Raw genomic sequence first — 141,356 nt, 5'->3', positions numbered from 1 at the left:
TCACACAAGTGGAAATGCCACGCAGCCTTGGCGCGTTTAGCAACTTTATGTATCATGAAGTCTCGATGATAACGAAAAATATTGCTACTATTTTTAGTAAAGTAGATAGCGTTGGATGCGATGCATTTTTTATTGGAACCATTAGGGTAGTGTCCCCTGGCACTGATATGCAATCCGTACTACGTTAGGTATTCTTCTTAGAAAGTTATAGTTATTATGCGAATATTTCATCTATTTCAAAGACTTGGTGTTCTAATTATAGAGTAATATGTTTACCGTACTTGCATTGTGCCGGTTTTTCATAAGTACGGAATATTAAGTTATAAATCCCGTCCTGGGAAAAAAAAAAAAATAATAATCCCTAAAAACATCATCCCTAAAATTATAGTGGTAATTAATATACACTGGCCTTCAAAAGTAAAATAAAAAGGACTCCAAAGAGAATTTAATTTTGTACATAAAAACTTTATAGTCGGTAACCTTCCGTTAAGAATTGGCTGAAAAAAAACTGCAAAAACAAAACCATTCCTTTTTCAAAGTGGACGTTTCCGAATTACAATTTTACCATTCACATTTTTCTTTCTGTTTTAAATTTTTTTCAAGATCGATGTCTTGTTTTAAAAATTTATGCTAAAAAGCACATAACATTTATTTATCATGCCTCTTTCAGTTGAAGAATGTGCTAGGATCATGGCTTTTCTGGAACTAGGCATCAGTATGCGTCGCACTGCAAGAATGGTGGGTGTGACGGTACGAACGGTCCAGAAGGTAAAGCGAAGGTACGAAGAGACTGGACACCATCTGAGGAGACCTTGTAATGGCAGACCCAGGTGTACCAGTGCCCGAGAAGATCGTTATATTATTTCCACTGTGTTCACCACAGAAATCGCCACCAAAATGCAGTTGAAGTCCAGCAACAGCTACTTCAGACCCGGAGGGACTACCTTAGTGACAGTACAGTGAGAAGAAGACTTGCTGAAGCATATTTGAAACCCTGAAGACCAGCGAGTGGCCCAAAACTCGAGAGACAGCATCGAGTAGCGAGACTGCGATACGCCCGTGAACACATGCAGTGGGATGAAGAAGAATGGTCAAGAATTTTGTTTACAGATGAGTCTCGATTCTCCCTTTACACTTCGGATGGAAGGCGAAGTGTTTACAGGCGACCTGGTGAGCGATACCTTCAAGCCTGCATCTCAGAAAGAGTCCAATACGGTGGAGGCAGTGTACATGTATGGGCTGGCATATCTTCAGAAGGTCGCACAGAGCTAGTAGCCATAGAAAATGGCACCCTCACTGGGCAAAGATATGCTCAAGAGATTCTCAATGAGTATGCAGGGCCGTACTTAGCAAATATGGGTGATGGATCGATGCTGATGCATGATAATGCCCGGCCACACACGGCTCATATCGTACAAGAGTATATTCAGGAGGTTGGTATCAGCGTGATGGCTTGACAATCAAGAAGTCCTGATCTCAGCCCGATTGAACACGACTGGGATGAGCTTGGGAGGCTAGTCAGAAATCACAGACCACCACCTACTACCCTCAGGGCACTAAAGCAGGCCCTGGTAGAAGAATGGGAGAATATTCCCCAACATCGGCTCCGAAACCTAGTGTTCAGTATGCCAAACCGGCTCGAAGCTGTAATCAGAGCTCGAGGAGGCAATACCAGTTATTAAAAATTAAATAACATGTAATACATTTTAGTTGAATTTTTTTACACTAAACTAAAAATGTCTATTTTCATTGTTTTATCTTTTTTAAGTTAAAAATGTTACTAATGTATAATTTTAGTTTCTAAGAATTAAAAGCCTATAAAATTTGCAACAAAACGTTTTTAATCTTAAATCTCTACCTTCTATAGTTAAGAAAAAAAAATTAATTTGAAAAGTGTGATACTTACTTTTGCAGGCAGGTATTTATTCGAAAAATCTGATAAAAAATAAAAGGTTTAGCATGTGTCAATTTGACATTTCTTTATTATACATTCCAGGTGATTATGTATCTGAACATGAAAATATATTTTTAACAAACTGTTTAGCCATATTGTCATTATTGAAATTTATTGATTGATTCCTTAGATTAATGATTGGTCTCCGCTGCGCTACACCTAGATACCGCACTACCTAAGAACAATAGCTTTTTATTGCTAGACTACTATTAGATGCTTGTGTGCGTGCATCTTGACACTCAATTGCATCTTCCGAATTTTGTAACATACGCTTCGTGTTATTTTACATTGAAATTAATTTAAAGTTTGACAGAACATGACATTGTGACCCGTCAAGGTCACACATTGTTCGCCCCGAGACCACACGAGACTGGCTCGAATACGCCTACGGGCGTAGTATTAGTTGCCACACTTTACGACTGCCTGCGCTCTCTAGTTGGAGCACAGCGGAGAACAATCATTAATCTAAGCTTCATTCGTTACATAATATTTCAATAATCTGTATATAAACTAGTCGCCAAAGTTTTCCCTCGACGAGATAGTGATGAATAATTATTTGTTAGAGACATTGACAACGAAAACGTAATAGTTATACATCAATGAACATTAGATATCATTGGAAGAAAATAAGATTATGTCAATTGTGACTAGCGACTTAAAGTAACCCATTAAATGCTAATAATATAAGAGATTTCACTAGAAGATAAACTTACGCTAAACTGAAATCTTACAAAATCTATGCATCGCAACTAAAGCTGACATGCCTATTTCCTATATATAATAAATACTTAACTATGTTTAAGGGATAATGTAAGTTTACATACCTAAAAACTTATATCATTTATACGTCTAGATAGACTGTGACAGCTGTTAAAACGTCAAAAAAAAAATTGAGGTTGACTTTTAACCTCTTATTTTGAGCAATGCAAGCACAATACAAAGTGACATACAAGTTGCGAGTGTAGGACGTAGCTTGTCACGCACACTAAGAGTAATAAATCTGGCTTGTTTCCATCGGGTGTCTAGCAGCAAGAGGTTTATCAAGACGTATAAATTATCTAAGCCTAAAACACCTAATATTTTACTGCAAAAGTTTTCTTTTATGTTTCAATAAGTTGGGCCACAGCTGTCAAATACTCAACACATTTTTTCTTTTTTTTTGTTATCTGGTCATAATAAATGTATTATTATCTTAAATTATCGCGATAATTGGAGTTAAGCAGGAGAGGCCAGATTTAGCAGTAAAAAATACACATAATTCTTACAGATAAATGGATTATAATATATTGCGATCGGAAACGTACATGCTCACTGAACCTACGAATATAATTTATATTTGCGATCTGCGCGGCAACCGCCGCTGCACGCTATTATGACTATGAGTTCTGAAAAACTCATAGCCAATAAATTGCTGGCATTCCTTCAGCACGCAATTAATAGTAGGGACGAGATCAGTATCATCCAGATCTGTGCATAAATTTCAAGAGTGAGGAGATCATCAACGCCAAGACGCTCCTGTACGAGGTTTTGATGAAAACCAACCAGATGCCGTCCTGCAGGATGGATGAAAGGGGAGAGAGAAGTCTTCAGGACATGATAAATTTCCTGAAGGTGACTGATCCTGACGACGTACCGTCTTTCGTGGCATGGAACTTGAACAAGTTACCGCCCGTCACCTTCGTCCATGTCGACGTCACCAGGTTGCTGAAGGACATCACAAACCTCAAGGCAGGCCTGGCAGAAGTAGTGTTGAAATTAGAGGCATCTCAGAACACCATCAGGGACCTGCAAGCTGAAGTTGCGATTTTGCGCAACAATACTGTTGTAAGTAGGTCAATAGAGGCCAATAACATCAACACACGACGTGGGGCTTGCATTGCTTCGCCAGCGAGTTTTGAATCAGCGAAATTCGACTCGACACCGGCCGCTGTGCCCGCACGTGTAAGCGGTAATGTACTTGCTGCCCGTCCCTCACCTCCTCCCCTCTCGGAGGTGTCGCCTGCTGTCGTTACGTCAACACCTTAACGTGACGATGCTGCTGCCATCCGCCAGCGACCCAGAAAGCGGACAGTGCAGAAGACAGAAATTGGAAGCGGGCACACCCGCAACGAACCCGCTTGTAGAACTGTGTCGAAGGGTCTGACCGACAAGGATGCCTTCATTAAGGTGGAGCGGAAGAAGAGAAGACCTCCTAGTCATCACCAATGTGGCACAGCACCGATAGGACAGAACCAGCTCCTGCGTCCCGTAATCCCAGCGACGTATATGTACGTCTCTCGCTTTCAACACACCACCAAGGCCTCCGACATTGTTCAGTACTTGGTGGAGAAGTCAAGGTTCCGGTTGGGGGTCGAAAAGTTGGTGACGGGTCACGCAGTAGACTTCAACTCTTTTGTTGTTCGTGTCCCGACAGATCATATATCGACCTTCCTGGACGTGCTGCAGTGGCCGAAGGTGGTCGTGTTCCGCAAGTATCGCGGACGTCGCCGACCGCCGGAAACTACCGAACCCGCGCCTCACATCGCCGCGAAAATGTGACGTAGATTTAAGTTATATATCATATGTTAGACTATAAGGTATTTATTTTATGGGCCTTGTAGCCTGAAATCAAGGAATTATTATAATACACCTAGGTAGGTACGGAACCGTCAAAGTCCATAAACCCTCATTGAATAAAAAACAGCTGATAGCGCGATCTGCTCACTGTGAGAGCGAAACTCACATTTCAGATGGGTGTGTAAATCCACAGTTTTTGACAGCTTTCATCACGACAGCACTTTACGCCATGGTTCCAAAGAATGCAAATGCTTGTAAATAGTGAAGGATTATACTTTAAAAACAATTTATACATCATGAACATTATATGTGACATTATTAATGAGAATCAAGAAAATTATAGCATGAATCACTAAGATCACATAGCGAGTTTCGGGTCGTGGTCTGCCATTGCTATTTATTTGCGCTACAATTAACTACAGTTTCTCACGTTTTCTGTTTCGAATTCGTGTTTACTTTAGATCATTGATATTTAAATCCATATTTTAAGGCATATTTTACTTCATTTGATTGGCGTGACTCGAAATTTGAGTTGTGGGTGTTTCACAGTGAGTTATTTTTCCAATCAATGAGCTTAGGTAATATAACATTAAATATGGGCCCCTAATGCAGAAAATCGTGGTTTATCCAATTTAGTATGCGTATTTATAAATTTTCACTTATATTCTAACAGCTAGTTAAATAATTGTCTACAAGTTCCACGTGGATCTTCTAAACGTCTGCTAACAGTGGAACACCCGCGGGGTCATGAAGGCCGTTCACAACGAGGCGGATGTCGCATGGCTCACTCTCCACTTGCTCTATGATGGGACACGACACGCTCGTGTACTCTTGGCGAAGGCTAGGAGCTTCCAGCAGGTCTACCCTAGGAGTTGGTGTCACCCGGTTTTCGCCTATTACCTAGATAGAAAATAGATATATATAGTCACAGCCGACTACACTTTTTTTAATGATAATAAGGTATGAGAGAGGCAGGACGTTCAGCTGATGGTTATTGATACGCCTTGCCCATTACAATGCAGTGCTGCTCAGGATTCTTATAAAGGAACAAAAATTCTTAGCGGCACTACCATTGCGCTCGTCACCTTGAGACATACGATGTCTTATTTGCCCAGTGATTTCACTAGCTACGGCGCCCTTCAGATCGAAACACAATAATGCTTACACATTACTGCTTCGCGGCAGAAATAGGCGCCGTTGTGGTACCCATAATCTAGCCGGCATCCTTTGCAAAGGAGCCTCCCACTAGTAAAACTAACTTCTGCTGTTGATGGCAGAATGAAGAGATGACAAAAAGGAAGCAAAAAAACATTGGCCATATCATGCGTCCTGATAAGTTCTAACTGTTGTACAGGGAAAGATCTAAGAAAAACTAAGACGGTAGACATCATAGCTAAAAGCCTAAGAGGGTTGGGCTTGGTCTCTAGATCTCACTTACACCCGTAAGTACCCTGTTACGTCCAGGATGATAAAAGCCATGCCGCCAACCGAGCAGACTGCACATGAAGTAGATGAAGAATCATGGCGTATATAACTTTAAGACTCCTGGCTTGCTTTTTTCGCAGCCACCTTTTCATGCAAGCTATCTTATTTCGGGTATGCTTGCCCTGGCTGCCTGTTGATCGTCTAGGTCGACCTTTCCTAATTTTTATTCTGAACATACGCAATGGATCTATCTTTCATACGTTTTCTCTAAACAAAACTAATTTATAAAATATGTTGGAAAAAATGAGAAGAAAGAGATGAAATGAGAGGGTAAATTAAGAAAATTTAAATTCTAAATAAAATTTTCTATAGCAGATTCCTCGAGAGATATCGATTAAAAGGTACTTATTACCAACAAGGAAAAGTCATACATGTAGTTAAAGAGATTTACACCTTTTTGGTTGTAAATAACATCCAAATGGTCGTAATAGAGATCAGTAAATAATAATTGTAAATGTACCAGCAAGAAATATTTTTTTTTTATCGTCGCTCTAATATAACGGGCTCTCAGTCTCACTATAAATAGATACTTGTAGTTGACACTTCAATCCAGTTGCATGGACAATAGTTACGGAAGCATGTCAGTACCAGCTGTTACTTTAACACATTCACCATTCCTTTGCACAGGATGCCGGCTAGATTATGGGTACCACAACGGCGCCTATTTCTGCCATAAGCATTACCGTGTTTCGGTCTGAAGGGCGCCTTAGCTAGTGAAATTACTGGGCAAATGAGACTTAACATCTTATGTCTCAAGGTGACGAGCGCAATTGCAGTGCCGCACAGAATTTATGGGTTTTTCAAAAATCCTGAACGGCACTAAATTGTAATGACATATCATCAGCTGAGCGTCCTGCTCGTCCCTTATTTTCATAAAAAAAAAATTATGCATTTGAGATTTTTGTATATTTATTTATAAACTTGCCAATGTTTAAAAACCCACAGCAACAAGATATGTTGAAATGATTAATATGTTACCTCCATCAGATATTCATCGCTGCGGTGATGTAAGACGCTGTCGGTGTGGGACTCCAGGTGGTTGCCGGATGCGAACCGAAGTTTCTTCGGAGATTCTAAACTGCAACATCTACAGAATAATATGCACTGGTTAATAAATACTGATATACTTTAACGGCCGTTTTCAATAACCTATCTACCCTTAGTTTAACTTACGGATTCATTGCTATCACCGTTTAATGACAAGATCTTATGTATCCATAGTTAAGTCCAATATAGTTATAGTCCAATGCTATCGGTCGATAGGTTATTGAAATGTAAGTAAGCGTTAAAGGATAGAGTTGTCTACGTCTAGTATTTTAAACTAAGGATAGATAGGTTATTGAAAACGGCCGTAAATGTATTTACGTCTCAAATACTTACGCGAGTATCGTACTTATAATTAAATTCTGTAAAATTGTATTTTACAGTAGTTTTTTTCTCAGTAAAAAATGATCAATGTAGGCCATATTAATGAAATCTGTGCGGGCGAAGTAATATATAGAGATTAGGATTACGTCGTATTTCAGATTTATTTTTATTCACCATTACTTTTTAATTATCAAAGAAAAGGTCGAGCAATGTAAAAAGGCAGTAAATTATTTGTAAAATATTGAATTATTATGTTATTTGTAATTTAAATGTTTTATTAAAAATGGCTCTGTCGTAAATCCTATTACTGCACAGCTGAATATCTAAGTGATCGGATAGCCTGGGACTAGATTATGATTATTTTATAAGAATAGAAATGTAGACTATACAATATTGTATATTTTTATTGAAAAGAGCGCAAAAAAAGAATGCTGGGAGAGTTTCTTGCGCCGCTTCTTCTCTCTCAGAGCGCCATTTGTTTCCGAAGCGGTAGTAGTATCTAGTATATTAGAAATGACATCAAAAAGAATTCTAAACGAATCAATTTTCAGGACATAAATGCCTTTTATGCCTTTTTATGTATCTACTGCAAAATTTCGTGGTTTCATTTAGTAAGTAAACTGATTTTTTCTCCTAATTGTGTTCGTGAAAGAGGTCACTCGTCGAATCTAACTCGGATGGGCAGCTTTAGGGAAGCGCAGTAAAATCTTCTCGTCCCAAATACCACTGTGTCTGAAGACGAAGGTTTTCAACCAGTATGTGTTGCCAGTGATGACTTACGGTAAATATGGGCCTTATGAAAAAGCTCACGGTCGCTCAGAGGGCAATGCTCGGAGTTTCCCTGCGAGATCGAATCAGAAATGAGGAAATCTGTAGGAAAACCAAAGTTACCGACATAGTTCAAACGATTGCAAAACTGAAGTGGCAGTGGGCAGGGCACATAGGACGGACAGATGGCCGTTGGGGCAGTAAAGCCCTCGAATGGCGACCACGTACCGGAAGACGCAGTGTTGTTAGGCCCCCCACAAAATAGACTGAAATTCTGGTCAAGGTCGCCGAAATACGTTGGATGAGGGAAACGCAGGACCGATTATCGTGGAAATCTTTGGGGGAGTTTTTTGTCCAGCAGTGGACGTCTTCCGGCTGATGATGATGATGTGTTCAGTAATAGGAACTGATAAACCAGTATTTTTTTCTGGTAATTGTACCTGTGCAAACTGCCAACTTGGTTCTTCCAATTGCGGCTTTTTAGTGAACTTCTTTGTTTTTTCTCAGTAGACAAGGGTGTCACCTCCTTGTGGATCGCCCTCCGCCGCGTCCGGGCCGCTGCTGCCGCCGGCTCTTCACCCTTCAGCCAGTACGTCACCTGGTCCCTTTTACCTTTCATTGAAACAATACCACGCTCCTCCATAATATAGCCTCCTAGTTGATCCAAGAACGCCTTGCAAGTGGAACTGCAGTGAATCTTGAGAGCTAAAATTATTTATTTATTTACTATAAACAGGCGAGTTCATTTTACATAATTACAAGAATGAAAGGACTACAATATTGTATTAACTAACTAATAACTAATAATATCTTTTATTTAACTAACTGATCAACACATTTTAATTTCTAATTATAAACAATCATGGTTTAGTGTGGCCACAGTTAGCTTGTTATTATCTTCTATATATATATAATTCTTCTCCTAAGTTCACTGTCAACACACAGAAGTACAGTTTAGTAGGCTAAACGGCTGGACCGATTTGAATGAAATTTTCTTTGTGTCTTCAGGTGGATTCGATGATGTCTTAGATTCACAATTGAACTACAGACTGCATTATGCGTGCAATACAACGATATATTTAATGCAATATACAAACTTAAACACATATAAACATCCATGCTTTGCTCCTGTGACTTCTATTGGTCTTTCACCATAAAATTAAATACTTAGGTACACATGAGATAACAGAAAATACATAATATTTTAATAGCGAACTTAAGAGCGAGACTGTTTCATTACTTTTAGTTTACATAATTTGTAGGTGTGCGTTAAACTTACGTATACCGGTAGATTCAAAACGACTAGCTGTGTTGACCGTGTCACCGAACAGGCAATATCTCGGCATTTTTAATCCTACTACGCCAGCACAAACTGGACCTGAAATTAATATAAGTAAATGTATTTCATCTATACATATATATAAAATTGGAGTGTCTGTTTGTAATATTGAAATAACCGTTGATTAATACATGTATATGAAAATATATACACCAAAATAACATTAAAAAAAAATTCTCTGACTGTTTGTTGCGGCTAATCTCTGAAATGGCTGGACCGATTTTGACGGGACTTTTATTGGAAGGTAGCTGATGTAATAAGGAGTAACTTAAGCTTACGTTTATTTTAGAAAAAATATTTTATTTTAGAAAAATAAAGTAATGTTGCAATGTCTAAGAAACGGTCTAACTCTAAAAATAATTTATATGACAAAACAACGTTTGCCGGGTCAGCTAGTTTATAATATAATCTGATGCATAAAACTATGGACATTTTTTTACGATAATCTATATAAAAAGTTTAAGCACCTGATTAACTTTAGACCACAGGAGTTTTACTATGACATATAAACTCGTAGTTTCAATGACAAGTCTTTTCATGAAGGTCTATTTTTAACATAGATTAATGAAAAGACGGTTAAAATATAGAATTATGAACGCTACCTTGACTGAAAGAAAGATATAAAATTGTAAGAAAGCAACAAGCAGTTTACAAATTAACGTAAAGTACGAATATTTACTGACAAGACACGTGTCTGCTTCATCGTTTGCCTAGTTGGGTTGGGTTATCCATAGATTTTGAGACGATGATCCTCCTATATTCACCGTATTAAATACATATAAACAGAGATTTTTTTGAAAAAATTTTTAATCCGGGTCGGGCAATTTTTGGTAAAATCTTATGAATTCGCATCACCGACATGCTGACGATTGGCGCACGCGATTAGTAAATAAAAAAAAATATAAATATAATATATAGTTAGACACTTTTTTCATGGGTGCAATCTCGTGAGTTCGCGTCACCGAAATGCTTATATCTGTAGCTATGCAGCTGACGTATTGTGCTGTGTATATCATACAAGTGAAATTAAATGGATTTTGTGAAAAGTTCAATGTGTATATATATACTTTCTGTGCATTTTTGAAATAGTGCATTTTTTCATTAATATTATACAATTGAAAATAATAATAAATTGAAATTATTAATTCAATTGTTTTTAAACATTATGAAATTTCTATGAAATACTAAAGTTCTGAGTCGTCAATTCTATCGGCAGTCTACGACTATCAAAATGTTTTGAGTTTTCTTGAGTGTTAATTCCGCCAATATTCGTCTTCAAACAATTCGAGACGTGATTCGCGAGGCATCTTCTCTCGGCAAATTCTGGCACGAGACTCATTGGCGGAATTAACACTCAAGAAAGCTCAAAACATTTGGATAGTTATGGATTTCCGCAAAATAAGGCCTACTTCAATTAATTATCTGAATAAATAAAGCATAATCATCTAAATAAGCATTTTGAAGATCAATTACCGGAATGTATTCCAACTCGCAGCAGCAGTCTCTGGTCCGGCCGGTGTCGAACTCTGAACGACCTGGTGGCGCCCAGCAGCGCCAGAGCCATCGAGGCTATCTCACCCGCGTGTAAAATTCCATTACGTATTGGTAGCCCTGACACCTGGAAAAATTAATTTATACAAATAAAATTTTTGTAACGAAATTTATGAACGATGCGGGTCTCGAAAACGTGCCTCTCGGGTTCCGTCCGAGCGTTCTTACCAACTGAGCAAACAATTCGAGTGTCGTATGTATCGTAAATTTTCGTGTGTCTTGTTCAACTCTCAGATTGTGGCTTCATCTACAGGATCTACTTTACAGTTGATAACCTGCTCAACCTCAATAATTGCATATTAGGAAATTGACTTGAGATGTCGCTCTTTCAAATCAAAACAATTTGTTATTTTTTTAAATAATATCACTCACTTCTTTCACTTCACACAATTAATAATACAAATTAAATTTGTAACCAAGATTTATAAACGACGCGGCACTCGAATTTATTATTTGGTAGGGAATATTATCATATTTCATTTATCTCGACGTTTGGCTGGCTTTATAAGCATAAGCTTGAAAAGTAAAATAATGGGCGGGTTGGTCACACCACTAAGAGGGACATTTGTCTCTACTCAATATAATTTGGAAATTCGTTCTACAATACTGCGGCTTAAATGAAATAATTTTAGATCTGTGAAAAAAACGACGAAAAAAATTGAGCTTGATTGATTTATTTATTATAAAAAATAGAATTACAATTTATTTATATATAACAGGCCAAAACCACACAGGTTTGTTTGATAACCTCTATTTTGAGCAATGCACGCACACTAACACAAAGTATCATACAAATCGCGAGTGTAAGACGTAGCTTGTCACACACACTTTACTAATATTCGTGGCCTGTTTTCATCGGTTGTCTAACAGCAAGAGGCTATGCCATAGATTAACAATATTTGCTTGCAAGAGTAAAAACATCTCTGTGACAGAAAAGGGAAACGAATCTATTGTTACTGTAACCGATTTAGAATGACAAGTCGTAAGCAGTCAGCCACGCATTAGCTTCTTAGTATTTTGAATAAAAAAGTAATACGACACTTTCAGTGTTGGAAACTTCACTGGTGCAAGTGCCAGTGTTATGTTGTGTTACTTTTTATTATTGCAATACTGTTTGCTTTCTTTACATAAATAAATAAACATCTAACTCACGCACGCAATTTCAAATCAAAAATTGGTTTTACATTATTGGGCTGTTAGGTCGTCTGTACAATAGTTTTTTTTTATAAAATTAAGGGACGAGACGAGCAGGACGTTCATCTGATGGTTATTGATATGCCCTACCCATTACAATGCAGTGCCGCTCAGAATTCTTGAAAACCCAAAAATTTTGAGCGGCACTACAATAGTTACTAGTATATTGTAAGTTTTGTTTTACATGTGATTAAGAAATACTTACAACCATATATGCATCGCCTATTGTTTCAACTTTGTACACGTCGAAGTTTTCTAATATAGAGTCAAAGCAAGTGTAGAGATCGTTTAGAAAATCGACCACCTGCAATGAAATAAATAATTAAATAATATTAATTGTTAATATAAAATAAATTGTATCTTTCTACTATGGAGGAAGATGAAGAGAAAAGAAAAAATTATATAAACTATTATATTTCTTCACAAACTTTAGATATATTCTTGGTTTGCCTGGGCCTGTTGCCCCATTAAGAAAATCCTAGGATTTACTTGATTTGATTTCCATTTTCCCATTCTCTCTTGTAATAACAGAGAAGTCATTAGAGCGTTTAACGTCGGATAAACGTAAATATTCATTGGAAAACACAATGGTAAGTGGCGGGTGTCGATCGAACTGTGGCGGCTCCGTGGTGAGAATCAACGATTCTCCTATTGCGTCACCGACGCTCGTATAAACATAAACTTATTTGTCACTATAAGTTAGCTTACAAGATATATAATAACAATAGAAAATACAATTATTATCAAACTGTCATCCAATCAAAACCCAAAAATCATTCAGTTCCATGTGGAAATTCTAACATCTGAACTCTCGACGATTTTCTATAACAAGCAATTATAAGTTTTATTGGTTGTTGGTATTTAAGAGTTTAGGTACACAAAAAGCGTCTAAAATGCAAACAGTGAAAAGTCTTAAAATAATTAATTAGATGGCAATACTAAATACCTGTAGCGGTGTACTTTCAGCAGACATGGCAGTAAACCCCACGATGTCGCTAAAGTATATAGTGACGGAGTCATAGCTCTCTGGCAACACTTTCCTTCCCCGTTTAAGTTGTTCAGCAACTGGCGCTGGCAACATCTCTTCTAGTAATGCCTCTAAAATAATAAGTAGTCGATATCTTAGATAATTTATAAGTCTAGATAGAGCCTCTGGCTACTAGGTAGAGAACTGATGTAAAAAGGCCAGGTTTATTACTTTAGTATGCGTGATAAGCTACGTCTTTCGCGATTTGTATGTCACTTTCTGTTAATTTTGCGTGCATTGCCACGCATTGCTCAATCTTTTTCGACACAGCTGTCACAGTCCATCTAATCGTATAAATGATATGAGGTCGATATTATACAACAAAATTCTACATAATTGATTAAATTTATTTAAATAATTGTAATCACAAAACTCATCTCTTCCTTCGTGATATTTTTGATTTAGGCCCACCGCAGCGTAGAGGAGAGGAGATGTATTTTGGTAACCAATCAGATCTCGTTATTTCCAGATCTCCTCTCCGCTTAGCTTCGGTGGAAATGGACCAAGCGGAGAGGAGAGGAGATGTCTCATTTGTTTATAGAATTTTGTGCCGCGTCGAGCGAGCAAGCGGCGCGGCGGAGCGGAGATGCGTTCCCCGCTGCCTTCTCCCCGCGCCTTGCACATCCGAAAGCGTTGCTATATAGCACAGCTCACACCTCCTTTTCCGTTTCGCGGCTTATCTCCTCTCGTCCCCTCTCCTCTCCACTTTGGTGGATACCGGGCCTCACTCTATGTTTTAATGAATGATTGTAATTACGTATCTACATATTTTACATAGGTACCTACGTTTTTTAAACTACAAAATCTGAGAGAGTTGGTTGCATGTCCTATTTCTTCTCTCGAATAACTTTTAAAATGAAACCTTTAATAAAGAAGTGTTTCATGTTGTATATTAAGATTGTAATTTTGTAGTTTATTTTATAAAATAGTATTTAAGGGTAGGCTCCCATAATTATATTAGATTTTCACGAGATTTTACAACTAAACTATATCCTATCACAGAGAAATTTTAATGTATGTATTTTCAAACCTTTTTCTTTCCGATGCCTTAACTGAAAACCCAATTGGAAGATATTTGTTCTATACTTTTTTAAACAAACAGACATATCAGACCATATCTTATACTAAATATGGTACTCGGGTAAATCAAATCAAATCAAAATCACTTTATTCATGTACGAGTAGGTCACGGAAATGACACTTGTGAATGTCAAAAAAATATTTTTCTTATTGAACCTACCGCTACTTCGTAAAGGGTTAAGCTAATGAGAAGATGTAGCAAGAAACTCATTACCACTCTTTTATATCAAGATTTACATTTTCATCAACTTACAAATCATTTTAATTACAATATAATATGTAAAGTGATAAAACAAACATACTCAAACGTCAACTAGTCAATGCCTTACACAAGTAGGTAAAAAAAGAGTCGTGATCATAAGTGAAGTCTTGTAAGTTTGAACTGTACAGCCGTTATTCTTCTTCTCTTCAATTAGGTTTTGGCAGATCTTTGTGATTTTTTGTACCATCATATCATATCATCCATGATAGCTATGTAATCAGATAATTTTTCATTTTAATATTTGAGTCTTAACGCGTAGCGGAACGAACGGAGAGTTTTCTATACAGTAAGCCTAGCCAAGTGACAAACGGTTTGTATCGATTGACTTTCTACAAACGTCAACGATTCGGCATAAGCGATTGTAGAAAACGCTAACTTGGTAGCAAAGTTGACACGACTGCGTCAATCGCTCATTCTCCAATATCTTTAGAAAACATCTATATTTTAGTCTATGGTGAGCGTTCTTTCAAACATCAAACCTAAAGTCATGCATGTGTTACTGGCAATCTGTATAATTCAGCCATTGTATACAATACCTAGGTAATGTATATCCAGATCTACAGTTCAAGTGTCGCAAATTGTCAAAAATGCACGTTACATGAGTTGTGACGTCACATGACCTACCTGTTTTTTTCTTCTCTTCTTGTAACTGATCAGTTCGCTCATCGACTAGAGCTTCCAAATTATTTGCGTATTTCTCCATCATTGCTATCATATTATCAAATATATTTGGTTTCCTGAAATATAAAGTACCTACAGGTTAAAAAAATTAAACTAAAAATATTTATGATAGATTATTTAGCGCCTATTTCTGCCGTGAAGCAGTAATGTGTAAGCATTATTGTGTTTCGGTCTGAAGGGTGAGGGTGAGGTGAGGAGGTGAATAATCCTGAGTGGCACTACATTTTAATAGGCAGGGCGTATCAATTACCATCTGATGTACGTCCGGGTCGTCTCGTCCCTTATTGTCATAAAAAAAGACAAATACTAAAATCGGCCAATAACAATAAATACAAGTTAGTAAAGTTAAATGTTGTTACAATTACACTTAAAATTATAATAATTGCAGTTAAAATTACAGTAATTACACTTAAAATTATGGCAATTACACTTAAAATTATACTTAGTAATTATTACAGTTAAAATTCAGCTGTCGGTATATTCACGACTCCAGGACGGGGGTATGTTAAAAAGGGACTATGTCAAGAGAGATGTGAGCATGAAGACAAACGTGATATGATTTAGTTATAATAATAGAGTTTTAATACTTTATTAACTACTAGCGATTTACACACGACTTCGTCCGCATTTACCAGTGTAAAGATATAAGTCGGTGTTTGCAATGCTGCCTGCATGCATATAATACAAGAATTCATATCAGTAGGCACTTTTTTTTATGAAAATAAGGGACGAGACGAGCAGGACGTTCATTTGATGGTAACTGATACGCCTTGCCCATTACAAAGCAGTGCGACTCAGGATTCTTGAAAAACCCAAATATTCTGAGCGGCACTAAAAATGCACTCCTCACCTTACGACAAGATGTTAAGTCTCATATTTTGCCCAGTAATTTCATTAGCTACGGCGCCCTTCAGACCGAAACACAATAATGTTTACACATTACTGCTTCATGGCAGAAATAGGCGCCGTTGTGGCACCCATAATCTAGCCGGCATCCTGTGCAAAGGAGCCTCCCTTTATGTCGTTCTTTATATTTGAGCAAAGCTTCATTCAATTTGTCTAACGGTTCACAAGTTTTATTTTACACATACATTCTCTTTACGTACAACTTTATGTAATGTAATTTTTTATTATTAATTTTAGTTCAGGTATTCATAAGGATCTTACATTCCTTTCCTAAGTGGTCGCAAGCGGGCCCTTATAGCCTTGAAGTCGGGACGCGAGCTCGGGTCTTCCACCCAACACTCGGCACAGCACTCCCGCACGCAGTCGAAGCTGTCCGCTAGCGCCTCCAGCGGCGGTCTAGTGTAAACGTTGGACAAAAATATATAGTGTTGTTAATTTACTATGTATGTATAGACACTGAGTAGGGATGGATACTTACGTAGGTCATTCAGAGGTATATAATTTATTTAGGAAAGGCTAATATGTTACCAAATTTAAATGAATAGTAATTGAAAATAATAAGTAAAATTTGTTTGTAAATAATAATTATAATTTAATCTCAAATATTTCTTCTGCTTTTTTTCACCGCACATGTTTAAAATATTTTTTTTACATTTCTCGTGCTTGGCTATGAATAAAAATCCTTTTCTTCTTGGAAAGTAACCTGATGGATTAGGATCAGTCATTAAAAAAAACGTTTGGAAAACCGACTTCAAAAATTCAAAAGTAAAAAAAACTGAATAGAGATTTAATTTAATACACCTGTTATGCAAATATTATACCTTTAATATTAATAAAATACTATTATTTGTATGTGCTAACCTATTGATAGGGTTTATGTCAACCAAATGGCAAATATTTTGCAACAAACTAAAGGAAAATCACGAAAATCGGATCATAAATCTCAGCGTATTCGGTGTTCATACGTAAAAAAATACCAAACGAATTAAGAACTCCTTTTCGAAGTCGCTTAAAAATCCAAACATAACACGGAATCGCAACTTAAGGCGCGGTCATAAAATATCCATAAATATTGGTTTCTTAGAGAGTCGATTACAACGTAACGCAATGTAAAGCAACGCATTTTTTTAAAGAATTTAATAGAATCAGTATTTTTCTAAAACTTAAACCGAACAATTATCCAATTTAACATGTATATTTTGGATCCACAAAAGAAAACCAGTAAAATAAATGCCCGTTTGCAGCTTAGCATTTACAATCCTAGTCAGTCCGCGCCTTAAGTATTAACGCGATAACACGCTAAGCGACTACTACGACACAACACTACACTGCAGACGTGCGGACAGCGGGGGGAGATTCTCTCGCTCTTTAACCCCGGCCCCCACTGCATTCAACTCGCGCGCATAACTGACACTCGACACTCAAAATTTTTTTTTAATATAAGAGGGAGCAAACGAGCAAGGGGCTCACGGGATGGGGAGAGGTGAGGCAACCGCCCATCCGCAACAACATGTGTCAAGAAATGCGTTGCCAGCCTTTTTATTTTTGTATGCTTTTTTGCTTGAAGGTTCCTAAGTCGTATCTGTTCGGGAAAACTGCAGCCGGTATAATTACCGTGGAATCAATATTCCCCAAAGTGGCTGTGCGAGGGAAGAAATTTCTTGCAAAACGCGCGGTTGTGGTTTGCCAGACGTCAACGTGATGCGGGTGGAATTGTTGAGAAAAAACTTAATCCGATCCGTGTCTCTACAGACATTCTAAGCTATTCTTTAGTATATATAAGCCCATAGGTTCGCACGGCCTCTAATTTCAATCGGAGAAAAATTATGATTATAAATTTATAAGTGCTGATTGATTTTAAATTCAATCTACCCTACATAAATTCTGCCTTTCTTCATAATGAAAAAATCCACATAAAACATTTTACACAATAGTCTATTATATTCGACTGTTAAACATTTACCCCCATATTCATAATAGTCTGCTTAACTTAAAGCATTGCTAATTCTCACTCTGTCTTCTTCAATTGACCTAAATCAGAATGAGAAAAAACACTCCTAAGCGGCTGTTTAAAGTAAGCGGACCATTATGAATAAGGGGGTTAATATTTTCTGCGTTATTTAGCTTAACATAACCAGTGCCGGATTAACCACGTAACAAAAGTAGTAAATACAACAGGCCCCGCGCGAAATGGGACTCGCAAATTTAAACCCACTCATCTCTTCCTGAGCGAATTTTTTGAGTGAAACTTATCAAGATGTGGTTATTATATTGAAATTACTTGATATAAGAAAACGTTATAACTTTTCCTATTAAACCAATCTACGTTAGACATTCAGAAACTGACTATTTCCAATATAGATTAGTGGATCTTTGTAAGCATTAGTCACGGGCCCCGCGCTTGCTTAATCCGGCACTAAGCATAACTGATTCATCATCATCATCATAATCAGCCGGAAGATGTCCACTGCTGGACAAAAGCCTCCCCCAAAGTATTCCGGGCTCCGGCGATCTTGACCAGATCGTCGGTCCATCTTGAGGGGACATCTTACCAAAACTGCTCTTCTCTGCCTTTTTTTAGGACTTTTCTGCCTCACCAGCCAACTGACCGTCGAACTATGTGCCCTGCCCACTGCCACTTCAGCTTCGCAATCATTTGGGCTATGACGGTGACTTTTGTTCTCCTGCGGATCTCCTCATTTCTGATTCGATCTCGCAGAGAAACTCTGAACATAGCTCTCTCCATTGCCCTCTAAGCGACATTGAGCTTCCTCATAAGGCCCATAGTTAGCGACTACTTCTGCGTACCGTAAGTGATTTACGACTTACATAACTGACTAACGGATCACAATTCGATACACATACCTACCTATATGGCGCAGGATGGGGGTGTGCTAGCCTCCTCAACAAAGCTGGAGGGGAGGGCCCACCAGCTCCGAAAGGTCCTCTTCTCGTGTGCAACTCATATAACAGTAATGCGAAGGAATACACGTCAGATGGCGCTGAGCCCGAACGGACTTCCAGCGAGGTGGGGAATGAGTCCTTACCCCAGCCGGACGCTCTGAGCAGTTCAGGTGATAAGTACACTAAACCTGTAAAGAAATTATTTGGCACACATATAAACACAAACATGAACGGTGTTTTTACAAAAAAAAACATTTAAACATGGCTTGGTAAACTAAGTATAAAAATGTCAGTGATCTAACAATAACGGCATCTAAAACGGAGTTTTTTTTTTCTATTACGAAACAGTGTTTAGCTTGTGTTTAAAACGAAGTATTACGTTAAGCAGAACATAAACTGAAGTATACAGGAACAAATTAAGGAACGGAACGCAATTATTGACCGCTATCATCTGTCTGTCATCATATTATAATCTAACGGCCGTTTTCAATAACCCATCTATCCTTAGTTTAATTTACTAGAGGTAGACAAATCTATCCTTTTACGCTTACATACATTTCAATAATCTATCGACACAAAGCATTGGACTATAACTATATTGGACATACTATGGATAGATAAGATCGTGTCATTAAACGGTGACAGCAATATCCGTAACTAAAGATAGGTTATTGAAAACAGCCGTAAATCTTCCAAATATGATCTATCCGTTAGGCATATTTTAAACAAGCTTCGACACGTGTTTAAATATAAGGGACGATACAGATTTATAATAGAACTTTTTTAAAACAAGTGTTCAAAACATGCTTTACTGTTTTTGTAATGACACAGCAAGAATCTGGGCAACTGAACTCCACTCAGTAAATGTTTGCAACGGATTAATTAATTAGATTGTATAAAAATACGCAATTATTTTTATACATTTTAGTGCATATATATATCTATTGTTTTGGAATAGTGTTTTTGAAGTCGGTTGTTTTTTGTAAAAAAAATTATAGTCATCAATTACTATTGCCCACTACCGCTTCAACCGTTGACGAGTTAGGCTCTGTCCAATTACTGTTAGAATATTGGTCATTGTGATATTATTTGTAATTTATAGCTAGATGGTTAGAAAGTTTTTTAAAGTTTTTCTACTTAAGTTTACAGCAACTTATTTAGTAAATTAGATGTAAGCTTGTTTGTGATATTTTTGATCTTATTTCGTAGAATATATAACAGAAGCTCCAAAACAACTAGATACTCTAGCCGAGACTAACCGTATCGAAAGAAGATTTCTAATACATAAATTCCGATCGCATGTCTTGTAAAACCGAGTATCCAACTTTGGAAGTTTCGAGAATGTTGCTGAAGCAATTTTCTCTCTTTTATAAAAGCAATTTTCAACGGTAGTCGTGCAAACGAAACTCGGCTTCATGCAAATTGAGAGCGGGCTTGTAAATAGACTACGGAAGGAATAAATAACCGACGGAATTGATAGGATTTTCAAGAATAGCTGCGTGCTTTTGTTTCTACTACTATATTAATAAATTTAAACCAGCCAAGTGTAAGTTGATTCTTTTTCCATACCAATTTTTCTTAGTTTTTTATGAAAATTTTGTATGTAAAGAAACGGCCCCATAATTGATTCGTCTTAAGTAATATATTATTTTTCTGAAATAGTTTTAGTTGACTTTATAATTATAAATCAAAAACATACCTTTAGACATTTTTTTTTAACGAGTAAGGATTTAATTCCTTTTAGAACACTACAAACACTTACAGATATATCTAACATCTTCTTAAAATACTCACTACTCATTCTGACAAACAGAAAAAATCGTAAAAAATTCGCGGGTAGCCGTTTCTCATTTTATATTTCTTCTTCTGTGTTTACAGAAGTGATAGTGAATTGAAAATGGAGGATATTTTTCTTGGGAATCGATAAATAGGTTGGTTTACTTTTTACACAAATTACCCCAAACTACGCATAGCCTGAACTATGCGTGCAAGACTATATATATGTCATAAGATATACATGCTTAAACATACATTAATAAATATTACCTTCCATTACTTGCAAACGAACGTTCATATTCATCATATAAATGTTTGCACATACCGGGATTCGAACTTGGGACTTCTAGCTTATTAGGCATGGTTACTAACCACAGCTACATGTGTCTTCGTAGTATAAGGTACTATTACTGTTATTCATATTTGAAGGTGTATTTCAGTTTGATAATAATGTCTAAACCATACCCAGAAAGTATAATGTGAGAGTAAAAAAAATTTAAAACACTGACCATTCAAAAGCCTATAAAATCTAAACAAATTGCGGCATTTATCAGATATCTTCGTAAGGAAATAAGGTTGAAATATTTTATAGCGGATTTTATATCTTCGTACCAGAATCCATATTGATATGAACATAAAAGTTGGTTCGTAAAATGTTATATCGAGATTTGTTGTAATTGATTTTTATCGCAGTCGGTGAAGGATGAGGTGAGCCTCAACATAAACCAAAGTAATCTTACAAAAGTGGGACAAGTCAATCACGAAATGTGGGACGTTAGGGATAAATATTTACATGATACTAAGCACTCTCATTCCCGTTTTCTATGATCACGAGCACTTTAAATATCAGTAAATTTATTTGATTATAATAATAAATCTAATAAAAATGAGCACATACAAGAATATGGATTGATTATTTTTATTTCACTTTTGTACATTCTGCACAGACAGAATTTATTGAATACAAGAAGTACGTAGTTGGTACTTAGAAATATTAACTTTTCATCCCGGATTGCGAAATGCTGTAATTCAAACAGGCTTTACTTTAATTTTGAATCGTCGTTGATTTTTTTATTTATTTTACTAAACAGGAAAAGTAAAGCTTGTCGGAAGAACACAGGCCATTGACTCTTTCATTGTGAAGTATTTTGAAATTTACACAATAGTTCGTAAGGAATTTTAAATCATCGTTATTTCTTTATTTTATTTACTGAACTGAAAAAGTAAAACTCGTGGGAAGAACATAGGCACACTGACTTTTTTTATCGTGAAGTGTTGACCTGATATTTTTATTTTTTATTTATATCACCCACGAGACAGGCAACACCTAGAGAGGAGGTCAGCATCAAATGTTACAGTGTGTATTTAAGTGCTAAATAAATCATTTTATATTTTTTGTATATGTATTTGCATAATTATTATGGAATTTTATACAATCGTTTATAAGGTTTGTATCTACTATTCGAGATACTCCTCAAAGGTTAAAAAAATAATAGTCATTGTAGGTACTTAAAGAATAGAATTAACTTAATATAATCAATTAAAATATGAAAAAGAATTTTATATTTATAAAATTACTTTATTACATTTGATGTGTTTATAGGAAAACACATCGTACCTAACATAAAAGATTGGGTGAGATCAAATACGGCTCAAGGAAATGAATTCACGTAAAGTGTTCATCGAGGATCCGAAAATAGAATACTGCCATGACAACTTTCAATCTTTTTTGTTGGTTTCAAGATTCTCAATTTGTTAAATCGGCGTGCTCTATTACTGATTACAGGACTTTGGTCACTTTCATTGGTCACTTAGTACATGTTTGACCTGAAATATATTTTATAATGATGTTAAGTGATCACCGCTGCCAACATTCACTAGAGGAATCACAGGATTGGTGCCTGCTTATTAGAAAATTGTACGCGATAGAAGCTTTTTGAATATACCGATGTCGTAACCAGAAGTCAGTCTGCTCAGTGGGTAGGTGTGGGAAAAAGATGGTAGCCTCGTTCTTCGGTAGGACAGGTCATTTGACAAGACAATTGTTTTCGAGGATTGAAAATAGTTACTGCAGAGTGGTACACTGATCTCGCACCTTGCAGTTTTAATTTATTCCCGACAATAAAAGAAAAACTTCGAAGAAATCGTGAAATAGAGGCAGCTGTAGCTTCGTTTCAGAAGGCTGTGGAAGAGACTCCTAAGGAGGATTGGGCAAAGTGCTTTTCTCAGTAGATCCATCGCATGCAGCGATGTTTTGACGAAAATAGACACCAATTTGAAAAGATATAATAAAAGTAATAACTTGCTAGTTTAGTAATTTTTTGATTTTCTATGAACTTGCAGTTTGAACCCTGTAGCTGGAGGCGTTGGATGTTGGAGTCGTCTAGCTGGCATTGCATATTTTATGATTCGAGCCCTTGGGTTTTCATAGAACATCGTAATCCTGTTTTTTTGCGATGATAACGTCTCTTTCCTGGCAAAACATGCGTTCCCTCCGATCCGAATTTTTCATAACCATAATGTTAACACCAGGAACAGACATAAACTGACGATGCCTACTACTCGGCTAAGTCGAGTTAGTAAGTCTTTTGTGGGGCGATGTATATGCTTTTACAATAAAATCCCAGAAAATGTTCAAAACAAAAGTATTACGTTATTCAAAAGAATTGTTAAAAAACGTTTGTGTGGTAAAGGTTACTATAACATAAATGACTTTCTTAATGATACCACAGATTGGGAATGGAGTGACCGCGCTCAGGCTATTAAATAATAAGTTTAATTGTACAATATTACTTTGTTAACATATTTATTCGATGAAAAAAAAAGCCCGCTGAGTTTGTTGCGCCCATTCTTCTCAGGTCTGAGGCATTCATTTTGGAATGGGTGGTAGTTTTTTTTTGACTTTCAATAAGTGATGTCACATCCTATTTTGAATAAAAATATTTGAATTTGAATTTCTTGTATTCATTTTAATCATCATCATTACCATTTCAGCCGGAAGACGTGGACAAAGGCCTCCCCCAAAGATCGCCACGACGATCGGTCCTGCGCTGCCCTCATCCAACTTATTCCGGCGATCTTGTCCAGATCGTCGGTCCATCTTGTGAGGGGCCTAACAACTCTACGTCTTCGGTACGTGATCGCCATTCGCCGAGGACCTTACTGCTTACTAATTACCTTATTATTTTGAATATATACATATATTTTTTATTTTTTGGGAAAAGCCTGACCTTGTGTTAGTTGGTTGTTTTGTTGCCATTTGGTTAAATCTGATTACGCCCGAATAAACGTCATATTATGTATCTACCAGTGGGAGGCTCCTTTGCACAGGATGCCGGCTAGATTATGGATACCACAATGGCGCCTATTTCTGCTGTGAAGCAGTAATGTGTAAGCGTTACGGTGTTTCGGTCTGAAGGGCACCGTAGCTAGTGACATTACTGGGCAAATGAGACTTAACATCTTATGTCTCAAAGTGACGAGCATAGTTGTTGTGCCTCTCAGAATTTTTTGGGGTTTTTCAATAATCTTGAGCGTCACTGCATTGTAATGGGCAGGGCGTATCAATTACAATCTGAACGTCCTGCTCGTCTCCTCCCATATTTTCATAAAAAAAATATTATAAATATAACCTTAGGTTAGATGAGCGATTATTAAGTTAGTTATATACTTACATTCAATATGTGATCGCAATGCGTTAGGGTCGGACGGAGGCAGCTCTCCTCTTCTGAACTCCCGGAGTCCGAAGTCCGCTAACTTCACCACCCAGCGCGCGTCGACCAAACAGTTGGAGGGCCTCAACGCACCGTGGTATTGAAGAGGTGATTCGTGTATGAATATCATGCCCTACAATATTACCATATTAAAATATTTTAAGAAATTCGAGTCGAGTCAAATCAAAGTGAAACTACCTTTTTAAAAGATTAAAATTCGTGTAATTGTAACTATGTTGTTACATTGAAAACTCTGAAAAATTACACGCGTTTTAATCCATTATAAAGTGTTTATTTAAATGTGTAATTCTCGCGTTATTCAAAAAAGAACACTACTTGTCAACTATGACTTGGGATTGATAACCCATTGCTTGTCTTTCGCAAGTTCAAAGAATGAAGTGAGAAAAAATTATATGTACACATTTAAATGTAGTATTAAAATATGTATAACATTATTATCTTCTCATTTATAAGTCTAGTTACATAATATTTTCACCGTAACATAACATCATAACAATTTTTAAAAGCGAAATATAAAATCACCATACCCTGATAATATCTCCCACAAGTGAAGCGATAAACATGTTATCTAACTTTATATCTTCGTTTTCCAGAATATCCTGCAATTTTAATAAGAGTTTGGTTAAATGAAGGTTTTAATCTGATGAAAGAAAGCTTACATTTATGATATAAAAGTATCTCAGTCATTATTATGGTTTCTTTTTTGAAGTAAAATCTTCTTTAGCTGCGTTGATAAATATACACTTTTTGGATGGGTCTAATCTCGTGAGTTCGCGTCACCAAAATGTTTATAGCAGTATATCTGTAGCTATACAGCTGACTGTGTGTGCAACATTAGGCCTGTGTATATATTACAAGTGAAATTGAATGGATTTAACGAAAAGTTAAATGTGTATATAGTGTGCATTGTTGAAATAGTAATTTTGTTTGATTATTATATTATTGAAAATAAGTTTTAAAAATAAATAGAAATAAATAATTTAAACATTAAGATATTTCAAATTTTAATACAAAACGTTCTATGTTTTCACTTCAATCTGGAGTCTCTTCAGCTTTTGTTATATTTTCTTGTAGTTTTTCATTTCAAAAGAGATGCAATAATATTAAAACATAAGAGCTATGAATAGAGTCTTATGCTATTAGACTTACTTTGAGACTGCCTCTTGTACAGTATTCGGAGAGAGCGCATACATTGGGCGGTTCAATACAAGCACCAACAAACCCATTTACATTATCGTGTTGCAAGTCTCGCATCTGCAACAATGATATTAATTCAATATTATAATATCCACACCTACACATCATGTTAGACTATTAAGTAGGTACAATAACACCGGGCCTGTCAATCAAATTGCGCCACAAAAAATGAACTAACATATTGTGAAATTTCGTCCGAAATGCTTCGCGGAAGCCATTTTGTATTCGTACATTAATGATATCAAGTATTTTGTGTAGTTATTATAATGACGGGACGGTAATCAGATGTAATTTTCTTTTTGTCCCTCGGACTTTCTCAATAACGACGAATTCCATATTCATTTTGAAGTACCGTATTCTGTTTCAATTAATGGGATGAAGTGCTTTCTTCGGTTCTCATAAATGCGAAATATGCTCTCGCGTTATGCACGAAAGTCTAAATAAATGATGCACAGGTTAATTCAATTACTTTACTTTACAAAAAAATCATATTTGCTCAGAAGTATTGCGAGGTAAAAAGTTTATATCGTGATTTTAGCTAATAAGATCTTTATTTACGATCGTTAAAGAGAGTTGAGACGAAACAATTCAAATTCATTTTAATATTTAGGTATCCCGCGTTTCAAATCCGAGGAACCCATGATGTAGGTAGTACTACTTTGAAACTTCACACTTCTAACACTTTTCCCGCTAAATAGTTTTTTTTTTGTGCACAGATATAGAGCAGTTTTAATATTTTTGTGAAAAAAAATTAAGCGTAGTCATTTTTAATCTAATGTGTTACTTCTTCGTTCCTGAAGTCGTCAGGTTACAAGAAACTGTCAGAAGTTTATCAATAGACTTTCTTAGATCGTGTTATGAAATCTCTCAGCAAGACGCTTTTTCAAACTAAGACTTTCACGCAGGCAAAACCTACCCAAGCTTGGCTGGAAGTCAAGTGGACAACAAATACAGGGTCAGTTTTACAAGACATTGCCAATTTTAAACAACTCGCCGACATACGGCTCGCTTAAGAAATCTCTTCAACAAGCAGTGACAACATTTCCTATGGAAATTATGCGTAAGATTATAGTAGTTGATATAAGTTTTATCATTATATAATAATAATAATATAAACACACTTTTACACAAATTATCTTGCCCCAAACTAGACATAGCCTGTACTATGGGAACAAGACAACGATATATTTCATACAATATATTTACTTAAACATACATAAATACATATAAACATCCATAACTCGGAAACAAACATCCATATTCATCATATAAATGATTGCACCTACCGCGATTCAAACCCGGGCCCTTTAGCTTAGTAGTCAGGGTCACTAACCATTGGGCTATATGGGTCGGCTATATATAGAATTAAATGCAATTTTAATTAGTTACAGAACTTATTCTCAGATTAGCTATAACGAAGTTAAGAGTATTTTTTGTCTTTTATAAAAGTAGGTATTTGTAGTAATTTTTTGTTATGGCAGTTTGCCATACAGACAAATATTGGCGGAACTAACACTCAAGACAACTCTCAACATTTGGATAACTCAATAGGGTTCACAGAAATCTATTCAAAATTAATTTTATTTATTCATGAAAAAAAAATTGAATATTGTAAATGTTAAAAGAAACTCTGAGGTCATGATTTACGTAAACAGTTTGATGCAAAGAACGATACTATAAGTTTTCTTTCGGTTCGAATGAGTTTTTAGTAAATACCGACGAAGTTTGCAAGGCACTTAACAACACCTGGGCAGCTAGAAATAAAGCCCAGGTATTTTATGAACTTATAAATTTCTCTGAGCATCGTAATGAAGTCTACTTCACAGTTCTCGATCTCAATTTATCCGATAGATTCGTTCAACATTACTTTAAGCACCATTTAGATTGTTACTGAGTATGAAAAGAGGTGAATACACCTTTACTTACGGTCAAATGATAATTTATTATTATTTAGCTTTATTTTAAATTATAATTGAAGAAGAGAGTATGTGAATTGAAACTTCTATTTTCACAACAATATCTGATGCTGGAAATGTTATATTTAACATATTATTATTAACTCCCTATAACACGGAAGAATGGTTTCGCATTGTTGCAAAACGCTTTATAGGAAGATTTCTTTATAACAAGTGTTTTTTAACTCTTAATTTTTAATAATAATAATTATTATTATTAAGAATTATTATAACTAATCTTAATTCGTAACAAGTATTTCCAATTATTTGCCTAGTTTTACTATTTTATTATGGTTATTAAAATACAAATTTAATAAAATAGTTTAATTTTGTAATAACACAATTGACGCACGTGCAACGATACGCGAAGCTAATTATGAACTATACAAATCATTATAAATTTCACAGTACAGAAATATGTATGTGGGATATCCGCGCGTTATATGGACAACGGCCAGTATTATACGGGGGTCTCAAATCGCGTAATATGAAAACGCGTTATAAGGGTATAAGGTGGCATTACTGTATATACATCAAATATTCACATTAGAAATAAAATAAATAGGAAATAATTGGATAATAAATGCCCCCTACTTTTATAAAGGCGCTGCGGAGTGAGGTCTTTAATCGCTGTGACGTCGGTACACCACACTGACGCACGCGATGTTATAACGCCAGGCATTTTATAACAATACGGATATGCAAATAGTTGTAACTGCAAAACTACTCGCTTGGTTTTATTGAAAGAAAAGCTAGTGTATTTGTGGGCAATTATAATGACAGTTTATTCACCGTTCACTATTACAAGTTATAAGATATTCCATATATATTCTCAGGGAAACAGGCGCAGACCGATATGAACAGGGCCCTATTTTGATACGCTAACCCTCTAATGTAATTTTGTGATGTGTCACTACACATTTTACCGTCACTATTAGATATGTACAGATAACGCCGTTACACTTCTATTATTTCGTCACCTTTACCTACAGAAAACCCTGCATATTATCTAGTCAAAGTCCCTCGACCTCGAATTAGGATCACAGATAATGTGACCACTTATATAAAGCTAATGTAAACATTTTTTATCTCTCAATAAAAGGAGAGCTCGTAATATGAAGCATAAAATCACGGGATTGTTTTATCTATTTCAAAAGGATTATATAGTTCACCAGTGGGGAGGCTTTGCACAGGTTGTCGGCTAGATTAAGGGCACATATACCACAACGGCGCCTTTCTGCCGTGAAGCATTAAATTTAATCTTTAAGCATTACTGTGTTTCGGTCTGAAGGGCGCCGTAGCTAGTGAAATTACTGGGCAAATGAGACTGAACATATTATGTCTCAAGGTGACGAGCGCAATTGTATTGCCGCTCAAAATTTTTAGGTTTTTCAAGAATCCTGAGCGGCATATCAATTAGCATAAACTGAACGTACTGCTAGTCTCGACCCTTATTGTCATAAAAAATATAGTTTGAATACGAAAAGACAATCTCTTTGTACCAATAACTGTTTTGAGACTTGAGCTCTTAAAGACATAAAAATGAGAACAATAAATAAGAGTAATAAATCAAATTGTTAAAACGTAAAGTTGTTTAGTGTTTGTTATGTTGTACCTGGGGCGTAAGTGAAAGTTTAACATATTGCCATAATTTATCTCCCTTTATTATACTGTCGCGACGCCGGAGGAAACTATTGCCTTCATTCCGCGAGGAATTTCTTTTTGGACTAGTTGAGTCGGTTTGATTATATTGGTGTGACGATTTAACAAGTACTATCCTGATTGTAGTTTCGTGCTGATGACAAGAAAAAATATATTGAATTCATTTTAGAAAAAGAAGTTAAAAAAATACAGTGAGATGTGAGGCAGGGGTGCCTATTTTTAAGGAACATTCTTAACAGATGACTAAATCAATGGTACAGAGGAAAAGGTCTGGTTTCCATTGATGAATCTTGAGATCTATTTCTGCCAAACATACTTTTAATTCAATATAATATGCACAGTTTGATATATTTTTGGCATTTAATAAAACAATAGTTAAAGAAAAACCTTAGTTAAAAAGGTATCAAGCGCAGATAATTAAGTATGATAAAACTGATTAGGTGAGTATTGATTAAATATTTCCATTATTACCATAGCAAGATTATTTTTAGTTTGTTTAATTTTCAACAAGCGAGATCTTTAAAATGTAAGCTTTATTTTATTGAAAATTCTAAAAATCCTGACATTTGCAATATCATGCCGCGTATGAGAAGACTCAAAAAATCCTGAGATCTTAGGACAATCACCCTATCAGTGGAAAGAATATTTTTGCGGATATTCTTACACAAAGAAATTCCGTACCTACACCCGCCGTAAAAAGTAGTAATGTGCCTGTGATTCCTCTGGTGCGGCGGTGATCACTTCGCCTTCAGAATAAGTATCAAAATTCCCATAAAAGACATTTTTATCGTCAATATTTTGTTGGCACTAAAATTAGGTTTCGCACTGTAGCAAAGAGATCGCTACTGTACATACTTAAATAACTTTTTTGCTGCGCTTGTATAGGCAAAATACCAAAAAGGAATTATTGTAACCCGGTCAAACTAACTCGGGCCCTGGCTCGAATGACAGTTCTAGGAAGTACAGTCAGCAAGAAAAACTCAACAAAAGCGGTTTAAATCAAGTGGACCTGTAAAAATCGAATTTAACCTCACTAAATATTCGATCTATTTTTTTTGTAAGACTTAGGGTCACTTTCTGAGCATAAAATCACAAAATGCTGTCAGATCCGTGTTTGGCGCGTGATAAAAGTGTTTGGCTGATATTTCGGAAACTATGCACGTTTGGGCAAAAATTATAGAAACCATTATTGTAGAAAAAAAAAATTGCATCTTTTATTATCTGTAAACTTTTTTGTTAAACTAACAGTTTACGATTTATGGCTTATTTAATGAAACAGTTTTTCTATAGGTTTCTGAGAAAAAGAATACTAAAATGCTGTATTGATTTTAATGAAAACTCTATAATATTTGCTTGGATTTCTTACCAACTTTTTTCTTCACTTCCTATTCATCCTAAGTATGTTTAAATATCCCGTTTGAAATTAAATATGATATATATTAGAAGTTAGATATATGTCAGCTACAAAAATAATAAATAATCAAGCCATTCTTACAATTTTGAGTTCTTTCTTTATTTCCCGGGTTATGTCAATATGATGCCGCCGCACTCGTTTCACGGCAAGGAGACGACCTCTGTAGAACGCAACTTCAGTGAAGATAGCTGAGTATCGGAAGTCCAGGTCCGGGTTTGAGCTGAGAGACACCTGGCTGGACCTCGCACCTCCGATGCTGCCTTTTTCAGCGCAGGCCACGTTAGTAGAGGTCGTGTTCACGCCCGTACTATCTTGCTGGAAAAAATCTGATCTGAACATTGGAGATATTCTCTGATTACAATAATGTTAATGTTTATCGATAAACGTAAACTACTCATCAATCCTTCTAGCAATTTATAAGTGGTTGCCAGCAATGGAACGAAATAGGCGTCTTATCCTGGCCAACCGATTATTTATGTTACCGCGGGTAGCGAGTTTATAGTAGTTTAAGTACTTAATTTTATATAAAGCGTTATTAATGGATAAGTCATGGCAACTATGTGTTTAGGATATACATATATATATAAAGTAGATTCTGTAGATGAAGCCACAACCTGAGAGTTGAACAAAGCACACAAGATTTTATAACGATACGTCACTCGAACGGTTTGCTCAGTTGGTTAGAGCACTGGCACGGAACGCCATAGGTCGTGGGTTCGAGTCCCGCATAGTACATAAAATTTTGTTTTTAAAATTTTATTTGTGTATTAATCCTAGAAGTGAGGAGTATCACTTTAAAAAAACATAACAAATTGTTAAGATGTACAAGAGCTATGTCTCAAGTCAATTTCCTAATATGCAAATATTGGGGTTGAGCAGGTTATCAACTGTACAGTAAATCCTGTAGATGAAGCCACACCCTGAGAGTTAAACAAAGCATACAAGATTTTATAACGATACGTCACTCGAACGGCTAGCTCAGTTGGTTAGAGCACTGGCACGGAACGCCAGAGGTCGTGGGTTCGAGTCCCGCATCGTACATAAAATTTTGTTTTTCAAATTTTATTTCTGTATACGTATATAGGTTGTATATAGAGTGTTCAATGATTGGGATAAGTGTATCATGCGTGTTTAAATATAACTTCTTCATGATTAAACTGATACTTGGTCAAACTTTGCACAGATGGAGTGTGTAAAAGCATGCAATTTGACGCAAAAATTTCAACACATGAAATGCGACTAATCACACCATTCATGTAAAATAATAGTGTACTAAGTTATGAATGAAATATATATAAATATAAACTTACAAGCACATGCCACAAACATGCAGACAACATTTACAAATTCTGTTTACCTACTCATTTTGTTGGCGCGATGTTCTTCATCAGGGAGGTGAAGATCCCTGAAGTCTATCTTCCACAGCAAAGAGTCCAGCTCTTGTTCATAGCGCCAACCTCGGTACAGGGCTAATGCGGCCAGGGCTAGCAGTGCAAGAGTGCCACCGGAGGCTCCCAAAGCCCAAGCTCCAATGTGACCTGATCACAAATTATTAATACCAAATTATTAATATTATTATAAACCTTAGGGTGAAGGAAGGATTTAGGTCCTGGTAACGGTTTTTTTATGACAATAAGAGACGAAACGAGCAGGATGTAAGGCTGATGGTAATTTATACGCCCTGCCCATTACAATGCAGTGCCTCAGGATTCTTGGAAAACCCAAAGATTCTGAGTGGCACTGCGATTGCCCTCGTCACCTTGAGACATAAGTTGTTAAGTTTCATTTGCCCAGTAATTTCACTAACTACGACGCCCTTCAGACCGAATGCTTACACATTACTGCTTCACGGCAAAAATGGGCGCCGTTTTGGTACCCATAATCTAGCTGGCATCCTGTGCAAAGGAGCCTCCCACTGGCGAAATACATCCCTTTTCTCGAAACCCTAAAACCATACAGACTTCTGGCTTCTCAGTATATTTGTGTGCTGTTCACTAAAATTCTTGGCATAACCAGGTCGTTTTATAATGTGTAAGAACTCAGATAACATCGTCACTTTAATGGGCAGATGAATCCGCGAAGATTCAGACCATTTATATCATAATAATATGTTTTTTTATGGAATACGAAAGAATCAATCTTATGTTTTTTTTAGTTCAAGCTTCCTCGCAACATTCAAAGAGTAAACTCAAAGTTAGGTGGAATAAAACTACATATTCTGTTGAAACTAGGAATGCATGTAGATATCTTCACATCGCAGACGTAACCTCCATCGTATACACTTTCACAGATACATCAACTGGATTCTGCCTATCTATTTTTTTATGTCCTTTTCTTATTCTAAAAACACTTTTAATTATCTTGAAATTTTTGCTTCTCGTGTTGGATCATTTAAGAATATGTTAGTATCTGTCTTGAAGACACTATCAATCTTATCATTAAACTATTCAATAATTGTATCTTCAAATTTGAACTTTTTGAAATTTTTATCGTTGAACTATATAGTCACCAATCTCTCTCCCCAAGAGAAGGTCGTCTTCGATGAAGGCTTAAGGGCATTTACTTGCCCAAAGCCAACCTCAGTTAGTGTTTAGTTGGTAGGCACTTATATTTTACGTGAGTCCCACATAACCAACGCAGACTTGGCCTACGTTGGTATGCATGAGCATTCACCACCGGAGAGTAGCCCTTTACCTTTGTCTGGGTGCAAAAAAGAAAAATATCTTCAACATCACAATGTATGTAACCATATCTTCTATCTACACAATAGTATGTGTCTATTGTGATCACTGTAACCTAATAATAAACCTAAATTTTAATTTAAAATTACTGTGCAAATGAGACTTAACATCTTATGTCTCAAGGTGACGAGCGTAGTTGGCGGCAGGGCGTATCAATTACTTACAGCGGAACGTCCTGCCCGTCTCGTCACTTTATTTTCATAAAAAATAACTTGGAAAATATAATATGTAAAAGGACCACAGGAGTGGCATGTTCAGTATTAAAAGGTAATAAAAGACTCATATATATTAATTTTACGAGCAACTTGACAAAATAAATATTATTGCGAAAACGGCTCCCTTGATATTGTGTTTAATTGATTTCATTTAGGTTTATTGCGGTTCGACATTGTGCAAAAAAGTTGTATACGATACAGTATTAATCTGAGGACGAAGAAAGTCACGTAAGGAATAAAAACGAAACATTACACGGTATGATAAAAAACACAGCTTATCCGACCGAGCGAGTTTCCCTTAATCAACGCGAGCCGACATTACGCGTGACGGCTCAGCTTCATTCAATAGCAACAAATAAGTTTCAACACGCCTAAAAAGATTTAACTTCTAAAACCTAATGTATTATATTATAGCCATTTTAAGGTCCTTATATAATATGTATAACTTAACCTGATAGACAATTTATACATCTAGATAGAGCCTTTTGCTGTTAGGCAAATCATGACAACGGGCTAGGTTTAGTGTGTGTGACAAGCTACATCTAACACTCACGATAAATATGTCGTTTTTTTTATTATGCCAGTGTTGCTAATAATAACGGTTAACAGTTCGTCGCTATTTATTTCGCCGTTTTCACACCTATATCGTTGTAACGGAAACGTTACGTTTTCACACCCACTTTCAAGGCGTATGATTAACTTGATTTGATTTGATTTATTATACGTACGTATACTCTCAAAATTTTATCTTTGTCGAAGAGGAATACAACCAAGCGTACGGGTTATCTGATATTAAGTGATCTCCTCCTCCCACTTTCTTCTGCAAATTCAGAGGAATCACTGGATGCTGACTTTTTAGAAATGTGTTCGCGTTTGTTTTGAAGGTCGTATAGTATGCACGTGGAGAGGAAAATGAAGTTCCTGGACAATTGTCTGTATAGGAACGCCAGATATCCAGATGGTGGGAATGATATCATAATATGGTAGGAATCGGGTCAAACAACTCCTCGGAACTCTCACCGCGATAAAAGCGGTAGAAAACACAGAACGAAGCGACGTTTTTATGCCAAGAGATCTAGCCTTTCACAGACCCCTGGGGACCCAGACAGTTCTAGCAGCTCTGTGTTGTAGGCGGTCAAATGGTTCAAGCTGATACTGGGGTGCGCCAGACTAGAGATGAGAGAAATACTCCATGTGTGGCCGGCTTGAAGTATTGCCGTGTTCTTATTTCATAAAAGGTTCAGATCATGTATCACTGTTGAATCTGGATAAGCGAGCAGTTAGGAGACCCGAATCTTATGCTCTTTATCGGAGCTTTCACTAAAAGTTTTTCTAAATTCGAAGGTTTGGAACTTTCTAAATTAGAGATTGACTGGCCACATGTTGAGAGACAGCCAGGAGATATGGAGCAAAATTTTCACTAATTGGTATCCCAGTGGTTTCACACGGAGCCAGAGGAGACCTCGAACAAGATTGCACGATGAACTCAAACTCATACCGGGCCCGAAGTGGAGAAGAGTGACCCAGGACAGACTCTAACGGAAAGAGCTAGAGGTGGCCTTTGCCAAGCGGCACACTGAGTTAAGAGACGTACTCTAACTCAAAAAAAGGGCTTAAGAGAAGAGAATAGAAATAAGAGATTCAAATAAAAGTAGTGTAATAAAATTCGTTCCTAAGTATTTTATTTCTTTTATGAAATCAGTATTTTTTGGGTCCTTTTTACGGCCGTTCTCAATATTCAGTCTATCTCTTACTTGAGATAAAATCATTACTATCGTTGACTTTTCGGACGGTAACTCACCTTATCCGTACACGCTGTCATATAGCTTACCAGCGATAGAAGTTTGTATGGAAATTGCAGTTCACGCGTCTCAATATAAGGCGATTAGAATGACTTATCGGGTACATTGGGACAGCTTCAGATTATTGACAGCTACTTACTGACAGTAGAAGAAGGTAGTAATTTATCTCTATTTGTAGATAGTATATTGAGAACGGCCGTAGTTTCTGAGCTACGAATTTTATACATTTATTTTATTTTTCGGCTTATTATTTTCGTTTATAGAGTTTTCTCACTTATCGAGTTTCGTCTTATCCAGGTTTGACTGTATATTTTTTAAAATTTATCACAATATGTTGTAGCACCCTCAGTCTGATTCTAAGATCTATACAGCGAACTTAGACTTTGCTCAGACTTTACTTACGTAAAACTTTACTAGATGTGGTAAAACGCGAACTGGACGTATTCGGCAGTCTTAACTTAGGCTCAGTTAAATTTTACCAGTGAGAGACTCCTTTGCATAGGATGCCGGCTAGATTATGGGTACCACAACGGCCCCAATTTCTGGCGTGAAGCAGTAATGTGTAAACATTAATGTGTTTCGGTCTGAAGGGTGCCGCAGCTAGTGAAATTACTGGGCAAATGAGACTTAACATCTATGTCTCAAGGTGACGAGGGCAATTGTGGTGCCGCTCAGAATTTTTGGGCTTTTCAAGAATCCTGAGCGGCACTGCATTGTAATGGGCAGGGCGAATTAACTACCTTCAGCTGAACGTTCTGCTCGTCTCGTCTTTTCAAAAAAAAAACTATCAAATGACCATAAAAACGAAATAAAAGATTATACTGTGATGTACACTTAGCTATGTTTGAGCAATGTCTGAGACCGCTATAATAGATCTCAGCCTGAGTGCGGCCAAATCCAGACTAAAGTAGAAAAGGATAATACTGGATAATACTATTCAATGACGGCACGCCTCATTTCTCAAACTTTCTTCAACTTCATCGTTCGGCATGATTGCTGAGATTTAGACGCAAAATCCTTTTATCCGACAAAGATGATTCAGTTTCGTTTTCAAGCAGATTACTATATATGTGTTTATACGATATACTAGCTAAGCATTATGGATTCACAGCAACTCTACGTATGCATTTGTTCATATGATATAAATATATAAACTTTTGATTGTTTTACGGCCGTTTTCAATAACATATTTCTAGTTACGGATACATTGCTATCAGCGTTTAATGACAAGATCTTATCTATCCATACTTATGTCCAATATAGTTATAGTCCAATACTTTATGTCGATAGATTATTGAAATGTAAGTAAGCGTAAAAGGATAGATTTGTGTTAGCTCGAGTAAGTTAAACTAAGGATAGATAGGTTATTGTAAACGGCCGTAACAAAACAATTTCTTACTAGACTCTACAAAGCGACCCTCCTGATTTAAAAACTTTTAAACAATTTACAAAGAATGATTGTTTCTTTTTAGCGGTCTCGAAAATGTTGGATATCATAAAACCAGTAACTTTGTCACTTTTTGAGGAGGGTTCAGCCATTCCTATATAGCTCAAAACCTCAGGCGTTCTATGATGATGCGATGAAAGTGTGACCAATGCAGCAGCACAGATTAAATTTTTGGATTAATTGTTGAGTACAATTAAGTATGTAACACGTTCACACATCTTTCACAGTTTATCAGAAAGCTGCTAAGTAATGTGATGACTGGGAACGTATTTCGCTCGAAACATGCCCCGAAGATTGCAAGCATAGAGTTTTAGAGATTCGTTTTGTGATCATTCACAGAAAGAATCTCTAAAACTCTATGCTTGCAATCTATATAATAAACTACACGCCATCAGCTACGATATAATCCCCACCATCTAGATATGTGGCGTTTCTCCACACTGCGGTTTTCAAGGAACCTTCTTTCACGTACAACCAAGCTGTGGAATAAGCTTCCTTCAACAACGCTATTGTGACTCCTGTGGTGTTGCAAGATAATGTGGGCAGCGGTGATCACTTAACATCAGGTGACACGTCCACTCGCAAGTTCTTCTTTTTCAAAAAAAAAATTAAGTTCAATAAAACTGCACAAGATGGGGGCGATTGAGTCAAAAATTGACTGGACGAGACCAGCAAAAAGATAAAATAACACGAGATCGGAGGATACGATCTTGAACGGATAGGATTGTTATTGGGGGAGCTTAGAATTATTGGGCAACTCTTCAGAAATGATTCCGTTTTGTTGTGAACAACTCATTGTTAAGTTTGAAAATCTATTAATAGTAATAATGATGGTAACTCGAGCTGGTGCTTATATCGTATCAACAGTTGTTATTAGTATACTTACAGTACTTTTCATCTTTCTAGGGACTTTCAAACTTAGAATATACTCCCATCTTAAAGACCGCAACAGATCACTTGACTTCTGTCATTGAAGTGTTTTGCCAGTTTGCCCCTTCCTCTATTGAAAAAATTGGGACTGCTGCTGGATGAAACAGCGGCGGAAAACATATATACTTATCATTAAATATTTATATTACGGCTTAAAATGTTTTTACACATTTTTACTACAGATTTGAAAACGCAAAAATTTTCAAAATTTGATACTAATTGTTAGAGCAATTTCTTAATAACTCGGAAATAAAATATTCAAGATTGCTCGATTAATAGTATACGATATTAAGTAAAGTAGATTGTAATGTTGTGTGGTAAAGTATACAAAACGCATAAGTATTTGCGAGGGCTCTTGGTGAAGGCAAAACTCAGCGTGAGCTGTGTGACTAAGGGCTAACTGCTCGCCTTTGTTTATTATTTTCACTTGTTTATAGTATGAGAGGCAACTTCATTATAATTAATATACATTAATACATTCGCATATGCAAATGACAGACAATAAATATCTCCAGCACCATACTAATAATATCAAAATTTTAGTTATGTCATTTTATTATCATGGAGAGGTAAATTTCCTACTATTTATTAATAATAGTGAAGAAAATCACGATTCGAGAAATTATTTCAAATACCTGGTAGTGTTCTGTTGAAATAATTTATTTGTACCTACCTTCTGATATATTTTATACCAAGAAGAAAAATTGCGTTTACATGCTTTAGTGCTAATGGTAATATTGGGAGAAAATCTGATGTTTTAATATTCATTGCGATTGATGATTGTTTCATATTCATTTTTTCTTTGGCACTGCGCGGTCATTAATTTAAATATGCCATGGATTACCACAATATTCTTATAGTCTGTCTACAATGAATTTAAATTCATCTTCAAATATTTTTTATCAAAATAGGATTATCACTTATTGAAAGTCAAAAACTACCACCCATTCGAAAAAAGTAAAAAGGTGGTTAAATGTAGGTGCAGCATATAAAAAATATTAAGAAAAACTTAATGTTTAGCAAGGACACCGTGTTGTTTTCTCTTACTAACTCATTCTCTTAAAACTTTTTGCTTTTTTATATCACTTATCAATGGACGAACATGAGTCCAATGCCCCGAAATTCTATCATAAATGATGCTAAAACGAGCAACACAACTTACGTATTTTATATATTATCTAAAAGAAACTATTTTTTTATGAAATATTCCTATCACGAGGAGTAATACTTGGCTAGCCACACTCATCCATGGAACCAGTGGGAGACTCTTTTGCACAGGATGCCGGCTAAATTATGGGTACCACAATGGTGCCTACTTCTGCCGTGAAGCAGTAATGTGTAAGGATTATTGTGTTTCGGTCTGAAGGGCGCCGTAGCTTGTGAAATGACTGGGCAAATGAGACTTAACATCTTATGTTTCAAGGTGACGACCGCAATTGTAGTGCCACTCAGAATTGTTGGGTTTTTCAATAATCCTGAGCGGTAGTGCATTGTAGTGGGCAGGGCGTTTCAATTACTATCAACTCAACGTCCTAATAGTCTCGTCCCTTATTTTCATAAAAAAAACTGCAGTGTCTCAATCAGGTAGGCCAGCTTACTTTGTCACTCATAAAAGAGCTAAAAGAACTTTGCTTCGCCGGCTCTTAAACTATTTGCTACACTTTCAACGAGCAATCCCATTTCATCTTAGTTACAAGCTTTGCGTTTAATGCCAGCCGACCTCCAGCTACGAATTAGTTTTTTAGACCCAACAAAACGACCGCCCTAATGGTGAATTCTGGTGCTGTGGATTCCATTAGCTGCTTACACAATCCATTTAGCAAAGTGCTAAAGTCAGGGTCACTCGTAATGTGGGTATAAATCCCTAGTTATTTACGATGATTACGTCGTAAAATTATTTATTACATCTTTTTTTATAGTGTGAGTCGGTCTGATTTTAGTCGAGTTGACTTGGAAAGATAAGAATGATTCCTCTTTAGGTTGGTACTTCAGGAAGAAAACGGATTTTATATATTTGGTTCCCTAGCATTTTTTATATTATTATAAAGGATTTATCAAACAAGAATAAGTCATAGGTACAGGTAATATAAAATCATTCTAAAGCAAACACTGAATGCAATAAATAGTGAACTAATTCAGCTGAGGCTAACTTTATAAGCTATGTTGATTAGATACAGAAATATGGCTTATCACCAATCCTTATTTATATCTATGGGAAAATCAAATACTAACTTTTTCTATCTTCTAATAGAATTTTAGAAGGCAGAAAATATTTTAGCAGCATTCAGAAATATATTTTTTTTATATAAGAGAGGGCAAACGGGCAAGAGGCTCACGGTGAGGCCACCGTACATGGACATCCGCAACACCAGGTGTCAAGAGATGCGTTGCCGGCCTTGAAGGTATTATCTTTTCTTGAAGGTCCCTAAGTCGTATCTGTTCGGGAAAACAGTAGCCGGTAATTGATTCCACAAAGTGGCATGTAGTTGACGTAATGTCCGGTAGTCCGTTTGCTGGAATCAGCCCAACAACTCCTCTAAGTACTCCCTGTGATAAATGCGGTACAAGATGCAGATATAACCCACATCTCTTCTTAATGCCAAAGAATAAAGCCGACCGGAGATAACTGGATCGTCAATTCGATTCGATCTTCGTATAATGCGGTCAAATGGAAGAAGATGGTAGAGAGGAGCGTCCGGCCAGAGGTGAGTATTATTTCCATGGAACGACGTTCAAGAGGTTATGTCATTACCAACGCCTTTTTCTAAGTATATAGATCAATTACAACTGCCACAAGCTTAGTCTTGTCTATCATCTTTTACAGTGCTGTTTTTAAAACTCTTCTCGTACATCGAATCAGTGGAAATAACTACAATTTTTAAGGCGATACTAAATGCCAGCGACCTTGAGCGATATGAGTTCACGGCTGCCGGCCCACCATCTATGTAACAAAGCCAATATTTTCAAAATTCTTGGATGGATAACAGTTTATATGCTTACAATTCTCGTTATTCACTACTAATCTGAATAAATGAATCTACACAAAAAAGTACAAGCTATAAGAATAACTTTTCTGAGAGAAGTACCAAAAAAATTCGTCACGCCATGCCAAAAAACTTGTTTAACTTCAAAGAAAAGTGTTAGTTCAAAAAGGCTCGGCAGTGTTAACTATAACCAACAGCAAGCATTAGCAACCTACAAATAAGACTTAAGGATATGTGTAACAGGATTAAGTAGTTTTCATAGCTCGAAATGCTATACTTTCACCACAAAACTGTTCTAAAAACACCATGTTTGCGTGTTTTCAGGTCGATGCGACTGGCGTAACTTTCAACAAGCCTTTTAATCTGACAACGCTCTTGTGATGTTTTTTTTTCTTGCATTGGAGTATATGGTGGTGATCGTTTTCCATCAGGTGACCCGAAACTTCATTCTTCTTTCTATCCAAAAAAAAAAAAATCACGACTTGTGTAAGTTTTTTTGATAAAGTATCAGTTCCTTAGAATGCAACAATTATAGTCATGCCGACTTAACAAACAATAATGTCTGTTTCAAATATTGGTAGTCGAAAGAAAGTTCTTTGAAAACGGAACTCTGAATAAATGCCACATATTCAGATAGTGTTTTTGGCATAAGAAATGAAGAGTGGGTTATTTGTTTATGTGTTGATATGTACTTACTGACGCATTTTTCTCCGCGAAAACCGCATGGTGGTTCCGATAGTGGTACACGACCACCCGGCCATTTTACCTCTCGGAGAAGTCTTAGCTCCTGCATAGATAATAAACAAAATTTATTTTTTAATTTATTTTTTAAACTTTTATCATCGCGGAACTTTCACATTGTAATTATTATGACGGGTACTTACGACATATATGTTATTTATTTGATGCCGATATTTCGATCCAATTGCATGAATCGTGGTCACGGCGGGCCAAATCGATAAAATATATATCGTGAGTACCCGTCATAATAATTACAAAATATTTATTGATAAAAACGAAAACGCAACAGTTAATATTATACAAATTAATTTTGTTGCCAAAATTTATGAACGATGCGGAACTCGAACCCGCGATCTCTCGGGTTCCGTCCGAGCGCTCTTACGAACGAATGAGCCAAGCGTTCGAGTGACGCATGATCGTAAATTTGGTATGTCTTGTTCAACTCTCAGTTGAACAGCAACCCGAGAGGTCGCGGGTTCGAGTCCCGCATGGTTCATAAATTTTGGTTACAATTTTTTTTTAATTAATCCCAGAAGCGAGGGATATCACTTTAAATATAACAAATTACAACAGTTATTATAAATAAAAAAAATCAAATTCTTGAAATTCGTGAAAAGTACCACCCATTCCAAATAGAATACCTCAGACCTGAGAAGAGCGGGTGTAAGAAAATTTATTTATTTATTTATGCAAGGTCTACCAAGACAGAATACACAATATGATAATTCATAAAATTGTAATTCAAAGTCCAAAAATCGTGTTCCTGCAATTACAGGTGAACACATCATGCAAATAAACATACAACCAATTTAGGTTCTTAATTATATAAAAGCAAAATGAAGTCCTATAACGTTAACATGTCAAAACAATATAAAAAGATAAATTAATTCCACAAATCATTACAAGCTACAATACAGTCACTTCAATATAATCACTAAAATACAATATATTTTGTCAATGCGTTTTTTATTATAAACAAGCTGACCCAGCACACGATATATTGCCAATTAAAGTGAAAAAAAAAAAAATAGTTAAAATGTTTGGGATCTAAAAAATAGATGACCGATTCTCAGACTTACCAAATAGATCGTACATAAAATTATTTAGTACTCAGGAACAAAATAATATAAAAATCGTGATTAAACAGGGGTTGATCGTATTCTATGTACTTTTCAATGCTGAATCATAATAAAAAAAAAAAAAAAAAAAAAAATAGCTAAAATTAAGTTTTATTACCTCCTGAGAAAGATATAAAAATTTAAATTAAATTTCCTTTCTAAATTAAATTGCCTCATTTGAAACTACTCTTTCAATTTGATTACTGAACGATCGCGACGGGGGACACAAAGGAAAATTTAATTTTATTCCGAGTATTTTCATATTTATTCGACTTTTAAACCTTCTCTGGACTTCCACGAATAATTCAAGACCAAAATTAGCCAAATCCAGCCGTTCTCGAATTTTAGCGAGACTAACGAACAGCAATTCATTTTTATATATAAAGATTAGGTCATTATATTTTAAAATCAATAAATTAACGTAAATGAACTTTTGCAGGTAATATTTTTCAAAAAAGTATTCCCATCCTCCTTAGATATTCCTCTCAGGATTCGTTTTATATTGATGAAAGAATAAAAACTATGTAATTATTTTCCAAATAAATTCCGTACAATATCTTACTTCATACTAATTGCGGAACTTTCTTGTCATAAAACGAATGAGATAAAATTGAAAAAATAATTAAAATTCTTGGTGTAATCAAGTGACGTTAATGTTAAATGCGGTAAAGTTTTATTCTGGTATGTTCAAAGTTCATCACATAAAATTATAGCACCTCATTATTTCTTGAAGTTTTAATTAAACATTTCTCAATTATTGAAAGTTTGCCGATAAGTTCAGAAATACTGTGGACAGAATAAAAGCTTAATAATTTAATTCTTAGTTTATTATATCTATGCATATTTAAAAAATATATTTTCATAGGTAAATAATAATAGTTGTGTGTATGAAATTAATTTTAGTCTGTGCTGGAACTGATATTTGATTTATTAAAAGGTACCTACCGTCTAAGAGGCAGATGATACATCCAATTTAGACTTATTTTCAAAGACCAGAGTGATAATACAATACTGTTTAAGAAAATTTTGCGAAAATAAAAAATTAATTCATTACATTTAAAATAATAATATTTATCTTAAGTGCATCTTCAAACACTTAGCATTTGATGTTTTATTTTACGAGTTAATAGATTATTTAGTTTGTTGTAAGCCCCGCAAATTAAGATGGGGACCGGCCACCATATTAGTGACATCAACATAACGTTATGTTCAGACAAACGAAATTGCAAAGAGACACAGTACAAGTAATAGAAAAGTGGCGTAACTCAGCGGTCAACTTGAGATTTATACCTACGTCAGGGCGCAGTGCTAGGGTTGGTAGGTACATACAAAAAGGTTGAACACGGACGGCGCGGCGCAGCTAATTTGACTCTGACAGTGACCAGTCTCTGCGTCGTAACGCGTACGGCGTGGCACTCAATAGTTTTGTCTCCCCAAGATTGCTTAGCGGCCGTGTATATCGTGTGTATGTGTGTGTGCGTCGAAGTACTATTAATGTATTGTGAAAGGGTTGACCAGAGAATATAATTATTTACTCTAACCGAGACAACCGCGCACTGCCGCCACGAAGACATCAATGTGGCAAGTTTAGCCATACGAGGGTCAAACTGAAAGTTCTTAGAAAAAACTGATTAAACTATTGTATATTTTTATTAAAAAGAGCGCAAAAAAAGAATGCTGGGTTTCTTGCATCGCCTCTTCTCTCTCAGAGCGCCATTTGTTTCCGGAGCGGTAGTAGTATCTATTATATTAGAAATGGCATCAAAAAGAATTCTAAAGGAATCAATTTTGAGAAAATTAATGCCTTTTATGCCTTTTAAACTAACAAGATAGTTTTATTGTATCTTTTCAAAATAGTGTCCATAATCGTCAATACTTCGCTGTATCCGATGGAACTACTGAGAAAAGCATTTTGCTCACTCGTTCTTAGGGATCTGTACAATGGCCTATTGAAACACGATAGCTGCCTTGGTATTCATAAAACGTTCTCCACGTTTACTTACACATTTTAAATTATAGTAGGACAAAGTCAGGTTTAACAGTTAGTATGTATGTTATATTAAACTTACGGGAGCGGTCTTATGTAAGACTCCGAGTGGGTAGAGTCCTGGGGGACGCGTTGCATCCACCGACAGCAGAGTGTAGTTTCCTTCAGCATCGCCATTCTCGTCCATGTGGACTACATACCTAAGTACATTAAATATCATATTTTAATATACTGTTTAGAACTCTAATAATAATATAGACACACTTTTATACAAATTATCAAGCCCCAAACTAGGTATAGCCTGTACTATAGGTGCAAGACAATGATATATTTAATATAATATACAAAAGTACTTATAAACATCGATGACTCGGAAACAAACATTCATATATATTCAACATATAAATATTGGCAGGGATTCGAAACCGGGACTTCTGGCTAAGTGGGTTGGCTTACTAGATACTGGCCTCTATGGTCATCAAACTATACTTAAATAGTTATAGGGGTGTAAGGGGTAATAGACCCCGCGCGTTGTAATAGGGAAGGAACCTTGTCCTCTTAACATCTACGTGACATCAGCTAGATGTTCGTTTCGAAACGGTAATTTTGATGTCTGAGTTTTGAAGGAGCTGTACTGGACGTCACTCTGACATTACTAATATGGCGGCCTGTCCCCATCTCATCGCGCGGGGCTTATACTAGATATTCATTGTGATATGGGTTTTCAATGAGGTTTCGATATGTTGGCACTCTTGCAATGCCATGAACAAGATCAATAAATAAAGGGTACACAACATATAAATAATAAACACATATTTTCGTTACATTAATATTAGTTGCTACTCAACCATTGACATAAACAAATAGGCTCCCAACCGCCTAAAAAGTCATCAAAAAATATCTAAGTGGCATCGTAATACATATACCCGCTTATTCATAATGGTCCGCTAACTTTAAACAGCCGCTTAGGAGTATTTTTTCTCATTCTGACTTAGGTCAATAGAAGAAGACAGAGTGAGAATTAGCAATGCTCTAAGTTAGCAGACTATTATGAATAAGGGGGTAACACATTAACATATACAAATAACATTAAAACATTCATTCAAATTCACACCTTAATACTTGGCAGCAATGTTCAAAGTCTATTGTGTAAAACTCAGCTTACGCGTCGAGTAGTAGGCAAAGTTTTGCATCAGAAACTTTTTGAGCGTGTTTGTGAGTCTAGTAGTCTCTTGTACGTCATTAGATTGTTGTATAGAGTATATATAAATTTGGATAGTTTGAATATTGAATCGAAACAATCGTCAATTTATTTATTTTATAAAAAGAAAAGAGTGGCCGTTGAGTTTCGTGTATGTTCTTCTCACGAGCTTCTTACGAACATATGGAAGATTCAGTTATTTAAAAGAAATATTTATAGTGACGTTTCAAAAACGCTTAGCTTAAGCCAAATTGAATAAAGTTTATTTGACTTTGAAATATCGATGAATTTACGACGACTTACGGCCGTTCCCAATATTCAGTCTATCTCTTACTTGAGATAAAAATCGTAACTATCGTTGACTTTTATGTCCCGATAAACTTATCGACGGTAACTCACCTGTCTGTCAATGGGACAACGTATAGCTTACCAGCGATAGAAGTTTGTATGGAAATTTCAATTCACGCGTCCCAATATAAGGCGATAAGAATGACTTATCGGGTATATTGGGACAGCTTCAGATTATTGACTGCTAATTACTGACAGTAGAAGGTAGTAGTCTCTATCTGTAGATAGTATATTGAGAACAGCCGTAAGTAAGCTAAGAATATTTATATGTGAAATAGTCTCAAGTCCCTTGCCAACAGTAGTGACAGATATCTGTGATTATACAACACATTCTTAGACAATAATTGGTATTCCAATGGCGTCCATGTGCTGTTAAACTGTTCTCGTATCATTCAGCCACTCGTAAATTTCGTTCTTTGAAACGATACTTACGTAATTTGAATGCATATCGCGTAAAACGATGTCTTCCGTTCCAAATACGAATCGCTTTGAGTACATAAAAGCTTTTAATTAAGCGACAATTGGTTTGTTTCTGTCTCGAATAGGTATCACTAATTTCATTTTACGACCCATACTTATACAAGAAAGCCCTTTTGAGCCTTACGTGATATTAAGGTCACATGGTGATTGCAACACGAAAACAATATTATGACTTATTTAGTAAAAACTTAAAACAATCTCTTTTTTATCTCAATATCTCACATGCCTTGTGTGTCAGTAAGTTTTGAAACGAAATTTCTATTATATTTATACAAGTGCTGACCGGCAAACGTTGTTTTACCATAGAAATTAAGTAAGTACTCCGTGCCCGCTCATTGTATGAAATGTAATATGTAATGAATGTCATTGAGTGATTTACTTATATTGCGAATATATTGGAATTGCTAAGTAAAAAAATAAAGATTTCGGATAAGTAATCACCAACATAATATAATAAACTAATTAATCCTTATACACGCTCCATCTTATGGTATTCAAATATTATTCCGATCGGTTCAGTAGTTTTCGCAGTATAACCGAAGTAATAAAACGGTACCCGAAGTATTTAATAATATATTTCGAATTTTACGAAGCAGCATAATTGATTTCTTTAATCATTGTAAAAATGGCGGCAACTGCAAAAACATTACCCTCGCTCGGATTGCCCGACAATGGAAGCTAAATATTAATGAACACAATATTAAATATGATCCCAAACTGAAGGCCCCAGAAACAACCAAATCAGTTACAACTTTTTCATGGAATCACTGTGTTTGACGCGTCCCATGAAAACACAAGAGGAATCACAGGAGTGTTACCGGTCTTTTAGATAGGTGTAGATTGCAGTTTTTTTTTCAGAAGCATCCATGTCCTATTGTCCTGGAAACAGCGTGGAAGGAAGCTCCATCCACAGTTTTGTTGTATGTGGCAGAAAAGCCCTTGTAACCCCATAGCATTTGTAATTTTGGAGACTTCCCCAAGGTCTCGAAAAGTTTTACCCGTGAATGACTCCTTTGCTCAGGATGCCGGCTAGATTATGGATACCACAACAGCGCCTTTTTCTACCGTGAAACAGAAATGTGTAAACATTATTGTGTTTCCGTCTGAAGGGCGCCGTAGCTAGACTTGACATGACATGAGACATAATCTCAAGGTGACGAGCGCAATTGTAGTGCCGCTCAGAATTCCTGGGTTTTTCAAGAATTCTGAGCGACACGGCATTGTAATGGGCAGGGCATATCAATTACCATCAGCTGAACGTCCTGCTCGTCTCGTACCTTATTGTCATAAAAAAGAGATTTCATAGATATCATAGATATCATAGATAACGCGACGAAAGGAACTAGTTCGTTCGATAATTATAACGCGTTTAGCCTCTTCCCCTTAGATAACCAGAGAATACGATTTACGATATTAATCGTGGTACCGCTTCTACCTCAGTGTGGACGTAAATCTTTCTCTGTTATAATAAGATAAACGGCAACATATAACGGCAACATAACGGCCCTGTACTTTCCCCGGGGCATAAAAAGAATAGGGGAGTCCCAGGCCCATGGGTGTCGTAAGAGGCGACTAAGGGCTTTTTAGAAGTGGGAGAGTCACGCTGCCGTCTTATGACGTCAGCACAATCGGGCCAGACTCGTCCGGGTTACTTGACTTGCACAGAATACCGGCGTGAAGTAGCGGCCTAGTGCCGCTATGTTTCGCATAGGTTAGTGTCGAGGACCGGAGGCCATCCCTTCCCATAGTGGTAACGCAGAAACCGATCATCTCATGGGCTGCGTTCAAGCGGCAATTGACGACGTGCTTGCACAGATCCCCTCCGCTGAAATTGTAGTCTTGGGTGATATCAACGGGCACAATGCCGAATGGCTTGGATCACGTACCACAGACTACGCATGGCGATCTGTGCATAATTTTGCATTGGCGTACGGTCTGTCCCAATTGGTTGCGTCGCCAACGCGGCTCCCGGATGTGGATAGCCACATGCCGTCCTTATTAGATCTTCTGCTGACTACACATCCCGATGGTTACCAGGTCATTGTCGACGCCCCTCTCGGAACGTCCGACCATTGCCTGGTCAGGAGTGTAGTGCCTATCCGACGCCCACGTCGCAGACCACTAGCGACCCGCCGCGTTTGGCACTACAAGTCAGCATTGGGATAGGATGCGTTCCTTTTTTGCATCCTACCCTTGGAGCAGGGTTTGTTTCCCTTCGGATGATCCTAGTGCCTGCGCCGTTGCAGTAGCCGATGTGATACTACAGGGCATGGATATTTTTATAGCAAGCTCTGTAATACCGATCGGTGGCAGATCACAGCCCTGGTTCGATGCGTCAGTTAAAGCAGCATCTGACTGAAAAAAACAGGCGTATCGAACTTGGGTTGCGGCGCTGGGCACAAACGATCCGAACTGCATAGTTCTTAAGAGGAAGTACAACCGTGCTTCCAGATTTTTTAAGCGGCAAATCGCCCGTGCAAAGTCAAAACACGTCGTCAAAATTGGCGAGCAGCTTTCCAGTTACCCGACTGGAACACGCAAGTTCTGGTCGTTGTCGAAAGCTGCTCTTGGTAACTTCAGCCAGCCGTCCATGCCGCCATTGCACATGAGGAATGACACCCTGGCCCATACGGCAAAAGAGAAAGCCGATCTTCTGTGCGCTCTTTTCGCCTCCAACTCGACTCTTGACGACAACGGAAAAACACCGCCGAACATCCCGCGGTGTCAGAGCTCTATGCCTGAAGTACAGTTCAGACAGAAAACTGTTAGGCGAGCTCTGTTTTCGTTGGACGTCAGGAAGTCGAGCGGGCCGGATGGCATTTCTCCAATCGTGCTAAGAACGTGTGCCCCTGAGTTGACGCCGGTGCTAACGGGTTTATTCCGGCACTCTTATTCCAAAGGCGTAGTCCCTGACTCATGGAAGTCAGCCCTTGTCCATCCGATCCAAAAAAAAGGAGACAGTTCGGATCCGGCAAACTACAGGCCTATTGCTATTACCTCCCTGCTCTCCAAAATCATGGAGAACATAATTAGCCGTCAGCTCTTGGTATACCTAGAGGGTCACCAGTTGATCAACGACCGACAATACGGCTTTCGCCATGGTCGGTCGGCAGGTGATCTTCTGGTATTCCTAACACATAGATGGGCTGCGGCTATTGAAAGTAAGGGGGAAGGCCTGGCAGTTAGCCTGGATATAGCGAAGGCCTTTGATCGTGTATGGCAGAAGGCGCTCCTCTCTAAACTTCCATCATTTGGGCTTCCCGAGAGCTTGTGCAAGTGGACCTCCAGCTTCCTCACTGGGCGCACCATACAGGTCGTTGTCGATGGACATTGCTCGAACCCGAAGCCCGTGAATGCTGGAGTGCCCCAAGGCTATGTGCTATCTCCTACGCTGTTTCTTCTGCATATCAATGATATGTTGGACACCTCTAACATTCATTGCTATGCAGATGACAGCACTGGTGATGCCGTATACACGGGCCATGCACGTCTCTCTCGGGAAATCGTCGACCAGTGCCGGGAGAAACTTGTGTCTTCTATCGAGTCCTCTCTTGAGACGGTCGCGGAATGGGGTAAATTGAACCTTGTCCAATTTAACACCCAGAAGACTCAAGTTTGCGCGTTTACCACTAAAAAAACCCCATTTGTCGCATCACCGCTCTTCGACAACACTTCCCTAAAAGCCTCGCCTAGTATCGGAATACTGGGTCTTGAAATCTCGAGCGATTGCCAATTCCGTGGCCATCTGGAGGGCAAAGCCAAATTGGCTTCAAAGAAACTGAGCGTCATTAATAGAGCACGGCAATACTTCAAGCCGGCCCACATTCTAGCGCTGTACAAAGCGCAGGTCCGGCCACACATGGAGTATTGCTGTCATCTCTGGTCTGGTCACCCCAGTATCAGCTCGATCCATTTGACCGCGTGCAACGCAGAGCAGCTCGAATTTTCGGGGACCCAGTACTCTGTGAACGGCTGGATCACTTGGCGTTGCGTAGAGACGTCGCTTCATTGTGTGTCTTCTACCGCATTTATCACGGGGAGTGTTCCGAAGAGCTGTTTTACCTAATTCCTGCCGCCGAATTCCACCTTCGCACGACACGCCACAAGTTAGGATATCATCCTCACCATCTGGATGTGTAGCGGTCCTCCACAGTGCGGTTTATAAGGAGCTTTCTTCCACGTACTACAAAGCTGTGGAATGAACTTCCTTGTGCGGTGTTTCCGGGACGATACGACATGGGTACCTTCAAAAAAAGCGCGTACACCTTCCTTAAAGGCCGGCAACGCTCCTGTGATTCCTCTGGTGTTGCAAGAGAGTGTGGGCGGCGGTGATCACTTAACAACAGGTGACCCGTACGCTCGTTTGTCCTCCTTTTCCATAAAAAAAAAACATATCTCTGTTTATTGGTTCGTATGAAAACGTTGGCCATTTATGTAGTTGTAGTGCTTTTGGCGGGTTAGGGTAAAATTACCTAGGCAACACCGAAAATGTTTAGAAAATGAAAAACGGTTTAATGTAGAAAGTTGTCAATACTTTTAATGTTTTTCGAAGTAATCTCCGTTTCTCTCTACATATCGTCGCATTCGTTGGAACCACTGAGACAAGCAGTGGGCCCATTCTTCCTTAGGGGTCCTCTTCTATGACATTTTCGTACGCTTTCACCGCATCTTCAGGGCTCGTAAAGCGAATACCTTGAATTTTATCTTTAGTTCTTGGGAATAAATAAAATCGCAGGTCGCCAGGTCAGGACTATAATGGACAAATGAATGCAATATACTACACTAGGCTACCAAAGAGTTTTAAAATTGAAATTCAAAAAAAGTTTCATTAGCAATGTTTCTAACTGGCCAGTTCTAAACATTTTCAGTGTTACCCACGTATAAGCGTGAATTTTAACGATACGCGCGCACATGTCACCCAAATTCGACACCGTGACGGTAGCTGGTAAACTAGACCAATAAATTTTAAGTTGTATCATACTTGAGCTATCATAAGACTCTTGTAACACATACGTCTACTGAACGACAACCAACGGTGGGAATTAAATTAATAAAATAAAAAATTTCGGATTTCTTTCAAATTAACTAAATTATGCGGTATAAAATAATCTTTATTAAAATATTGTTTTTTCTACAAATGTAAAATAGCACGAGGAATCATTATTTTATAATAATAATAATAATTTTTTTATTTGCGAAAAACTGCCACCAATTTTTTTTCAATTACAATAGATATGAACAATTAACATTAAATAAAGAAAAGAAAAAATAACAATACAAATGTTAAAAAACAATAAAGACAGAGATATTTATGTTTTAAAACATGTGAGGATTATTTAATAACTAGAAAACGAGGCAGCAGCGCGATTCGCAAAAAGGAAAGTTCTCAGCGTTAGGACGTATTTTCCTAACACTGATATTATGAACTTCCTAATTTTTTTTTTGTTTAAAGATTTTTGTATTGTGCATACACTTTTTTTGGTGTTTTTCAATTGGACATACTGTAGATTGCATTCGACTATAACCTACATGCTTGAAGCCGCAACCAATGCTAATGTACCTCTGTAATCTCCAATAATACTTTCCTATATATCAAAATAGAAGTGGAATTTCCAGGAATATGCGCATGGAAGTTATTTGCGCAATATATGTGAGAGCACTTAAAGCATCTCCCACTCATATTATCTACGCCTCACTGGAAAGGGGTCCTTGTGCTGTTAATGGTTTCTGCGTAACATATAAGCTGCCGAAAACTGTACACTTTTAAAATAAAATAAACTGGTTGCGGATTAATAATGTATTTCGATTGAAATCATATGATGACGAGACCCAGTTTATGGATTTTACATGTCCAAAACCCAGTGTTACGGCTTTAGTTGGTAGGAAATTGTGTATATATGTATATTTATAGTTTATCTTACAAATTATTACAAAATTTTACAAAATATAAAATTACAGACAAAGGCTACAGATTGATGTACAAGTAGACATGAAGTTATTTCACTCTACATTTTAGGTAAATTAATGTTGATTGTTTGTAATTATTATAGAACTAGCTAGACTTTAGATAGATTTCGTCAGAATTGAAGATTATCGCATGTCCTATTCCAGTTCCAACAAATTATATGAATCTTATTTCAAGGAACATTGCTATAGCAAACTAAACCTACTATCGGTATAGTTATGGCTCATCGACGTTAATTTCAGTTTTTCACAAATCCCGAGGGAACCATGGATTTTACCGGGACAAAATGTAGCCTACGTTTTTTCCCAAGCTCTAGTCTGTCGCTGTACCAACTTTCATCAAAATCGGTTCAGTAGCTCCAGAGTAAAAGCGTTACAAAGAAACTTACATTCACATTTATAATAATAGTAGGGAGTCACAAAAATTTCACATGTCAGTCGGATGTTGAAGTTTAGGGAATTTAGATTCAGGAATACAGAAATAAGGTGTGTCTTTCTATGGTAATAAGAGACCAATACTGATACCTCCAAACCAAACCAAACCTCCAAAAAAACTGAAAAGCAAAATAGTAAAACTTTTTTTATTAAGCCTTAATAAATAAGTTCTCTAACTAATGTAAGTATATCTAAGTAATTTTGAGTACTGAGAATTGAGATTATTTGGTTTGAGAATGGAACCTGCATATACCGTTAGTTGTCCTGCATTATAATTCAACAGGATAACATCTAAAATACTAGCTTAAAACAGGCTTCTTTCTTACCCCATGACACTGCGATATGTGGTGTTCCTCATGTGAGCAGCTATGGCCCTTCCATCCCGTGGGCCTTCTCCTGTGCGCAGGGCCGCGACCAGAGCTCTAGCGTACACCCAGACAGCGTCGTGGAGCCACGCTGCCTCTACCGGTATCTATTCATCAAACATTATAATAAGGTTGTGTACTACACTAGATATAACGCTAAGTTTACACAAATAATATGGTAAAATTCTTGTTAACATTGTTTTAAAACTTAATTATAAATTTTGGTCATTGCATTAATGCACTAACGGCCGTTCCCAATATACTATCTACAGATAGAGATAAATTACTACCACCTACTGTCAGTAATTAGCTGTCAATAATCTGAAGCTGTCCCAATATTACCGATAAGTCATTCTTATCGCCTTATATTGGACGCGTGAATAGCAATATTCATATAAAATTCTTTAGCTGGTAAGCTATACGTCGTCCCATTGACAGACAGCGTGTACGGTAAGTATATATATATATAGGTATAAGGTGAGTTAGCGTCGATAAGTTTATTGGGACAGAAAAGTCAACGATAGTTACAATTTTTATCTCAAGTAAGAGACATACTGATTATTGGGAACGGCCGTAAGTTAACCGCATAAACCCTAAAGAGCGTAGTTTCTTAATTGCCATCAATTTCAATAAGTAAATTTTCTGTGTCAAATATATAATACGAACTCTCTCTCGTGAGTCTCGTGCCAGATTTTGGCGAGACAACACGTCCTGAGGATGCCTCGTGTCGAATTGTTTTAAAAACAAATATTGGCGGAATTAACACTAAAGAACACTTAAATCATTTGTATAATACGTACTCGTTAATATCGTTTGTTCAAACTGTCCAAATATCCTACGCGCTTGAATTCAATGTTTGTGTAAGGATGCTTCTTGGTCGTGATTACTATTATAGTAATTGCCTCCAACAAATACAGTACCTAACTATAACAGGGCGACCTGGCACCAGAAGCAACACCCGTTCACGAGCTGACGCATGAACCAGCCATCGTTCCCTTGGCACATATTTGAGGTAAGAAGACGACCGGCACACGACACTACCGCAAGCAATGCCATTTTAGTGAGCATGACGCACCGTGTTATATACCGCATACACATGATAACTATATAATTACAAACTCAATACTCACTAAGCAAGCCCTTAAATAAGTAAATTATGATTATAAGAAAATGAAGCCTGACAATATTAGGTACACATCATAAGCTTAAGTTCTACGTGACGTTACATAATTAAGAAAATCTTCGCGCGGTTATTCTGGTGCTATGAACTTTTATGTTGTAAGGAGAACAGATATCCTCTTTTTAAGTGAGTTGGTTTCGTCGAAGGGATATCTGCATAAGTTTATAAAGAGAACTAGCTGACCCGACAGATGTTGTTTTGTACATAATAAATAATATACTTAGGTACTGTTTTTTTTTATAAATTTGTCAATAATATGCTCCCTGTTGTTATAATGAAATTGTTTCATAGCAGAACTGTCAAACTGTTTGTCAATAATTTCTCTCATAGAAAATATGTCGATACAAAACAATTATTGGAAATAAAAATAATTATGGGTCCCTAATCGAAATAAAAACTATCCTATCTCTCAAGTTGGACTAAACTGCACTCCATGAAGTAATCCCTATTAAAACCCGTTCATTAGTTTAGGAGGTCACTGGAAACAAACATGGTGGACACAGGACTTATAAAGGCATAAAAGGCATTTATTTTCTCAAAATTGATTCCTTTACAATTCTTTTTGATGTCATTTCTTATACTACTAGATACTACTACCGCTTCGGAAACAAATGGCGCTCTGAGAGAGAAGAAGCGGCGCAAGAAACTCTCCCAGCATTCTTTTTTTTGCGCTCTTTTCAATAAAAATATACCAATTCCAACCTCTGGTCATTTATAAGTACGTTGGTTTGTACCTCCGCTGTGTTTGGTGTAATGAACCGTAAACACTTTGTTTTTTTACTGTTTAAGTGCAGATTATTCGTCTCAAACCAACGCACTATCTTTGAGAGTGCATTGCTTACCTCGTCATCAATATCCGCACGTCGCTTCACTTTTAAAATAAGTGAAGTATCATCAGCAAACAATACAATCTCATGGCTATCATCTACCACAAACGGTAGATCGTTAATATACATAAGAAACAAGAAAGGACTGAGAATAGAACCCTGTGGAGCACCTATTCCCACAGGTTTACCCGAAGACCGTTTGCCATTTACATCGACTATCTGAACTCTTTCGCTTAAATATGATTTTAACAGATTAGGGCTCTATATATATTAAGATAAGATATAAAGTTCTGGTAAGCTAGGCGTAAACTTGACCACGTCGGAGATTTCAAGAGTACCAACAATAAGAAAGTTTGGATAATTGTTGAGAGTGAAGAAGCTGGGAAACTTTGTCGGGACGGTCTGAAAGAAAAGGCCGTAATCCCTGCACATTGTTCTGGGTGACAGGAGCTGCGGGAAACCAATCATCATTTATTATCCAAGTTATTTACTTTAAGCTTGCAATGCTAGCAAACATGCTTTCATTTTATAAATTTATACATTTTAATAAGATCGTAACGAAGTAAATACTGTACATAGAATATTTCTTAAAATAATACTTCAGTGTATTCTACAAACAATTCTAAGTCCAAAAGTACCTTATAGTATTTTTGCCGCTGTCTCATTCCGCATGTCGGGGAAAACACAAAACTACTTTATGAATTTGATTCAAATTTTGCATGACATTAACAATATGTCGGGACAACGTTTTAGAATTAGAAGCATTTTTAATTTATTACAAACATGATACAATTTTTTTTACAAAAATAACGAAACTATGTCCTTTCATAGTATTGGTAAACAGTAAATAATTTTTCATACAATTTTTATCGGCGCGGATTGAATGATTAGCATGGCTCCAATTCTAAAAGTATGCTATTTGCGCAAAATTGCGCTATTTTGGCGACTTCTTGGGATAGCGGCCCTACCTTCTATTTTAAACGCTCAAATGATGACTAACCAATCACGATTGTAAGACGCTAGTCTTGTACACTAAAGTAATAAACCTGTCCTGCTGTCATGCACTGCCTAACAGGCTCTATCTAGACATAATAATCTAAAAAAAACGAAATAAATAAATACTTAAGAAAAATTTACTATAAAATGTAAGGACTGAATTATGTCAGTATAAATAACAATTTATTACAATCTCCTAAATAGTAACAGACCGTAATGTCTGTCAGAAATGAAAAACCAACAATGTCATAAAACAGCTGTTGAGTCTGTGAATTAGCATAATAGCGTTATAATTTAGGTATTGGGGCCACCAGTAATCGCTATTGTAACTTTCCGGCTTACTGTTGATAACAGAAATGTCGGCAATCGTAATCTAAGTACCTACACATTACCGATTTAGAGTTAGGCGTGAGTTGAAACTGTGTTGTTAATGTAATAATTATGTTTTACTCTAAGTACGGTTTATATTTTTAAATTTATGGGAAATTGTGACAAAAACTACTTGGATTCTTAAATTATTTTGATACTAGTTACACTTTACTAAATATAAATCAACTGGATAGCAATAGTTAAATATTAAATATTATTATAGTTATAATTTCAAATTAAGGCAAGCGTATGTTTATTTACGAGGGCGCACAACTTTTTAATAGTCTACCTTCATCTCTCAAAAAGATTAAGTCGCTGAAAACATTTAAACGTGAGTTATCAGACTATATTGTTTCAAAGTTTTTATAAAATACATGTCTGAAATTGTTTGTTATGTGACAGTGACCTGTAAAAGTGTGTAATCATAAATTTTGTGAAGAAGAATAAGTACTATAATGTATATGTATGTACTGAACATCTAAAGAACGGCGCATAAATTATTACATCATGTTTTTATGTTCTCATGTTAGTGACAATATTATGATTTTAATGAGAAATAAATATCTTTAAACCTAAATATCTCTTAATATTGCAAGTAACATTTATTACTTTTACAGTGTGTTAGTTTAATATACAACAATTTAAAATATAAAATGCTTATTCGAAGTGGTCTTCATTGGCTGCAATACGGTCCTTTAAACGTTGAGACCAGTTATCAATAAAAGCACGCACTCTTTCCATGGGAAAATTCTTCACTGCCAATCGTACAGATTGATTTAGGAATCCAAATAATCATGGCGTTTAGATCAAGCCATATTCTCTAAAACAGACCATAAAGCATAATCCAGTGGAATAAGATCGGGATTAGACCACGGCCAGTCTTCAGCTCTGGTGAAGTCTGAAACGTTCGTTTCTAACCAAGACTGTATAGACCGAGCTTTATGACCCAGCGCCGAGTCTTGCTGGATGGACCATTCTTGATTATTGAACATGATGTTGTTAAGAGGCTTCACTACCTTCTCAAAAGACACTACACGGTATCTTGAAACACTTGTGCCGATGTTTTGATACCTTTTTCACAAAGTATGGCTCAGTCACTCCAAAGCTAATACCCCACCAAACCATCACTGAAGTCGGATAGTGCCCACGTTGCACTCTGTCGACTAATCGGGAAGCTTCCAGAGCTTTGAGCGGTCATTTTGTTTGATAAAATGTTGCTCAATTGTAAAAATTTTCTCATTCGTAAACAAAATCTTCTGTGACTTACCTTTGCGTACCGCTTCAGTAGTTGTTTCGATTTAACCACTCTATTCTTTTTTAAATTATCAGTTTAGAAATGACCAGTACGTCTTTTATAGGCTGCAAGTCCTAAGTCATCTTTTAAAATACGCGACATGGTTCTAGGTGCTATCTTCATCGCCCGAGATAAAGTATTTTGCTTTCAGACAGGATTTCTTTGAATTCTTTCCCTTACTGCTTTGACCAGCTTTTTCGTAAGAACACAACGTGGACGGCTAGATCTTTTTCTGTCACAAACGGAGGAGGTCTCATTGTACCTATTAATAGCCCGGTACACAAACATTTTACTAATACCAAGCGCATGAAGAGATGAGCAATCAGAGAAAATCGGTTCTCTTTATCACCCCACTCCATTTTAATATCGCAAAATACTGTACTATGTATTATTGCCAAAATGAGAAAACTCAATGAACAATCATATAAAAATGACAGATTCCAAATTCAAATGTAATATTTTGTTTATTTTTAATTGAACAGTATTTATGGCCAGACTAAGTAAGTCTTTGTTTAAACTATTATAATTGCATTTTAAATAGGTTTCTTGAAAGTAAAATCCGCTAAGATTTGTCTTTAATCTAACGAGACTGCCTCGTGCCAGAATTTGGCGAATCAACATCTGCTGAGGATGCCTCGTGTACAGGCGAATCACGTGTCGAATTGACTAAAGACAAATCTTAACGGAATTTACACTCTAGAAAACTCATTTTGTTTATAAAACAGTGTATTTTACAAGAGCGTGCATATCATATAGGCAATAAGGCAGTGCCTACCTCGTTATGTACCTAAATAAATATAGCACTAGTGTTAAAGTTAATCTACTACTTACGGTAGGCAATTAGAAGATTGCATATTCTAAGCAAGCAGCGTTTCATACAACTTATGTCGTACTGTCGGAATAAAGCACAACTACGACTAGTTTCAAATTCAAATATTTTTATTCAAAATAGGATGTGACATCACTTATTGAAAGTCAACTACCATCCATTTCAAAATGAATGCCTCAGACCTGAGTAGAATGGGCGCAACAAACTCAGCAGGCTTTTTTTTTCATCGAATAAATATGTTTACAAAGTAATAGTGTACAATTAAACTTATTATTTAATAGCCTGAGGGCGGTCACTCCATTCCCAATCTGTGGTATCATTAATAAAGTCATTTATGTAATAGTAACCTTTACCACACAAACGTTTTTAACAATTCTTTTGAATAACGTAATACTTAGTCAGATCTACAATGCCCGCCTTGCTAGAAAACTATAGCACACCCCTATACAATACCAGTATTGTAAGTCAACGGTTTGTATCGTAGTAGATTTATTTGATTATCTTACCCAAAATACGAAACCTACTCGTAATTATCTGAAGAGTCGTATAATAAAACCAATAAACAAAGCCCATTACAAGCATAAATAATTGTATCTATAGTAAATCTCATTCTCTTACCACTTTGCCCCCGCCGAGGGCTAGCAGGGGGTTAGTGAAATTGAACGGAGGCTCTTGTAGTCGCGTGTTGACTTCCATGGCGAACGCGGGGTACGAGGGCGCGGGGGAGGGGGCCACTGCGAGATATGAACGAAACGCTCTAATTGTTCGAGGGCTGGGTTCCCTAAGTAAGGGACCTGCCAGGTACCGAATCGCTTCTTCGGATTCGTACTTCTCAACGTCAACGCCGATTGCTGCGTATTCACCTGAAATGGGATTCTAATTAGTGTGTCATTAAGATGTTGCATCATATTAGCTGCTATAGTTAAGGTTTTAGTCAAATTTAACGTTAGCAGTAACGCTGACTTTAACATGGACTGCGGAATGTGTTGCACCATCGTATTTATTGGCATAGTTAAAGTTGAAAAGTAAAATATTAAGTCAATATCGAATGTTTATTTGAAACGTTTTACAGGTCGCTATATACCTTTAACCAGCAAAAACTGGACGGTTACTGTCAACAGTTAAAGTTATGACGTCATTTAAAAATTGTCAAATAGTGCAACACATTTTTAGCTTAACCGGCACTTTAACATGTTTGTGATTGCTAAAGTTAGTTGATGCAAACCAGCCTTAGACTTTAAACCTAAAATTCGTTTTTGAGAGAAACTATGAAATATAATGTGTCAAATTTAAGTAAGCCAAGTAATATGTATATAATATGTATATGAGATTTAGTTTTAATTCTATCTTAAGTTTCAGTATGACGGGCTTAGAGTGACGTGATCTGATCATTCGCTACGCCTTGGGTTTTTTGGTGACATGTAATTTATATCATACAATGCGATTCATACATTCATTCATTGATACTTTAAATAATTAAATACTATATTTAACGTATTTATTCAAAATTCATTAGTTTTATTATTGATATGCAAATAAGTTTTTTTGCAAACTATAAGTACTTTCTTAGTGACATTTAACACATAGAGGTTATTACTATTCATATTTGAATCGCATTGTATGTACTAATATGCAGGCGGTTCCGTTAAACAACGGGGGCATTTTATGTCTTTCGATCCCTTATTCACATGCACAGAACAGTTCTCTTTGTCTAGCCATACATTCTCCTACTCTTTCATTCGAGAACTTTCTTTCGCCGAATTCGTGTGAATTAGACCCGAACTTCAAATCTTTTCCAAATTAACATACCCTAATATTGCAACGGTACGTAGTATCACTAGACATTATTATTATTTTTTAACAGAAACTGCTGTTTACGAGCAACTAAATGCTCGTATATTTAACTTCTTCCGGCGCAATAACACTATAGCTATCTTAATCGCTTCCGCAAAGATTAGCAGCTGTTTGGTTGTTAACTTTGTTTCGTTCGGTGAACGACTAAACACTGTTTAATGGTTTCAAAATAAAGATCGACCCAATTTATATTTTGAGCAAGATGCTACCAGTACTTCGGTCATGACGTTTTGTTAAGAGTTTAACAAGCTATTGATATTATTAGAAGGCAATGTTTGTCACATATTTTAACATTTCCATCCAACGCCGGCTACCAGGCCTCGGGATAACAAAGGATTGGAGTCGCCCTTTTTTCCGTCGAGTTTTCCAACTTATAATTTATTGTACATAATCGGAAACAAGAATTATCTAGAATTTAATTTTAGCGTTAATGAATGGAGCCTTCCGAGCTTTACTCGCCGAAAAATAGTGAATGATTTCACCGAAACCCAGTTCCCGAAATAAATAAGTTTCAATGCTCAGGACAGAAAGCTTTGGTAGACGGTTTTTCCCATCGTGGTTCGAACTTTTAAAAATGAGCGGTCTCCAGTGCAAGTGCATGTCTCGTAATTGTAGGGGCCCCTCTTTTCTGGAGGCCCCGGGTTTACTTTTATTGCCCTCTCCTTAATCCGGCCCTGTTTCCATCATTCAACAATATTGAAGTGTGACTATTGTGTGCGGTTACATTTGTATTGTTAGGTAATCTTCTCCAGTGAGGGCTTTTTTAGGGATTCTTCATAGAATGGCGGCTGGTGGCAACCACATCGGCTTCACTTTCTACCGTGAAGTAGTAATGCTTCAGTTTGAAGGACGCCGTAGCTAGTGAAATTGCTGGGATAATTTATGAGACTTAACGTCTTAAGTGTTACTTAGGCTGAGGCCTGAGATCTATAGAGCGTATTTAGACTTTGCTCAGACTTTACTTACGTTAAACTTACCTGAGTGTAAGGTTAGCATAATCTGTGATTTCGTTTTTAAAGTCATTTGACAGCTATAATTATACTGAACTTAAGCTAAGATAACCCAATGCAAATGTCAAGTTCGTGTTTTATCACACTCAGCTAGGTTTTTCGTAAGTAAAGTCTGAGCAAAGTCTAAGTACGCTCGATAGATCTCAGCCTAAGACTTAGTAAAGTGTTCACGATAGTTATAAAACCGTAAATATACATATATTATGTGAATTTCTTAAACATACGTGGTTTACTTTTTCGAAAAAAAAAGTGAAACCCCTACTGTGACACATTTACACGAAAGAACTAAATTGACGATGGATATCTACTTAAGTTTAAAATGTTCAGAATTTACAAAAGTCAATGTGGTAGGTATAAAGGTCGTGAAATGATGTTTCCTATTCAATCTTTTACCAAATTTATTAATCCTAGTTAATATGTAATACGCATTTACTATGAAACTGAAAACCATGAAATTTAACGCAAACGTTGATTAGAGAGGTACATTTTACTCCAAAATTACAAATATCCTTTAGGAATGCGATAAAACAACCAGTAATGGGAAGAACCTACTTGTCTTTAATTTTAGATCAAAACAAATAATAATAAATCAAACTAAACAATTGCCATCAACGAAATAATTCAATACGAAATAAATTGCGGAAAAAATAGAAGGGGTTCTAGCGAGGGCTCATTTGTCTCGCAGCCATGATGGATTGTCGGTCTACAGGAGATAAATGATCTCGTACTAGAAATAAATTTAAAGTGTTTTCAGAATTTCTTTAATTATCTGTCCCTCAATTCTTTCGGAAACAAGTTCATGTAAAAATAATTATAAAATGCTCACAGCATACCTTTATTTATTTACGGTGTGTGTGGATGATGCAGCTACTGTACTCAATAACTTTTGTGTTAATTTACATTTAATGTTAACTTTTTTGACTTACTCGTGTAAGGCATTGACTATTTGACGTTTGAGTATGTTTGTTGCATCATTTTACATATTAAATTGTAAATGAAATGTTTGTAAAACAATGAAAATGTAAATGTTGATTTAAAATAGTGGCAATGAATATCTTACTACTTCTTCTCATTAGCTCAACCCTTTACGAAGAAGCGGTAGATTCAATAAGAAAAAATATTTTTTTTTCATAAGTGTCATTTTCGTGACGTACAAGAATAAAGTGATTCTGAATTTGAATTTGAAAATGTTACAAAATTGTGCACGTTAAGGTAACGTTACTAACTAGCAGTTTCGGGCGGAACTATTATTCTTATTTTAAATATCGGAATGGTATTATATCCGTTTAATAAACATACAGGATTCGATTAAATTTTTAGATTGCTACGATACCAATGTATAATCTCCGCACGTTGATATAGGGACAAGCTGCCATCTTAGTGACGTCAGTGAAATATCACACAGACGCTTATATGACAAGTTTCTTGTTCCGTCGCGTTATACGCCCTTGAAATAGATTCGTATAGATAGATTATTACTCTAGTTCGATGCGGATTTGGAAGATTTGTTTCATGGGGTTTTAATTACTATATTTTGATCTGATGACCTTACCTGAATCCAATAGCTTTAGGCTGTCCAACGCAAGCATAAGTCCAATATGATCGTGGTAATAGCCAACAGACACGTAGACTGTAACAAAGAAAAAAATAGTAGTAATGCCTACTGTGAACAGCCGGTTCCACCATTCCCTGGAAAATAGGCAATATCTTACAGCAACTATTGCAAATCTTAAAATAGCTCTTAATTCAAAATGCACTTTATAATATGTTGAGTACATCTAAGGCCCGTTTTCAAAAAGACGTCCATAATTGTACCTTGAATGTATTGTATTGAAGACAATGCAAATACGATTGATCATGGATTAAGTAATTAATCACCATATCTTGGAATATAGACACAAAAGGCATATTAAGAGATTTTTAACTTTTATATTTCTACAAAAAAGGAGTGTAATAATTAATTCTTAGGATTTATGTGAGCATTGTGAGTTATAAGTGAACGCAGTTCCTGAAAAACTTTCCAAGCCACAATCATCACATTTTAAGGAATTCGTGTTTAAAGTTTAATAAATATTAGTGTGTTCCATACATGTGGCTTGGGCTACTAAGTCATGATGTCATTTAAAGAGTGACAGTAGGGCTGCCAATTTTTTCTTAACTCAATTTCGATATGATTGTGGTTTGGAACGTTTTTCTGGAATTACGTCCAAATAAAATATTTAAATTAATTATTTGTTAGTGTAACTAAACTCACTTCTAGTATCCTTGTAAGTATCCCTTACGATGTCCAGAAAGGGGTTACGTGTGAAGTTTTCCCGCCTGTTCTCATAGTAATAAGGTTGCCGATATACTTGTACTGTCCGTATGGATATTTTCTTCTCGTTCGCTGCAGTTATTATGGCATACGCCAGCCGGGAAAAGTCGTGGTTCGGGGCTTTCAGGTATACTACAGTTATCTGTACACAATAAACATAAAATGTGTTTGTTTAAACGAAGCCTAGAAGGTAATTTGATGTCCTTAAAGATAATAATTTATATCCATTTATGTCCAATATATTTTGACCTAGTAAACAAATCTATTTGGAACTCTATGGAGATTCAGAAGGCTCTGTTAAAGGGCTTAAAGGATCCAAACAGGGAAACTATATAAAAAACCGTGACAGTACATAATATGGAAGTTAAGAAGGCCAAGTATCTTGGAAACTGCTCGCCAACGAAACATCTAACCCGATCGGCCTGTTCAAGAGACGAGATAGGCCTACAGAGTTGACGAAACAGAACACTAAATTATACTTATGGCCCACGTTTTCTCGGGAGCTGCTCAACAACCATCTGCAGTAACGCCTTCACAATAGCCTCTCATCGAGAATTGGCGTTGAGCAGTAAGGATAATCAAACCCTCTGACATCGTGAGCCATTAAAACTCTGAAACCGTATCTGTCTTATTATTAAACGCACTGTAAAGTTACTCCAAGATAAATATTACTTCTCAATGTCAAAGGTTAGATAAAACAAACGGCCTTACAAATAAAATTGGCATAAAGTTATAACTAAGCATAAACCAAGAATATGTAAAATGTTTACAAATAGACATGGTTTGTTCGGACGTATAACGTTTCCCGCGTTTATTTGCAAGGCAGCTTGTCATTCGTAAAACTTCAGAATTATCATTGTATTGACAGTGTTGTCAACGATATTGTAAACATTATGCATTTTCTTCGTTTATCATCAGTTATAACTTTATATCAAGTTTATTTGTAAGGCCGAAAAAGTTTTAAATGTGGAATAACTTTTCTTCGCCTTTATTACTAACACATTCTGTGTATTGTTGTCAACTAACTTCAAGATATAATACCAGCGTATTATATTTTACATCTTAAGGAAATATGATGCAATGTTGTGAAGTGTTTCATTTATTGGTAATATATATAGTTATACTGTATTTTTACGAAGGGCACACTGAAATGATCGGGAATAGAATATTTCTGATTGAGTTACAATAAAACCTTTTTTAGAATTTGAATACTGGCCTCTTAGAACCTTAATGACATTCATACAATTAAAAAAAAAGTTCAAAAACAAAAACTATGTTGGTTTAAAGTTGACACGTCGTTGACAGAAATGGAGCTCACGCGTGAACATTTTCGTGCCATAATTTATCACAATTTTCGTCGCGGCTTATCGCAAGATAAATGTCTCAGTGAACTTGTTTCGATTTATGATGTTGAAGCACCGAGTCAAACGACAATATACCGCTGGTATGCCGAGTTCCGACGCGGTCGTGTGTCGCTCAGCACTGTTTCTTCTGCAGGTCGACCAAGAACAGCGGTCACGCCTGAAAACATCGCACCTGTGCGAACTATTGTAATAGTTGACCGTCATGTGACATACGAGCAGATTCAGGCTGCTATCAGTATCGGAATGAGTGCAATTCAGTCGATATTACATAATGAACTTTGTGTAAGAAAGCTAGTTTCCCGATGGGTACACCACAATTTGACCGAGGAGCAAAAGGCGGCTCGTGTAGATTGGTGCCGGAATACTCTGCAACGCTTCAACGGAGGGAAGTCAAATGCCGTTTATAATATCGTCTCAAGTGACGAATCATGGATTTATTCATACAAACCTGAAAGAAAACATCAGTCAGAAGTTTGGGTCTTCGAAGACGAGGTCTAACCAACGAAAGTGGTTCGCTCCCGCAGCGAGTCAAAGAAAATGGTCGCTACGTTTATCTCGAAAAAGGGGCATGTTGCTACAATTAGGATCGCAGAACGGTTACCTCTGAGTGGTATATCACGGTTTGTTTGCCAGTAATAATAGCCGAACTCCGAAAAAATAACCCGAAACGTCGCATCATCTTACATCACGAAAATGCGAGCTCCCAAACGGCTCGGAATACAAATGATTTTTTGAAGCAGGAAAACGTTGAGCTGATGGGACATCCTCCGTACAGTCCTGACCTGAGCCCAAACGATTTCTTTACATTCGCTAGAATGAAAGATTTATTACGCGGTCACCGGTTTGAAGACCCCGAAGCAGCTGTGGAAGTTTACAAATCAGCCATTTTGTCAACATCAACTTCAGACTGGAATTACTGTTTTAATGATTGGTTTGCACGAATGGAAAAGCGCATTAAGTTCGTAGAAAACTTCAAAAAATAATAAAATACAATTTACCTATACTGTGCATGTGGTTTTTCTTATTCCCGATCATTTCAGTGTGCCACTCGTATTCGTAAAGTTTTAATTTTTATAGTGTTATTTTAAACACGAAAAACGCAAAAGACAACCCGATATTTCTATCTCATAATATTACGAACAGTTATATCGAAAGTATCAAACTCTTAACCAAGAACAGCTGAAGCAGAAGCGAAAATGCGCTAATAAAATAGAGTTCGATAAATCGTAGCTGTTAGAATCAAGTATTACTGGCTTAACCGTCAACTATAACTCCAACTGACAGATGGTGTTAATTTTCTCAGACTCATTCTAGCTCATTTTCAGAATGATTACCTAGTTACTGCAGTCATTTCAAAATTCTTTATGCATCGTAGGCTACATTAATCTTTAACTAGACAATCCAGAATTTATGGAATCTCGAGAAAACCTTTCTATTTTTTATTTTTTTATAGATATTAAATGTAATATACAAGTTTGATTGTGACAAGTGATAACCCTCACTTCTGAGATTGAACAAGGCATACAAGATTTATCAACGATACATCACTCGGTAGTCTCGGTTGGAAGAGTGCTCGCACGGAACGCGACAGGTCGCGGGTTCGTGTCCTGTATCGTTCATAATTTTTGTTTTCACATTTTATCTGTGTTATTAAGCCCGGAAGTGAGGGTTATAACAAATTGTAATACACAAGTTTAATTTGTACCAACATTTATGGACGATGAGAGATTCAAACCTGCCTCTAGAGATTTCACATTATCATTAAGATAAATAAATCTTTGTATAGTCATTGTCTCTAGCGCTATCTGCACGATTTACTTTACAGTTGATAGCTTACTCAAGCCAAATATTTGCATAAGGAAATTGCGAAAGCGAAAGTAGACGCGGCTTCGAATATTCAATCATCCATTCGAATCATAAAATTCCCAGATGTCTATTAAAAATAAATTTATTAAAAGTGACACATTTTTGATTGAAAAAGCCCATTTAGCGCATTGCGCATATAATTTGTATGTAATCGGCGGCTAATCGAGGCTTAGTCACAGCCGCCCATCTATATTCGCAACAGCAGGGGAATCATGAGCCATTGTGAGTTTTTCCTGATGTATCCATGTCACGTCAATCATCCTTATGATTAGTTATGATCGTATGATGGAATTCATCAAATTCCGTATCCACATAAGCCGTACTACGGCGAAAACGAAAAAACGCTTACGAACAAAAGAGAAAGAGTGAAATACATACATATTTATATACATATAATCACGCCTCTTTCCCGTAGGGGTACGCAGAGACCACTTCTTTCCACTTGCTACGATCGTTACATACATGTTTCGCTTCGTCCACTTTCATTATTCCTTTCATACATGCTCTTCGGCTTACGGTACTCTTGACCTGGCCTGTTTTCAAGACGTCCCTGATTTGGTCTCGAAACGTCCGCCTACGTGTACCCCTCCCAACCCTATCATTAACACTGGCCTTATACACTTTCTTCGTCAATCGTTCTTCATTCATTCTCTCGACATGTCCAAATCATCTAATTTAAAATGTAATGGTTCAAGAAAATAGCAGCTGGTAATTGATTCCACAAAACGAACGGTTGCGGGTGGTATTTAGCATTTTGACGTAATGACCGGTGGTGGAATCCGGCTGCTGGTGTTAACCCGAACGACACCTCCGAGCACTCCCCGTCATAAATTCGGTAGAATTGTCGTCTGCATTAGCAATGAATGCTGCTATTTGCAGCATATCATTGATAGGCAGAATTGACAGGATTTAATGTTTTTTAAGTTCAGTTAACGAAAGTTCGTATCGGAGTTTGCTTTTACGTCTCAAAGGTTTTTTTTATTAGTTTTAAACAATTTATTATGTTTTTAAAGTGATAACTAGAATAATATAACTATTCTTCTAGGATTAATACACATATGAGTTTGTTGCGTCCGTTCTTCTCAGTTCTGAGGAATTCATTTTGGAATGGGTGGTAGTTTTTGACTTACAATAAGTGATGTCACATCCTATTTTGAATAAAAATATTTGAATTTGCATTTGAATTTGAATAAAATTTGAGAAACAAAATTTTATGAATTGTTGTGTTGAAAGTATATAATTGTTTAGATTTACAAGAGCGACATCTCAAGTCAATTTCCTAATATGCAAATATTGAGGTTGAGCAGGTTATCAACTGTAAAGTAAATCCTGTAGATGAAGCCATAACCTGAGAGTTGAACAAAGCATACAAGATTTTATGACGATATGTCAGTCGAACGGTTATCTCAGTTGGTTAGAGCATTGGCACGGAACGCCAGAGGTCGTGGGTTCGAGTCCAGCAACGTTCATAAAATTTTGTTTTTTTAAATATATTTGTTTATTAGTTTTATTCGAAAGGTGATTCAATGTACATTCTTTAACACAATATAGCAAGGTACATACATACAAGGTATATAAATTTTTATAGAAAATTGTTATTTTTACATGCATGAAATTGAAATGTGTGAGCACTGCGACCACCGAACGGGATATGTCGATGTCCGACGGACGAGTGCGTGCGAACGTCGCGTACACACGCTTGTTGGAGCTCGCCACATCCCGGCAGTACTGTGAACAAACAAATAATGTTTAAAACACATTTTGTACTTACTGTAGTGGGAGGCTCCTTTGCACATGATGCCTGCTAGATTGTGGGGTGCCTATTTCTGCCGTGAAGCAGTCATGTATAAGCATTGTTGTGTTTCGGTCTGAAAGGCGCCGTAGCTAGTGAAATTACGGGGAAAATGAGACTTAACATCGTACGTCTCCAGGTGAGGAGCGCAGTTGTGGTGCTGCTCAGAAATTTTGGGTCTTTCAAGAATCCTGAGCGGCACTGCATTGTAATGGGCAGGGCGTATCAATTACCTTATTTTCATTAAAAAAAACACTGTTTTCAGAACCAACCATCAGCCAACATTTCTCAACCAACGGCATTTTAATTAATGAAGAGAGTATTTTTATATTTTATATTTTGTTGTACTGAATAATTTGGGTAAGTTATTTTAAATATGAAAGAAGAAACTGAACAGCAATTATTTGTATCGTTTGTGAATTGCGAAGTATTCTTACAATTTCTGCTAAAACGGTACTTTGCTCGAGTAAAAAATTATAATTGTGGTTCAGACGTATCTCTTTGAGGTTGTGACGACGGCGTAATAAAGAGATTTTGTGAAAGTAGATTTTTTGGGTCATCCTATGGACATCCCCAATAACAGAAATCAACAGATGCGTTACCAGACTTTAATTTGGGAACTTGAAGATCTCTAAGTATCAGTTAGAGAACACAGCAACCGGTAGTTGACTCTACAAAGTGGATTTGCGAAGCAAAGTTTCTGGGAAAATGCGCGATTGTGGAATGCCAAATCGCTTTTTTTTTAATGAAAATAAGGGACGAGACGAGCAGGACGTTCAGCTGATGGTAATTGATGCGCCCTGCCCATTTCAATGCATTGCCGCTCAGGATTCTTGAAAAACCCCAAAAATCCTGAGCGGCTCTAAAACTGCGCTCGTCACCTTGAGACATAAGATGTTAAGTCTCATTTTCCCAGTAATTTCACTAGCTACGGTGCCCTTCAGACCGAAACACAGTAATGCTTAAACATAACTGCTTCACGACAGAAATAGGCGACGTTGTGGTACCCATAATCTAGCCGGCATCGTGTGCAAAGCAGCCTCCCACTGGTCGATATAATGCAAGTAGAATTTTGCATTTTAACTTTATGTCTTATGATCAAATTTGGCTGCCGATATTCGTCAGAACAACTGCTTTGAACATACCCGCGATACATGCGGTAGAAGATGCACAGACATCTATCTTCACGCAACGCCAATGAATCAAGCTTCGGAGATGACTTCGACATATTTTAGTCGAAAATTGAATGGAACGGTCGAAACTAATCTGAGAGCTTTTATTGAGAGATGAAGACACAAGGGAAATATGTGTGTAACTATACCGAATAGTATGTAGTAATTAATCTCTGCACAAAACAGGCCTATTTGTATATGTGTATCCCAATCCACACTTTGTTACATCACTTTACATTATAGAAATTAAAATATTTTTTAAGGATGAGGCTATAAATGTTGATTTATTATAGTAGCAATGAGCTTTTTCCCTCTACTTCTCATTTTGTAGTTAATGAAAAAAAAAACAAACCATTTGCATTCATAAGCATTATTTCCTCGACCTATATGAATAAAATGAATTTTTTTTTGTCACTTAATCGGTTTCAATTTTTTTAGTTCATAAGTGCGTGGAAATATAAACTTGCAATAACTTATAACAATAACATAAATTTGACAGCCACGTATGAACGTATTTTACGAAGAATTTCAAATGATAAAATCTGAACTATGCTCTCGTTGGAGTTACAATGAAGAATTAAGAATTAAGAAAATTTGGAACCAATTTGTTTGATATAAGAATTGAATAAAATAAATTTCTAGTTATGACGTTATCTTCGCAATTAATATTTCTATTCTATGACTTGAATAATAAAACAAATATTTATAACTTGCTTTAACATATACGGTACTATATTATCAAAACAGAATTACAAGAAGATTTCTTGGCGCGTAAAACAATTTCAGAGGTGTTTTTTTACCATCTCAAAAATACCCAACGCGCCTAAAGAAGTTTTCAATTCATAAATTCCTCAGGAATATATGGCATATATTTGACAGAAAAAAAAAAGATTTTCATTTGAGAACAAGTATCATTATTTATTCTCTGTTTTATTTATCCTCAAAGTGAAAGCGTAAGAGTTTTGTTTTTAAGATAATAGGGACTAGACGAGCAGGACGTTCAGCTGATAATTGATGAGTATCAATTATCATGCATTAATGCAGTGCCGCTTAGGATTCTTGAAAAACCCAAAAAGCTAGCTACGGCGCCCTTCACACCGAAACACAGCAATGTTTACACATTACTGATTCACGACAGAAATAGGCGCCGTTGTGGTACTCATAATCTAGCCGGCGTCCTGTGCAAAGGAGCCACCCACTGGTGATATAATATTATGAGTATAAAACGATAAAAAGGTACTCACGTAACTTATCATGGGGAGGTTGAAGGCCGCAGCCATCCGACCCTCGTGAACGCAGGTCTCCTGGGGCCCGATGAACGCTGACACATTCGCAGCCCATAAAGCTGCAACCTAGCAAATGGAACCAGTTCATGAAGTACACAGACAATGTCATTTATGATCGTTTTATATAGCACTGGGGAACTGGGCTCTGTTTGGCGAGAGAATGCGGTAACACAAACTTTCCCAGAGATAATAATCCCGAAAGAATTCTCGAGAAAAATTTCATCCAAAATGTTTTTGTGTATTTCGGACTGACATTTCAGGGCAAATGAGACTTATCATCTTATGTCTCAAGGTAGTAATTGTAGTGCCGCTCAGAATTTTTGGATTTTTCAAGAATCCTGAGCGGTAAGACATTGTAATGGGTAGGGCGTATCAATTACCATCAGCTGAACGTCCTGCTCGTCTCGTCCCTTATTTTCATAAAACAAACAAATTTTTAAATAATGTATGTTCTACAATACATGCGTATTATAAAATTTTTATTACATTAATATGTAACATTAGTGTTTTTTCTAAATAAAAAAAAAACAATATATCCACGTTGCACTTTGATAAGCGAGGACTGTCATAGACAGCAAAGGTGGTAATTTATATGTCGGTCTCAATTAACCTTTGCATCTTTGTGCCGTTTGGTGTCGAGATACTTTTTTTTATGATAATAAGGGACGAGACGAGCAGGACGTTCAGCTGATGGTTATTGATACGCCATGCCCATTACAATGCAGTGCCACTCAGGATTCTCAAAAAACCCAAAAATTCTGAGCGGCACTACAATTGCGCTCGTCACCTTGAGACATAAGATGTTAAGTTTACTCAATTTATTGAAGCAAATTGATATATATAAAGAAAATTAACACATGATAAGCATTAAGACCAAACAACATTAACCCAATAGAAATCATAAATCAAAACATTAATTCCATCGCCGATACAGCTATAGCCCACGAAATACTTACAAACTCGTCTTACCGCCGTTCCCAATATACTTAGTCAGCTGTCAATAATCTGAAGCTGTCCCGATATACCCGATAAGTCATTCTTATCGCCTTATATTAGGACGCGTGAATTGCAATTTCCACACAAACTTCTATCGCTGGTAAGCTATACGTTCTCCCATTGACAGACAGCGTGCACGGATAAGGTGAGTTACCGTCGATAAGTTTATTGGGACAGAAAAATCAACGATGGTACGATTTTTATCTCAAGTAGGCCACAACCGGAGATAGACTAAATATTGGGAACGGCCGTTAACCGAGTAGGCTTAACAGTCTTATGTTTATTCCCGGTATCAACATCATGATTATAACAGTTTCTATAAGTTTGCCTATGTGCCTATTGTAGGTACATAATAAAGAATTTATTGAGGGGCAAAAGTTAAAATGCTTATTTCCTTAAATTTTGCTCTGAATGATTAAATCTCTTATAGCTACATCTGTAACGGACCTAATTAAAAGTAACTTAAAATAAAAATAAAGTGTGTGTATACTTATGTATGCAAGTTATACTTCTTTGGCGTAACAAAGCAAAAATCCTTAAAATTATCTATTCCTCGTGCTATTCTACATTTGTAGAAAGAACAATATTGTAAAAATCTTGCAACGATGGCTTTTAAATAACGAATACGTTAAAAGGGCTTGAACCCTTTGCCTATCCTAATAATGGACGAAGAAACCAAAAAAAAATAACAAATTTCGCAAACGTCAGAAAATATTAGGAACCAACTTCACCCTGTTACTACAGTGTGAAGTTGGTGTGTTACAGTGATGCGCGCGCATCTTAAAATTTCACTCTCATTTTTTTCATAACGCGCCTAAAGAAGTATAACTTCAAAAATATTATGAGAATATAATATGTGCTACAACAAATTTCATTAATGTTTAGTAGATTTTCTATAAGATTGTTTATTTACAAGTATAAGTACACTTCCTCGTTACAGTATCTGGATGAGACAGTGAGCGATGAGGTAATTTTACCACCACGCCTCCCGCGTTGGTTGGATAGACTTCCGTAGCGGTTGTGTTAGTGACAATCAATTTATCAAATATACAATATATCTTATATCATTAAACGAGCGGTTCTTGTATATATAGTATTATATAATCTGAATCTCGGAAACAGCTCCAACAATTTTCATAAAATTTTGTACACAGGGGATTTCGGGGGCGAGAAATCGATCTAGCTAGGTTTAAATTTTAAAAAATGTAGTTTTATCCGTGTTTAAATGAGAAACAGCTACAATAACATTAGAATACGAAGGTAAATTTCGCCACTATATACAAGACTATAATCGTTCTGTTGGGAAATTGGGTGATCCGGAAAGGAGAAGAACCCGGTTCGAATCCAGATGTTCTATTAGTGTTTTTTTTTTGTTCATGTTTTGTACATTCTTAAAAATCCGCGCAAGGCTCGGTCGTCTATATATTTATACTAGCTGACCAGACAGACGTTGTTCTGTACATAATAAATAAAATACCGTTTTTGATGAATTTGTCAATAATTTTTCATTGTAACATAATAATATGCTAATTGTTGTTATAATGAAATTGTTTCACAGCAGAACTGTCAAACCGCGCGTCAAAAAAACTCTCACAGAAAATATGTCCAAACAAAACAAATATTGGAAATAAAAATAATTATGGGTCCCAAATCGAAATAAAAACTATCCTATCTCTTAAGTTGGACTAAACTGCACTCCATGAAGTAATCCCCATTGAAATCCTTTCATTAGTTTAGGAGTCCATTGAGGACAAACATTGTGACACGAGATTTATATATATTAATTATATACCAATGGAAGCAAGTTATTGTACTCAGTATCTAAAAAACTAGTAAAAATTTCTGTTTCTAATTAGATGTACAATATCACTACATATTAATAAAACAAAGACCTCTGCCGCGTCTGTCTGTCTGTTCGCGATAAACTAAGACCGCCTTATTCATAATGGTCCGCTAACTTTAAACAGCCGCTAAGGAGTGTTTTTTCTCATTGTGACTTAGGTCAATAGAAGAAGACAGAGTGAGAATTAGCAATGCTTTAAGTTAGCAGACTATTATGAATAAGGGGGAAAAACTACAGCTACACCGATTTTCATGCTGTCTTCACCAATGGATACATGTTCTTGAGAAAGGTTCAAATATATAGTTTGTTAAGTTTTTTTTTAGATACAACAAAATAATATTTGGTGGAATTGTGTATCTTATATAGTTCTACAGAAAAGGCGAAGATGGCAGATGTCTATCTCTTAAGGATAACATACTTTATCCATTTTAATACTTAAAAAAAAGAATAAAGCGGAAATGTAAAAGCAGTTTATATAAATACGATACTAGTACTTATGATTTTTTTTTAACTACATCTTTATAATTATTCAGAAAATGTCTTTGTTTCATTTTGATACATACATTGATAGAGATTAATAGCGTCTGTCACGTCAGCTACTTCACATAATAATGAATGAATGAATAATATTGTTAGTATCTTTATTGTGATATATGTGTCAAATCAAATCAAAGCCACTTAATAAAAGTGGAATTTTGTTGTGAAAATTGAATAAATTTTTTAATGAAAATAAGGGACGAGACGAGCAGGACGTTCAGCCGATGGTAATTGATACGCCCTGCCCATTACAGTGCAGTGACGCTCAGGATTCTTGAAATACCCAAAAATTCTGAGCGGCACTACAATTGCGCTCGTCACCTTGAGACATAAGACGTTAAGTCTCATTTGCCCAGTAATTTCACTAGCTACGGGCCCTTCAGACCGAACCACAGTAATGTTTACACACTACTGCTTCACGGTAGAAATAGGCGCCGTTGTGGTATCCATAATCTAGCTGGCATCCTGTGCAAAGAAGCATCCCACTGGTAAATGTAATGAGACTTCGGAATGTCAATGTCTGTATTTAGCTTTACGAAATGTACTATATGACTAGTAAAAAAAAGGACTCCGCGCCGTGATATTAGCAAGTAAAGCACTTTTACGCTAGTGTGTGTGCGGTTACGGGGTATACCATTTACACAATTTTTTCCCCCTTAGATAATCATATATCCACAAATACTTTTATATTATTGTTTTTACATTTTTCGACAACGCACAACGGCATTTTTAAAATACTTTATTGCGACGCAAACTGATCTGTCACAGATGATGGCAAATCTCATAATGGCGGCCGATCGGCTTGTATTAGTGTAAGTGTATGCGTGGGGCTATGTATTTACACGTTTACCGGCTAGTTTTGGTGCCTCACTGTTATTTAAGGTGACACGGAGTCCTTATTTTTTTACTCGTTCGTGCGTAATGTGTATAATATATTGTTGTAAATAAATAAAAAAAGATATAATATACAATCTACAGAGTACCCTCAAAATGATTGTACCAGTTTATGACGGACACGAAGATAAAGTTTTGAATGAAGTTCACACGTGTTTGGTGTTTTAACGATCTCTTAAATAAGATTCCAAGATCAGTGCGACATATTTATTTACTTCGAGAGATTGTAATCTCGTATAACTTAGATGCGATGTTAAAAAACAAATTTAGAGGAGACATTATCCTTCTTTATATTCATTTATCACGGATGAAACAACGGAGTCAGCAATATAAACCTTTTTTATCTGATTTAAATTGTATTAAAATTTACGTACGATGCAGGAAAGTTATTAGGATAACGCTCCAACGGTTCAACTGCTAACAAAAGTTGCAAATAAATAAAGGTTATAACTATATTAACAATACTGTATCTGTATCATTTATAAACACAATTAAAAATTTACTCCAAGATAAATATTACTTCTCACTGTCATGTAAATTGTAATTCTGCAGTGACAAAGGTAAGATAAAGACTAACGGCCGGCATTACAAATAAAATTTGGCATAAAGTTATATCTAAGCATAAACCAAGAATATGTAAAATGTTTACACATAGACCATATTGCTTACGAATGGTTTGTTCGGACGTATAACGTTACCCGCGTTTATTTGCAAGGCTGCTTGTCATTGGGAAAACTTCAGAATTATCATTGTATTGACAGTGTTGTCAACGATATTGTAAACATTTTGCATTTTATTTGTTTATCATCAGTTATTACTTTATACCAAGTTTATTTGTAAGGCCGAAAATGTTTTAAATTTGGAATAACTTTATTTCGCCTTTATTAATAACCTAGTATATGATAGTAAGATGTAAAAACTATTACTACGGGGAAGTGTACTAAGAATACTAGCAGCATTTCCGCGATCGATAGCTAGGCTGATCCGTTGGCTGAAATATCTGCTTGGATGAGTAGCCCTATTGAGGCTTTGTATATAGTCGTAGATAGTGCTTTGTACATTCTCTGCGCCTCTGGGTCGTACAGGCTCAACGGTAAAACATTAAGACTTATTAGCACCGACATATTTACGAAGATTGCTGTCTTTGGCAGTCGAAGCAGCAGTCCAATTGAAGTGACTTGAACATGAGAAGGAGCCAAACTGTCGATGCAAGTTGCGTCCCATGCCACCCTTCCCCGTGCCAAAGCCACTACGGTCATTCCATCAGGATGTCCGCCATTGCGATCAATAATTTAGCCCGTCAAAACTTTTCGAACCTTACCTGACGAATAGATACTTCTTCCTGTCCGTATGTTTCAGCCACAACAAAGTCTAGCGAATGTCCCATTGGCCCGAGCAACTTTTCATTTATCTCTTCGACTGCCATTGGTATTGCACCTAAAACATTTAAAATTATCAATTTATAAGAAAAACTATGAACAAATTCTGATAATCAAATGACATAAAAAAATAATGATTGTTTAATCAAATTTCTTATAACATTCGCTCAAAAAGTAGACTTATCTATGGGTGTTTAGGGTGCAAATCGAGTGCACAAAACGAACCATTTTTTATCCGAGACTTTTAGCGAATGGTTTTGGGGACGAGTTATAAACTCTGCTTTTCATTTCGTTTGCGAGGAAATAAAACAGTAGTATAACATGGAAATTTTTAACAATTTTAGCAAGTTTGAAGAAATAAATAAACACAAGAAAAAAAAAACCTGTTTCCCGCCGCTTTTTTTTAAATCTTACGATGATTTGCTTGGGCTCCAGACCTATACAGCCTACTATTAAATTATTTTTGTAGTATATATATTTTTTTAATTATTTAAATAACCAACTGTATTTTAATTAAAATTTTAATATCTTTTATATCTTAAAAATACATGAGGCAAATAAATTAAAGTAAATATTATAAAATAACAAATTCTATTCCTGAACTTTTTATTGTGTTTGGCTGTATAGCTCATTTTCTTTGCCTTAATATAGATACATTTATGAGTAGATAATTTTGTGCACTTGTGCACAAAAATCGATTTTGTGCAGCCTATATCGTGCACAAATAAGCAATTTTCAGAGCATGAGAAGTGAAAAAGTTATTCTTTTCAGCACTAGGCTTTTTGATGTCCTTCTGCATATAACCTCCAAATGCATTATAGTTGCATCTAATGAAGTCTGCTGTACAAAATTTTTGTTAGGATCATTTAATACCAGGGGGCGTTTTACCTCCTCTTCCATAAAAGAGAAGTAATATTCTTTGTAAGTACATTTTATATATTAAATCTAGAACAATTGACAACTTTAAGATTTCATGTTTATTCAATACAGTTACTGGATATATAAGCTCATAGAAAGCCCACTTATTGGAAGATATGCCTTAAATAACTAATTAAATGTGTGAAAGAGATGCAATAATTTCAATAAAGTTGGTCATTTTTAAAGATTCTTCATAAAAAAAAGGTGGCCACATAAATAATATATTATGTTCGTATAAAAAAAGACAAGATAACGCTCTAAGTAAAGGGCCAGCAACATTTAAGTGATTCATCAGTGATCACTTATCTACAGGTGACCGTTCACTCGTTTGTTGTTATTCAATTTATTTTGTATTTTTTTTATGATTGACCTAAACAACGAAAAAAAGATAATGTCCTTTTTGAGTTTTTAGAACAACTGTGTTAATATCGAGCATATCGTTTTAAAATGGTTCAAGGTTTATCATAAGGTGTGCTTTAAGGCCGTCAAACTAGACAACTGTTAATGTTATGTCAAACAACGACAAACATCCAAGGTCATGGAGCACACATATGACATACATAGAGTAGGTACCAGTGTGTATTCAGATTCACAGTTGTGGCATCCATTTTTATCGTAAACTAGCTGCCCCACTGACCTGCATAAATACCGCTGGACAGGCTGTTCCATATGTTTGACAGAATATTTTTGTGCCTATTTGAAGCGCCACTCGCGAGCGTACAGAGAACTATTTTTGACGTCTAATACAAATGGCTGACGAGGAACGTACAATACTGTGAAGTATTTTTGCATTTTGAATTAATTTAGTTCGTTTTCCGTGGTATTTATACTTCGAGAATCAACGTAATAAAGTACACAATTTTTTTTGTCAATAGTTTCCCACCATCTATCGATGTTTGCTGAGGTTATCATCACTTGATAAAGGACTTTGACAGCCGCCAGTCCAGTGGTACATAGTAGAGGTCAGTGATCTGCCCGGACAAACTTCGTCCTGTCAAAATTTAAATAAACGTGACGTATTTACGAGTGATCTCGTTATTGAAAGTCAACAATAAACCACGATTTACTACATAAATAAGTTTTTCTATTTCGTAGACTGCAACACTTTATCAACTTTATGATAACCATATTATGATAACAACAACTTAATGATAATCATTCTAACCCTTTATTTTACATAATATTTTTTTTTTAAATTACGTGGCGCAAATAAAGCGGACAGTTTTTATTTACTTTAATTTTTTTGTTTTATTTTTTACTGAAACCTACCTGATATAAACGCGTTCTTTGAACTATTTTAGGGTAAAAGCTCTTTCGATATTTCAAATAAACTCATTAACTCAAAAACTGTCATTACCTATTCTTGGACACCGAGTGTATAGAAGATTGTAAATAATTTTAGATTTAGGGTATTTATTAACTTAAATTTATATGGGATATGATTATACATGGTAGAATCATATCCCCAGAATGTCTTATAAATGTAAATCTTACAGTCCCTAGAAATAGACCAAGATTCCCTATTAAAAATATTTTCAGGCCAACAATCAGCAGAACTAATATAGGTAAAAACGCCCCCTTAAACAGAATTATGAGCTCTTATAACGATATCACTGCAAAAAATGGAAATATAGATATTTTTCATATGACTAATATCAATAAATTTAAAACCGACTGCATTAAAAAAACTATTAAGATCTTAGTTATGTAAGTTAAATATAAGAAGTAAATTATTGTGTTGTTGTATAGTTAGAAATTTTATAAATCTCTTTTTTTAAAGTAGAAATGTATTTAAGTCATTTAATATCATCATTTTTGTATAACTCTTCATTTCTTTAATTTTAATTGTTCAACTTTGTTACTCTTTTCGGACTATTGTAAATGTTGTTTACACCTGTAAAGACATGTCATATTGTACTATCCCTTTTGTACTTGCTAAAATTTTAATTTTATAATGATGTGTTGTTGGTGTAACTATCTAAATAAATAAATGAATAAATAAAATTACGACTACGGGGAGTGTTCCGAAGACCTGATTCCTGCTGCCGAATTCCACCTTCGCACGACACGTCACAAATTAGGATATCATCCCGACCATCTGGATGTCTGGCGTTACTCCACAGTGCGGATTTCAACGAACTTTATTCCACATGCAAGCAAGCTGTGGAGTGAGCTTCGTTAGTGTTAGTTATGTAGTGCGGTGTTTACAGGACGAAACGATATCGATATCAAAAAAGCACGTACACTTTTCAAGGCCATACACACCTCTGTGATTCCCCTTGTGTAATGCAAGGAAATGTGTGCGGCGGTCATCACTTAACATCAAGTGACTCGTACCCTTGTTTGTCCTCCTTCTCAACAAATCAAAACTTCTTTGCGGTAATAATTCAAATTCAGATATTTTTACTAAAAATAGGATGTGACATGCCTTATTGAAAGTCAAAAACTACCACCCATTCCAAAACGAATGCCCGTGGTATCATTAAGAAAGTCATTTATGTTATAGTAACCTCTACCACACAAAGTTTTTTAACAAATTCTTTTGAATAACGTAACACTTTTGTTTAGAACATTTTCTGGGATCTTGTTGTAAAAGCATATACATCGCTCCACAAAAGATTTACTAACTCGACTTTGCCGAATAGTAGGCATTATAAGTTTATGTCTGTTCCTGGTGTTACCATTATGGTTATGACAGTTTCGAGCAAATTCACTTATGTGCCTATGAACATACATTACATTATCAAGAATATATTGAGAAGCAACAGCCAAGATTTTAATTTCTTTAACCATAATGGTTATGAGAGTTTCATATCTATAATATTATTTGTCGTCAACATTATTTAAATTTGCTGATGTGGGCACGATCTCGTAAAGAATTAAGCTGCAAAAGAGAAACCAGTTAGCTTCATCCCGCCTGAACTTTATGTATTATATGATCAATTAACTTCTAAAAGGACTGAGATTCTTAAAATGTGTGGATTGTGTATTTGTAATCTCATATCATATTTATTCAATGATCGATTTAAATATATCTTTTTTTAATGAACATAAGGGGCAGGACGTTCAGCTGATGGTAATTGATACGCCCTACTCATTACAATGCAGTACCGCTCAGGACTCTTGAAAAACCCAAAAAGTCACCTTGAGACATAAGATGTTAAGGCTTATTGGCCCAGTAATTTCACTAGCTACGACACCCTTCAGACCGAAACACATTAATGTTTACACATTAATGCTTCACGGAAGAAATAGGCGCCGTTGTGGTACCCATAATCTAGCCTGGCTTCCTGGGTAAAGGAGCCTCCCACTGGTAAATATTGGTCAATATGGTAAATATGGTTATATAGTATATATGGCACAGTACTTCTTACTTACTCGTCCGTGTATGTGATATGTTCTTTTCATTTTGTTGATTTGTAAATTTTTGCATACTGCTGTGTCATGAATAAATACTTACTAAAATCGTGTTACACACAATTTGTCCAATCAAAGATGCAAAATACATAACATTTTATGCACACACTGCAGTGCGCTGGATAATTTTCGTTTGACACAACATTTTATGCAAAAAAGCTGTTTCTTTTGCTGCAAATAAATGTTTCTTAATTTGACACTTATACAGTAATTTACACATTCAATTTCCTCGAGGTCATTGAACTAGCGCTCACAAAATATAATAATGTGGTGTAATGGTGTAAACGTTTTGTTCTGTTTGTGATTGAAATATTTATATGTTTATAATAAATAAAATATCCCATTATTTCAATCTGTTTCGTGTCTTTAGCGAGTAGGTGTTATCGATATTGATAAAATTTGTACTGGAAGGTTCAAATAGAAATATAAACATATTTATTTATTTCCTGCTAAAGATTTTTTGAGCTGCAGACCTCTATATGTAACGCATACTTACTGGGACCGAAACTTTTATGCTATAGGCTAGTTTTTTTAATTTATTGACTCAATTTTGTGACTCTTCTTTATTTTCATTTCATGATTCTAATTCCTACCAGACCTCTGGTACCCCACAACATGAATGCGACGTACAAAAAAACTGACAGTTCTTCAGCATACTAGGGGAGGGTTTGATAATTGCGCGCGTCAGCATAATAATTTTAATTAATTACGGTCCGCCCGATGACGGAGGCATATCACCAGTAAGTATTTTGTAGTTTATTAATTTCAATGTAAAACAAAGCGTATGTTACACAATTTGAAAGATGCTTATTGCTCTTACGTAGTGCGGTATCTAGTTGGAGCGCAGCGGAGACCAGTCCTTTATCTAAGCCTACCAATTAGATACCTCAATCGTTTCTGTTACCCAGCGAAGTTTATCAGTTAGGGCAACCATCTTTTGTATTTATATTTCACTAGCCGTTCCCGCCGCTTCGCTGGGCGTATTTTAAAAGGAAATGAATTAAATTTTATTCATCTTATTACAAATGAAACAAAAAAATAAAAAACCTTAAACTATATAGGATAAATTTCGCATCGAGTGGTGGTAGTTTCATGTCGATACCGTCAGTGGTTTAGGCGTGATTGAGCCTCAAACAAAGATCATTTTCACTATGTATTTATAAAGATAAAGTTGCAAAAAAACACCGTATGTATTAAACAAGGTATCTAACCTGATATAACACGTCCTGGTCTTGGGTAGTTCATATCTCCAGGTCGGCGCTGAGACCCGGTTATGTATCCCAATGTAAACTTTTCTCCCAGAAGACTCTGTACTTGAATTAGCAGCCAGTAACTACAACAGCACCACTGTAACAATCAAATATTCGCTTGGGTCAATGTTTTTTATTGGAAAAATAACGAGAAGATAATATTGACACACTGATTACACAAATTATATTGCCCCAAATTAAGCATATATAGCCTGTGTTATTGGTTGCAAGACAACGATATATTTAATACAATATACTTACTTAAACATACATAAATACATATAAACATAAATGACTCGGAAACAAACATACATATTCATCATATAAATCCTTGCACCTACCGGGATTCGAACCCGGACCTCTAACTTTGTAGGTAGGATCGCTAATCACTCGGCTATACAGGTCGTCGAGCAGATGATCGATCTCATGCTAAACAGCATCATCTGTCTATAACAGTGACAGACAATTTGACGCATAAAAATGATCTAGATTATTCATAGCATTTTTAAAACTTCTTTAGCGGCGTTGAGCACTTTTCTTGTGATCTGTGTAAAATGTTAAACTCGCGTCAGGACACGTGACCTGATCGAAAATTTGTAAGACAGTCGCTGAAATTATGGATGAAGGTTGATTTTTCTGGGAAATAAACTTTTTAATGTAAGATAATTGTATCGTTCTGTAGTGTTAATTTTTTTTTATGTAATATACCTAAATTAATGTCACCTTATGCTAAAAATTCAATAGCGACCTGTCAAAAGTTTGAAATAAATATTCGATATAGACTTGATATTTCAGTTTAACTTTAAGGACAACAAATTAAGCACCGTTATTGTTTACTTTAAATTTAACTTAAACATTAACTATAACAGCTAATATGATGCAACACAGCTTTAGTGTTAGGCGCGCGTGTGACATCGAAATATCAACCAAACACTATAGATCAAAGTATTATATCGGGTTTCTGGTACATATTGTGATTATTTTGTTTATCAAAACCGGAACTTGATAATACGTCGCCTATTGCGATCGCATAGCTCTAAAGATGGACTCTCTCATAGATCATGGACCCTACACCGGCACACAATAGTATAAATGCCATGATTACCAGTTGGAGGCTCCTTTGCACAGGATGCCGGCCAGATTATGGGTACCAGAACGGCGCCTATTTCTGCCGTGAAGTTATAACATTACTTTGTTTCGGTCTGAAGGGCGCCCTAGCTAATGAAATAAATGGGCAAATGAGACTTAACATCTTATGTCTTAAGGTGATGAGCGCAATTGTAGTGCCGCTCAAAATTTTGGGTTTTTCAAGAATCCTAGGCGGCATTGCAGTGTATTGGGCAAGGCGTATCAGTTACCATCAGCTGAACGTCTTGAACGTTTTATTTTCATAAAAAAATATATGTTATGGCAGAAATACAAATCGATTATTTCAGAGATTACATCTTCCATCAATTTATTCTGACCCGTAGACGTAAAATTAACTAAATACGAAAATACACAAGCGGCTACTGATAAGAAGCTGTTAACTAAAACAAATGTATCTTAAACATACAAGTGAATTGGCCGAGTTGTTGTTGTATCATACACGCTGATCAGGCGACTGTTCAGAAAGGGCTTCAGGAACCTTGGGGAATTCTTGGGGAAATATCCCTATAACAGTAGGTGCAGACGGCAACGGAAACCTACTGGAAATACCTTTCCCAAGAGAATTGTTATGCAAGATATCACACAGGAACTAGACTTCGTGATGAACATGAACGCTCTGTCAACCACTGTTGTTACCAGTGGGAGGCTGCTTTGCACAGGATGCCAGCTAGATTATGGGAACCACAACGGCGCCTATTTCTGCCATGAAGCAGTATTGTGTAAACATTATTGTGTTTCGGGCTGAAGGGCGCCGTAGCTAGTGACAGTACTTGGCAAATGAGACTTAACATATTATGTCTCAAAGTGAAAATTGTTGTTGTGCCGCTTAGAATTTTGGGTTTTTCAAGAACCTTGAGCTGAACGTCCTGCTCGTCTCGTCCCTTATTGTAGGCATAAATTGTCCCTATAAAAAAGCATATCGACGAGAAGAAACAAATTAAAAAAACTTCTAATCATAGTAACTAGACAAATATTAATTGTGTGTGTGCGTGAGAGATTGTTTGTTTGCAAATCGTTTAATATAATATAATACGAATATGGCAATAAGGCTTTCACACTCATATTTGAATAGAAATTTTATTTTGCTCAATAAATAAGTGTGAATTGCACACGTGCGTTTTACATTTTTCCGATATTGGTCCGATCATAAAATTCTTTCAAGTAAGGAATGCATATCTGATCTAGGATTGCAGTTGATTTATTATTTTAGATTTAGTTGCGGACAATATAAACTATAAAGAATAAAATAACAATAAATAATACATAATAAAAATAACTTTAAGAATTTTCGTACTTTCATTATTTACATTTTAATTTAATGCTGTTATTTTATATTTAGTTATGCCCGAAAAATTACTTTTTACTCAGGATCAGTTCAATTATTCTGTCTGTCTACTTGTTTCAACTAATGTCCGAAACAGCTTCACCTTCACCAAAATACAGTTTGAGAAGTACTTTTTTTGGAATTGGTATTATATATAGACGACGAAGTTTTTTTTTACTTTGCGGCGATTTCATTATAAGCACAGATTTAGCCTTAGATAAGGCATAACAGAAGGCAAACCAAATGTAAACACAATATACTTTTACAATAAAGTCCCAGCCAATGTTCAGACGTTGTCTCTAACCAAAGGTTGTATTAAGAAAAAACGGCCAAGTGCGAGTCAGACTCACGCATGAAGGGTTCAGTACCTATTAAATTCACATTTGATGTATTGGAGCACTTTTAAATATTATATTCAGTTTTCAAGTATCTGTTGTAATGGCGGCAACAGAAATATATCATCTGCGGAAATGTCAACTGTCATACTATCCCTCTTATTAATAGGGTCCCGTTTTACCTTTTGGGTACGGAATCCTAAAAAATGGCAGCTCCGAAGTAAGTCTGTCACGTTAAGGTATATGTGTTTCGAAAAATTTGACATTGAGGAGGAAATGAGAGCCCGGATCATTACAGTATTCGATACGATTAAGACTGACACGACGGTGTTACAACGGGTTCGTGCCAATGCCGTGAATCGTTGTACTAAATGTATCGAAGCCAGTCGTGGTCACGTCGAGCAGAATCTGCGGATGAGAGAAGCTGAGCACGTGCACATAATTATGAATTAAGTGTGTAAATTTTCGTTATTAGTAGCCGCCCGCGCGCCCTCCGCAGGTAAATGAATGAAATGGGCGGGGAAAAATGAAAATGACCGCAGGCAGAGGTGTCCAAACTTTTATAATTGGGTACGTTATTCCTCTTTTTTTTCACTTTTTTTAAAATGCTTATATCCTGAAAATTCATATTTATATGTACTCATTACTTGATGCCAAAATACACCTTAAGATATAGTACGGGATTTTTTGAACAACCTGTATAAAATATCTGTTATAAGTGAAAAGAGCGGCTAAGTGTCGAGTACTTTATTAGTTTTTAAGATCTTTGTTAACATTAATGGCCTTACAAATAAAATTGGCATACAGTTATAACTAAGCCTAAACCAAGAATATGTACAATGTTTACATTTGTAAACATTTTACATATTACATAACGTCTATTTAGACAATTCGCTTACGAATGGTTTGTTCGGATGTATAACGTCTCCCGCGTTTATTTGCTGCTTGTCATTCGGAAAACTTCAGAATTATCATTGTATTGACAGTGTTGTCAACGATATTGTAAACATTTTGCATTTTCTTTGTCTATATTATTTATTGCATTGCATTTTTTTTGTTATAACTTTATACCAAGTTTATTTGTAAGGCCTTTAGTCTTGCAAAGATATATTTTGTATCTTGAAACGTAATGTTCGTGAATCATTCTCAAAATAATTATAAGTCCCAAGTTTTACGCAATCAAGTACAATATTTAATGTATTCCGACTGGGAAAACTTGTTTGCAAAGCGACAGGTTCAAGTCTCGCTTGCAGCTCATATTAAGTTTGGCGCGTATAGTGAAAGTAGGCATCCTGTTGTGACTCGTGTTATAGCCTAAACACATAGTCGGATTTGGTACGGTCGGAACATCAGACGGTCCGGTGGGCGCATCGCACCAATTGGTCCGGCGTCGTACTAGATATACGGTCCGGACGGTAATAATAATAATTTTGTGCGATGGACAATGCGATATACCATCGAATATGGTCCGCTACCAGGAGGTCTACTCGCAAAATCGACAACGATACATTTGGAACGATACGATAATACTCCGAATATATTCCAACTATCCTACTCTAACAAATGTTCGAATTCCTTATCGTTTATCGTTACGTTATTAGTGTGAATGAAATGTGTTCAAATCTAAACATTATCTGTGCTATGTCGCTGTTAAGTGTCAAAAGTCAAAACATAGTTTAGGCGCTAAGGACCATGCCAGACTCTGCACCACCAATTTGGGATCATTTACACATAATGTAAATGTTAAAAAAATATGTCATGAATATAATATGACCATTTAAAATTGAATAAATAATACAAAACTTGCGGATAATAAAACGTAAAAGAAAAGTAACTCAACCTCGTCGACTTCCAATTTCTCAGGCGGCCATTTGCATTATTTCTATGCATAAACGATCAACAAAATGACTTAAATGACTTAGTAGTAAAAAATCCTGTTGAATAGTAAATCACATTTAATTATTTCAATAATATTTAGTAAATATATATATTGTATGGCAAATATATTTATTGACTTGAACTTGAACTTGAAACGATAATAGCATCGACAGCCTAGAAGGTGTCGTTGAGATTATCGTAAAAGTGACGTTTGATTATTTGTGAAATTCGAATATTCTCTCTTATTTTCAACTAAGAGTAGGGTTAGGACCGATAATATCGAATAATGTTTCGTTCGTTCAATCATCGTTTCGACATTGATTACGGTGTAACTAAGAGTAGGATTCGACACGACTAATGCGACGATTTATCGAATATCGATTTTGGAAGTAGGCCCCCAGACTGCGTCCAATGTTTCGGTTGTACCAAATCCGATTATGTGTTTAGGCTATTACTATTAAAAGTCACAATGATTTTTCGAATTCTGTGAAGATAAGAAGATCAACTACAGTATTCCAAATATAGTATTTATTTTGTTGAAACACTAAAGATACGTTGAATACTCATAATAATTTATAATAACAACAACATAAGCAAATAAAATTGCCAATTATGTTTAAAATTACAATACATATATATTTTTAAATTATAAGTATTTTTTTTAATTCATATAGGAACCTAAAGAAAACTGAAATGGTATGTTTACTATTAAATCAAAAATTGAGACAATAAAAATTAACCAACGATAGAAATAAATTAACCTTCATTTTGAAATGGTAGGATTAATACTTTATGTACCTTCCCCTGTACCATAAGACACTTATTCTAATGTTATGTAAAATGAAACGTGCACCCAGTTATAAATTTTATAGCAATAAAATTAACATAAATAATTACCTACCCAAAAACACAAAACAGATTTAAATCAAATTATTAGAACTGAATGCTTTTAGGTCAAGCAAATGACCCTTACGCCATTGTTACAACTTTTAAATATCTGGAAAAACAATATAGACTAACAGTCCGCCTAAGATTTGATAAGAAATTAATCTTATGGTCTTAGATTAAGGGTTGGTCGCCGCTGCGCTCTAACTAGATACCGCTAGTAGTCGCAAAGTGCGGCAACTGATGCTACGCCCAAGTGGGCGAAGGCGAGCCAGTCTCGAACAAAAATGTAAATGACGTGTTTATTGCTGAAAAGAATGATTTTAAAGATTTAGGCATTATATTAGATAGTGAACTAAGATTTAACAAACATATAGATCACATTGTTCGTAAGAGTTTTAAAATGCTAGGTTTTATTTTCCGTAATACGAAAGATTTTAGAAGTATTTTACCACTTAAGATACTTTTCAACTCTGTTGTCAGATCTAATCTAGAATATAACTCAGCTGTTTGGTGCCCATATCACAAAAAATATATATCACGAATAGAATCTGTACAAAAAAAGTTTCTTTCAAAGTTAAGTTTTTTTGCAAATAAATATAGCCGTAATGATAGCTATGAGAATAGATTAAATACATTTCAAATGAGATCTCTGCGAATACGTAGAAATGCTTCACAATTGCTGTGGTTACATAAACTTTTAAACTATGATAATATGTCCTTCGCTTTTATCACAAATCGGTTTGCATGTGCCTGCCCTCAATTGTCGGCTTAGTACTTTTTCCCCAATGCACATTAAATTCCACCACAGTAATTATGGCTTAAACTCTCCTCTACTGCAGCTAATGTTACAATTATATATTTGTATTTTTAATTTAGATGAAAACACTGATATCTTCTTTACAATTTTCTTAATTTAAAAAAAAAAACAATTTTATATTGCTCTCCAAAATTTATAGATTTTAGATTTTAAAATATCACATGTATTTCGTATAGTAATGTTGTGCTTACCTTTAATTTATTACATTTAAACTATTTTATTATATTTGTTTAATACTTAGTGCATAAGTTAATTAATTGTATTTAGTTGGTAAGCCTGAATAAATAAATAAATAAAGAATGTGTGACGTTGACGTGCCACATGTTCTGTTAAACTTTGCTAATAATTGAAACTAAAATGCCGGGATGCGTAGTAAATCTATGTTAAAATAATACTACAAGAAATAAGATAGACACTGGGATCACATATAATCAGTAAGTATTTTGTTTTTTATTAATTTCAATGTAAAATAACACAAAGCGTATGTGACAAAATTTCAAAGATGCTATTGATATCAAAATGCCACGCACACAAGCATCTAATAGTTGCCGTATTAAAGAAGCTATTGTTCTTAGTAGTTCGGTTTATAGTTGGAGCGCAGCGGAGAGTATTAATCTAAGCTTATGGTCTAAATTATAATGGATACATCATCCGTCTCGCATTTAAAATGTTTAGAATAAAGCTGTGGCACACTTTCACTCACCTACTGGATTCAGGAATCGCATTCTGTGTATAATATTCATAAAAATAGTTAACGCGGGAGATATTTATACATATTGTAACAGTTTAACCGGGTTAAGTCAACGTGTGTCAGAAATAGTCTCGAGTAGTGTGCAAGTGCACTCTTGCACAGATGATTATTTCTGTTTCATGCATAGTGACTTTGCCAACTGCATGGTATTATGAATGAACCAGTTAATTTTGAATACTCTTAATAATCTATATATGAGTATACTAGCCGTTCCCGCACGCTTGGCTGGGCAAATTTTATAAGGAAATAAATTAATGGAGGAACGTTGGAATTCCAAAAATAAGTAGCCATAAACAATCTAGGATAAATTTCGCATCGAATGGTTTCGCAATTTCATGTCGATACGATCAGTGGTTTAGGCGTGAAAGAGCCTCAAACAAGGACAATTTTCCTTATATATATAGACTAGCCGTTCCCAGAATTTTAAAAGGAAGGAACGTTGGAATTCGAAAAATAAGTAGCCATAAACCATCCAGCATAACTTTCACATCGAAAGGTGGTAGTTTCATGTCGATACAATGAGTGCTTTAGGCGTGAAAGAGCCTCAAACGAGGACCATTTTCATTATATATATACAGACTAGCAGTTCCCGCCCGCTTAGCTGGGGGAATTTTTTTAAGAAAATAAATTAATGAAGGAACTTTGGAATTCGAAAAATAAGTAGCCATAAACCATCCAGCATAACTTTCACATCGAAAGGTGGTAGTTTCATGTCGATACAATGAGTGTTTTAGGCGTGAAAGAGCCTCAAACGAGGACCATTTTCATTATATATATACAGACTAGCAGTTCCCGCCCGCTTAGCTGGGAGAATTTTTTTAAGAAATTAAATTAATGAAGGAACTTTGGAATTCGAAAAATAAGTAGCCATAAACCATCCAGGTTAAATTTCGCATCGAATGGTGGGAGTTTCATGTCGATACGATCATTGGTTTAGGCGTGAAAGAGCATCAAAAAAAGACCTTTTTCATTATTTATATATAGATAAAATCCACCTATGTATTGACTCATCACAATATCTCTGGAACCACACGGCGTATAGACTTGAATTTTGGTACGAATATTCCTTTACTCGAGTAGAGGTCAGCTAATAACGGATTCTATGGAAAGCCAACTACATCCGCTCATGCTAGAAGTAACCTTTGTCATCACATAACAACGTCTGTTGGGTCAGCTAGTTAACAATATTTAATTTAAATATTATTATTTCAAATCTTTTTGTTTGCATTGTTGGTTGGCAATGTTTCTATGTAAATAAGTATTGGTGATGATATTGGTATATAGTCTTAGCCCTACCTGTTTTGGAGTTACACACACATACTGCTGAACTCCTCAATAATATTATAATCATACTGACCCAGCAAACGTTGTATTGCCGATATTAAAATCGCGATACAAAACTAACTGTTGATCGTAGATGGGTGAAAATTTGAAGTTGTATGTATTTTTTAATGATGACTCATAATCAAGCAAATTAAAAAAAAATGTCAAAAAAATTAAAAAAAAAATTGTGTGGACCACCCTTAACATTTAGGGGGATGAAAAATAGATGTTGCCCGATTCTCAGACCTACCCAATATGCACTCAAAATTTGATGAGAATCGTCAAGCCATTTCGGAGGAGTTCAATGTTTAACACCATGACACGAGAATTTTATATATTAGATTTTTTTGTCGTTTACTTGTACGCTTTAAATACATGTAACGGAATCAATCAACATTTTTACTACATTTAAGAGCGCCGACTTACTTGATAATGTGCACTCGTACGTAAAGTAATAAAAAATATCGACAGCCTAACTCTATAAGAAAAACGAGTCTTTAATTTAAACATTTTGATACTGTTTTGAGATTAAGTAACAAATAAAATAATGTACAGGTAGTATTTTCGATAGCATTTTCATTGTAGTGAAAAAAATTATTTTTGCTATAGAATGATGAGAACGAGCTCATGGAGAGTGATTTATAAAAGAAATATACTTTTAATTTAGTTGGCTAATAAAATGTGTTTTTTTTTTTTATTATTTTTGATTAATAAATTATTATATTTAAGAGGGTAATTCACGAAGGAGCAAAACAAACATCAATAGCAAAACTATTTACAAAAAAAAAATCTACTTAAAAAATATTGAATTCAGTCTCGTGCCAGATTTTGGCGAGACAACACGTCCTGAGGATGCCTCGTGTAGAGGCGAAACACGTGCCGAATTGTTTAAAGACAAATATTGGCGGAATTAACACTAAAGAAAATTCAAATCATTTGGATAATATCTACTTTATTACGTTGATACCTGAAGTATAAATAACACGGTATACCATCGAAATTAATTAATAATGCAAAATACTTCAGAGTATTGTACGTTTCTTTCGCAGCCATTTGTATTATACGTCAAAATTATTTCTCTGGACACTGCTGTCAAAGATATGGAACAGCCTTGTCAGTGGCTGGCAACGATAGGCATACAGAACCTCATTTTTAGTTTTAATTCTACGACTCAATAATATTAATAGACATCAGTATATATTATAAATGATAATATGTGCTATGAAAGGGTATTAAGCAGAGTTGAAAAATAAATAATAATTTAGAACAATAGCTAGTTAGTCTTTAGTATTTATGGTTATCTAAACATATTATCTTAATATATATCAATCCAGTTTCCTGTTCACATTGAACTCCTTAACTAATGAACGGATTTATATGGGGATTTTTTCATGAAGTGCAGTTTAGTCCAACTTGAGAGATAGGATAGTTTTTATTTCGATTTGGTACCCATAATTTTCTATGAGAGAATTTATTGCCGCACGGTTTGACAGTTCTGCTATGAAACAATTTCATTATAACAACAGGGAGCATAAATTACAAAATAATTCTTGATGATATGAAATATTATTGACATAATATTATTGAAAAACAGTTTTTTATTTACAGAACAACGTCTGTCGGGTGAGCTAGTAAATAATAAAATTGTAAGCGTGCAATGACTTTATATTAAATTAAGAAAAAAACATTGTATACATGTGCGGGACGGCACAAAAAATAATCTTAGGAATTTTGTCTGTTTGAAAGTTAATCTCAGAAACGAATTATCAGATTTTAAACGTAACATTAGTGTTTTTTTTTTTAGTAAAGAGAAACAAAAAATCTTAGATTTAGGATTAGTCTCCGCTGCGCTCCAACTAGATACCTAACAACAATAGCTTTTTTCTTACGGCAACTATTAGAGTATACTTGTGTGCGTTGCATCTTGACACTCAATGGCATCTTTCAAATTTTGTAACTTACGCTTCGTGTTATTTTACATTGAAATTAATAAAATACAAAATAATTACTTGTGATATGTGATCCCAGTGTCTTTGTTATTTCTAGTAGTATTACTTTTACACAGTCTTACTACGTAACCCAGCATTTTAGTTTTAATTATGAGCAAAGTTCAACAGAACATGTGGCACGTGAACGTCTAGTTGGAGTGCAGCGGAGACCAATCCTTAAGATAAGCAAAAAAATTGACGTGACAATAAAGCCGCAGGTGATAATACTATAAATTCATTGAAAATTATATAAAATGATCTTTACCGAAGGTTATCGTAAACAAGGATTAAATTTTCCTTGTTTTTGAGAGTTGTTCTGTATTACAATAATCGAAGAGGTCGTTAAGAATTATCGCGATAGATAGTGAGACGTCGATGGCATTGACATACTTGTTACGTCACTACGTCAATGCACTGTATTGAACACTCGACGTAATTATATTATACTCTGTGGTCTGTACGACGACGCAAACTTATTTACCAAAACCTTATGAGTATCTACTAATACCATTTCATTATCAAATCTTTTTAACTGACTTCAAAAAAGGAGTTGGTTCTCAATTTGTCGGTTTTTTTTTATGTTTGTTACCTCAAAACTTTCGACTGGGTGAACCGATTTGGATAATTATTTTTTTTATTTGAAAGCCGGTGCTTCCCGTGTGGTCCCATTAATTTAGTCCAGATCTGACAATGGCATCCATGAGAAAACCATAAAAGTCTTAAATTTACTTTACATACGTAAACCTAGCTTGGATGACACCGATTCCAAAAATAACAATAATCGTAACTAGAATTAGATTAATTAATTAGATTTTATTAAAATACGCAATTATTTTTATACTTTTCAGTGCATATTATATCTATTGTTTTGGAATAGTGTTTTTGATGATTCGGTTGTTTTTTTGTTAAAAATTTTTATTTTATTATAATATACAATATAAAAAAGATCAAAGAATGTATTCCAATATTAATCTTAATTATAAATAAATAAAATTTAAGGGTATCTAGATTTATTTGTAATCTATCTATAAGTATATATAAAATGAATTGCTGTTCGTTAGTCTCGCTAAAACTCGAGAACGGCTGGACCGATTTGGCAAATTTAGGTCTTGAATTATTTGTAGAAGTCCAGAGGAGGTTTAAAAGGTGAATAAGTAGGAAAATGCTGCTAAGTTAAATAAAAACAACAAATTTGTTGTTTTTTATTTCAAAATGTTTTTCCTTTGATGTGTCCATACATAATTTCTATGAGAGAATTTATTGACGCACGGTTTGATAGTTCTGCTGTGAAACAATTTTATTACGACAGCAGGGTGCATATTTTACGAAGTAATTCTTGATGTTATCTTATATCTTTAAACGAGCAATTCTTATATATATGTATATATATAATCTGAATCTCCGAAACGGCTCCAACGATTTTTATAAAATTTTGTATACAGGGGATTTCAGGGGCGATAAATCGATCTAGCTAGGTTTCAACTTCAAAAAAATGTGCTTTTATCTGTGTTTTAATGAGAAACAGCTGCAATAACATTAGAATACAAAGGTAAATTTCGCCAATATACACAAGACTAATAGCTCAGATGGGAAATTGGGTGATCCGGAAAGTAGAAGGCCCCGGTTCGAATCCAGAAGTCCTATTTGTTTTTTTTGTTCAAGTTTTGTACATTCTTAAAAATCCGAGCAAGGCTCGGTCGTGCGGATATTGATATATTATTGAAAAATTCATATAAAAACATTATTTCATTTATTATATACAGAACAACGTCTGTCGGGTCAGCTAGTGTAAAATAAAAGCTTCTTACTAAATTTGTAAATAAATGTTTTCACAGCCGTTCCGTCAGTTTAAAATTCTTCTGAATTTATTACTTCCGGCTAATATGCAAAACGGCTTATCAGATTTCACCGGGATTATCAATGGCTAATAACTCATGTTATAAAAGGTTATCAGGTTGTTTTATTTATAAAAACGAGTAAAGGTTTCGAAAGAAAAGTAAAAAGGGTCACATTATAAGCAAAATCTGAATGCCACGCAAATAATATTCGCGGGTTATTGTGGTGTAATCTATAGACATGATGTACCTAAGTGAAAGACCACAGAGTATTTCTGGCTACAAGATGTCATTTTTTTTATTAAAATAAGGGACGAGACGAGCAGGACGTTCAGCTGATTGATACGCCCTGCCCATTACAATGCAGTGCCGCTCAGGATTATTGAAAAACACCCAAAAATTCTGAGCGGCACTACAACAGCGCTCGTCACCTTGAGACATAAGTTGCCAAGTCTCATTTGCCCAGTCATTTCACTAGCTACGGCGCCCTTCAGTTTGAAACTCAATAACATATTACTTCTTTACGGCAGAAATAGGCTCAGTTGTGGTACCCATTATCTAACCTGCATCCTAAACTATAATCAAAACAGGAGGTTATTGTCTATCTATTGTCGATCTAAATAGTATAATAACACCCAAACGATTAAAAGTTATAACTTCTATTAAACTAATATCAAGGAATATTTTAATTGTGAAACTTTGTATGTTTGGATTTCTGTTACTCAATCATGCCAAGATGGCTGAATCGGTCTCATTTAATTTTGACACACAAATTATTTACTGGATTTACACATACGATGTTTTATTAATGTGAACGCGGCCGAAGTCAACTGAATTCAAGAAATTTTAACCCGTTGTCAGGGATAGCGTGAAACAAAGTCGCGGGCAATAGCTTGTATTTGTGTAATTATCAGGCATTAGTCGAACGGGTTCTAGCACAATATACTATTTTTATGACATAATAATTAATAATACTGCTATACAGGGTGCTACAAAACTACCCGTAAAGCCGAAAAGAGGTTAAATGGGGCCTTATAACGAGTCCATTCAGAATATTTCAGAACCGCAGTAACGCTGTATAACATACCCCAAAAAATATATTATTATTTTCACTGATGTGTAAACCCTATTTCAGTAAAATTAAAGAGTAAACTATGCAGAATTTACCAAAATTTCTACCTAAATCGCGGAACGATATAGACAATTATTAGGTAAAATAGGTACACATCCCTTTCTGTTTATTAATCTGGTTCCCTGACATAACAACTTACTGGGGTTGACAAAATTTTTCGCTTTTATACTTAACTAGCTGACCCAGCAAACGTTCTATTGCCGATATTAAAATCGCGATACAAAAGTAACTGTTGATCGTAGATGGATGAAAATTGAAGTTGTTTGTATTTTTAATGCTGACTCATAATCAAACAAAAAATGTCAATAAAATTAAAAAAAAATACTGGCGAGGACCACCCTTAACATTTAGGCGGATGAAAAATAGATGTTGTCCGATTCTCAAACCTACCCAATATGCACTCAAAATTTCATGAGAATCGGTCGAGCCGTTTTGAAGGAGTTTAACTACAAACACCGCGACATGAGAATTTTATATATTAGATTATATTTTTACGGGGTATTTTGTAACACGTTGTATAGACATAAAAAACTTGTGAAATTCAATTTCGCGATGAAAACAAAAACAAGAAAGAAGACAGCTAAGTGTGTTTCACTTAAGCGTAGCGCGTACCTTAAAGCGCGTGCGTAAAAAAAGCTCGAACACTTCCTTAAAGGCCGGCAACGCTCCTGTGGTTTCTCTGATATTGCAAGAGAATGTGGGCGGCGGTGATCACTTAACACCAGGTGACCCGTACGCTCGCTTGTCTTTTTCATAAAAAACCGTAAACGTCACTTTCTGTCAAAATGCATCCCAATTAAGACGCTTTCGAGTCATGCGGTGCGCGACATAACAATAACTACTTCTTTTTAACATATTAGATAGTAATTTGAATAAGGGACTCATTGAATCACCTTGGTACTAAATAAAATCTTCTATTAATATCAATAATGAGACATTTGTATTCGTTAGACGTTGAGCCCGTATGCGTTAGAAGGATTGAACCTGCATGATAAAACTACAATACCTCTGTTCCCAGTGCGCCCGCACAACCTTCTGTATCGCAGTGGTGCCTGATACATATTAATGTCAAATTTATCTGATGAAAGTGTTTTTTTTTTATAAGGTACCACATTATATCGGTTACATAACAGTTTCTTAAATTATTCTGGTACGGGTAATATTTACGGCGTGTACAGCACTAATAATCTATATATTATACAGCACTATAATAAATAAATTGGGGTGTTTGTTTGTAATATTGAAATAACCGTTTTTTACGGTATATAAACCAAAATAACATATTTGTCTGTCTGACTGTTTGTTCCGGTTAATCTCTAAAATGGCTGGAGCGATTTTGACGGGACTTTTTTTGGCAGGTAGCTGATGTAATAAGGAGTAACTTAGGCTACGTTTATTTCAGAAAAATTCTTATATTTGTGAAAAATAAAGTAATGTTGCAATGTCCAAGAAACGGTCTAACTGTAAAAATAATTTATATCGCAAAACAACGTTTGCCGGGTCAGCTAGCCTACAATATGGATCACTGATTCTAAAGATATACCTATTCATGCGGTCTTACAAATAAACTAAGAATAAAGTTAAACCTGAGAATAAACCAAGCTAATGCAAAATATTGACTATATCGCTGACTAAACTGTCAATACAATTATAATGATAGTTTTCCGAATGTTAGGCAGCCTTGCAAATAAACAAAAAAGCGCGTACACCTTCCTTAAAGGCCAGCAACGCTCCAGCGATTCCTCTGGTGTTGCAAGAGAATGTGGGCGGCGGTGATCACTTAACACCAGGTAACCCGTACGCTCGTTTGTTCTCCTTTTTCCATAAAAAAAATAAACGCGGCAAAATCTATTTTTAAACATTTTTCATACTCTTTGTTTATTCTCAGGTATAAGTTTATACCAAGTTTATTTGTAAGACCGTTATAGTCTGATTTCTATAAATTTTTAACTTTGTTATAAAGACTCTTATTCACTTTCTCTTGCTTGAAACAAAGGAATGATGAAAGATGTCTAGAGTTGGTTCTGTGAGCGAGTGTAACTAATTAAAATGTCTCACAATGCTGACAATAAAATCTTGGGCCAGTACTTTTATGGACGAGTGTTTTTTATGCAGTATCTAGGCTATTATCTTCTATTTAATACCTAAAATTAATTATTTCTGTGCATGCTGTGTTTATTTGCAAGTAATTACTACATTTAGTCCCTAGTTTTTAGTTTTACTTTTTATATTTGTGTGTATTATTGTGATTGTAAATAAACCAAATACATAAAAAAATAAAATACCTGTGGAACTGCTGTACAAATATTGTGATATTATGGTTTTGTCATATAAAGGGGATGAACGTAAATTATCAGCGCTATGAACAAGATGATATATTTGCGGATATAAATAGAGTCTACAATTGTATAAGGATTTGATAATTCTTGCTTATTTTTTCCAATATCCGTCTAATCCTACAATAACTAAATCATGTTCTCATTAGTGGACATATAATTGAGTAAATAGGGTAAACCACCCATATTTTGGCCAGTCTAAAGTTATTCGCAATTTTTAAAAATAAGTGTTCTCCCATGATGACGAAAGTCTGACGACTGTTCTTTTTAAAAACAGGTCGTTATTACATAATATCGTTGCTTTTCTATTAGAAGAATATAAAACAAATGAAAGTTACAAATCAATATGAATACTTGATATTGTAGTGAGTTTGTATTGTGGTGAGTTTATATTTTTAAAGGTATTTTTAATAGTCATATGAGGTATCTACCAGTGGGAGGCTCCTTTGCACAGGATGCCGGCTAGATTATGGGTACGACAACGGCGCCTATTTCTGCCGTGAAGCAGTAATGTGTAAACATTACTGTGTTTCGGTCTGAAGGGCGCCATGAAATTGCTGGGCAAATGAGACTTAACAACTTATGTCTCAAGGCGACGAGCGCAGTTGTAGTGCTGCTCAGATTTTTGGGTTTTTCAAGAATCCTGAGTGGCACTGCATTGTAATGGGCAGGGTGTATCATATAACATCGTCCGGCTCGTCTCGTCCCTTCTTTTCATAAAAAAGGTACCATATTATTTCATCGCTATTTGATTATAAATTATTGCACACAATTTTTATCAAGTTTCATCGAAATGTCCCAAATATAAATTTTATTGAGGTTTCAACAAAAGGATAAGGGAGGAAATTCATGAATATTCCTTTTATTGCCTTAGTGCTTACAATGAGCTTATGCAGGTTTTGCAAACATTTTTCTTAAAATAAAAATATTTGGGTGGTTTACCCCAAAACAACAGTCTATCTATTTATGCTAATATCTTATGTCCCAAAGTGACGAGCAATTGCAACTGAAAATTTTGGATTTAATCAAAAATCCAGAGCTGCTCTGCATTGTAATGATGGATGTATGACTTACCAACAGATGGATGTCGTGTCTCGTCACTCTTTGTCATAAAACAAAAATTGAGACAAATATATAGCTTTACTAAATTTAGAAGAGAGACACTTGGCCCGGTAGACAATGAGGCGCGGCCATAATGAAAAGTTTTTACTCGTCACAATAGAGTTACTAGAAACCCAAGCGCTGGCAGCTATTTCGGCAGACGGCCTAGCTATCCGACACGGAAATGATGCCAATAATCTTATTACACTTCCACCTTCTGATACTTTCAAATATATATATTTGAGCACTTGTTAAAGGAATGTGTCCGATTTCAGTCTAGTAGAGACAAAATTGTAGGACTTATGGGTTTGAACAGATTTGATACGGGCATGTTTGTAAATATACTTGCCCGCCCTACATCTAAGGATGCCATAAGTCTGTTTGAATCCATAAGTCTTATTGTTTGAACACTATAGATATAATTTGCTTTTGGTTTTATTAACTTTTTTTTTAGTTTGTTAAGTTAAGAATTTTGTATTTCTTTTGTCTTTTTAACGTACTTAGATTATAATGGGGCTAGTTTATATATATATATATATATATATATATACTAGCTGATGCCGCTTCGTCCGCGAATATAGGGTTTTTAAGAATAATAAGCAAGTTTGGAATCGAAGATTATCCCATGTCTTATTCCAGTTCCGGTTCCCGTTTTCGCTCCCATCCCTAAAATTTTATATGAATCTTATTTCGAGGAAGATTGCTATGTCAAGCTAAACCTATTGGTATAGTAATAGCTCATCGACGTGAATTATAGTTTGTCACAAAATCCGACGGAACCATGGATTTTTCCGGGATAAAATGGACGTAGCTCCTGAAAAACGTTCCAAGCCACAAACACCATTTTAAGAAATTTGTGTTTAAAGTTTAATAAATATTTGTTTGGGCTACTAAGTCATGATGTCATTTAAAGAGTGACAGTAGGGCTGCCATTTTTTGTCAGTCCGTTAATATGAATCACGTGACCAGTTTTGTGTTCTTAACTCAAAATTTCGACATGATTGTGGTTCGGAACGTTTTTCTGGGATTACGTCCAAATGTAGCCTATGTCCTTTCCCAAGCTCTAATCTATCGCTGTACCAAATCTCATCAAAAATCAGGTTCAGTAGCTCCGGCGTAAAAGCGTAACAAACAAACTTACATTAACATTTATAATATTGGTATGGATATAATTATTGGTTGAAAATTGATATTTAGTAACTAGAAAGTACCACTAGCTAAATAGACTTATTATCACCATTGTATCAAGTAAGTAAGCATTATAGAGGCAATAAACAAAAAAAAGTGTGTATGTACTTATGTATGCACGCAAGAAGTTATACTTATTTGGCCTAACAAAGCAAATATCATTAAAATAATTTATTCCTTGAGATATTCTGCATTTGTAGAAAGAACAATATTGTAAAATCTTGCAACGATGGCTTTGACAATTAATTATTAAATAACGAATACGACTGTACGGGCTTGAACCCTTTGCCTGTCCTAATAATGGACGAAGTATACCAAAAAAAGTAACGAATGTCGCAAACGTCAGAGAATTGTAGGAACCAACTTCACCCTGTTACTTTTCTGTTACAGTGATGCGCGCGCATCTTAAACTTTCACTCTTATAATTTTTTCATAACGCGCCTAAAGGACAATGATATTATAGTATTAAAACAAGTATAACTTCAAAAAATATTTTTAAAATACCATCCAGCCAAATAAATTATACCCATACAGGATCAGATTTAAGTACAACGGAACTTAGTAATTGGCTTATCGCCGTATCGACATACGGTTGTTCGAGTCACGAGGCTTTATTTATCAGTTTTTGATTCTGAATACATATAGTCTGTAAATTTCTTATTACGGTACCACAAATATTTATTTATTTAAGATAACATACAGAAACTACAACATACATTCCACTATAATTACAACATACTTAAAAAAAAGATTATTGCGTTTCTACTTACAGGCAATCGGACATGCATGAAAAATAATTTTATGACGTTGTTTGTCGGCTATAAAGTAATAAATTATAATATACATATGTATATCTAAAACATATTGGAATTAAACTATTATTTTAAAAATTATAAGGCCTACCCTTAAATTCATAATATCAATATAATTCATGTATTTTATAATTTCAGTAAAATAGGAATGGATATGAAAATCTGTATTTTCCATAGGCAATATAGACCAATTATGAAGTGTGGCTACTTGTAATTTTGAGGATTAGCGTTTTTTTTTTTAAATTCGATACCAGAGTGTCTTTGTGCCAAAGATCGAGGCGAATTCCAATGAATCGAGTGTTCCTGGTATTAGCATAACGATTATCATTTATCATATAAAAAAGTCGATTATTGTTTGCTTAAAATTATCACCATTTTAAGACTGAAAAAGCAAAAATAAATATTAATTAAATAAAACCGGATTTCATATAAACCAGATTATAAATTATAAATCAGTAGAAAATAATTTTTATTGGTGTTTTGTTGTAAAAAGCCTGCGGTGTTGTATAAGTTCTTTTCAAAATTACTTTATTTTCACCAATGTTTTTAACAAGTGACATCAAGCACCTCGCACATTTTCTTACAACAAAATACCATTTTTTGTTAGTAATTAATAATAATTTAAAATAAGTTTAATGAATTAACTAATTTTAAATTATTGAAAATTATTTTGTAAGGTTTTGTTTGTTGATTCTAAGCCTGTTTTTATGCTTTTTCTACGATTATTTGCCTTACGTAGGTATATCGTGACTACCTACTTGTTGTACTCTTCTTAAATTATTTATACGACTGTAACAGCTGTGAAAACGTCGAAAAATATAGAATTTAGAACTAACCTCTATTTTGAGCAATTTACTCACACTAAACTAATATTCCTGGCATGATTTTATCGGTAGTCTAACAGCAAGGGACTCTATGTACTTAGAAGTATAAATTATCTAAAGTACACATAGGTATATATTTTTTGTTGATAGTTATTTCTGCTCGCGTTTGAAAACATGAAACTAAGCAATAAGTATCCATCGTGTGTTTCAAATATCCTTCGTTGTACATTTATGTTTTAATAATGATTTAAATTACACGACTCTATCTATGTGAAAAATGGTTTAATTTATCAAGTGTAATTTAAACCGAGACACATACTTCAGAATAGTGCTAAATAATTGTGGCTAAGCAATTTCTTTGTTGGGTGTAAAATTTTAATGTGCGAATCATTATTTACTATTTATCATACTTTATTCATAATAATAATAGTAGTAGCTATTGGCTAAAAACTTGCCAATGAGATACAAATTAAATATAAATTAGTGTTTAAAAAATCTTTGTTCATTTTTAACTTTTTACGGTGTTTCACCGAGATTGAAATATTCGTCAAAATATATGGGAATTGATGTCTTAAACTATAACTATTATTCCATGATGATCGCGTACCTTTTTTTATGAAAATAAGGGACGAGACGAGCAGGATGTTCAGCTGATGGTAATTGATACGCCCTGTCCATTACAATGCAGTGCCGCTCAGGATTCTTGAAAAACCCCAAAAATTCAGAGCGGCACTACAACTGCGCTCGTCACCTTGAGACATAACAGTCATGTTAAGTCTCATTTGCCCAGTAATTTCACTAGCTACGGCGCCCATCACACCGAAACACAATAATGCTTACACATTACTGCTTCACGGCAGAAATAGGCGCCGTTGCGGTAACCAAAATCTAGCCAGCATCCTGTGCAAAGGAGCCTCCCACTGGTACCTATAATTCAAGTGTAGGTTATGCGTAAAGATTTTGTATAATTTTATATGATGAAATCGAAAATAGAAAAGGTTATGTTAAATTATATACTTAGATAACATCATATTATGTAAAATGGCATATATACATATTATTATCTCTCCAATTTGATAAGTAAATTTAACAAAACTTATTTATATTTCTTTTATATTGATATAAAGCTTGTAATGAATATTACCTATCATATAGCCCAGTGGATAGTGACCGTGTCTACTAAGCTAGAGGTCTCAGGTTCGAATCCCGGATGGTGCAAACATTTATATGTTGAATTTGGGTTGAAATGAATGAATGTAATAGTATATTGTAGGTATTTAATATACTGTTATTTCGTAGTATGTTATGCCAATGCAATGCCTAGTTTGGGGCAAATAGTTTGTGTAAAAGTGTGTAAATTATTATTATTAATAATATTATTATATACCTACTGTAGATCATACTATAAGTTTCTGGTTTCTCAAAACCACATAGTTATAATGTTTATGATATATATAGGGTGTCCCAAAGTTATGGGACATGAAGGGAAAGTACCTTAAATATCGAAGATCGGCTATTTTACTAAAAATATCCACTTAATTGACTACTTTCTTTTAAAATACTATGTTACTTAAGAAGAGTTATTAGATTTTGGCCATTCTTTCGATTGGCATCATAAGAGTAGGGGTGTTTTTTTTTTACATTTAAGTCGGTTCGATTCCCAGACGAGACAAGCAATTTTTAGAAAATCTTGAATGCAGAATTACTAACTTTTAAAAATAACATAAAGTCTTCTTTCATTTCAGTAAAATAGCCTATCTTCGATATTTAAGGTACTTTCCCTTCATGTCCCATAACTTTGGGACACCCTATATTGTTTTTCAAAGTATTATATTATATTCGTTCACTATTTAAATATCTTTATTTATTTACGGTGTGTCATAAATCCCCATTGATGCATCTACTGTACTCAATAACTCTTTTTTTATTATCATGTCATCTTTTAAATACCTACTAATTGACGACCTGTATAACCGAGTGGTTAGCGATCCTATCTACAAAGCTAGAGGTCCCGGGTTCGAATCCCGGTAGGTGCAAGCATTTATATGATGAATATAGATGTTTGTTTCCGAGTCATGGATGTTTAAATGTATTTATGTATGTTTTATATGAATTTATGTATGTTTAAGTAAGTATATTGTATTAAATATATCATTGTCTTTTAACCCATGACACAGGCTATAGATGCTTAACTTGGGGCAAGATAATCTGTGTAAAAAGTGTATCAATATTATTATTATTATTATTATTACTAATACGCCCCAAAACAAAAACCCAAAATATGTTTATATATGTTTTTGTAAGTCAAAAATAAAATAAAAAACTTTAAAATTCCTAACAGCTGTTAATAATAAGGACTCAATTAACACTATAATTGTGTAGTTATTAAACTTAGAATTTTTATACAAAAAGGTTTATCATAATATAATTTAATTTAGTTAAATTATTTATATCCAAATAATTACAGTACATTTTTATATGAAAAATAATCATACCATATATGCGGTGCAGTTGTTAAATCTCATTTTATCAAATTCATTTATTATTCACTTCACAAAATGTAAAACATTTAATTTCACTCGGCACATTTCAAGAGTTCTATAACTTTAAGAGTTTGTGTATGTTTTCCCGCGTCACATTTTACGCACTGCACGATCTTTGTATCGAGGGCTCTACACTGTGAGACATCTCAGCTTTGACTAACGCGGTAACAACTTTTCGCATGCAGGCTTTATAACGTTGGCGTTCTCAGCCATACTACAATATACATACCACCACATACTACATAAAATCCGTCCATAACACACTTAACCTTTCAATAACTAATCCAAAGAGTTGTGACGTTCGGACTTTCTCAATAGACATTTAGAGTTATAACAAGAAATAATGAACCTCTTCAGTGTAAAAAAATATAATAATTTTAACAAGATTTAAAAAAACAAATCATTTCGATATTGGTTGAGCTTTGCTATTAAATTTAAAAAAATGTCTTTATTTTCGTTTATAATAAGATGGCTTTTTCCAGCAAAAAGGAATAGAGATAGACATTTCTGGATACCAATAACTAAGGATAGAGACATTTAGGCTTTTTTGGGGAAGGCCATCACCCAATCAGGGGTTCTTGTAGAATAGTAAAAAAATAACGGGTTGCACTCCGGGAGTGCCGGCAGAAGTTATAACTTGAACTGGTTAGTGAAAAATTTCGCACGAATTGCTTTTTTTATTAGCATAAAAGTACTATCATTTATGTGGTTAAATAAAAAATTCATTTAAAAAATTAACACTTATAGAACATTAAACATTTAACACTTCAGAACTATTACAATTATTTTAAAATAAAAAGTCTATCTCTCAGAAAAATCACTTTCATTCAGAATTTTCGATCAGGTCACGTGTCCTGACGCGAGTTTAACATTTTATACCCATCCCAAGCTTAGACTTCAATGAAAAATTACCAACTAACAAAAACTAGGCAAATAATAACAATTAGAAAATAAAAGTAAATAAAACAATATAATATAACCTTTATAAAAAAACTAACTGAATAAAAACCTGTTTAAACTTAAGTTAAATCTTCTGTTATTAAAAACTACAGGAAATAAAATTTCTTCTATATTTCAGTTTTATTTATTTACTAAGACAATCTTTTCTGTTTTATATGTCAGCCACAAACATATATAAATTAGCATAGTTAGGCACAATCGGTCAAGGCAAACGTGTACAGTACAGTATGTACAGTTACACATATCTATTAAATACATGTAATAATATGTATTTCGTCTAATGTCTATACCAAATCTAAACACATAAATACAATTGAGGTGCATGTTTGTTATATTGAAATAACAGCTTTTTAAACAACATGTGATAACTTTAAAAACATAACATAATATTGTTCATTTTAAAGTGATAGCTTTCCTAATATGCAAATATAGGGGTTGAGCAGGTTATCAAATGTAAAGTAGATCCTGTAGATGAAGCCACAACCTGAGAGTTGAACAAAGCATACAAGATTTTATAAACGATACGTCAGCTCAGTTGGAAAGAGCGCACGCATGAAACGTGAGAGGTCGCGGGTTCGAGTCCCGCATTGTTCATAAAATTTTGTTTTGAGTTTTATTTGTATAACAGCTATTTACTAATTCCATGCCAATGTTTAATATTTGGTATATTAGGAAAATATGTTTGTTTGGGCTTATAACGGTTAGCTAAGCTAGCTATATTATATATATTATATATAGCGCCGTAGCTAGTGAATTTACTGGGCAAATAAGACTTAAGGCTTAGCACGCACTGCGAATAACGCTTGCTTTTAAACGTAAGTCTGAAAACGCAAAAAAATATAACACATAGCTTTCTATACAAGCGCACGCATTAGCGACTTTTTTTCAGTGACTGATTTTAAAAACGCAACTTGCTACATTTTGATCGCGGTTTGTAAAAACGCGTTTTTTTTGTGACCCATAGTATTAGTATGGTGGCGCACGCACAGCGGTTAACCGCATTCGGATTTCTATTCAGTCTCGACTGGGCGATCGCAGAGGTTAGACGTTGTTTGCGGTGCTATTGTAAAGAGATTGAGTCATGTCGTCCGATTCAGAAACAACGTCTGTAGACTACGATAATATGTCTAAAAAGATTATTATTGAAGTTGAAAAAAGGCCAGCATTATATGACAAGTCGTTGAATCAGTACAGAGATAGGATAATTAAGGCCACGCTTTGGCAAGAGGTATATCAAAATGTTTGCAGGGAATGGACAAACTTGTCGGAGGCAGAAAAGAAGAACAAGGGTATGTGTTGTGTTTTATTTTATTATTAAGTTATATAGCATCGTATTGCCAATTTAAAGCACCAGATCGAGATGTAAAGAAGTCGGCAAATAAATTTCGTATTTGCATCACGTCATTACTAGGACGAACTCTTATTGGGTGTAAGTTTCGTAGTTCCGAATGTTCCCATTGGCACAAATTTTCTGTAAATTCCTTGACATCGTTTTTTCGCACGGAGTTGTGCAATATACAGCACGCTTTTACAATGTAATCGCATAGTTCCGGTTTTGTATCTAATGGCCTATGAAAAATTCGCCATTTATTTGCCATAATACCATATGTACATTCAACCGTCCTTCTGGCATACGAAAGTCGGTAGTTGAAAATCTTTTCTTTCACAGATAAGTTTCTGCTTGAATATGGTCTCATCAAATGTTTTAAAAGTGGAAAAGCTTCTTCCCCAACAAATACAAAAGGCATTTCAGATCCTTCATTATAATTTCGTATGATTGAGCAAGCTAGATGGTTTGTTAAAAGTCTTTTACCAAAAATTGAATTTCGAAATACGCTGGCGTCACTATTGGATCCGTATAGCTACAAAGATCCACATCAATAGCTACAAAGCTATAGTTAGCATCTGCAATCGCAAGCAGAATAATCAAATAAAACTTCTTGTAATTAAATGATTCTGAGCCGGTGTAATCGGGTCTTTCGATTCTAATGTGCTTGCCATCTATCGCACCGACACAATATTGGAAAGTGTGTGTGTTCTAAAGACCCTTGTGCTATTTTTAACCAGTCTTCTTTTGTCATTTCTTTTAAATAAATAAGCTGCAAATATAACCACAGCTGCTTGCATGTATGATAAATTATTTCACTGATAGTTGTAGCGCCAATCAAGTATTCAAAGTACAAAGATTTTATGCTATTTCCCGTAGCGAGATACCTGTGAACAAGATATTAATTTTGTTTATTTGGTTTCAGGAAACTCAATACAAAAAAAATGGAAAAATATGAAAGATTGTTTCGCTTAGGAATTGGCAGCTCAACAAGGCAAATCTGGACAAGCTGCTCCTCCAAAGAAAAAGAAATATGTTCATTTTGATTCAATGCTTTTTCTTATTCCTTCCATGAAGAAACGAGAAACGAGCTGTAACCTATTATCGCATGACTCTACTCAAGATGTTAATGTATTATCGCCAGTTTCTACTCAGGATATAACATTGTCTGCTTCAACTCAGAATTTACATTTCACTAATAACAAGAGAACATCACTGCGATAGAAGAACTGTTCTCGAGATAATTCAACAGAATATGAAAAACAATTACTGGAAATATTAAAAGATAAATAAGTACAGGATGACGACGACGAAGAAAAAAACTTTGCGATGTTGGTTCCTATGCTACGTAAATTAAATGAAGATCAAAAACATTATGCGAAATCCTTAATGTTTTAAAAAAAGCACGTTTTCATTCATCTCCACAACCCTCACAAATAGTTTTGAATCAACCATCTCAATTACAAAGATCGAAAATAGGTAGTAGTTTACCATTGTACTATCATACATATGACCAGCCACAAAGCACCTATCAGTATCAGTATTCTCCACAATCCTTATCAATGGATACAGTATATTCGGTCCAATCACCGTCAGCAACAATGCCTCCACCAAGTCCATCTCCACAGCCAACTGTAAATTTAATAATTTAATTCCTCAGATTCTATCAACTAAGACTGTGCAAGCACCATCTACACCAACGATACAAAAGGTGCAAATCATCGATCAAGAAATTTTGAAACCCGCTAGTGCGACTGCCAATTATTTTTTACAATTTGGAAATCAGATAATAGAAGAACATGGCTATGCCAAAGAGTAATCTAAAAAAATCTTATTACTTACTTTTTATTTTGCATTTTCTTCTCTAATTTGCCGGGTTCAATGCTTTGAAATAAAGGTTATTAAATAGTTAGAAATTGTTTTCTTACCTTAAGGTGACTGAAAGTCGCTCTTCAGGTGATATTGCCTTACGAAATGAAATGTCTTCATATTGTAAATACTGACCCACAGATTGTAATAATTTGTCAAAAGTACCAATGGACATTCTGTAGTAATAAAAAAACTTATCAGCATGCTGCCGCACGTCATTGTACATTTTGCAAAAATATCCTTTAAATGTCTTTGATCTGTTAATGGGTGCAACCTGTACCTATGGCGGCGCTGTTTTCGGTTTCTTTTTTCTAGTTTGAAAACCAAAGCCGCAACACATGCTGCTCGCCAGAAATCCATGGTGATACTGGAATAAAATTAAGCAAAACAACAACCGCAGTGCGAGGTTGTATGCGGTTTTGCGTTTTCAGTTATTTCTAAACCGCTCGCGTTTAATTGCAGTGCGTGCTAAGCCTAACATCTTATGTCTCAAGGTGACGAACGCAATTGTGGTTCCGCTGATTAATTTTAGGCTTTTCAATAATCCTGAACGTATTGCATTGGAATGGGCAAGACTTATCAATTGCGATCAATTGAACGTCTAACTCGTCTCGTTCCTTATTGCCAAAAAAAAAGTATTGGGGAGTTTTATGAAACCACGGTAAAAGTGAATCTTTTTTTCACATTATAGACATTTAACTAAAAATTTTTGGAATAATATTCCATTAAGTGTATAAAAATTGCTGTACCAATCTTAATTTTATAATTGGAAAATTGTAATGATAACAGGAAATAATAACAGTAACTTAATATTTTACCAAAAGCAAATAAAAGTTTCACTTTAATAAATAACAACATTGACAAAAACAAACAAAATAGCGTGGAGCACTGGCACAAATGAGTAATATACACTACACGGTCAGCTGCTGCGAACTATAGGCGCCGCCCGACCGTCACGCGACATGCAACACACAGAAGAAAAATTTTGAGACGATGTAATAAAAGTTTCACTTTAAAAACTTATTTTTAGTTTATTATAAAGTTTCTTGTCAGACTCATGCTATAAGGAGTAAGTTAGCCCACGTTTAGCGCAGAAATTGCACTCGGTTTACGCGCAACAAAATCAAATGGATATCATTGCGAACAGAATGCAAGCCAATGATTTGATTTCCATGTAGCCGATACAGAAGAAATGTTTTCAGTATGGAACACCTAGTAAGGAACTGGAATAGATATTGCTCTCGTCTATGGTCAGCATCAGTGCGAAGTGTGAACTACACTGGCCTGCAAAAGTAAGTATCACACTTTTATACTGAAATTAACATCTTGACTGTTGCTTCTCAATATATTCTTGATAGTGTAATGTATGTTCATAGGCATAAGTGAATTTGCCAGAAACTGTCATAACCATAATGTTAAACCCAGGAACAGACATAAACTAATGATGCCTACTACTCGGCTGAGTCGAGTTAGTAAGTCTTTTGTGGGGCGATGTATATGCTTTTACAACAAGATCCCAGAAAATGTTCAAAACAAAGGTGTTAAGTTATTCAAAAGAATTGTTAAAAAACGTTTGTGTGGTAAAGGTTACTATAACATAAATGAGTTTCTTAATGATACCACAGATTGGGAATGGAGCGACCGCCCTCAGGCTATTAAATAATAAGTTTAATTGTACAATGTTACTTTAATTGTAAAACATATTTTTGATGAAAAAAAAAGCCCGCCGAGTTTGTTGCGCCCATTCTTCTCAGGCCTGAGACATTCACTTTGGAATGGGTGGTAGTTTTTTTGACTTTCAATAAGTGATTTCACATCCTATTTTGAATAAAAATATTTGAATTTGAATTCAAATTAATTTTTTTTCTTAACTATAGAAGGTAGAGATTTAAGATTAAAAAACGTTTTGTTGCAAATTTTATAGGCTTTAATTCTTAGAAACTAAAATTATACATTAGTAATATTTATAACTTAAAAAAAATAAAACAATGAAAATAGACATTTTTAGTTTAGTGTAAAAAAATCAACTAAAATGTATTACATGTTATTAATTTTTTAATAACTGGTATTGCCTCCTCGAGCTCTGATTACAGCTTCGAGCCGGTTTGGCATACTGAACACTAGGTTTCGGAGCCGATGTTGGGGAATATTCTCCCATTCTTCTACCAGGGCCTGCTTTAGTGCTGAGAGTAGGTGGTGGTCTGCGATTTCTGACTAGCCTCCCAAGCTCATCCCAGGCGTGTTCAATTGGGTTGAGATCAGGACTTCTTGATGGCCAAACCATCACGCTGATAGCGACCTCCTGAATATACTCTTGTACGATATGAGCCGTGTGTGGCCGGGCATTATCATGCATCAGCATCGATCTATCACCCATATTTGCTAAATACGGCCCTGCATACTCATTGAGAATCTCTTGAGCATATCTTTGCCCAGTGAGGGTGCCATTTTCTATGGCTACTAGCTCTGTGCGACCTTCTGAAGATATGCCAGCCCATCCATGTACACTGCCTCCACCGTATTGGACTCTTTCTGAGATGCAGGCTTGAAGGTATCGCTCAACAGGTCGCCTGTAAACACTTCGCCTTCCATCAGAAGTGTAAAGGGAGAATCGAGACTCATCTGCAAACAAAATTCTTGACCATTCTTCTTCATCCCACTGCATGTGTTCACGGGCGTATCGCAGTCTCGCTACTCGATGCTGTCTCTCGAGTCTTGGGCCACTCGCTGGTCTTCGGGATTTCAAATTTGCTTCAGCAAGTCTTCTTCTCACTGTACTGTCACTAAGGTAGTCCCTCCAGGTCTGAAGTAGCTGTTGCTGGACTTCAACTGCATTTTGGTGGCGATTTCTTAACACAGTGGAAATAATATAACGATATTCTCGGGCACTGGTACACCTGGGTCTGCCATTACAAGGTCTCCTCAGATGGTGTCCAGTCTCTTCGTACCTTCGCTTTACCTTCTGGACCGTTCGTACCGTCACACCCACCATTCTTGCAGTGCGACGCATACTGATGCCTAGTTCCAGAAAAGCCATGATCCTAGCACATTCTTCAACTGAAAGAGGCATGATAAATAAATGTTATGTGCTTTTTAGCATAAATTTTTAAAACAAGACCCATCGATCTTGAAAAAAATTTAAAACAGAAAGAAAAATGTGAATGGTAAAATTGTAATTCGGAAACGTCCACTTTGAAAAAGGAATGGTTTTGTTTTTGCTGTTTATTTTCAGCCAATTCTTAAAAGAAGGTTACCGACTATAAAGTTTTTATGTACAAAATTAAATTTTCTTTGGAGTCCTTTTTATTTCGAAAGTATATCTTGTGAACTTAATACGTTATCCCAATTTTAAAAGTATGATACTTACTTTTGAAGGCCAGTGTAGTTGATATATAGGTAGCCATGGTCTGATAGCTGCCACCAAGTTTTGGGTATGTATTTGAGGCAAGCTGAAAACTTGGTCAATACCTCTCCTGATTTACCCCAACACGGAACTGCAGACCTGGCTGGTGAGTAGCGGGGCTAAATAAACCCCTACATTTTTAAAAATATTATTATTTTTTTTTTTCAAAAAATATATTTGAGGCAACATGCATCGTTCATATAATTTTGTTTTTCAAATTTTATTTGTGTATTAATCCTAGAAGTGAGGGTTATCACTTTAAAAACATAACATATTGTAGATTTACAAGGGCGACATCTCAAGTCAATTTCCTAATATGCAAATATTGGGGTTATCAACTGTAAAGTAGATCCTGTAGATGAAGCCGATACGTTACTCGAACGGTTGGCTCAGTTGGTTAGAGCACCGGCACGGAACGCCGGAGGTGTTAGATCGAGTCCCGCATCGTTCATAAAATTATGTTTTTCAAATTTTATAGGTAGTAGTAATTTTGTAAGTGTACGTTTTGTAAATGATATCTAAGACCTGATTAACCAATAATCATAGAAGGGTAAAATAAAACACAATTGTGTAGTAACAATAATTTATAACACTCCACATAATTTTAAGCGTACCATAAATATATTATAATATAATAGAACAATATATTAATCACAGAATAAAAAGTCATTTCTCGACGTCCGTATACTGTTAGTATAACTATTATTGCACCTTCTGAAACAAACAGAAAACTTATATTTACGTCATCAATATGCAAACTACTGAGATAGCAATTAATATGTATTTATTTACATATATTTCACGCCTCACAACGCGAGGTTGTGTGGGTGTGGTCTCTATTTAGACAATTAATCATTAGGAAATTGATATTTTGAAAACAAGATAATATTTAAGTTATAAAATCAGCTATAATTATCATTGTGTAATAATTTTTCCAAAAAAAAATAATTGTAAAAAATGTTTAGTACATCTTTGTTTTTAACCGACTTCAAAAAGGAGGAGGTTATCAATTCGATCGTTTATTTTTTTTATGTATGTACACCGATTACTCTAAGATTTATAATCCGATTTACGTAATTTGCAGAATAGATGCCATTTGGTCCCATAAAAATTTTACATACTTTGGCCCAGTAGTTTTAATTTTTAATGAAAATTTTGTTTACCTCGATGACATAATTGTTTTTTGTGTACGGCTTTTTTAGGATTTTTCATTCAGGTTGATTACATGTTATAATTATTAACTGACACTAAAAATTAAAAATAAAAAACTCTACGTTTACAAAATCCGACTTAAAAAACTGAAAAGTATCAAATAACTAAAAAATTAATTGAATATTGGCACCGACTTCAAAGCTATCAATAGCAGTAGCACATACAAATAATAGTATTTTATTAATATTAAAGTTAAAGGTGTATTAAATTAAATTTTTAGTTAAGTATTTGATTGTGTTTCTTTTCAGTTTTTGAAGTCGGTTTTTTTAAACGAAGTTGGTTTTTTACTTTTTAGTGTCAGTTAATAATTATAAGATATCATCAACCTGAATGAAAACTCCTAAAAAGCCGTACACAATAAACAATTATATCATCGAGGTTAACAAAAATTTTCATATGAAATGTTTATAAAATGAATAATACTGGGCCAAACTATATAAAAAATTTGTGGGACCAATTAGCATCTATTCTGCATCGAACTAAAACTACGTAAATCGGATCATAAAACTCCTCCTTTTTGAAGTCGGTTAAAAAGAAAAATAGTTTATATGACGTGTAACCTGTCTGGTGGGGGAAGCGTGTAGGGGAACAATGTAAAGAGACAGTTACAAAGAAATACCCAAGCGCTTCAGATATTAGTAGTGTACGCGCCCCACATATTTCTGATAACAGAAAAATATTAATTTGCCGGTTTGCGGAAGGCGTAGAAAATAGGAAAAAAATCTTACATAATATATATATCTTATCAATGATAGCAATCCTAGCCCACATCCTGTGCAAGAGGCAATTGGCTCAAAAAAATGAATTAACTTAATACAATCTAGAACTTACCGTTGTAATTTCTGGAAACAATGCACTCAGATTAAAGTTGGCTCGCGAAGTAACAGGGAACGATGCACCAGGATTCATACTCTGTACATTCGAGGGCATCAAATGGCTGTTGAAGAAATCTGGTTGATATTGTGTTGGCATCTGATTTCCGACGAAATTGGGGAACTGTATTTCATCTGGTATAATGTTAGAGTGTCTCTTGTTAGACCTATTTTGCCAAAACAAATGAGAATTGTCGCCCCATTCTTCATTTTCAACATTTACTTTTGCCCTTTTGCTTTGATACTTTTTACTAGACTCTTTCTTTGTACATTCTAATTTATGTTTCACAGCTGGTACCTCCCTTCTTACGTGTTTTTCATGTAGAAAATTTGAACTATTTCTTACTTTTTCGTCATATTTATTACTGTAATTACACTCCGCAGTTTGATTATTGTAATCAACGAATTCGCTTGTGAACGGCCCGCCTGTGTAGGTATTTGTCATCAAATTTGTTCCGCTAGGCATGAAGTTGGAATAAAACGAATTAGACATTGTATTTGTTGTGGAATTGTATAAGGTTGTACCCGAATATTGCTGTCCAGTATATCCACTATCGGTGTAATCCAATAAAGGAGGGAAATGTGAAACTTGAGCCACGCTTGTATCTTGCCCTAGATTAAAGTCCCCGAATTTCTGGCCGGGTACACCAAATTTGTTTGTGTTTTCTAATGTTTTCTGGCTACATGTTCCACCACGCAACAACGCCTCTGCAGAGTAATTATTCTTGTGGACTTTAGAAGACTTGTCATTTTTATTAGATTTAGTCGATTTAATATTGGAAAACTGGTTGCTACTTGCGAAATTATTAGCGACTTTAGTATCATTGAAATTATAACAGTGTTGTGTACTATTTTCCATGCGTGAATTTATAATGGTTTTACGATTGTTATCGTTCATATCTTGACTTTGTTTTGTATTCGTTTTTGATTCAACATTTGCGTTTTGTGAACGACTGTTACTGCTATTTTCAGAAGACCTATTCATTATTTGTGTAACCGAAAACAAGGTACTACAACTTTGATCAGCTTGTTGGACTGTTTTATTGATTAAATCATTCCGTTTTTTATCATGTGGCCCCAAAGCTAGATCACCAACTAATGTAGGTAAATGAATCGGTGGTGGTTCTATACTTATTTCAGTCGTTCCGGCGGGCCTCGTAGCCGGCCACATTTGTCCCAAATCGTCATTTGTTTGAGTTGGGAAATGATGCATATTAATAGGAAAATAATTTTCATTTTGTGTCGGCTTTCTAGCTGGGACATTTATGTTTCCGTAAGTTGTTTTAGAATTATCTTTGGGGTTTTGGTGCATGCAGTTTTATAGAAGAGATTATTGCTAGAGATATTACTGCTAACATAACCTAAAGAATGATTAGGAACATTTTTGTTAATATTACAATCGAAATCTAATCCAAAAGCCACATCTGTACAAGTAGAAGGAATGATGGACGGTAAGAAAGGGTTTTCGTTAGAAGTTGTATGCGGTGTTTTGAAATCAACGGTTTTCATTGACGATTTACTAGTGACAACATCTTTCTCTTGGATCAACGGTTTTGTGTGAATATCAGCAGAACGAATTTCAGTTTTTTCAGTCGTTTTGGTTTTGATTTCTGGTCTTTCTGATTTTTGAAAAAAGCTGTGCGTTTGTAATTCGTTTCTGCAAGCAGCATCCTTTATACTATTATTTTGCTGTTCTTCTGAAGGACTGTCCGCCCTATTTCCACTTACAAGCGGAAAGGACATAAGGAATGCAGCTGTTGGAGATGCAGCTAAAAACTCTTCGGCCAATTCTAAACGCGCATTACCACCGTCGACAACATGTTCGCATATAGAAGTATCCAGTATGTTTTGTAATTTAGTCTCCTTATTTTTATCTGCGTTATCTTTTTGATCTAATTTAACAGGCTCACTCATAACTGGTTCAATACTACTTGGTTTCTTACAGTTCTCTACTGATGCTTCGCTAGTGACTGTCTTGTGTTGTTCTACTTCTAATAAAACCTTAAGTTCTTTATTAGGATCTGCTTTATTTGTACTTAAATTTGTTTCAATATTATTCGAATTTAAGTCATTTTCTTGCTGCTTAGATGTTTCTACATTTGATATATTATGAACTTCATCACAAATTGTATCTGCAGTTTTATTTTGAGGTGTGTCACCAGCTGCCTTGTTTTCACTATTTTTCTTATCGTTTACTAAAGCGATATCATTTGATTCAATGGAAGTTTGAAGATTAGTACTTTCGTCTTTAATTTTATTCCGTTTCAGTGTTTTTTTCGAGTTTTTAGGCTTTGCACAAGTTTTCTTTACTTTAGCAGCAGAAATTGGATGTGAGTATGCAGATATAGGTAATATATTGACCATTGTTGTTTTAGTTATGTCACTCGCATTTCTATTTAAAACGGGTAGCATTGGCTGTTTATTAAGTGATTGCATACTAGTATCAAGTAAAACAATAGTTGGTTGGGCTGTTGGGAATAGTAGCGGTCGTTGTGGTAATATATATGGTGCTGCCGGAAGTACAACGATTGTGTTTCCTGAAAATACGTATAATATTTATTTTTAGTAAATTCTTGTTCCATTACCCTGTTATTTGTTGTTTATTTAAAAATATTTAATTGAGTTGAGCATAGTAGTTTAATTACATGTTACAATCTAGATTTTTAAGTATACAATATTTTATATCTATTAACTTGTTTACTGATTCAGTGATTACTCTCCAAATAATAAGCAAAAACTGAAACTTTTAAAAGTAATGGGTTCTTAATTTGCATTACAATAATGTTTTTGGTTTTGTAGCATAACTGGTGTATTAGTATGCTTATCTTAAAAATATATATTTATTGGTTATTTATAGCAAGAAAGAAAGATTGGAACTAATAGTTGATTACATGTTTTAAATTGTCTTTGGTTTCGTCTTACACGAGTCACACCATCCCCTCCATCTCTGATCGAGTATACACATTTTTCTTGATAACTGTCATATCTATAGATAGCCAAAGCAGTAACTTCTGCTAAGGCTATCCAAACTAGGTTTTCTTTATGACTGTGGTCTATACTTTACACTGATTTTTCGATAAAAGTAATTCTATAAGGAACATCATATTTTTCCACAGTGAATATTTGTATTATTTAATATTCGAAACAAACAATAATATAAATAAGATATTACCTTTTTTAACATTACTCGTTATTGGTAATAATTTAGGCAGTTGCGACTTGCTTGCTATTTGAGGCTCTGCTTTCTTCCCAGGATGTGCCTTATCAGAATTAGTTTCACAAGTTTTAGAGTCCCCTTTTTTAGATTTCTTCAGCATGCACATTTTAATATACTTGTTGTCTGTTAATGAAAAAATATCATTCAAATCATGTTAAAAATAATAATAGTATATCTTGGTTTTGGATATTAGTTTGCATTTTTTTAATAATGTGGAATTATATGCATCAAAAATTGTGTCAAACTAATTCATAATAATTCTAGCAATATGATACTAGGGTACACTTTCCAAAAAGGTCCGCAAAACTTGTGTGATTTCTTTGGTGTTCCAAGAAAGAATGGGCAGCGACAATCACCACCATCATGTGACTAAACTCGTTTCTCCTTTTCCTCAATAAAAAAATCTACTTTCTAACATTTAACAACAAGTGGATTACTAGCATGAATCCAGTATGGACAGAGCTTCCTTGTGCGTTGTTTCAAGGACGATACGACGTGGGTATCTTTCTTAAAAGCCGGCGAAGAGAAGTGTTTCAAAAGAAAGTGGACAGCGGTGAACACTAAACATCAGAAAAAGTATTTTCCTAACTTTCTGCTGATAAGTTATAGCATAATGTCACATATAAGTACTCCGCGCCTCACTGGGTGAAAGTACACTGGGTTCTTGCCCTCTTAAGCTCAGGGCTCAGGGCCAACTTCACACACAATCTTTGAAAATTGAAGATATATTCGTACGTGGTCAGCGAGGATAGAACCGCGTCTCTGGTATTAGACATACTAACTACCCTTTGCACCCCCAATGCACTGTAATTACGATTATTTTAGAACCGGCGAAAAAACCCCTTATACCCAACTTAAAAGCTAGCAGGACTCCTGCTAGCTTTCACTTTCAGGTGACTCACTTTCCCATATGAACTCCTATGTACATACATACATATACAGCAGAAGACACACTAAAGCTATTTGTATATAAGTTCATTCATTTTAAAATTCTTTATTAATAAATGAAAATACAACAGAAATGTACAGCCATCTACGTTTGAACATTAAACATGAGAATGGTTACACAACTTTGAGGCTAGGAAAAAGAAGGAACGCCTATTAAAGTTTTAATAAAACATAAATCTTGTTAAGACGATGTACAGCTGTGACAATAACATCCAATGCGTATTATTTGAAAATAATTACGCTTGTTACAATATATATTCACAAATCTAAAGGTTATCATTTAATAATGTCCATCACAATATACAGATGCATATAAGGGATTAGCTTCCTTATGCGGTGTTTCCGAGACGATATGACATGGGTACCTTCAAAAAAAGTGTGTACTCCTTCCTTAAAGGCCGGCAACGCTCCTATGATTTCTCTGGTGTTGCAAGAGATTGTTGGCAGTGGTGATGACTTTACACCAGGTGACCCGTATGCTCGTTTGTCCTCCTTTTCCTAAAAAAAAAAAGTAATAAAATGTGAAATGGTACTCAATTACATCAACTCACTCTGTTTTCCTTTAACAGCACCGATTGCAACTTGAACACAAACATCTCTCTGGTCTGTTTTGCCCCTTTCACAACTTTGCAGTTTTATTTCAAGTGCTAAGATTTCTGCTTCTGAAAAAAAGTTAAGTAAAATTAAAATACAGATCTTATATTTTTTTGTATTATTTTATTGTATAGTTATTAATATTAAAATATAATTTTTAAATTAAATTACTAAATTACTTACTCAATTTTGTCTTTTCTTGGTTGAAATTTTTAAGGCATAGAATTGCTTTCTGAATTATTTCAATCTTAGGATACTGAACATTGTCTTGTTTTTCTCCACCATCCATCTCATTTTCCTTATGAATAGTTTTAACAATTTCTCCTAACTTTGAAATTGCATCATTAAATTTGAGTCGTCTCTGACGTTCCCATTCTCTGCAACGGCTGGAAAACAGAAAATTAATGCAAAAAAGTTATATGGTAGGAGTGCTAATATATAATTGCATTTTTTTTATTGTAGTACCTTAATAGTAATGCATATTGTAATTGGAGAGCAGTTCTGTTTGAGTCTGTAAGAAATAACTTTCACAACCATTCATGTACTCTCCATAGGATTGTGCCAAATGAACAATAATGCTGGACCTCAGCGGCGAATAACTAAACTGATATAGCAGCCTACAAACCTAGCTAAAGCTGGAGATAGGAAATGACCACCACAACACATTATCTTGAACTAAATACGGGAATCTCGGTTTCTATGATATTATGGAGATCACATCGAAAGAATGAATACCTGAGGGCTTCAGTTACTACCACCTATCTTGATGAAACTGACAAAGAAAAAAAAGGTGGAACCAAGTGTCATTAATAACTTCATCAAAGACATCCAGCATATTACTTTATTCCACTAATGGTTCAAAATTGAAAACCTCCATAAATCTAAATATAAAATATTCAGTGCTACCTATGTGAACAGTACCGTCATTCCAAAAAAATTTATGAGACTGTAAAATTGCTTTAAATGTGGGGAAGGACATAAAACATCTGATTGATCTAAAATAGACAGGAACACAGCATCAAAACGTGTTCTGTGCGGAAGTGAACACCCTGCTAATTACAAGGATTGACAAGTCTAAAATAGGATTTTTGCCCACAAAACCAAGAGTGGTCTGAACAATTAAATAACTATTATTATTTAAACAAGAGTATTGAGATGTATACATAAATAAATTTAGTATCAAGCACTACATCAACATTATAAAAAAATATATATAATTATAATAATAACAACTTTTCAAATAAACAACAAGAAAATGGCAAAAAAAACAAATTTCGCAATGGCAGAGCCATCCAGCCATTACAACTAGTGTTGAGTAGGACATACAAGAGCAGTACATATGTCCCGTACATAACATCAAAATGGACGATTGGCTCAATATTTTTTATAGTACATTCTAATTATCTAGTCTTTTTGTGTGTTGTTGTATAGGGATATCACATTCATGGATATTCCTATACAACAACACACAAAAATATATATAAAATACATATCACATTCACAGGAGGCATGCGGTTCAAAACCGCATGCCTTCTCTTTATTAATATGTCATATATCAGAGTTCAGACTGCGAGAACATCAAATGTCATATTTGTATTTGTAATTTCTAATGTATCCCCGCACTTCAGTACTCCTCACCTCATTTAAAGTAGGACAAAGTACTAGCTTAGTGCAAAAAAGAGGCCACTCTTACAAACTCTTTTTCAAGTTGTCTCCTACCCATTACTAATTTAAATCTAACTAACAAGAAGTAGTATTAGTATTTAGCAATTGTGGGCTGCGGTGATCACTTAACAACAGGTGACCCGTACGCTCGTTTGTCCTCCTATTCCATAAAAAAAAAAGTAATCAAGCATAACAAGTGCACCAGCCATCCTCTCCCTTAACCATATTTTAGTAAAGGAAATGCCACCCATAATGCCATCGCAAGAATGACATTTAAGCGAGCATGATGGAGCCTGTCACAGGAACTCAACCATATATACAAGCAAGAGTGTATACATATTATGAAATACCTCTACTCACAATAAAACTTGAGTATTATGTCCAAATGTTGTTATTTTTATTGCATGAGACTTGTGCCAGAATTTGACAAGTCAACATCTCCTGAGTATGTCTTGTGTAGAGGCAAAACACATGTCGAATTGACTGAAGACAAGACTTAGCTGAATTTACACTCAATAAAAATCACAACATTTGGATAATTATAGTTTCCCCCAAAATAACATCTTAAATTTTAGTATTATGTTTAAATATGTACATATTCAAAGCTTTGCCTAGAAAGCCTTTAAAATTATGTCTTTCATATGTCTTCAATTTATTCATATTTTTATAGATAACTAAATTTAATTATTTACTGTTTGATGTAAACAAGTATATTTTAAAAATCATTATGGATAAATGGAGATTCACAATTTGATGTGTAAATATGTTCCATATCATCAGAAATGATATGTATTTTACTATATAGCTATACAAAAATAAGTTAATTTCGTATTTTTTGGAAAATAATTACCTTGGATTTCGACTTTTTGAAGGCACTGTAGTTTCAGAGGCATACATTGTTTCATACTCTTTTTAATATAATATAAAAACTCTTAAGTTTTTGATGATATTCCTTCTTAGTTTAACAGTTACAGATTCTGATATTTCCATTTCATGAGCAGGTGCAATAACTTTAAACTTTTTCAATGTATTGTTTGTGTTTTGTTGTTTTTTATGCAGATCGTGGGTATCAATCTTTTCCCGAACTTATCATACATAAAGAAAGTTTTGATTCTTTTGTATCTCAGATTAAAAATATATATATATGTATTCTTAAACAACAATAAGAATTCTAATGTACGATTATGTTTTTCAATGTTTTTAAACTACAAAATACAAGCAAACGATGAAAATTGAAATTCGTAAACTTACGTCGCACATCGGACTGACAATTGACATGACATTGACATTTTTTTTTTTTTGGTTCTGTTCGTCCATCTGGACAGGCAAAGGGGTCAAAAGCCCATACAGCCAAGTCTTCATTTATATTTTTCTATTCTTCACGTTACACAGCTTGTTCAAAGTCAAGCTAAGTATTTATATAATCTTCATCTTCTAACATAAATAGTACAATTTCCCATAAAAGTAGTATTTCGTGTTCTTCATGTTTCATTTTCTTCATATACATATAGGTTCGCATGAAAGGCCCAAGCCAAGTCTTTTATTGATAATATTCTTGTTCCAATGAAGATCAAGCTTAGCCCCTTATTTTTAATATTAAACTTTTATGATATAATACTAAAATATAAATCTCATATACGTTATAAGAAATATAATATATTATTATACATGAATTATAAGTAATAATGATGAATATTAGTTGAATATAATTATAAGATAATATGAAACTAATTTAAGGTATAACTACAAATATAATATTTACATTTATACATTGAAATTTACATTATAAACACAAGTCCAATAATAATTTATGAACGAATATGTTTTAAGTCTGTGTAAGGGATTGTGTCAAAAGCCAAGCCGTATATTCAAATTTCGCCTACCGTTGAAACTATAAATTTGTAAAGCGGCACGAAGCAGTCATAAGCTGTTTTCAATAACTGCTGAAGTGAGCGCGGGATGTCTTCAGCATTCTTATAAATATCCAAGAGGCAGTCTATCAATGTAAATCTTTGAAGATTATATTGGCGACAGTCAAAGAAAATGTGATCAAGAGTTTGGATGGATAAATTACAGAATTGACAAGTTGGAGAATCTAAAACACCGATCCTAAATAAATGAGCACCACTACGAGAATGTCCCAGACGTAACCGACAAATTGTGGTGTAAAATTTTCTGTGTAAGTATTTTTTCTTTTTAACAAACCAGGGAGGAGAGATTTCGTTTTTAATGTCGGCTAACCATTTGCCCTTTGTTTGAACAACTTGTTGACAATAATTCTGAAAGTCTTGCAAGAATGTACCTTTAAAATGAGACAGTGCATCTGTGTGTGGTATGGGAATGTTCAAAGCAGTATGTATCTGATTACTATTCACAATAGATTTAGCAAGATAATCAGCTTGTTCAGTTCCTTCCACGCCTATGTGTGAAGGAGTCCAGAATAAAACAATATCTTTTGTTAGGGATAAGCATTGATATTTGTCTCTAATATTGTAAATGATGAAATTAGTTGTAACATTACATTTAGGATATTGTAAAGCTTTTAAAACACTCATGCTATCTGTTATAACGATCCAATTATTATATGACTGTTCTCCAATATATTCTAGAGCAGCATATATGGCAGCACATTCTGCTGTGTATATACTAGCCAAGGTATTTAACCTATGACCAAACCCACTCCGCAGTTGTATGTCATAAACTGCCATAGAGACAGCAGTATTACTTTTAGATCCATCAGTATAAAGTTGGTTATAATTTTGCCACTCTGACAACATGCTATATACATCTTCCTTATATTTAAATGATTCATTAATAATTATTTTAATAGGTGTATATTTTGAATTATAAAAATTTAAATAACATGGCCAAAGAATACTAGAAAATAGATTATGATCACAAGAAAAATGTTACAAATCAGAAATGCCTTCTACTTGATAGTAGGAATTATTGTCAGTTCGGTTAATATAGTCCTGTATCTTTAATAGGAGTGGATGATTATTAATAGAAGTTAATTTGAGAAAGAATTTTGTTTGTAGATATTTGAATCTAAGAGCTAGTGGGGGAATATTACATTCTACTTGTAATGATATAATAGGAGTAGACCTAAAAGCGCCTGTTATGATCCTTAAGCATTTATTTCGTATTTTTTCTAATTTATTCACTAATGTAATTACTCCACCATAACAAAAGAAGGTATACTCAAAATGGCTACGGACTAATGACTTATATAGTGTTAGCAAGATGCGTGGGTCTGCACCCCAATATGTACCAGCTAATGATTTCAGAATATTGCAGGCCTTTAATGCTCGATTTTCTAATATTTCAACATATTTGTGCCATCTAAAATTACTTAAAAACATAACTCCTAAAAACTTTATTGAATTATCTATTGAAATTTCCTGAGTACCATATTTTATTTTTGCATCTCTTATTCTTATAGAATGATTTGAAAATATTACACTTATTCTTATAGAATGATTTGAAAATATTACTACTTTGCTTTTGTCAATACTGACCTCAAGACTAAGATATTGAAAATAAAGCTCCAATTTTTTGAGTGCTACATTAAGATCTAACACAACATTTGATAAATTAAGTCCTGAACTATACACTACTAGATCATCAGCAAATTGGAGGTTAGAAACTCTATAACCCAAAACAATATTTATTTGATTTATGTAGATTATAAAGAGCAATGGACTCAAAATTCCGCCCTGCGATACGCCCTACATGAATATCGAGGACCTATTAATTGGTTATTGACTCTAACATAAAGTTTACCATGCAAGAAATTTAATTTCCAACTAACTATTTTTTCAGGGACATTTAAGGATAGAAGAATGGATGATAATTGTTCTAAATCAACATTATTAAATGCTCCTACAACATCCAAAAAACACCAGCCAATATCTTATTGTCAATCTGGGCACTATGGATGTCAAGACATAAATGCCGTATACTCTCACAAGCAGAACGACCACATCGAAATCCAAATTGATTATTAGGTAAGAGGTTGTTACTTTCAATATAAAATATTAATCTCTGTTTTATTAATTGTTCAAAAATTTTACCAACACACGAGCTTAGTGTGATAGGACGATATGAATCAGCTGAACTAGAATCTTTCCCATGCTTTAAAATTGGAATTAGACTGTATGTTTTCCATTCTTCTGGAATAGTGGAGTTCTTCCATAGGAGATTTAATATTTTAAGAAACTTATTTAAGTTAGAAGAGTTTAGGAGTGTAAACATTTTATAGGAGAGCCAATCCAAACCGCATGCAGAGTCCTTTCTTGATGATAGACCAGCTTTTAATTCTTCAATAGTAAAAGGGGCAATCATAAAAGAGTTGGTGCTATTTAAAGGATGATTATTGTGAATAATTGTCAAATTTGGTACTGTATCTGGAGTATATTTGTGTAAAAAGTTGGATATCCAATTATTGCTAGAGAAACAATTATTATTAGAATATAAGTTCTTAAATTTCCTCATTTTTGTCCAAATCTGTTTCATTGGTGTTAACCTATTTATGGTGGAGCAAAAATCTGTCCAGGATTTACGACGTTCAAGTCTTTTTTCTTTACTTGAGCTTGCTTAAAATGAATGTAGTTTTGGATATTGCAATTTGATTTGAATAACAGATAAGCCTGTTTGCAATCTTCTACCACTTTAGTACGTTGCCCATTCCACCAGGGAAGTTGTCGCTTTCTTTTAGGTAGATTATTATTATTATTATTATTTGAAGAGGGTGGCTATTTCCTGGTCCTAAAAGGTTCCTAGTAACACCGCGTCCAGAATTGGACTATTGTGTTCGCCACTCATACTAAAGCTCATCGTCAAGCCCTACCGCCTTTACGAACCGCAGTAGTTCCTTGACGCGAGTGTTGCAAACACTATCTGGTGGTACGAAGTAGTTGCCAAAGATTGTGTTACGCTTATGCATTAGTGGGCCGCAGTCGCAGAGTAGATGAATAGGCGTTTCATCATCCTCAAGGCAGAACCTGCAATCCTTGTCGCTTCTGATGCCGACCACACTGAGGTGCTTGTTTAGGCGACAGTGCCCGGTTAGCATCCTAGTGAGTATGCATAGATTTTTCCTGTTCAATGATAGGGCTTCATTCGCATAGCTACTGTTGAATGCCCTTATCAGTGCTTTAGAGTGTTTTAAACCTGAAGAGTTGTTCCAGCGTTTAAGTGCTTCTTGTTTACATTGGTTACTCAGGGTGTGTCGGATGGCGCTCTTTGGCAGTCCACAAATGGGTTCCGGACCATATCGGACTGCTTTAGCCCCAGCTCTTGCGAGCTCATCGGCCATTTCATTGCCTATGATTCCGGCGTGCCCTGGGACCCATCTGAGAATCACTTTGTTTTTCATGCCTAATGAATTCAGGCATTCGACGCAATTATTGACTAACTTAGACGACGTCAAGTCAGCGTCTAAAGCCAACAATGCTGCCTGACTATCAGAGTGAATGTATATGTTATGATTGAAGTAGCCTTTTTGGATATTGGTTTCCGCGCATTCCAGGATGGCGTACACCTCTGCTTGAAATATGGAGGTATAGCTTCCCAGGTTTGTACTGGATTTAAACCTGGGGCGTTCTCCATAGACCCCACAGCCGACTTCATTTTCCATTTTGGACCCATCGGTGAACCACATGAGGCTCCCGTCCTTCCACGTGACTTTGTTGTTCATCCAGTCGTCCCTGGAAGGTAGTTCCACGATATAGTGTTTAACAGAGATTAATTGTGGAATCATCTGATCAGGTAACATGCCTAATATGTGGTCTCGCAAAACTGAGTCCTCTAAGGTCCTAAGCGTTTGCGACATCCAGTTACATGAAACCCCCTGGGCGATTGCCCTCAGCATGCTTGCCTTCGCCTCTTGCTGTATGAACAGTGGAAGAGGCGGTAGGTTTAGCATTGCTTCAATGGCCGCACCAGGAGAAGACGTCATGGCTCCGGTTACCAACATACAGGCAAGTCTCTGCAGGCTATTTAGTCTGCAGTTGTTTTCTGGTTGGCTTTGTTCCACCACACAATGGAGGCGTATGTGATTGTTGGTCTCACAATTGCTTTGAATAGCCATAGGAGGATCTTGGGGCGCATTCCCCAATGTCTCCCTACCAGACGTCGACATACACCCAAGGTTGTTTTAGCCTTTTTCACGGCTTTGTCGATGTGAGAATTCCATGTGAGTTTCTGGTCGAATGTGACTCCCAGATACTTAACCTCAGCTGAGAATTCCAAAGTAGAGCCGTTCAAGGTGGGAGACTTCAGTTTGTTAAGTGTCCGTTTCCTCGTGAATGGCACAATAACAGTCTTTCCTGCGTTGACTGACAGTTTGTTGGCTGTACACCACTGTGAGATGGTGTTTAGCGCCTTAGGTAGATTAGTAATATTGTTACAGTGGTAGTTGGTTTTAGGTACTGAATTTTCTACCGCTCTAAGAATTATGGAACAGAAGTTATTGTAAGACTTCTGTAGATTACAATTATTTATATCAAATTGTTTTAACAAGTCATTTACTAAGTTCTCATATTGGTCCCAATTTACTATTTTCAGATTATTGTGTGGAGGAATGTTGGATGGAATTGAAGAAGATTCAGTTTCCGACACTACCATGGAAAATTTTGTGATTGTAGGCAAATGATAGCTGCCCAAAGAGTCCTGATGAACTTGTCATTTACAGCACAGGAATAATGAAGATGATACTATTGTTAGATCTAGTCCATTTGGTCTCCAAGAATTAGTACCCACTGTAGTTGGTTGATCATTATTTAAGAGCATTAAGTCATTATCGTCCATTACATCCATGATGTCTCTACCTCTAGAATTGGTTCTATTACAACCCCAAATGGTATGGTGAGCATTAAAATCACCAGCAAATATTAGTGGTTTTGGAATACTATGCAACAGTCTATTAAATTTAGATTTGTCAAAGTTAGGTACACTGTTGCCACGACTATTAAAGCTAACAATTGAGATGTCTTTTTGTTTGTATTTAATTTTGATTGCTACATTTTGCAAGGAGTTATCAGAAAATGTTTCTAACTTTTGAAATTAAATGCCATTTCTTAAAAAATTGCTACACCATTGTGATCATTACCACAATCATTTCTTAGTATTATATAACCTCTGATAGAAAACTGTATATTTGGTTTAAGCCAAGTTTCTGATATAAGTGCTATGTGTATGTCCTGGTCATAAAGTAGGTTTTGAAGCTCAAGTCTGTTACTCAACAGACTTTGAGCATTCCACTGTACTATGTTAAGTTTGTGACAGTTGAATGTGACGTTTTATTTTTAATTTGTTTGGTATCTTTAATAGCTGAACTAATTGCGTGTGAGCTAATGCTTTGATTCTGTGTTTTATTTAGTGTAATGACTTTTATTATTGATTCTGTGATTAGTTTAATTGCTGCTGGATTGGATAAAATTAAATTAATGATGTCTTGTGTGTTCTCTGTCTTATTGAGTGATGGAAAGTTTGTTGGATGTTTAAATAAATCTGATAATGGTGTTTTACTTTTATTTTTACTATCCAATATCTTTTTTTGTTTTATAGGGCATTGACCTGATACTGCAAGATGGTTACCTTTACAGTGCACACATACTGCTTTGTCAATAGGTATAGTACATTCTTTATATGAATGATTTTCAGTGCAGATTGAGCATTCAGAATTTAGCCAAGTGGTCAAACCTAAGGCATCGGAAACACTGCTTAACTGGCGGCACATAAGGTCGCACTGGTAGACGCCACATCTTTAAGTGAACGTAATCTGGGAATGAAGTAGATGACGCAAAGGTAATAATGACTGCCTGTGTAGGTTGTAATATAAAACCACTATCGGATTTGTTTTTTTTTCATTATACGCCGAACAGAAATATTTTTTTATGTACTTGACAAAGATTTGAAAATTTTTTGTTGGACATATCAATGGGTACTGAGGAAATCACTCCAGACAATTCAGTGGCACCAGCTGGGATGGACGCCTTAATATTTTGTTCCCTTAAAAATGTCGTGTTGTCTAGGAATGTATTAGCCATATTGGGTCGTTCAAACACTACTTCTATCTTATATTTGTTGAGTTTCTTAAGATATTTAACGCCTTTAATGAAGCGCGATAAGTAGCTACTAAGAGCTAGCATGTCACGACTACCAAGTGGCTGTTCAGTGACACTCTCTATGAAGACTATAAATTCATGACCGGCACATGCGTCTTCCGGATATCGGCGACAATAGTCAGCCACCCTATATGGCAAATAAAAGTCCTCGTGGTCTTCCAAAACTGTACGCGAATCTGAGTATTCGCTACTTTCAGAGGTGGAATCTAGAAAAGACTCACCTTTATCTCGTTCCGGCTTCGTTTTTTTCTGCCTTTTCGACATCTCTTAGCACAAACCTAAATCACTAAATATATAGACTTTTACTTATACTAAACAAATTAAATTATAAACATATACAAATACTTAGATACTTTTCAAATATATGAGGATTATATACAATATAATAGAAATATTTAATTTTATAGTTAAAAAGACCGCCCTAAGCACTCAAGAGTTCCCGCGCTTTTGCATGACATTGACAACATTCTAGTTTCAACTTTTTTTGGATTTATTTTATTTGGAGCTTTGGTAACAAGATCATCAGCTCATATCCAATTACAATTAAATCATTTATCATCATTTTAACAACCACGATCAGTAATATAAGTACATGTCAAGTGTATTGTCTTTGTAAAAATCTATTGCCTAACATTTTTCAACACATTGCTCGATTACAAGGAAAATTTTAGATTAGTGGTAAAAAATTTTGATGTAAGTTAGACTCCCATTTTATGACTTTCTAGTTAGTTCTACACATTGTGAATTATTATGATAATAATTTGTGATTACAGTAGGTACATTACATCTAAAAAAATAAAATATCCTCAAGTCAGCTGACACTTGACATAGAGTTTAGCTCATATCTATAGAGCGTACTATAACTTTACTTACGTAATACTTATCTGAGTGTAAGTTTAGATTATCTTTGATTTAGTTTTTATAGTCATTTGATAATTGAAATTATAGGTACCTACGTAGCTTAGGCTAAAACAGCCCAATGCAAATAAAGAAAAAAAAAATTGCGTTTAATCACACTCATCTGTGAGTAAAGTCTGAGCAAAGTGTAAGTGCGCTATAGATTTCAGCCTTAGATACCACTTAGGTAACTAACGTATCGAGCAACTCACAGCCTGACAATTAAAATATTTGGTTACAATAGTCTGAATATAATAGTCTTAGTGGCTGTTTCACAATGTCCAAGTGAAGTTACGAATAGGCTACTTGATTCTTATCTTGATTCTCTTATCGTAAGGGCCATTTAAATTAAAGGATGGATCTAGTAGAAAGTATCATAGTTATCTGTCCGGTACTGCCTGACAGATTGACAAACATTTGACAAAATAATGTGAATTTATATATAATGGCAGGGGAGCCCCACAGCTAAATAGAGATTTACGATTTGCGAGCATCTAGGGCACGGATGGGGGATAGGGGTATTGGATTGTATGGTAGTAGATGCTAAGGAGAAAAAAGTTTATATGATGTGTAATATAATGTAAAAACAGTCACATAGAAATACTTAAGCGCTTCAGATTATTATATAAGCAGATCATATTTCAAAATCCTTGTCGTCCTGTCCATAGTCTGACAATTATATGGAGGAATTCCCTTAACCTGATTGTTTGAAATTTTGCGACTTTCCGATTTCCTTATGTAACGCGCAAATTGTTATATTATTGAAATGCATACTTAACTTCATATAATTAACTTACCTCATTCTGACACACTCGAGATGTTCTATATTGATAGAACATCTCGAGACGATTTTGAGTATAGTTTTTTATAGTAGGTCAATGTATTTTATTTTTTAAATAATTAGTAATACTTAAGTATTATTTTAGTTATTATTATAAAAATCTAACATTTAAGAAAGCAAATAAATTCACGTGAGTAGATATTTAAATAATATTAATATAGGCCATACTATATTTCCTGATTATTATTAGAGTACTAACTGTATTATTCACACATTAATAGACAGTCGTGATTTATATGAAAACCCTTTTAATGTTACTTATCTTTTGTTATGCTATGGTCCTTTAATAAATATAATATAATTATTAATACATGCTTTTCTTTATTATTTTTAACTCATTTACATTCCAAATTTGTGTCATACGATTTAAATCCGTTAGGGTTCTATTCTATTCTATTCTTTCTAGTGGCTTCTGTGGAAGGGGCACCACAACTCGCCAATGTCACGTTTCAGTAGACCAACAAGCTTAGAGTGTGTAATTTGATCGGTGTAAACGAATTTATAAGTGATTATAGTAACGACCGTTGCCCAGAATCAAAACAGATTTATTTTCTTATTATACCTGAAACAAATATACATGCTGTTGGATTATAATGGACAAACACTGATAATATTACTTATATAAAACATTTATTGTGTTAGTTATAACTTAATATTATTCTGTTTAATATATTTACATAAAGTATTTACAAAAGGAGTGAAAACAAAGGTGAGGAGGCATTTCATGGAGGTGGGGCGGGGGATTTCAGGAGGTATAAAGTTGTACAAGGAAGACTTCATTAAAGGGCAATTAAAGAATAAATGGTCTACATTTCCCTCATCAAGTCCACATTCACATAGAGAATGGTCTCTAATTCTTAATTTGGCTAGGAATACTGGAGTGCAAGAGTGGTTTAAGCGTAACCGGCAAACTGTTGATATTATTGATTTATTGGGGAATCTAAATTTCGAGAACCACGGTTTTAAAGGGATTACAGGTTGTATATCACCATAAAAGACGCCTTTAGCAGTTTTGGAAACCTGCCAGATGTTTGACCACCTCTCAAACATATTTATTTTCAAAGTGGAGCACAAGTCATGAGAGAAGATTTGAGAATGTTGTTGGGAACCTGTATGAGCAGCTGACCTGGCACAAGCATCAGCATTTTCATTGCCGATTATACCTGCATGGCCTGGTATCCATGCTAGAACTATGTTGATGTTGAGATCATAGCACTCTTTCAAGTTTTTTCTTATCTTAAGTATAATTGGAAACCTACTTTTTGAGCGAAATGGATTTGAGAGGATGGATTGAAGGCAGCTTTTGGAGTCTGATAATATAATAGAATTGTTTAGGCCATGGGACTTAATAAATAAAATAGCTTCAAGTATAGCAATTGCTTCCCCTGTGAATACCGAAGTGACAGTTGGGCAGCTATAACTTAATACAATTCTTGTGGAGGGGATCCATACTGCAACACCAACTGGGCTCATGTGTATTTTAGAAGCATCAGTGAAAATCTTATGCCAATTTTGGAAATCTGAATGCATAACATGAGAAAATGTTTTGTTAGCTTCTATGATGAACTTATTAATGCCCAGATCTAAAATTATTAAGGGTTGGAAGGTGAGTGCATTGAAAGGCATTGAGAATAGCGGTAATTTCGAAAGTTGAAAAAAGGGGTTAGGGAGTTGAGAGTACAATAGGTAACTATGGGCAAGACATGATCTCTTATCTTGAGAAATTTGGTTATTGTTGTATAGGCCAACTAATTGATCTAATTTATGCAGCAAAGGGTGATCCCGGAATTCCGCAAATTTAAAAAACAGTTTATTAGCGAGGAACTGTCGACGAAGCGAGAGGGGAGGTTCTACACACTCGACCTGCATAGCATTAATAGGACTAGATTTCATAGCTCCTAATATAATGCGCAAACATTTTGCCTGTAATTTGTCTAACTTATCTAAACCTGCCTTATTGCCTGGAACCAAAAGTAACGTGCCATAATCCATGTGGCTACGAATTATGGCATTGTATAGCAATCTTTGGGTGAAGGGGTGAGCCCCCCACCAAACGCCAGATAATGAGCGAAGGATATTAATATTTTTTTCACACTTTTGGGAGATGTAGTTAAAGTGCTTTACACCTGTCAATTTTTGATCCAACCATACACCCAAGAACTTAACATTATCGACAAAAGGAACTTCAATATTGTAAATTTTGACTTTGATTACAGGGAGACGTCTTTTGTTGGTGAATAAAACTACCCTACTTTTAGAAGGTGATAGTGTTAGCCCATGTTGCAAGAGGTATGATGAGAGATATTCTAGAGCATGACTCAAACGAATAGAAGAAGCCTGTATAGACTTATCAGAAGTATATAGAACAATATCATCTGCATATTGCAAGATTTGGCAAAAGGGGGTAACTGTGCTAGAAATATCAGAGGTATACAGGTTGTATAGTAAAGGACTGAGAACAGAACCTTGAGGTAAACCTTTCCAAACTGTTTTAGGAGGTAGGTATGAGGAATTGAAAATTGAAATTGTTCGCTCCATTAGCATATTGCATATGAATCGAGTTAACTTCGCTGGAATACTCAGCTGAATGAGTTTGCTCCTGAGCAGAGGAAGAGACACGTTATCATATGCGGATTCTATATCTAGAAAAACTGCCAAAAGAGGTTCTTTTTGGAAAAGGGCTAATCTTATATCAGTGGTAAGGATACCCAAGCTATCTAATGAGCTCTTCCCCTTTCTGAATCCAAACTGGGAATCGGAAATGAGGTTATTGTATTCAACAAACCACTCAAGTCGATGTTTGATCATATGTTCACATATTTTTGCAAGAGCAGATGATAGGGCAATAGGTCTATAACTGGTGGCTTTAGATGGACTCTGACCTGGTTTGAGTATAGGAATGATCACTTGATTTTTCCAAGATGGAGGTATGGCACCGACATCAAATAGGTTATTGATAATTTTGAGATAATATTCTTGGGATCTGATTGAAGATTGTTTAAGGAAAGAATAGGGGATGCCATCGGCCCCGGGAGAAGTGTCAACTAAGCCATCCAATGCCAGAAGGAGTTCTGAAAAAGAGAAAGGGGAGTCTAAACTATGAGTTGATGAGAGAGGGATTGGAGGTGAAGGGAGATAGTCTTCATTAGGAACTGAAGGGGGTGACAACCTATCTGCAAAGGATTCAAGCCATACAGATGGATCTACACTTGAGTCATGCTCTGAAGGATTGTAAGAACCCCTAAATTTTTTAACTTGTTTCCATACAATTGTAGATGGAGTACAGGGAGATAAGCTCTGGCAAAAATTGATCCAACCTTGTTTTTTCTTTTTGGCAAATAAATTAGTGGCCTTGGCAGCAGCTTTTTTATAATTAATGAAGTTGGTCAAAGTCATGCTCCTATTATATGTTTTTTCGGCTAATTTTCTATCCTTAGCAGCCTTGGTGCAATCTGAATCCCACCAAGGAGTTGAAATTTTACTATTGGATGGTTTTTTTATGGGAAAATTTTGGTCAGCACTAAATATCATGGCCTCTGCTAATTTATTATAATTTTCAACAGCATTTGAATGGTTAGGATTGGGAAAGCTTAAAATTTTTTCATCAAGGCAAGTGGAAAATTGCTGCCAATTAGCATTTGTTAATCTGTATTTGAGAGAAGGGGAAAAATTTTGAGCAGGGATTACTTTATCAGGTAATGAAATGATAATAGGATAGTGATCACTGCCATTGGAATTTTGAAGGATGTTCCAAGAAATAAGAGAAGCAAGACAAGGAGAACAAAGTTCAGGTCAACTGCACTTTTTGGATTTTGAGAAGGAGCAACCCTGCGGGTTGGAGAGCCATCATTTATTATGCAGAGATTACATTCATCAAAAATATCAAGAAGGGAAAGAGAAAAATAATCAGTAGTGCTAGAGCCCCAAGACATGTGATGTGCATTAAAATCTCCCATTAGAATCATAGGAGAGGGAATAGACGAGATTAAATGGAGGATGTCTGCAATCATAGTTGAATGAGGTTGAGGGATGTATATAGAGACCATGGAGATGTTCAAAACTTTTGCAGCAACAATATTTATACCAGGATGTTGGTTTGGAAGGATTATTGGGGAAAAGGGAAGGGTGCGTCTTATAAATAAGGCACAGCCTGCACCAACACCATCTGCTCGATCATTCCTGAGGCATGCATAGCCCGGGACCCTGAAGTGTGATCCAGGGGCCAGCCATGTCTCAGATATGGCGATGGCAGAGGGAAGGTATTTATTTATAAGATGAATAAGGCTTGGTTTTCTAGGACGTAGGCTTCTGGTGTTCCATTGAAGGATGGTCACTGGGGCCATGATTTTTACAAAGGGATAAGATGTGAGATAGTTTATGGGCAACGTTGGACGGTATGTTAAGAGTGTTACTTGATATGAGACTTAGAATGAGTGAAAGGAGAACCTCCAGGAGGTTTTCATTCTGTACTGTAGAGGAGGGAATAGACTGATGCATTAATGCTGAGCCATTGGGGAACACTGAAGGTACCTCAGCAATAATGGCCTGATGAGCAGCTTTATCATAGGACTTGCTTAATGGGGCTCTAGAGTGTGGAAGAGAAGTAACAGTTTTCCTATATGAGGTAGTTGGAGCAGAAGGAATACTAGTCTGGCTCGTGTGGGTTGTAGGGGCATTATGAGATGAGGAAGGATTACTTAGAATTTCTGTGAATGGCCTTGTAGATTTTGGGCAACGCTTTGCTGCCTCTACATAAGAGATGTTCTCTTGTGACATTATTATTTTAATTGTTCTTTGCCTACCATGTTCAGGACAACCTTTGTTGGTGGAAAAATGTTGTCCAGAACAATTAATACAATTTGCATCTTTTTCTAGTATATTACATGAGTCACCAGAGTGGGATTGGGCACATTTATAACACCTTGAGTTGGATCTGCATGTAGTTTTAATGTGTCCAAATCTGCTGCAGTTCTGACATTGAATGGTGGGGAAGAGGTAAGTTTCCACTGGAAGGGAGTTATGGAATAGGAATATTCTGGTAGGGAGTGATTGTCCTTGGAAAGTAATAACTATAGTTTGGGTTGGGATCCAGGAAACTTTATTATCCTCAATAACTTTTCTATTGAGTCTGCGAGCTTTTAAAATCTTTCCACAACCTGTGGGAAGATCAACTGACTCGACAAACTCATTCATGGATAAGTCCACCGGAACCTGGCGGACAATACCCATCTTTGTAATATTATAATTAGGTATATTTGCTTCATATTTGTTTGCAGTTAAAAGTGGGTTATCTAAAAATTTGTTGGCATCTGATGCTGATTTGAAGGTTACTGCTATTTTATTCCTACCAACTTTTTGAATACCATCCGGGCATATATTGGCAACTTTATGTCTGTGTAAAAGTTGACCAAATTTTATAGGTCTTATTGTTAAACCTGAAGAGGGATCTTCTTCAGTGCGGGAAACATGAATAATAAATGGACCTTTATCTAATGAAGTGTATTCTTTAATCCCCACAACTAAAGTTGGGTGATTATATATATTCTGTATGGATGCAGAAGCCATATCGGTATCAATAATTGTCTTTTTAGAGACTGCATTTGCGTTATGTGTTGCGCTGTCCTGTAAGCGACGTGTCGATCCAGGTAATGGAATATCCGGAGGATCCGGAGGTTCTGGGGGGGTTATATCCATAATGGATAAGTTGGTAGTAAGTCTAAGTTAGTAAGCACGCAATTAGATATCTATGTTAAATTGTTAATAAATACTTACTAGTAAAAATACTCCACCACCAATAAGATAATAAAAACTGCTATACACAAGTTATTAATAGGCACTGTGAGAAAATGTAATTATAAACTGTAATAACACTCGACTCACGCGTGTTAGCTACCGAAAAAAAAAAACAACAAATATTTTTATAGGTTAAACTTAGAATTCATCCGTTAGGGTTAATTGTAGTCATAATAATATTATGGCAACACCCAAGACTTCTCCAATAAAAATATTGGTGTATTTTGTGTTTGACAAGTTTTTTTTTTTTTTTTTTTCTTTTTTTTTTTTTTTTTTTTTTGGCGGGAACGAGTGAACGAAGGAAGGCGCGCTTATACAAAAAAAAATTGTTTAAATTATTGTTCATAGTGCATATATTTTTCATACTTGTAAATTGTTTATCCTGGTTTATAAATATTCGATTTTTGTATATATAAATTGTTAAGTGCGCTTCCCCATCGCCATGGGGAAGCGTACAGGTAAAAGGCCGAAGAACGGCCAGAGCGACGCAGAACCAGCAGACGAACTTCCCCTATCCGAATCCTCGGTATCTGACGCGGAGGTGACTGAACGTCTCATTGTAAGAAGAAAGGATAAAGAGAAGTATACCCCTTATAGAGCGACAAATTATTATAGGTTATACGACGAAAATTCAAATAAGAAGGAATTTATTGTATTTCTCAATCGCAAGCAGGGTGAAGTCAAAATATCAGACAAGGACAGGTTGGGTCTGTCAAATGGAATCAGGAGGCATTGCGTATCGGGTGTGTTGCACCTGAGGTCCGTTAATGCTTTTAAAGTTGGTGTTACCTTTGACCTGCCTAACAATGCGAATGTATTTTTAAAAAATGAAAAGTTACTTAGCGAGTTGGAGATGGTTGCCTCAATTCCGGCTTCTGAAACGGAGGTCACTGGAGTTCTTACTTCTGTTCCCACTGATTACTCCAACAAAAAAATTCATCAATTAATTGCATCGAGTAAAAAAGTTATTGCTGTGAGAAGGTTCATGCGGCGAGTAAAGGACCCACAGGGTGTTGTCTCCTTTGTTCCAACGCAAACTGTTGCAGTCACATTTGCATCAACGTTGTTACCTGAGTATGTAACACTTGATCACTGGAGGCATGAGGTTAATGTATATGTACCCCCTATTAAACAGTGTCTACGCTGTATGAAATTTGGCCATATTGCTAAATTTTGTAGAAACAATGAAGTTTGTTCCATATGTTCTGACAATCACAATTTTAAAATGTGTCCAAAAACTTTACCAAAATGTGCCAACTGTGGTGGAGATCACATAGCTATCTCATCTACCTGTCCTCTGAAAAAACAAAAAATTGAAGAAAACAAAGTGAAGTCCCGTAGTGTTAGATACTCAGATCTCTTCAATGAATCTGCTTTCCCTCAATTAAACTCAAAGTATATTGACACACACCTGAGCAATCTTATAAAATCTGACAAATTTATGAACCTCTTGGTTGAAGCAGTTTTACAAATTTGTACGAATAAAGATAAGTTAACTATAAATTCAAATAGTATTAAGGAAATTCTGAATAACACTTTTAGAAAAAAGACATCTAGTTAATTGTTATTATGGATACATTGAATATAGTGCAGTGGAACGCTCAAAGTATTATTAGTAATAGGCTTATTTTTACTAGGTTTTTATATGAAAATCATATCCATATTGCTATAATTTCGGAAACTTGGTTAAAACCACATCAGTATTTTTTAATAAAAGGCTATAACACAATAAGGAATGATTGTGGTAATAAACACAATGGTGTAGCAATTTTTATTCATAATAATATCACATTTTCTAACATAAATACATATTTTGATAGTGCTCTACAAAATGTTTGCATTAAAATTAAAATTAATAAGAAAGAACTGAGTATTGTGAGTTTTTACAGTCCTTCCAATTCAAATCCTCCATTTAATAAAAACAATTTAAACAGTTTAATTAAGTCCATTCCAGAGCCAATGATATTTGCAGGTGATTTCAATGCTCATCACATGTTGTGGGGATGTGTTGATACATTGCCTCGAGGTAAAGATGTTTTAGAGGTTATAGATGAGAATGGTCTTGTTATTCTGAATAATGGTCAAGCTACCACAATAGGATCTCCATCTTGGCGTCCTAATGCTCTTGACTTGACTTTGGTAACTCCATCTTTGGCTCTTTTATGTGACTGGTCAGTTATTGACAGTCCTCTGGGCAGTAGTTATCATCTCCCTGTAATAATAAAAATGGCAGTAAGTAGTGATAGTATTAGTTTGCAAAACACATTATGTAATAATCTACATTTGCCCACTCACCCTAATTATAAGCAGGTGAATTGGAATATGTATAGTAACTTAGTTGTTTCTTATTTGGATGATGTTAAATTTGACACTTTATCTTCAATAGATGCTTTTAATTCCTTTTGTAATATTTTACTTTCTGCTGCCAAGCAGTCAATCCCTAGCTGTCTGTTTTCCAAAAGTTCTAATAGTAATAATGTTACTAGTTCTTGTTCACAAAAATCTTTTAAATATCCTTGGTTGCCTTGGTGGAATCAGAGGTGTACAGAAGCAGTTTTAAATGCTAAAAATGGTTACATTAATTTTAAAAACAACTCCACTGATGAAAATTATGTGGAGTTTAAGAGATTGCGGGCTTTAAAAAAACTTATCTTAAAAAGTGAAAGAAGAAATAGCTGGATAGGCTTGTGCAATTCATTTAATCGTTGTACTCCTTTGTCTTCAATTTGGAAATACATGCGCAAATTTAACAAAACTTACATTCCTGACAGTGTGTTGAATGATAGTTGGATTCCAGATTTTCTACAAAAGTATACTTCTGACTTTGTATCAAATGAGTTAACTAACTATGTAAATGTTGTTAATGATAGTAATAAATATTTGATAGAGCCTTTTTCTTTACAAGAACTAAAATCCGCTTTATTTACTAGAAGAGATACATCTTTCGGTCTCGATACCATTCCATATATTTTACTCAAAAAACTTAATTGCCACAGTCTCAACATCTTTTTAAATAATCTTAATCGCCTATGGAAGGAGAATACTATTCCTCCAGAATGGAAAACAGACTGTTTAATCCCAGTTTTAAAGCCAGACAAAAATAAAATGTTACCTGACTCTTATAGACCTATAGCTCTCACGTCTTGTGTTGGGAAGATATTTGAGCAGCTTCTAAAACAACGTCTCGAGTTCTTTATAGAACAAAATTGTCTTTTGCCTAATAATCAGTTTGGTTTTCGCAAAGGTCGGTCTTCTAGGGAGAGTATAGCGCAGTTACAGCTTGATGCGCATCAATGTTTAGCAAGTAATCAATATCTTTTGTCTGTATTTTTTGACATCTCAGGTGCCTTCAATAGTGTAAATATTGCCGTGCTTTGTGACGAGTTATCAATGTTAGGCATACCAGGTAAAATAATAAATTGGATGCAATCCTTTTTGACTGACAGAAAAGTATATGTAAAATTTAATAAACATTTGTATGGACCACGACTTTCTTCTCTAGGTGTTTGTCAGGGGGGAATATTGTCTCCTTTAATTTTTATTATGTACATAAGACGATTGAACCTTATTTTGGGGCCAAATATAGTAAACCTACAGTATGCAGATGACTTAGTCGTCTATGTATCGGGAGTTGATCTGATTAATTTAGCCGCTACTATTAATAAAGCACTTGTAAATTTATATCAATACTTTTCTTATCTTAATTTAAATGTAAATCCAACCAAATCAAAAGTCTTTGTGATTGGTCGTAAACGCATCATATTGCCTCCCATTTTATACAATGGCATTCCACTGCCTATTTCATGTGACATAAAATTTCTAGGTGTAACATTTACTCCAAAACTTTCTTGGAAAAAATATACAGATAGTGTTATAATTAAAGCGAATAAAGCTTATAATGTATTAAAATCTTTGTGTGCAACGTCGTGGGGAGCGGACCCTAAAATATTGTTAATTTTGTATAAATCGCTTATTCGTAGTCATTTTGAATATGGCTTTCATTGTTTCGCCGCAGACAGCAAAATTGTTAATAGTCTTGATAAAATACAAAATAAATGTATGCGTACAATATTGGGTGCACTTAAAACTAGCCCAATAGCTGCTATGCAAATCGAGGCCAACCTTCCTCCTTTGTGTATTAGATTTAGTTATCTTAAAGAAAGATTTATTTTAAAGCTCTATAGCTTGCCGACGAACAATCTTCTTAAGAATCTTATTGCTTATCAATCGTCTTCATTTCCGAGACAGTTGTTTATCTTGCAAGATTTTTCTTCATTTTTTAAATTTCTACAAGATTTAAATATTCATCGGAATAATGATATACTTCCCTGCCATGCAGGTTCTTTTCGATGTAAATATTCTGCAATTAATGTTGTAATAGATCCAAATTTAACTTCAAAAGAGGAGGTTCATGTATTATTGTCAGAATGGTCAAATTGTAAATTTG

The 141,356-nt window shown here is 35.3% G+C and overlaps 4 protein-coding genes and 1 long non-coding RNA gene across 7 annotated transcripts; 1 reads left to right on the top strand and 4 right to left on the bottom strand.

Moving 5' to 3' along the window:
* Positions 1 to 1,964: 1,964 nt before the first annotated feature.
* LOC126970713 (atrial natriuretic peptide receptor 1-like) lies at positions 1,965 to 19,050 on the bottom strand (the record flags this gene model as incomplete). The annotated part of the gene is made up of 10 exons (XM_050816805.1): positions 1,965 to 5,410; positions 6,974 to 7,082; positions 8,572 to 8,836; positions 9,411 to 9,509; positions 10,944 to 11,088; positions 12,421 to 12,519; positions 13,162 to 13,313; positions 15,209 to 15,321; positions 16,433 to 16,567; positions 19,037 to 19,050. Coding segments are annotated over 10 exons (1,320 nt in total), but the record flags the coding sequence as incomplete, so codon positions are not given.
* Positions 19,051 to 31,024: 11,974 nt separating this feature from the next.
* Positions 31,025 to 105,328, bottom strand: LOC126970599 (guanylate cyclase 32E-like). The gene is made up of 13 exons (XM_050816613.1): positions 105,135 to 105,328; positions 82,920 to 83,055; positions 77,316 to 77,431; positions 71,683 to 71,790; positions 69,080 to 69,202; positions 64,185 to 64,386; positions 63,483 to 63,560; positions 59,685 to 59,929; positions 53,533 to 53,678; positions 44,861 to 44,978; positions 41,629 to 41,719; positions 32,171 to 32,351; positions 31,025 to 31,124 (listed from the first exon to the last, which is right to left on the bottom strand). The coding sequence occupies exons 1-13, from the start codon at positions 105,162 to 105,164 to the stop codon at positions 31,121 to 31,123; spliced, it is 1,578 nt and encodes a 525-aa protein (XP_050672570.1). The 5' UTR covers positions 105,165 to 105,328; the 3' UTR covers positions 31,025 to 31,120.
* Positions 105,329 to 116,088: 10,760 nt separating this feature from the next.
* Positions 116,089 to 122,847, bottom strand: LOC126970711 (uncharacterized). The gene is made up of 5 exons (XM_050816804.1): positions 122,100 to 122,847; positions 119,768 to 119,970; positions 119,542 to 119,652; positions 117,998 to 118,165; positions 116,089 to 117,362 (listed from the first exon to the last, which is right to left on the bottom strand). Exons 1-5 carry the CDS (start codon positions 122,144 to 122,146, stop codon positions 116,089 to 116,091), a joined length of 1,803 nt encoding a protein of 600 aa, XP_050672761.1. The 5' UTR covers positions 122,147 to 122,847.
* Positions 122,848 to 123,170: 323 nt separating this feature from the next.
* Positions 123,171 to 129,048, top strand: LOC126970600 (uncharacterized). The gene is made up of 4 exons (XR_007730668.1): positions 123,171 to 123,428; positions 125,072 to 125,256; positions 127,817 to 128,881; positions 128,933 to 129,048. It is a non-coding gene; the product is annotated as an uncharacterized LOC126970600 (long non-coding RNA).
* Positions 129,049 to 131,503: 2,455 nt separating this feature from the next.
* LOC126970503 (uncharacterized) lies at positions 131,504 to 137,020 on the bottom strand. Of its 3 annotated transcripts, none has more exons than XR_007730654.1 (2): positions 136,889 to 137,020; positions 131,504 to 131,678 (listed from the first exon to the last, which is right to left on the bottom strand). XR_007730654.1 is itself a non-coding variant. In XM_050816440.1 (2 exons), the coding sequence occupies exons 1-2, from the start codon at positions 133,106 to 133,108 to the stop codon at positions 131,662 to 131,664; spliced, it is 1,332 nt and encodes a 443-aa protein (XP_050672397.1). In that variant the 5' UTR covers positions 133,109 to 133,434; the 3' UTR covers positions 131,504 to 131,661. The 3 variants fall into 3 exon arrangements, 2 of the variants coding, with proteins under 2 accessions (XP_050672397.1, XP_050672398.1); XM_050816440.1 differs by lacking the exon at positions 136,889 to 137,020 and adding an exon at positions 131,794 to 133,434; XM_050816441.1 differs by lacking the exon at positions 136,889 to 137,020 and adding an exon at positions 131,807 to 133,434.
* Between the last annotated feature and the right edge of the window lie 4,336 nt (positions 137,021 to 141,356).

The sequence above is a fragment of the Leptidea sinapis genome, chromosome 21, assembly GCF_905404315.1.
Source record: "Leptidea sinapis chromosome 21, ilLepSina1.1, whole genome shotgun sequence".
NCBI classification, from domain to species: Eukaryota; Metazoa; Arthropoda; class Insecta; order Lepidoptera; family Pieridae; genus Leptidea; species Leptidea sinapis.
The sequence above is the reverse complement of the archived record's forward strand: the minus strand, read 5'-3'. Positions and strand labels throughout refer to the sequence as shown.

What these genes read in the sequence shown, in the direction of transcription:
- LOC126970711 (XM_050816804.1), bottom strand. Translation starts at nt 122,146, where the DNA reads ATGTATGCCTCTGAAACTACAGTGCCTTCAAAAAGTCGAAATCCAAG. An exon ending in TCAAAAAGTCGAAATCCAAG is followed by an intron (nt 119,971 to 122,099) that starts GTAATTATTTTC and finishes TCTGTTTTCCAG; the next exon opens with CCGTTGCAGAGAATGGGAAC. An exon ending in TGCTGTTAAAGGAAAACAGA is followed by an intron (nt 118,166 to 119,541) that starts GTGAGTTGATGT and finishes TTTCATTAACAG; the next exon opens with ACAACAAGTATATTAAAATG.
- LOC126970599 (XM_050816613.1), bottom strand. Translation starts at nt 105,164, where the DNA reads ATGAGATTTAACAACTGCACCGCATATATG. An exon ending in ACCTCCCCATGATAAGTTAC is followed by an intron (nt 69,203 to 71,682) that starts GTGAGTACCTTT and finishes GTTTGTTCACAG; the next exon opens with TACTGCCGGGATGTGGCGAG. An exon ending in CCTAAAGCTATTGGATTCAG is followed by an intron (nt 59,930 to 63,482) that starts GTAAGGTCATCA and finishes ATCCCATTTCAG; the next exon opens with GTGAATACGCAGCAATCGGC.
- LOC126970503 (XM_050816440.1), bottom strand. Translation starts at nt 133,108, where the DNA reads ATGGATTATGGCACGTTACTTTTGGTTCCAGGCAATAAGGCAGGTTTA.